This window comes from Talpa europaea, assembly GCF_964194135.1.
Source record: "Talpa europaea genome assembly, chromosome: X".
In the NCBI taxonomy this organism is placed as follows: domain Eukaryota; kingdom Metazoa; phylum Chordata; class Mammalia; order Eulipotyphla; family Talpidae; genus Talpa; species Talpa europaea.
Window position 1 is genome coordinate 6,622,347 of NC_140081.1, and position 110,848 is coordinate 6,733,194.

Consider the following 110,848-nt stretch of genomic DNA (forward strand, 5'->3'; position numbering starts at 1 on the left):
GGTGACATGTTCAGTGTGGCCATCATCACGTCTGCATGTGGCGAGCTGCATCATGGCTCAGCGTTCTTCAGCAGATTCTATTTTCCGAGGCTGATGCCAACAACAGCATCTCCCACACAGGCTTCTCCTGCGGTGTGGTCTTGACACCCCTGCTCCAAAATGGAGCTCACTTCTCTTCCTCTTGCGTCTAGGCTGGGCTTGCAGCTACCTTGACCAACGCAACACGGGGAAGTGACACTGTGCCAATTCTGGGCGTGGCTCTGAAATGGCCTGGCAGCTTCTGCTTCCTGCCTCTTGAAAGCCAGCCGTGACCCCAAGACCACCCATCTGGGGAGTGCCTAGGCCACATGGAGGAGAGAGCTTGAGAGAAGGAGACTTGTACAGAAAGAGCCTGAGGCCAAGGACCCTCAGGCACCAGAAATGGAGACAAAGAAACCCTCTTGCAAGTGAGTCCCCTAGCCAGGCCTCCCGGATAAGATGTGAACACCCAACCACTCCTTCCCGACTTCCTGACCCACCGAATTGTGAGCAAATAAAAAATGGTTGTTTTAAGCGACTCAGTTTCCTGGTAGTTTGTTTTCTGAAAAAAAAAAAAAAAAGATAACTGGAACAGATGCTTTTATGTAAGAGGAGAGAAGGGGTGGGTTTTCAAAGTTCTCTGGGCCAACGAAAAATTCTTATAGATCTTTCCTTTCAGAGCATGGCTGCGTCCATTTAAATGTTCCCTCCCAGGCAACCAGCCATCCAGCAAAACTGACAATTATTAAATTTGATTCGAGAAAGGAAATGTGTCCTGCTGGCCATAGCAGTAACTCCCTATTCAGGGGTTCTGAAAGGCACCTGTTTCCAGTAGCATTACAAGGGCAACTTCATCATCATCATCATCATCATCATCATCATCATCATCATCATCATAATAAAAACAGAGAGAATGGCTTTGCTGCACATTTTTGCTCATTTCTATACAGATTCCCATACTTTGGGGGATGTTTTCAGTCTAAAAGCCTTTCAAAGATTCCCCTGGGGCTCAGAATCCCCTCCGCTTCTGAAACTATAGCAGGAATTGAGCGAAAGCTGACCTGCCTTCTTGTCTTCCAGAAGGGGGGGCAGGGAGAAGCTAAGTTCAAGGGTGTGCATTGTCTGGGTGAGGCAGGGAATTCTATTTGCCCGCCTCAAAGGAGGAAAAAGAAAGGTGGGAGAACTTTTAGAAATGAAATATGGGGCATGTAATGTGTTGCCATACCAGGATCCACTGCTGGCATGAGAAATATGAGCTGGCACGTGGAGCCGTAAGCACTTTTCACACTGTTACTTGCCATCCAGATGGAGATGTCCAACAGAAAACTGGATTGTGAGTGTGTAGACACGCCATCGATCATCTGAATCATGGGAAATGTAAGGAAAATTCCACACTAAGATGGCCATGAAGAGCTTCTTCCCTAAATGAGTCCAAATTACACCATAATTATCTTTACAGACACCCACTTTATTGACATATTTTACTTGGCCTTTTTTTCCTTTTTTACTCAAAATCTTCAGTTTCCTCTTCTTTATGACTTAGTGGCTTTCTTCTCAAAGTTACATTTTTTGAAATATATTGACATCTTATATATTTCATCATTTGCATTTTTGTTCGAGTCGCCAACTCAAAAAATTCTTTCTTGCCGATTGCTGAGGTTTTTGTAACTTGCCTCCCAGGACACTGTAGGTGCTTTTCATGAAATGACAGATATATCTAGAATATTCCATATTAGGGATTCAGCCGCTGAATCCAGGACATCAATTGGCTCCGAGTCAGGGACTACTTACTTGATAAGCATTACTTTATGAGGGGGGCCGGTGGGTGAGGATATCTAAATATAGCCAGAAAAGATGGGTCTACATGACTCCCAGTTCCATCCCCACTGACTGAGCAATCTGCACAGACCCGGCCTGTTCCATCAACAGGGGTCCTCACCCAGATGCTGCTTGTGATCCACTCTTGCATAAAACTCATAACTATGTCCCTCTCTCTGTTTCCCCTGGGACGGGGACTGGGGGAAGTTTGAGGGGTCAGTGCCAGAAAAGAGCAGCCTGTTACCCTGTTAACCGTTCTCAGTCTTCAGCTTTTGTAGAGGTTGGGTCTTCCGGTCTAAGTGAAGGTTGCTTTCAAGATCACTGTATTGGAGTTAAAAGAAAAGGCTTGTTCGACTTTAAGTCTAGTTACTGTTATGTACACTGAGGTGTTTATGGGATATAGTGTCCTGATATCTGCAACGCACTCTGAAGGCACCAAAAATTAACAAACACAGCAGTAGTTGTAGTAACACCACCAGGGTAGATTGATGGATGGCTAGAGAGATGGATAAAGCGCTAGATGAATGACAAAGCAATTATAGTAACAAATAATCGTAGGAACTAGCTGAGGGTATCCGGGTGCTCACCATACAATTGTTTTAACTTTCCCATTGATGATTTTCATAATAAAATTTTGACAAAATAAAAAACTTTGATTTTGGAGGGATTCTATAAAGGTACCTTCTTTGCTTGTTTTCTTTGCTTCCGATTCTGGCTCCTTATATACAGTGCAAGCCAGCGGACATCTGCTGAACTGAGTGGTTGAACTAAATTCCACGCTGGCAGGATTATTGTAGAGTATGAGCTGGCAAATGCATTCTGTGAAGGGTAGATAGTAAATATTGGAGGCTTTGCAGACATTCAGTCTCAGTCAAAACGACCCAGCTGTACCAGTGTGAGGCAAAAGCAGCCACACACCACATATAAATAAGCAGGCACAACTGTCCCGATCAAGTGATTCACCAAAACGGTGGTGGTCATAGTTTGCCAACCTATACCCCAAATCCTTATCTTTAACTAAAATAATGGGAGTAAAATGGATTGAGTGCCAACAGATTATGAAACAATTTCCCAAGTCTCAGTAAACTTGTCAGGTCCCCCACCATTCCCACTCACCCAGCCTCTTCATAAAGAACAAGGTGGTTTGTGCCACCTTTGGCCTGAGGTCTAGCCCGCCCACATCCTCACGAGAGCTGAGCCATTCATGTCTGATGCCAGTGAGTATAGGCTGCTCGCCCCGGACCCCAGCCTCCAGAAGCTTATTGGGCACTAGCAAGGATAAGGCGGGGATGGAGAGAGGCCCCTGGGAAGGAAGAAGAACCCCTGGGGAGTTTTGGGCTTGTTATGGTGGACATGTTCATTACATATTCCAGCTAGAGAGGCACAGTCAACAATCATTACAAGCCTGAAATTCAAGGGAGAGGGTCTGATTGAAATTTGGCCTCCTAAGCATATAGATGCTGTTTAAAGAAATCAGTCAGAAGTCAGCTCTCTTCTGTCCCCTCCCCCATACACAACGTATCCAGTCAGATTCTTCCTCAGTCTAAAAGTGGAAGCATTACTGCTCCCAAGTGAACAAGCTTGTTTACATTCTGGAGTGACATGACCCCATGTTGCCTCCCTACACAGGCTGCTTGCCTGCCCAAGGCTGGCATGAACAAGCTTTAGAGAAAATTCCTAAGGGTCTCACTGGCTAGAGGTGACAACACCGATTCTAATTCCAGCGAATTAAATCACATAATCAAATAGCAGGTTGACATAACGAGTTAAAATTCAACTAAGACCCAGAAAATACAGAGTCAAAGAAAGGTCCAGGAGAAGTAGCCGAGGATGACAATAAATAGAGTAAATTAAATAAACCAATCTGTGATTTTGACTTCGAGGAGATCAGCTGCCCTTGTGTGGTTCAACCCCCAAGAAGGGATGGGAATCCCAAGAGACTGTGACCAGATGTTTGCAGGTCTATACCGCTTCTACCCTCCCCACCCCTAAGTATACTTTTTCTTCTAGAACTAATCTTCTGCTCTGCTACCATATAGACACAGTGGATAGAATTAATTTATTTGGCCAAGTTGCTGGACCACTGTTACTCTTCTGCACCCTCAATGTCTCAAGTGACTCCTACTTTATTCCTAGAGGGTGGAGAGAGATTTGAAATCGATCAGTGACTCATCTGCTATCAGGGTGTAATCTCCCCTCATTGGAATTCTTCTGAAGGACTCTGCCCTTCCCCAGATTGTTTCAAATGCAAATATTGAAAGTATCTCTGTAAACGGTTTTGTACACCAGTCTTTTCCAGCCCCCCTAACGGAGGGGCGGCTTCGGCCTGGGGAGGTGCTCCATAAGCCTTGACTGGATGAGTAAACAGAAATGATGTTAATCCTATGTCAAATCAAAAGGCCACTTCTTAGAAAGTCAGTTGCGCTCTCCTCCGCCAACACAAGATTTCGACCCACCAGAGAGATTCGTCAGTAAGCGAAAGTGGCCAACCCTTTCTAATTAATACAGGCTGCCGATGCTGCCAGAAGGGTGGTTTCTTTTTTGGCTGTACATAGAAGAGTCGAACACAAGCCATGAGATTGTTTGGCATATGTCCAGCCCGGGTGCACCGGGGAAAAGGTAGACTGAGTGAAGGCCGCGGTGGCGCTGTTACCTGACATCAAGTGACACCGTGCCTTCTCATTGGGATCTTGGGCTGTCACACATCAGCAAAATCCAGCTCTGTTCCTTCTCTGCATTTCTTGATAATGTAAGCTGTGGAAATGTGTTCTTTTTCTGTCCAATTAACTGCTTTTCCCTCCCTTCTATCCCCAGGCCTCCCTTTGTCTAAGTGTTGAGTTGAAGTTTTTGTTGCTTATTCTCTGAGCCCTTTGGCGTTACCTCATGGTTTCCTGGCTCGTGTGAGAGAAGTCAGCGTCAGATGTAGGGTTTTGCAGAGCTTTTTTCTCGTCCTTTCCAGCGCAGAGCTCTATAAACAAAGGCAGCGTTATCACACGGACCCGGGAGCTGCCTGGGAAAGGCAGGAGCTGTAATTATCAAACTTGGAACCTTTGTGAAATGTGCTTTTGTCTCCTTTTTGGTTGCGTTCAATCAGATCAACAAGTGTTGGCTAAGTGTTGAGCGTGGTTTCCTGTGGGATTGTGTAAGGCCTTGCAGGACAATAAAGGTTTAGGGGGCACTGAGTAATGCGGCCATTTCTGACCCAGGCGCCGGGAAAATGTGAGCCAATTTGCTGCTGCTGCAAGAAAAACAGCTGGGCCTGTGTTTCTGCAAGAGCAACCTCGCAAGGGGACCCCGACAACGGAACAGGCCAAAATGGTGCGTGTAAGTGGCAGGTGGCTACCGTCCTTATAGCCGACAGGAAGATGGGTTGGGATCAGGTCTTGTGGAATCTGAAACTTACAAAATGTGGGGTACTCACTTTAACAACAACAAAAACCCCCACAAAATTACGAATGTGTTATTGCTGGGGCCTCCTGCAGGGACTTTGGAAAGGACCATGTGATTTGGGGGCCTGCTATGGTTTCACTGTAAATTCACTCCTAGTTCAAACTCTCCTTCCAGGACGCCATCAGATTGTGTGTCCACCACCCCGGCTCTGTCTAGTTTGTGTCATTTCCTCCATGCTATTCTTGAGGTGCTGCCCTGCTGTCACTTTTCCTATTGGCTTCATAACTGCTTCCAAAAAGACAAAGAAATACTAGTTACATCTTCTTTTCTTTATCTGCATTTTTAGGATGTCCTTTTAGCTAAAATATTTGTTCTTAGGTTCCTGGAGTGTCCCAAAATCGGAGTCTTGGGGGTATTCTAGATGGAGATAGAAAGAGGAGAGGGGTTGAACCACACAGTTGCCCCCATACCCATATCATTTGGAAAGTTCTGGACTGTGGAAGGTAGTAGGTTATAATGAGGTCCAGCTCAGCACTTTTGAAACTCTTGTGCACAGGGATCACCTGTGGATCTCACTAAGATGCAGATACTGGGCTCTCGGCCTGGGGTGGGGCCTGAGACTGTGCATTCCTAACAAGCTCCTGGGTGATGCTGATGCTGCCGGTCCAGGGACCCCCACATTCAGGCATCAATCTGTCTGTAATCTGGTGGCACAAAGACACGCAATAAGGGACTGGTTCAAGCTTGATTTTCAGGTCACCAGTCCCAGAATTGAAAGCTGGTAACGGACCTGAGCACCAGGGATGTGCTGATGAGAGACTATATGGAGCCTTACCTCCCGTTATCTCCTTTCACAGGACTTGGGGGACATGGGGGTGAGGAGTGAAATTTGATCACTGAGGGTCATTGTTGTCTTCAGTATTTAAACGTTGCCGTGGCTCTCTTTTTTTTTCCAAATTTTGTTTTTTATTTTTATTTATTTATTTTTTTTAACTTTGCCTACAGAGTAATGCGGGTTGCAGGCGCAGGTTTCTGGAACATCCAGTTGGTGCTCGGCAGGGAACTGCCATTTTCCTGGCCTCCTCACCACCCGCTGTTTTACTCCTTTACAGATGGGGAAGCTGAGGTTTGGCTGTTAAGTAACATGCCAGGTTGCACACAGAGAGAACAGGGATTGGAAGGCAAGAGGCTTCGCCCACACCAACCTGTATCAGTTCAGCAGCCTCACGTATTAATCTAATTCCACAAGAGATATTAAGAGGCGGATTTATCACTCGTTGCTTTTTTCCTAGGTAAGGTGTCTATGGCAAAGGGAGGGGGCAGAAGAGTTTAGAAAAGGCTCGATGAGCACTGAAGATGAATTTCACACCCAAAGCAAGTTTTAGCTCCAACAGGAATGGCTCTGGGGTTCTCGCCTCCTCTGTGCCAAAACAGCCTTCCCAAAGTGCCAACTTTCCGTAAATTCACTTTGGAACAATTAAGGCAGAATCTTCCAGATCTGGGTGTCAGGTTAAAGGAGTTCTGTCCACATAATGGCAAGGTCAGCTGCAGCTGTCTCTCGCCTGCTTCACGTGAAGAGACTTATCAGGTGCTATGGCACTGGCGTGCGTCCTTGGTCAGCATCTTAACTCATATTTTTGAACCACTTTACCTGATTCTGAGTGAAACATTGTTCCTGTTGAATTTACCATCCGGTTGGGTTCAGGTATTCAGCAGGAAAATAAGCAGGTCTGGCCTTGGGCACCTATTTGAAGATCAAATTTGCCCCAGGGGGCCTCCATTTTCTCCTCTCAGAGCTCCCACCTCTCAGTCCACACTTGTCCTTCGCACTGTCCTCCCTCTGCTGCCTTCCACACAACGTGTGTCATGTAAATGTCTTGACACCTATCAAAATCGTGAGCTAAATGACACATCCCATAAGAGAGGCTATCCTGTAAAAGGGTACGAAAATCATCTCATGATTCTTAAGTCTAAAGCCATAAGGCACCATCCTGAGCCAGCCCGGGACTGTTCTTGCTTGAGAGAGCTCTCCCCGAGCCCACCTCAGCATGCAGATCTTTCTCCCTTCCTTCCTGCCCCTGCTCCCCTGTGCACCAGCAGAACACCTACCAATTTGGGACGTTGAACGTTCTTACCTATTTTCAAAAGGTGCACTAGATTTTTGCTACTTAGCACTGCCTTGGGGGCATCCTGCTGAAAGAGTATTTATAGGTTCCACCTTCCTGACATTTCCAGGGACATTCCCTTGCCTGGGTGCGGCAAGATGCAAAGCTCTGCCGAGCACCACCAGGCCACATGCTGAGCCCCAGCTGTCGCATGTCCACTGGACACATAGTTCTCCTATAATCCGCTTATTGCCATGAGGGCATGGACAGCACCCTAAGCAGGACACCAGAAACCTGGGCTGTGTGTCTTAGGTCACAACTTTGGGGTCATGGCTAAGTCACGTGGGTTGCTGGGGCTGAATGGTGCATCTGGGTGCTGGTTTCTGAGGTCCCTACCAACTTTGATAGCAGCCGGCGCCTTCCTACATGTAGCTTTTCCGATGTGGGGGGTACAGAGCTGGCTGTTCTTCTCTGACATCGCTCAAGAGTATGGGCTGGGGCACAGAGTACCCGGATTCAAGTCCTCACCTGGCTCTCCCACGCTGCCGTGTGGCCTAGGCCGCTTGCTTATCCGTCGCTGTTTCGTCAGCTCTTAGCCAGGAATGAGGTTGCATTCTGCCCTGTCATTGCAACTTACCCCGTAGGATGGAGGTGTCACGACCTACCGCATAGGGTGGTTGGGACCAATTGGCAAACCCATGTTTTTCAGGACCTTTAACAGAACCTGGCACATGGCAAACCCTCCTTTAATGTTAACTAGGTCCCAAGGTCCAATTTTTATGTTCTCCCCTCCATGAGCTCTGTCTGGTTATCTCAAGGAAAACAACTGTTCCTTCCTGGGGTCTTGTGTAGCAGAAAGAATGAACTCTGCTCTCACTCGACTTGTTCTTCTTTCACCCTTTCCTGTTTGAGTCATGCCTCGGTGTGGCGGGTGTCTGGTGCTGCGCAGGTTTCTCATTTGTCACAGAAAGCGAAAGAGCCGTTCCCTGTCTCCTCCACAGATCTGCAAGCCGCCGCGGAGAGCCGGGAAGGGGCTCGGCCGGGGCGCCACAGCTGGTGCAAACCTTCCTGGTCTACCACGCCACAGAGAAAGGCACATGTTCTTTTGTTAGGAAACCCCTCTCCAGACCCTTCATTGTCACTCAGGGCAGTGCAGAGCTGATGTTGATTTCTAGAACCAGCCACTCAATGGCAGGCACACTGGAGGCTCAAAATCCAGGGTGCGAGCAGACCCGCAGAGTTGAACTCTGTGCTCTGGTAACGCTGCTTCCTCATCCACCCTAAATAACCAGGAAGATTGCAAGCCCGCCCGTCCCACACGCACGCATTATGTATGTTACAGGCTGCATCACAGCTCTTGGCTCCCTTATAAAAAACACTATATTGACTTCTGCCAGGGTGTATTTTTTTTTTCCTCTCCTGCACATTAATCTCTTTCTTGCTTATGGAAATGAGCACCCTGGGCTATTTGGTAAGCAAATTGATGTGTCTATTCTATGTAGGTGGTATCGGGAGTGGTCAGCCAAATCCCACCAACTCCTCTATGGAAATAGATTTCTAGTTAATGCTGACTAGGTTTAGAATCTCATTTTCTTTTGAAAGGTTTTTTCTTTGCCTTCCCAACTGCATTTCCCTTAAGGAAGGGTGGGCAGAGCCAAGTTTGCTAGTCTTTGGGCAGAACTTGGGGTTAACAGTTGACCATTGTCCTAATACAAGGAAGAAAACATTGTATTCCTAAAAATGACTCATACCGAAGATCGCCTTCTCTATTAACACAGACGATAGAAATGCCTCCATTTAGAATCTAGGCTAACCTAGAAGAGAGAAGTGCAGGGAAGGGGCAGAAGCAAATAGAAGGAGACAGGCAGGTCCAAACCTGAGCAGGAAGTGGGTGTTGGTGTACAAGTAACTGAAATGGGGGTGACCAAAATGTGAATCATCAACATGGGGTTCTACAAGTTTGTTAGGAAGCTCAGCAGTTGGGCTTAGGGAGTGGGACTTTGAAGGACTCCCAAGGCCCGTGGCTTCAGCTTGTTGTTACATAAGAACAACAGGTGACGCGCCCATAGCACAGTGTGTGAACTCATTTTTGTGGAAATAAACTCGTACATGTAGACATCTGAAAAAAATCAAGAGGTATGTTCACCAAAATGGTCACAGCTTTCAGATACCACATGTCTAAGCCTTTGGAGATTTGATGCGTTCAGACTTGGCCCCTTCTTTTCTAGTCAGTATTTTTTTCCCTTTCAATATACAGAAGCAACTTTGTGAATTTCACTTGTCAGTGGTTTCTGTGACTCACCATCTGAATTATTTAGCTGAAATTCCCCTAAACCGTCTTTAATGTGATGCATGTGAACGTTTTACAAAGAAAAACATGTGCGTCACTATGCAGTGCTGGGAATGGCCTTAGACAATGGGATTTGCACTTTTAAGACACTGTTCTTAGTGTTACAAATAGGTTCAGCAGCTGAAAAAAATTTGAGCGGTAAACTCTCTATTCAACGAACTAGGTGTATTTGGCTAGTGCTCTGCTGTGAGGAGTATTGTTTCAGCTGTGGCTAGAAAAGAAATTTGACAAGAATTTTCTCTTTTCGCTTGGTCAGTTCATGTTTTAAATGTAGAAATGTTCAGGGAACAAGTATCCTGCAACTATATCCAGTGTGGAATGGCTCCCCCAAAGGGTACTTCAACTCATAAAATGTAGGAACTCCTTAGTTTCAATATATCTCCAAAGAAATACTTCCCTAGCTGTAGACTTGAGATGTACAAAATAATCTTATCAGAATGGGTGTATTGTAGAGTTTTATAACAGAGGCAAAGGTAAAAGGCAGACATGTCCAACGAGTTCCTCACACCCTTATCTTTGAGTTCAGGGCGAGGAAACCAGTGACTCTGACAAATGGTCCCCACTGTGCTCAAAGAAACCCATTTTACTTTTGCAAAAGAATGATACACTTTTTCCCCAGATGAAACAATATTGAAAGCAGAATGTGACCAAGACTTTAGTATATTTAGTGGATAAGACTTCTACTACGGGCCTCCCCCCGGTGACGCAGCAGTTGAGCGCTGGGTTGAGAGGCTGCCCGCAGCCTCTGCAGCACCAGTTCGATCTCTGGCCACAGGCGAGGGTCCCACAAAAAAAAAAAAAAAAAAAAAAAAGACTTCTACTACTCGTGCCTATAAATCAAACGATGCCCTTAGAGAACATTTGAAGGATTCATAGTCTCCTGACCTATGAAAGTAAATAATAGAAGTTGTTTTCCTTTTCTTTTCTTTCTAAAGATGTATTCACTTATGCATACAAGAAATGGGTACAGGCCAGAGGTACGCAGGGTGTGGGTGAGAGGATTCACCAGAGACAGCGTAGGGAGCAGAACAGGAAGACTGACTGAAATACACTGCTGAGGGGATCAGTGGGAGACACAGGAGAGGTCTGCTGTGCCATGTGGGTAGCTCCTTGGCCGGCAGGGGCTCGAACTCATGCTGCAGAGGCTGCAGATAGCTTCACAGAGCTGTGCTCAACCCCTTGTGCCAACCAGGGAGGCCCCAGAGGTTATTTTTCTTGATTCCCCCTTTCTAGAGTGGTGTGGTCCATGTCAGGAGGAGAGCTGGCTGGGCCTGTGGAGGTTTAATTCGATGCCAGGCTGTCTCTTAGTCTCCCTTCCTTCCCATTTCCCTGCCATAGTGGGCCCATCAGACGTGGGTCAGTGACAAGTGCCCGCTGGTGACTGGGCAGGGTCACTTGGCATCCATCTCCATCCAGACAGAACAATGCCTGTATTGGCTGCTTCCTGATGGAGAGTGAATATATAGGATGCAAATAATTTCTTCTTAATGCACGACCCTGGCAGAGCCAGAGCGACTGTGAGTGATGGTGCCTCAGAGCGGTAACTTTTGCTTAGAGCTTAAGAGTCAAAGTTAAGGACCCACCAATACACCGGTTTGATCAAGATAAGGTGAGTAAAGTAAGTTGCCTTCAGATTATCAATAAGCAGAGAAAGATAGTTATTATTGAATATCTGACTACAAATAATTATGTGATTTCGCAAAGCAAAGAAGAACATAGAAATGTCTGTCTCTTGTGACTTACTGCTTAACATTCCTTCTTTTCATTAGCAGACTGAGGGTTAAAGCAATCTTAGTAGAACCAGAAAATTATTGTACTTATTTTCCAGAAACACTTTAGGTTTTAATGTTTTACACAGTGCTGGGAGGAAAAGCAAGAGTGTTTTCAGTTTATTAGCACCAATGATTTTCAATTCTCTTTTGACAGCAATTTTTAAAAATGTTCTAGCCTCAGAAATCTTGAATATTGTACCCATGTCCCTTACGTTAAAGATCTTACTGTGATCGGGGAGGTGGGTGTCATTTACACGGGTATGAGTTTCAGTAGTTTGGTTAATTTGGTTAAACAACTGGCTGCATTAACAGAGAGAAATTTTATACTTGGTGAGTTGTCTGGAGTTGGAATTTTTAAAATTTTGATCATATCCAATTCATCTTAACAAATTCCTATAGAATGAGAAAGAATAAGTAGACTATGGATAAGGTGCTTTGGTGAATGTATGAACTAGAGAGGGAGATAAATACATAAAATGCTATAAAAATCAACATATTTATAGGTTAAAGCCAGGCAATAGAAAAGAGTGTATTTAAGAAACTGCTTAGCTAGACTTTCCTCTATAATCCTAAATCTGTCTCATTAAAAAAACCATTATTTATATTATCTCTGAATGAGAACTATTTGAATTAAAATTATGAAAGCTAAAAGAACCCAGCTCGATGCTGCACGTACTCATTTTCATTATTTTATTTTGTTTAGGACGACAACATGAATACAAAATCCATTCTAGAAGAACTTCTTCTGAAAAGGTCACAGCAAAAGAAGAAAATGTCGCCAAGTAATTACAAAGAGCGACTTTTTGTCTTGACCAAAACGAACCTCTCCTACTACGAATATGACAAAATGGTGAGGCTCCATGTTCCATTGTTTCCCTACTACTTATTTTCCCAAGTCTTCACAAAGTGCTTGATTATAATGAAATGGTGTCAGATTTCTTACCTTGCACAGTAAAGATCAACTGGCGTTTGTCTTACGCCATTGTCTTTTCTTAACCCAGGTATAATTAATTCAAGATAAAGATAAAAAAAAAACCAAAGCAAAGGAACAAAACCAAACCAAACAAAAACAAACTCTTAGACTTTGACAACAGAATAATGGTCACCAGAGGGGGTGGGAGTGGGTGAGGGTAATAGGGGTAAGGCGGGTCATTGTAGGGTGGTGGGTGGAACTTCTGGTGATGAGCACAGGGTAGTGCAGACCCGTGAGGGTATGAAGCTGCACGCCTGGAACTTGTACAATGCTGTAAACCAATGTAACCTCAGAAAAGATAAAAGATTTTAAAAATATTGGTTCCCTTTTTACTAAGGCAAATGGTTACTTTCAAACAGTGGTTGTCACCTGAGGGTGATTCTGCTCCCCGGGATCATTTGGTAACGGCTGGGGACATTTTTGTTTGTGATCATTCATGCAGGGGGGATGAAACTGGCAGCTTCTGGGCAGAGCTCAGGGAGGCTGTTAAACATCCTATAAATGCACAGCACACCCCACCGCAGCTAATTATCTGACTCCAAACAACGCTGAAGATGAGAAAACTTATCTTAACACAGTGCTGGAAATAAGACAGTTCTCTGTCCCGGGGAGAACCCTAGCACAGTAGGAATACTGTCACTGAATGGAGCCACAATGAAGACGCTTCAAGGAGATAAAATGTGATTCTCCTGAGTAGATTAACTACATGGTGGGGGCTTTAAAATATATTTCAAGGGGCCTCCCTGGTGGCGCAAGGGGTTAAGTCTTAGCACTATGAAGCTTTTGGCAGCCACTGCAGCATGAGTTCCTTCCTCGGCCAGGGAGCTACCCACATGGTGCAGCAGACCTCTCTTGTCTCCCCACTGCTCCCCTCACCAGTGTATTTCAGTAGATCTGCCTGTTCCGCTCCCCACTCTGTCTCTGGTGAATCCTCTCACCTCCCCCCCACACCTCTGGCCTGTACCCCAGTCCTTGTATGCATAAATAAATAAATCTTTAAAATATGTATTTCAAGATGGTCAGAAAAATTATTAACTGCTGCTTAAATCCTTGCTTTTGGAGGAGTATATGAGCTTACATCCACCCCAAAAAATACATTCTGTTGTCAGTGGATTTTGACTATTAAGGAATAATTAAAGTGATTCTCCCATGCCTGTCCCATCTCCTCAGCTCCCACCCCAGCACAACCTTAACTTGTGTTTCCCTTCGCGCAGCAGTGTGCATCCCATGAAGCAGCTTATGTTTGCTTTTTCATTCAGAAAAGAGGCAGCAGAAAAGGAATGATCGAGATTAAGAAAATCAGATGTGTGGAGAAAGTAAATCTCGAGGAGCAGACCCCTGTGGAGAGACAGTATCCATTTCAGGTATGAGGGGAGGAAGTTCCATTGGATGACTTGCTCTTCTTTCAATCTATCTGGGATAGACAGTGTCAACGCTTGGAACTTTGGGAATCGGGCAGTCTGCTAAAATTCCATCCACCAATCTGCCTTCGCTGTGTGAAAGGAAGGCAGAGAGCATGTAATCCAGCAGGGTCTGACCCGCCTTGGTGTCTGACCATCTCTCTCACCAAGCATGGCTGTGGATGCCTAATGTCCTCCAAGGTAGGTGCCCCACTGCAAGGAATAAAATGCCATCCTGTCCCCAAAGTGTTTCCAGGTCTTTATGCCACAGTGAGGGTGAGAGTGAAGATATGGGTTAGCAGAGTACATTATGGCCCCCATGTAGCAGAAGCTACATTCCTCACCCCAAAAGGTCAAGGAGATTTTCTCCTGGAGGTGACACACAGATTGGGAAGGACAAATAGAGCTTAGTCCAGCAAAACCAGGAAGGACAATGACACCAAAGAACAGCAGCTGGCAAGGCGCTGGTGGGTGAGGTTGCGCAGGCTGCTCTGAGCATCCTTGAGACTGAAGTAACGCCGTGAAAGGATGAAAGAGATGAGGCAGGAAAGATGGGCAGGTGCCCATCACGACAGCCGTTGCATAGCATGCCAAGGATTTTTGTTTTACTCTAAAGTGTTTTAAACAATGGAACTCAATGGAGATGGTGCCTACCATACCCCCAGGGAGTGGATCAATCGTATTCATGCCCGACTTTGATGACACCGTGAACACTTATCTTCCCGATCTAAAGGCAGATGGTCCTTCAGAAGGTCAGACTACCCAGTGCAAGTTTGAGGGAACTGAGCCCCAAAATAAAATTCAATAATCCAGTTGATGAAGAATCCATACTTGTCACTTGTAGCAAGAACATCACCCATTTGGGAGAAACAGGAGCATTAGCAAGAGGAGATGCCTCCGAGTCATATCACAGAGGCACAGGGGACTCAAATGAACACAGTTTCTGAGCCCCACAGAGATCCTAGCCCCGCTGCTTATCTTTGTGTAACCAGAGCCAAAAAACTCTCTCCAAGTTTGTTTCATTTCCAAAATGGGTGTAGTCATATATTTGTCAGAGTTGAAGTAAGATTAGATTATTAAAGTATCTAGGCAAGAGGCCAGCAACTAGTAGGTCTTCAATAAATGGTCTTAATTATTTATCCATAGGACAGAATAAAAAAAGAGAAGGATCTGGGGAAGACATTGTCATCTTCAAATGCTTACATAAATGTTTTAAGGAATAGAGGGCCTCCCCGGTGGTGCAGCGGTTGAGAGCTGGGTTGCGAAGCTGCCGCAGCCTCTGCAGCGCCGGTTCAATCCCCGGCTGCTCCCTGGCCACCGGAGGAGGGTCCCGCATGGCGCGCAGACCTCTCCTGCCGCCCGCTGCTCCCCTCAGCAGTGTACTTCGGTCCTTCTGCCTGCTCTGCTCCCTGCTCTGGCTCTGGTGAATTCTCTCACCCTCCTGTGCTTCTGACTGTACCCAGTGCTTGTATGTATGTATAAGTAAACAAACAAACAAATAAATAAATAAATATTTAAAAAAAAAAAGTTTTAAGGAATAGAAAATGACTTATGTTCCAGAAGCTTGCAATCTCGTTAGGCAGGTCAGACTCTCCAAAGAAGCTACTGGGGAAAAAAAAACAAAAAACAAAAAAACAACTTTTGCCAGGGGTTTGCAGGGTGGGGCATGACTGAAGGGAAAAAGGTAAAGTGAAGTCACATTTTTACTCAATATAAGCATGAACTCTATAATGATCAGACTGTATGGAAATTGGCACGGATGCATAACAAAAGACAAGGTCACCCCATCTTTAAAGAACAGAGTTAGTGTTAAGAATAGAACAAACGGAGAGACATTTTCCAAAGGGCTGGAAAGCGAGTCAGGTACCAGGTAGATGGATTCTTAAGAGAACTGTGCAGCTTAACATTTTTAAATCTTCTGAGTCTCCATGACCCCGGGCATCCTGGCTGACACAATATTCCTGCTGTCAGAAGCATCGCCCCTGCCATTTTCCGAGGTGTAGAGGTTTCTGGGATAAAACAAATGGAGAGGCAGAGGATAAAAATAGCTAGATGTTTTCATCTAATTCCAGAGCTAACAAGTAGTATGTGAGCAAAGTCAGCATTTCATTTGATTAACAGAAAATCTGCAGTGGCGCGATGATGCAATTATATCTCCATGCACCAAATCTTGGCCTTTCCAGATTGTCTACAAAGATGGGCTTCTCTACGTCTACGCGTCAAATGAAGAGAGCCGAAGTCAGTGGTTGAAAGCATTACAAAAAGGTAATTTTAAAAATCATATAGGGGAGTTATCGATGGTGTCTTTTGAGACTTGGTGGCAGAAAAAGAACGCACTGTGTCGAGAAAATCTGCTGATTTGCCTACCCACCGCGGAGACCGCTTGCTCGTGCTCATTTTGCATCGTCATTGTGACAGCAAAAACAGGTAAGGATCAAATTCCTGGACCGAGTTCCCCTCCCACCTGGCACAGAGCCAGCTATTGTGCTTTCCCAGCAGCCTCTGGGAAGCCATCCACCTGCTCGTCTCCCCCTTCGTTAGCCTCTCCCGGGGCAAAGTCGAGGTCCTCGTGGGGCAGTGACAGGTCCTGTGGCTTCGGCCTTTGGATGTTTACAGAACGTTCTGACTAATACTCGCTTTGCCAGCTACTGTGCCAAGAACTTGTAAAACATTTTTTTAATGCAACCCTCTGCACAACCTGTGGAAAGGGCCAGTATTGTCTGCGGTCAGCCATGTGGCAGTAAAGGGACCTGGCCAGTCTCACCTGCCTAGTCCTGGAGAATATGTAATTCGGTTATCCAAGCCCAACTTTGTCCCCTGTCCGTTACAACTGCTAGGCAGAACTGGGGCTCTAGTGAAGGCTTTCTTCAGTGACGCCATCCTGGGAACCCCGTTTGGTAGGAGGTCGTTAGTAATCTGGCACCATGGTGCTTCCTCCCACAGTCTTTTTTTTTTTTTTTAAGATTTATTTATTTATGCATCCAAGAACGGGGGTACAGGCCAGAGTTGCAGGAGGTGAGTGGATTCACCAGAGACAGAGTGGGGAACAGAACAGGTGGATTGACTGAAATACACTGCTGAGGGGAGCAGCGGGCGAGTCAGGAGAGGTCTGCCGCGCCATATGGGTAGCTCCCTGGCGGGGATCGAACTATGCAGAGGCTGCAGGTTAGCCTCATAGGTTGCGTCTTAACCCGTTGTGCCACCAGGGAGGCCATGTCTTTTTATTTTAAAGGTGGGTAACAGTCTGAGGACCACCTTTGAGTCAGATCTAATCTCAGACATGACACTCCCAGATGGGGCCAGATTTTATTTAAACTTTCGATGAAGGTTCTTACTCAGCACACTTTATGTTGCACCCTTGACAGCCACCTACTCCACTTGGGTGCAAATACACCCCTTTCCACGTGCAGGGCCTCCTCTTCCCTTGCACGAAAGGATTAGCCAGCTGTTCTGCAGGCCAGTCAACAGGCCGGGCCGGACAGCAGCCTCCCTCCAGCCATCACCAGTTTGTCCCAGTGAGAAGGGCGTCCTTAGAGTGGGACAAACCTGCCTCCAAGTCAACAGAGATAAATATTTTTATGTTCCTTGCTGTGTCATCTGATGAAACCCTCGACAGTCCCGGCTCCTGAGCAGAGAGGGGCGGGCGCACTTCCTGTCTCCTAGCGCCGTCGTGGGCCACAAATGAATGAGTCCAAACATGTTGAAGTGTCCTACAGACAAACGTGAATTTCTGGGGCTATATTGGGGCGTCCAGGCGGAGCCCTGATATAGGACTTTGCCATCAGTGTCCTTTGGCGGATTTCTCAAGGGCATGTCTATGTGGACACCGGCCAGGTGCGGGTATTATCCTTCGTGTGTCCCTTGGGAACTCTGTATGGAAGGCAGGTTCAGGTGGGGCCAGGGCAGCTCGTGTGAAGACGGAACATAAGAACAGCGAAAAGCAAAAGTGAATCGTTTAGCCCCTCCTAAAACTAGGGGAGACCCTATCACTTGGGCTGCCGCCTACATAGGAAGTGATTTGTGTCCTTCAGTAATGGTTGGGGGTGCAGGTAAGCAGCCCCCAAACAGTTGATGAAATGAGTACTTTGTTCCTCTCAGGTAGAAACGAGTCCAGAAGTAGGCAGTCTGGGGGTACTGCAGTAGCAAAATAAGTCAGCGGGGACCTGGGTGCTCCATGATTGCTGCTCTGCCACCATCACAGTCTCTCAGAAAGTCGCTGGGCTTTCTTAGAAACTTTCTGCTCTTGTCTCGTTGAGCAGAAACAAAGTTTCCCTCACTTGAATTCTCTCCTCTATAAAATCTCACTGGGTATAGTGACCCCCCCCTTTTCATGTCTATTATTTGACTCAGGAATTATAAAATGAAGTTGACATCGCACGCGTAGAATTTTCCAGATGGTAACCAACACTTGGGAGGTTTGTGCTGATTCAGTGGGAACTGAAGGAGTATCAGCTACCATGGCTCTGAATTCAGCTGACCAGATGTGGAGAGAAGTTCCCTTTTTTTCTAAAAATGAAAACTAAAATGGGCTTAGCAGGGAAGCTGGCATCTGTGCACTGGAATGGAGTAGAAGAATCTTGGGGCTGATCTCAGATACACTATTTAGTAGATCTGTGAACTTGAGCCAGCTAGGCCACCTCCCTGCACCTCAGTTTACCTAACTCTGTCAGCCATGGTGACAATGATAGCTCCCCCAAAGTTGTTGAGTAGAGGAAATGACATGATCTAGGTGGGGGGTCGGGGGCAGGGGAGACTCAAACGCGAAGTCCAAACACATACTAACATACGAGTTCCACTTCTTGCCTCTGATACATGGTGGGAGTATTGCAACGTAGACTTTTGGTTGGAAAAGAATTAGTTACCTGGAAAACTAAGCCCATGTAGCAGGGCTTAGAGGGCAGGAAAGCAAGCACTGTGCTTCAGGAGTTACAGTGGCCATTTGGGACCAAAATCAGAAAGTGATGTTTTGTAATCTGAACTCATTTTGTGAGTTCTGTAACAATCCCCCATTAAAGCCCGTGAATGTGTAGTATCCTTTTCAATTGCCAGCGTTTCTAGCTAGCCTGAGCCCAGTTATCCTGAGGGAAGTCAAGCCACTGTCACTGCACGCCTGCTGTGGGCCAGAGCCTTTGCAAGGTGCTTTACATATCTTATCTTGCATCCTCCCAGGGACCCAGGAAAGTGGGTGCTATTGTCTCCATACACTTCCTGAGCCAGGGCTGTAAGGGAGGAGCAGAATTCTCCTGGGATCAAAGTAAGGCATCCTCAAGGTGAAAATCCAGAAGGAAAGAGTTGACACCCCATATAGAGCCAGCCCACCCCACCTAAAGACTCTTTTTGAAGTATTCTCTACTTATACTTTGTAGGTCTCACCGCTGTATTTGGCATAGACACAGTATCACATGCAATATTCGTATTTCATTTCTTTGGATTAAACATTGCCCAAATCCCATGGCTTTTTAAAATATTGCCCAAATCCCATCTTCCTAGATAAGTCATCCCATAAACCATTCATTCCTCAGCTTGAAGACATGAAAGACGCAGCAGACCTCTCCTGTCTCCCCGCTGCTCCCCTCAGCAGTGTATTTCAGTAGATCCGCCTGTTCTGCTCCCCCACTCTCTCTCTCTGGTGAATCCTCTCAACCCCTGCATCTCTGCCCTATACCCCAGTTCTTATATACATAAATAAATAAATCTTTAAAAAAAAAAAAGAAAGAAAGAAGAGATGAGAAAGGTTGAAGGAAAACTAGATAACAAAATGCCATGTGTGACTTTGGATTGGATCCTTGATCAGAAAATGAGGAATGGCTATGAATGATGTTATTGGAACAATTAGAAAAAAATTGAATATGAAATCTATATTAAGTAATTAAATTGTATCAGTGGTAAATTCCCTGAATTTCATTATTGTCTTATGAAGGCACTGTCTTTGTTACCACAAATTATGCGCCGAAGTATTTATGGATGACATAATTTAGGTCACAATATCTGCAACTTTCAAACAGTTAAGCAAAATATAATAATGATAAAACATTTAAGTAATAGTATGTATTACAGAGAGAGAAAGAAGTAGAATAAATGTGGCAAGCAGTTAAAATTGGTGAATCTGGACACAGGGTGTACAGACATTCATTGTTCTAGCCTTGCAGCTTTTCCTGTATGTTTGAAATATTTCAAATTAAAATGCAGGGGGAGAAAGCGTATGTTTATTAGAAACTAATATATAACATTCTATACACTATATATGTATTTAATATAACATAACATGTAATTAATATAAAATCTATTCTTCTCCTAAGATTCAGTCCTAGCCTTCAACCTCCTCCTGCCACAAGAGAACATCAAGCACCACAACCCACTAACTTCTAAACTCCTAACACCCAGCTAATCTGCATATGCGTTTTCTATTAGTCTTGTTTTAGGTCGATGTCAGTTACTGTACTGTTCTCATGCTATACATGATTAGGCTTTTCTTTTTGGCTTTTACCTTCTGAGTGAAAGGCTAACATCCTTTAGGAACCATTTGCTCTGACACTGGTTGCTGGCAAGGTGAGATTTTCATTGTTCTGCACTAACAGCCCCTACTGAATGTATCTCTTCTCTCGGGCCAATGATCGCTCACGCCATGTCTTCTTCCTGCCTGCTCCCCAGAGATCAGGGGCAACCCACACCTGCTGATCAAGTACCACAGTGGCTTCTTCGTGGACGGGAAGTTCCTGTGCTGCCAGCAGAGCTGCAAAGCGGCCCCGGGCTGTACCCTCTGGGAAGCATGTAATGTCACCCCCTGCTGGGCTGGCCCTGGGGTGGGTGGTGCCCCATCAGGCAAATCTGTTAGCTGCCAGAGCAGCTCACCAGTTCAGGCAAACAGGGTGTGCCAGATTGGTTGGCACCTGGAGAATCTAGCCTTGACCATGCGAGCTGGCAAATGAGGTCCTACTTCAGTGTCAACGGAATCACATGCATTAAAATAAGAACAATGTTAGCATCTTACAGTCTGTCAGTTCATGAGAAATACTTTTTAAATTGGAATCATGAATCCAGCCAGGAGCTATTTATTTCTCACTACAATTCTTCCTGGTTTAAGATAAAGTCTAAATAGGTAAAATGTGGTGACCTTATCACCGTGGCTCATAAACTGAAAACAGAAACTAAAAAAAAAAAAAAAAAAAATCAACGTTATTTGAAAATTATGCTGAAGGCTAAGATTTAAGTAACACTTTAATCACCACATATACCAAAAGGAAGGCTGGCCAAGTTTTAAAAGGTATATGTAAAGGAGGTGGCCATTTTGTACATATAGGTTGATTTCATAGTAACATCAGGGGAGGTAGTGAAGGCTTTCCTTAATGTACAGTCATTGCTATCCAGAGTTACATCTGCAGGAAAACCTGCCTGATCCTTCATCTAGGGAGAGAGAAGAAAGCCCCCTGGGCAGCTTTGTAGGGATAATGGAGGGGAAATAAATGAGGTTGTTTACAGCTTGTGCCCTTTGGCACCCCTGCCATCGCCAGCATTGTCACATGAGGCTGCCTTAGATATCTTAAAGACTTATCACTGCTGAAGATCATAAAGTTGTCCATAAATGGAAAGGGAGACTTATCTTAGTAATGGTTTGATCAGCCTGGACCAAATATGCTTGGAGTCCACGACTTTAAAAAATTGAGTGAGATCAGCTACATGAAGACACTTCTTGAGCTCTAAAACCCACAGGGCATGAAACGTTATACAAATTCACTCCTTAATAGCATTGACACTCCACAATCACCCTCATGACAACTGGTCGTCTTCCAACAAAATCGATGACTACATATTCACTGTGTTTTCCTTCTCAGCTAACTACACAACGACAATTTCTTAATCACAGTGAGATGACACTCTAGACTTACGAATGACAGCACTCCTGTGAAGGGAGCAGGCTCCTGTGTGAGCGCACCATCCCTCCACTGCAGGGGCCTGAATGCCTCCTCACAGCATCACTCATTTCCCATTATTCTGTCTGTGTCTGCATCGTTACCCACAAGGCCAGATTCCAGCTCTGACCTGGCCCTACTCCTTGGGAAGGGGCAGGAGAGAGGTCAGGGAGAACCTTGCCTTGGGAATATTGTCGTGGGCACTGGATGGTACCTGCCTTGTTTTCTGGGTGCCACGGGCTCTTTGCCAGCCTCTGCGCAAGATCGCAGAACTCAGGAGTTACAGCTCATGAGGACCTATCTGGCCCATCTGCTCAAGTATCATCGGCTCCCTTGGCCTCCGGGACTGAGCTGCAGGCAACCCGGGGGCTCAGTCACCATGAGGCTTTGCTGTTCTACCTCCAAAATGCTCTGGACCATTCCTTTCCCAGGGCCCACGACCTATGAGTAAGTGGATCGCATACCCTAGTTTGTCTGGGGCAGTTTCATTCTGTGACTGGGGAGCACGCGTAGTTATTCAAGCCCCCTCAGCACTGTCAGAAATGTTGCCACCTTTGCCGTAAAGCACAGCCACTGTACTTCTCAGGCATGTCAAGGCTTCACGTGCACAGCTGGAACATCCCTCTTCATGGGCAGGTGGAAAGAAAAATCAACAAGGATCGTAAGACTCGAAAATAAAACATGCAATAGATGTGTTTGCACGTTCATCAGTTATTTCTAAGTGTCTTGTATGAGCCAGTGAAAGAGGAATTGGATAAGGGTCGTAGGAACTACTTTGCAGATTACGTATATGACTCAAATACTGGGTGGAAATGAGGTAGAAATGAATATTTCATAGCCTTTAGAGGTGCTTAAACTTTCCCCACCCGTGGGAGGATGTTGAGAAGCAACACTGGAGGAGCAGTGTCTGGGTTGGGTGTTACACTGGAAGACAATAGACTCACCCCAGAGATCGTATTGAAATTCACTGAAGCTGGAGAGTTGCTCACATAAACGAGTCCCTGCTTGTGCTGCATAACACCGGGGCTGTGCTCTGTTTTACTTAAAGACGCTTCTGGCGTCATCTGCTTTTCCTTTTCAGACACTAATCTGCACGTTGCCAGGAAGGACGGGGAGAACAGCCCTCTGCCCTTGCCGGAGCCGGGGGTGAGTTCGTAGCTAAGGGCTTTTCATCCTGAGATTACACACGAGGGAGGAGTTGCCAGACCCAAGACGAGGCCTTACGAGCCGCGTTCCGTGCGCGCCGCCGAGGGGCAGAAGCGTGGGCTGTCACCGCCGGCTCGCACGGCCTCCCACGAGAAAGTCCCATGAGAACCATTTTACCTTTTTATGTTTTGACACTTAATAACGCGGTCCGTTTCTGAGCCGTGGGCACATAACTCGTCACCAACAAACGAGCTGCGGTCGCCAGCGGTGCATGCATCTGTGCATCGCTGTGACGTAGCCAAATCTCTTGTCCTCCAAAGCTGACGTTTCCTCGAGCTGTTCCTTTCTGCAAAGTGGATGAACCGTCTTCGAGCTCCACTCTGCCCGACTACAGAGATGCGCAGACAGGCAGTGGCTCGCAGCGCCCCGCGCACACGCAGCACGGCCTGAGAGAGGTCTGCCCCGACGGCTGCCACCCAACGAAGCCGAGAAGGTAACCCCCGCTTCCGCTGGGGCTGCGCAGCACGATGGTCCATTCATCCCCCTGGCCAGGAGCTCAGGCCCCCACGCTGTCCACGTCAGCCGGGCTGAGACAGGGCCTGTCCTCTAAGATGACGTCCAGTGTTTGACCCAGAACCCTCGGGAGGCAGGTTCCCACCGGGACTGAGGAGTGTGCACTTTCCATTTCCATGACCCTGTGTGCAGACCTCACAAAGACGGCAGCATTTCCATTCCCTGCTCTTTCTTCCCTCTCCCCGCAAATAGCTCCACATTGCACAACACCCAACCCCTCCAACAGGCCCTCTGTGAAGGTGTTTACAGGGGATTTACTTCTGTCATGTGCTTGCGCGTGACTGGGGGGATGACAAGGGACCTCTCAAGCCAGGCCGTGCCGCCTCCTCAGGACACACTCGTCTCTCCTGACACGATTTGTCTTCCCATCTGTTAAAGCCCAAACACGCTACCCAAAGCCAGGCTGGAAATGACCTAAATTCTGTCTCCCTCTGGTGTCTGATACCAAGCCGGCCCCACACTTGATACCACGAATACAGGCTTGAAACACAAGATAATCACAAAGAAAGTTTGGGTGACTGCTCTGCCTCACCCTTCCCCCCACCATGCCATCCACTGCCTGCCATCTGCTCACCCAGCTGTCGGCGTCCTTCGGGGCATCATCACCGGCCTTTCCCCGTGGTGCATGCACCCTGCATGTCTCTTCTTTGTTTTTCTCCCGTATCCTCTCATTTTATTCTTTCCATCCTCATCATTTTTACCTAAAGCAGATGCCCCACGCTGCCAACAACACAGCCACAGGGCCACAAGGAAACGGAAAACATGGACGTGTTCTCTTGCCATTGTTTTCGGTGTGAGGACACCACTTTCCCAGCCGAGCTCATGACTCCTGCTGCCTGGCTGCGGTGGGGGAAGGGGAAAAGCAGGACTTGCATTTACTTGCTGCAGCCCAGACGTCCTGTGGAGACAATCAATAAGCCCAGATCCTGGAACAGCCATTAACCTAGGCTTGAGCTCAATCTGCTTTTTCCTTTTTATTTGTTTTATTTTTAAGTTGTGAATATTTTTATTTATTTATTTATCCAAGCACTGGGTACAGTCAGAAGTGCACGAGGGTGAGAGAATTCACCAGAGCCAGAACGGGGAGCAGAACAGGCACATGATAAAGTACACTGCTGAGGGGAGCAGCGGGCGGCAGGAGAGGCCTGCGCGCCATGTGGGACCCTCACCAGTGGCCGGGGATCGAACCGGCGCTGCAGAGGCCGCGGGCAGCTTCGCAGCTCAGCGCTCAACCGCTGCGCCACCAGGGGAGCCCCAGTTGTAAATATTTTTTATCCAAATAATTTGCCCTTAAGAAAATCAGTAGTTGACATATTTTAGGTTTTTTGAAAACCATTTTTTGTTTTACATTTATTCAACTTTGGTGTGTTTTAATGTTTTCCTACACCAGAAATTACTGAGAAATTGGACTTTTGGTTCACAGAGGAACCCTGGCTCACCTGTCCTGGCCCCCATCCCGGCTGGGTGCATTATTGCTCCATCAGTTGCCCCCATGCACCAAGTAATGCTTAGATCTGGGCTGTGTGACTTTTGAAGAATGAGGCGGCCTCTTTATTCAAACCTCTGCATGTATTTGGTTATTTATTTATTTATTTATTTATTTACTATTTTGACTATAGAAAGCCATTTTCTCACAAGAGCTCTGTTTTTGAGTGACTCTTCGCTTTGCTGATGGCATCCCAAGTGCAAAAAGGAACGCCAACAGTCTGCGTGTTACTGAGGATGATGAGAGCACGCGGGGTTTGAGCTTGCACTTGGATTATTTCCCGATGGTTTTTGTATTCATGTTGTTTCCTCTCTTCTTAAGGGGATTCCATGAATCAAATTCATCAGAAGAAGAAGGAAACCTGGATTACTACGAGTGAGTGTTGAAAGTCTTCTGCGTTCCTCTGCAACTACACATGGGTATTTCTGTTCTGCTTCTCCCCAAAGGCTCGCATTTGCTCAGGAGGCCGCATCTTCCCAGGTCTTTCTCCTTCTTCTTGATCACCTCTTCCTTCTATTTCCCTTAAGCATATGCCCTGGATCATATTCTCCTAATAATCTTTTGTTTATTATATAAGTAGTATTAGCATAAAATATTAACTTGTAATATAACTATCAATATCTCAAATGCTAATTATTACAGATCTATAAAGGTAGAGCCATAGGACACTTTCAAACTTAGCAATTGAAAGGTTCGGCGCGGTAAAGAAAAGGAGAGCCAGGCTAAATTTCTCAAAGGGAGGAAAAGTTTATTGCGCCCTGGGCGGACCTCACAGACCCAAGGCGGGGGGGTCAGTGGAGTCGCGCACATTGTTAGGGGGAAGCAGGGTTTTATAGGGCGAGGAGAGGTCAGGTGGGAAGTTGGGCTAATACGGTGGGAAAAGTTTGTAGGGCAGGTAGAGGTTCTTTGTCTGAGATGAGACTCTTAGTGGGAGGGGGGAGGCTCATTGTCTGAGTCCTCCAGGCAGGTATCCGCATTCCTGCCCCCCAGGTGGGCTTCCTGGTTGGCTCCTGCATTCCGGCCTGCTGCATGGACCTTTCAGCAATTTCAGCCCTCACTGAAATTTACACGTTGGGATATCCAGGGTCAAAGAAGCTAAATGACTTGTCCAAAGTCATACAATTACTGCATAGGAAGTTATGTCCAGGACCCAAACCTCCAAGCTGCCTGGTCTCAGGTCTTTTTCACTTCATTGAAGTGACCTCCAGCTGATCTAGAGGCTAAACAGAGAACCTCTTCTGATCCACTGCCACCAAATCCAGAGGTCATGAACCTGTTCCTCCTCACGTGCTACCTTCTAGCCAGAAGGGCCTTTCAAGACCCCAAATCCATATCCCATCCTGTTGCAGAAATAAATTCCAGCCTTTTACCCAGGCAGGGGAAGAACAAGTGGTACTTCAGGAATGGTGAGGTCAGGAAAGCTTTATTACTCATGCATGAGGTCTCAGACCTGGGTAGTCCCATAAGGTCTGAGCACTGGTCTAGAGACAAAGGGTTTCTTTTATACACAACCACTTTACATTGGATGAAGGTGGTTAGTTAGCATACATTCTTGACACAGGAAAAGGGGCAGGATACAGATCTTCCAGGAGGGCCTCGGGGATCAATCAGCCTAGCAGGCTGCCAGACTTTGTTTAGATATGCTTATTAAGGAAGCAAACCTATTATTTACTTTACATTTCCAGGTCTATGACTCTTTAACAGGGAAAGATTTCTTTTTCTTAGCAGTTCCCTTTCAATCCCACCTCACACCGTGTTCATTTCCTTGGCATTATGTTTTGGCCAAACCCAAAGACCACAGACACTGTTGATCTCAGATGCGAAAGAGCTGTGCTGACCTTCACCTGCAGAGTAAGATGTGATGTTCTCGGCAAACTTAGTAACAAGGGCAGTATTTAAAGGTTATACCTGGATCTCACATATTCTCCTTTTCTCAGTCTCTTGTCTCAGTATAACATTAGATGTTCATCTATTGCTCTCCTGCAAATAATTAAAAAAAAAAAAAAAGCAACTGCTTGGAAAATAGACGCTATGACATGTGCTTGTCTAGGATTGTTAAAACGATAGGGTTGAAAACGTCCTTGTCCACTCTGACTTTTCGCTGGCGTAGCCTTTCTTCGTTTAATCTCTGGCTCTCATCCACCTCAAGGAAGCCGCAAGTCCTAAATGCCAGTCCACCTGAAAACACAGATGTGCTGACCCAGAACTAGAATTGGGTGGTGGAGATGTAACAGGGTGGTCCCCAGGAAAGGGGGAGGTTCCCTGCCCCTCCCAAGGGAGGGTGGAGCTGAGCAGGAAGAGGAGAAGCTGAAGAAGAGACTGAGGAAGGAGGCAGGATGGAACCTAGAGACACGTGAAGAAGCTGCGCTTGTCTTTTGGTCGTGGACAGGGTGACACAGATGTGGGTGAGACCCGTGGGGAGGTGACAATGGCAGCTTTTATCTTGATGTTGATTTTGCGGGGTTTGGGCTGCCCGGGGGCGCCAAATCTGTTATAGGACAGGGAGAGGGGCAGCCCAAGCCCCGCAAACCTGCCTATTCTACATGGGTTCTGCCATCCGCCGCATCAACACAAAACATATGACACTTTAATGGGAAGGAACTTTAATAAAAACTAGGAAACAATACAGGTAAGGCAAAGAGTCTAGTTTCTAAATGAAGCACCCAAAGTTACCCATCCCCTCGTGGGTAAAACTCCATCCAAATGGGATCGGCCCAGAACAAGGCCCCAAAGCCTGCTACAAGTCTAAAGCATCTTCCAGTGGGGACCCACAGAAAAGGGTCACAAACAACCGGACAAGCCCGGAAGGAAAAGAGCAAAATCAACATCAAGATAAAAGCTGCTTCAGGCTTCCAGTCTTTTAAATCACCATCCGTCTGTGCGAGATGACATTGTTATAGGACAGGGAGAGGGGCAGCCATGGGGCTGACTAACCACGGATGGCTCTGTCCTAAATCTCGTTGGACGCCAAATCTGTTATAGGACAGGGAGAGGGGCAGCCCAAACCCCGCAAACCTGCCTATACTAAATGGGTTCTGCCATCGGCCGCATCAACACAAAACACATGAGACTAATGGGAAGGATCTTTAATAAAACTAGGAAACAATACAGGTAAGGCAAAGAGTCTAGTTTCTAAATGAAGCACCCAAAGTTACCCGTCCCCTCGTGGGTAAAACTCCATCCAAATGGGATTGGCCCAGAGCAAGGCCCCAAAGCCTGCCACAAGTCTAAAGCACCTTCCAGTGGGGACCCACAGCAAAGGGTCAGAAACAACCAGACAAGCCCGGAAGGAAAAGAGCAAAATCAACATCAAGATAAAAGGTGCCATGGTCCCCTCCCCACGGGTCTCACCCACATCTGTGTCACCCAGTCCACGACCAAAAGACAAGCGCAGTCTCTTCACGTGTCTCTAGGCTCCATGCGCCTCCTCCAGGTCTCCTGGCTCCATCCTGCTTCCTTCCTCAGTCTCTTCTGCAGCTTCTCCTCTTCCTGCTCAGCTCCACCCTCTCTTGGGTGGGGCAGGGAACCCCCCCCTTTGCTGGGGACCACCCTGTTACAACATTACGATCTTGTAAAGTTCCTCAGGTGACTCACGAGAGCCAGAAACCCTGATGGAGGCCAATGTCTCCTTTTCCAGCCCAGAATGGTGAATGGCAAATGATGCAATTCAAAGTTATTCGTTCTCAAATGTGGAATTCTTTCCTATTGCAGCTGGTTTGCGGGCAACATCTCCAGGGCACAATCTGAACAGTTACTGAGACAAAAGGTAAACAGTCCAGTCTTGAAAACTGCCTCTAAGAATCTCTTTCTATTGTTATTCCCAGAGGACAACGCGCTTCTCACAGAAACCTCATTGCTGATCAGATAGTCAGGTCATCGTAGTGCTGGCTGTCCGGTCTCGGGGCTCCTGGTCTGTCACACCAGTCACTTCCTTGCTTTCCATTATCTATTGCTGTGCAATAAGCCACCCCCAAATTCAGTGCTTTGAAACAACAAAGGTTATGACTTCTCACCATTCCGTCAACCAGCTGGGCCCGTCGCCTCTGCAGGCTTCGCTTAGGCCGCTTGTGTGGCTGCTTTTACCTGGCGGATGGACGGGAGCTTGGGTTCAGCTGAGGCAGACAGTGGAGGTGCCATAGTTCCCCCCCGCCCGTGGCTCCCTTAGGCTTCCTCACAGCATGCTGATCTCAAGGCAGTGGTTAAAGCCCCGCGGCTCCATAAAAACATTTACTGAGTCTCTGTGTCTGCCCTGTTTACTAATGTCCTGTTGGCCAAAGCAAGTCCCACGGGCAGCCCAGAGTCCACGTGGGAGGGAACTATACAGGGCGACACAGAGATGAGTTATTGGGGTCATCGGGGTGACAGTCTCCTCAGCTGTCACTGCTCATTAGCACCTAAACCAGAGGACAGCAGATGTAATGAGAATAAATCTCCCTGGTTGTGTTGCTAATTGGCATGGAATTACCAATAGCAAACTCTTGACCTAGAAAAAACGACATTTTCATATAGTTCAACCTAATAAAAACACCAATTATTTCTTTGAGGGATACTAGTGAGAATGTGGTGACCTGACGACCTCACTCAGTATTTTGTCGCATTCCTAGTTTATGACCTGCTCTTTCTGGATCTGCTTAAAATTAGCACAAGTCGTTGAGACAGACAAGTGAGGCACAGAACTTTAACAACTTGTTCTCTGTCTTTGGTTTTCAAAAACGTTCCAAGAGCATGCGATGGAATCTGCGGTTTTAATTCTTATTTCTGGAAGATGGGCACCGTCGGCTGCCATCAATACAGCACGGAGCAAATTACCAGAGGCAGTGCAAAACTAACCCGAGAGGCAGAGTCGAAGCTCGCAGGGTAAACCTCTGCAGAGCCCGCGTGAGGAAGGGAGAGCTGGGCCTCTTCTGTTTCCCACCCGCCAGGAAAGGCAGTTTTCAAGAATGATGATGTTTTCGGTGCCTCCCCCATGTCTTTTTTCTTTTCAGGGAAAAGAAGGAGCGTTCATGGTTAGAAATTCCAGCCAGGTGGGGATGTACACAGTGTCCTTATTCAGTAAGGCTGTCAAGTAAGTACGAACTGTGATTCTTTCTTTTATCTTGCCTTCCTGCTCCTTTCAACAGTCTGCACTGTGAGTCCCATTTTGGGATAAGACACCATCTTTCAACTCTGGAATTTGTGTTGAAGTATTTCCGGTGAACGTGACCATTTTAGCTGCCCTTCCCCCTGCTTCCACAAGGCAGCAGCAGCGCCCCGGTGCACAGCACGCCTCGGCAAAGGGTTGCCCCAATTCCCTCCCAAGCCTAGAAAGAGAAATTGCAAGGGCACCTCACCTCTGGCCTCCTGACCCTGGCCCCCTGCTGAGCTCAGACACCTACCCCGAGTCTGGTTCTCACTGAGTCTCTGCAGTGCAGGCCTAGTGAGCAGGAGGTGAATCCGTGTAGCTCTGTGCCTGGGTAGTTTCTAGAGAACTCTTTTCTTTGTGTGCCTAAGAGCTCTGGTTTGAAGTTGCGCTTCTGGGTTCCAAGCCTGCCCGGCCTTTCAGAGCTTTATGACACAGAGCGAGTTTCTCAGCCTCTGTGCCTTAACCTTTTTCTCTGAAAGGGGCACATTACTAAATTCTGCGGACGAGGTGAGTTAATTCATGTATTGGTCGGATCAGTGCCTGGCCTGCGGTCAGCACTTAGTAACTAGGAGCAGTTGCTGTTATTGTGATTGGTGTTGGGAGAAAGCCATCCTACCTGTTCTGCTGCTCCCACCCCCACACTTACGCACACAAGACCCCACGGTGACCTCCTGCCATTCAGCAGCACCAATGTCAGGATCCCCCACCACAGTTTTACAAGCCACTTTCCCACAGCTGGTTTGCCCTTTTGTTCCTTCTAATTACCCTGCAAAGCAAACAAGGAAGTTGTTTTTATTCGTACCAAGCTAATAAACGACCAGTTTGAAGCTGGGCCTTCACCAGCCAAATTCATCTTCCCTCAGCCACATCCCTGTGTCGACACTGAATCCCCCCACTGTTTGGGGATCAGACTCTGGCCCAGTCTTGATTAGGACTATTTCAAAAAATAATGGTCCTATGTGTGTGACCCTCTCTTAATGGTTAGGTTGAGTGGCCCTCTGCTGGGGGCCTTCTGCATTGCCCTGCGCGGTGCTATTTAAGGGAGTAAAAAAGTTATTTTATTTTGAGAATTTTTCTTACAAAGCACTCACCTCCATTTTGCAATGATAGGATCTCCCCTAGGCAGTCACACGGCATGTTCCGGTGTTAGAAGCCACACCCCAACACATCTCCCGTACTAGGCACACACCGAATAAGAGCAGAGGGAGTCTGGGTGTGCTGGCTGACAAAAGCTCTGTGACCTTCTGGCCCTGAGCTCCAGCCAAACCTGATATCCTGAGGCCTTCTAATCAAGCTGCTTGACACTGGATTCAGTTTTGCAATGGACTAGGTAGACAAATCAACAAACACATGAAGATGGAAATGAAAATAATTCCAGTCAATGACTACGGAAGCGCTTTTTTATGGAACTCCCCCGATGGGCTGGAGGGGATTTCATGTCAAGACTAAGAGCCAATTAGCCATTTGTAACAAAGAGAAGTGCGCTCACTCCTTTTTATAATTGCAGTTTTAACTAGGCTGAAATTACAACAACTTATTACAGCTACTTATGTACCAAGCTTACTGCAAATGTATCCAGCTATTCGTGTGTCTAGGTACATGTATATGTATATGAAATCTCATCCGATTTTCATCACAGCTGGGTAGCTCGCTAGCAAGCAGTAGAACTGAACTCAACTCAGTCCTTGACCATCATGCCCATGGTCTAAACTCTAAGGCAGGCTTATCATTCCTCATTAGGCTAAATCGATGGGCATTAATTCACCACTCCTTCTAAAAGTTGAGCAAAAGCAGAAAAACAGATTCTATGTGGAAAAGGTACAAGTTCACATAAGGAGTTGAAGCACAGCCTTATCCCCCTCCTATTCATCCCGGGGGGCGAGAACACCCACAGGCTAATCAGCACTGCTGCCCACTTTTCTCTGTCTCTGATTATCCTAAAAGAGAATTCATGTTCCGAATAATGACCCTGAAGAAGTGCAGGGCTCTCAGTAATCAGAGGAAGATGCCAGCGTTTCTAGTTGCTGAGGGAGGAGCAGGCCTAGTGCTGGGAGCGCGCTGCATGTGAGCTGTGTGTGTGTGCACGGAGGAAGCGCCGAGCTCAGAGAGACGCCCTCCTCCGTCATGTCCATAGTCACGGACACCCCAGAACAACACCGGATGTCAAGACTGAGAAACTCTCTGTGACTTAACCTCTCCAAAATTCGTCAATGCTCCTAAAATAATAAGTTCACTATTATTTAATCAAGCCTCAATTGTTTCAGACATTGTGACATTCTTTCTTCCTGACCAGCGACAAAAAAGGAACTGTCAAGCATTACCACGTGCACACAAACCCCGAGAACAAGCTGTACCTGGCAGAAAACTACTGTTTTGATTCCATCCCCAGGCTGATTCACTATCATCAACACAATTCAGCAGGTAATTTCAGCTTCCCTTTTATGGGTCCTTGTTGATAAATACCAATCTTCTTGGATACTCCGGGGCCTCCTAAAGTCTTAATTACACAGGTAACCATGAAAGGGGGAAAATGCTCTCCAGGCCTACGCTGGCTGTGCTTTTCCACCCACATTTCCTGGAACCTAACATTAAACACTCCATAACAGCAGGCAGAATGCAGTCGAGTCACTCAGAAGTAGAGATTCTCTTTATAAAAGCATTTGTGGGTTTTTTTTAATGTCTATAAAAGTAAGTTGATTGGAAAATTTAAACATTATAGAAATGTACGTCATTGGAGGGATAACCTCCAGGGACAAGTTGGTATCTTTTTTTTCTATGCTGTACTAATACTCATTACTCATTATATATATACCATATATGTGTCTAGCTTATTTTTATAGAGGTGAGGTCATTCTACATATAGTACTCTTGGGCTTGCTGTCTTTACCCAGCTTGCTGTCTCAGAGGCCTTCGCATGCAAATACAAGCTCACTGTGGTCTGTTTACCAGCGCCGTAGCATTCTGCTGCGCAGTTACCCACATGTGTTCCCGAGCCCTCCATTGGTGAGCAGCTGGATCATGCCCAGGATTTTCCCCTCCTCACCCCTGTTCCCGTGTACAGTCCTGCACACGTAGCTCTGTGTGCACCCATCGCAGTGTCTCTGTAGCGAAAGTCCCTACAAGTGGAATTTGAGACAAAGGCAAAGAACTTTTAAAATTTAGACAGTGTCAAATGCTTTTCAGAAATTTATAGTCCCGGGCCTCCCTGGTGGCGCAAGGGGTTAAGCACTGCACTATGAGGGAGTCCACAGCCTCTGCAGCACGAGTTCTATCCCCGGCCGGCCAGGGAGAAACCCACATGGCGCGGCAGACCTCTCCTGTCTCGCCCGCTGCCCCCCTCAGCAGTGTGTTTCGGTAGATCTGCCTGTTCTGTTCCCCGCTCTCTCTGGTGAATCTTTTCACCCCCCGCATCTCTGGCCTGCACCTCAGCTCTTGTATGCATAAATGGATGAATCTTTGGAGAAAAAGAGAAAAAAGAAAAAGAAATCTTTACTCCTGCCAACAGCCATTTCCCTCATCCTCACCAACACTGAGTGACATTAATCTTTTTAAATTTTGCCTAATGGACTGGTGAGCACGTGTGCAGTAATTCTCTCTGACGGAGAATTCAGTAACCTTGGTGTGGTCATCATTTCACAGTATATACGTGGATCAGATCATCACGTTGTTCACCTTAAAGTTACATATGTCACATGTAACTGCTCGATAAAGTTAGGGAAAAATAATAAAAATGAGCCCCTTCTGAATGTCTTTTCTAGATCACTGCTATGGGCAGTGACTGGGTGCATTTCCAACAATGAAAATTGTGGGCTCAGTATCAAATGGATGCAGCTCTCTGACCCGATCCCATACACATTGGCTTTAGACCTGCCTTTCATTTTCCTTCTTTTTTTTAAAGATTTATTTATTTATACATGAACTGGGGTGCAGGTCAGAAGCGCGGGAGGGTGAGAGGATTCACCAGAGCCAGAGTGGGGAGCAGAACAGGCAGATGGACCAAAGACACTGCTGAGGGGAGCAGTGGGCAAGACAGGAGAGGTCTGCCGCGCCATGTGGGTAGCTCCCTGGCCAGTTGGGGATCGAACTCATGCTGCAGTGGCTGCGGACAGCTTCATAGGCTGCATCTTAACCCCTTGTGCCACCAGGGAGGCCCAATTTTGTAATAGTTTTAATTTTTTAAAAATTCAAGTGATTTAGTGTTTATTTTGTACTCAATGTACTGTTTGGATTTTTTGTCAAATAGACACGCTGTGTGTATCCCCATTTAAATATAGGCCATTAATGAGATAGCAAAATAAAGGTGAGGAAAAAAATTTATATGAAAAGATTCTCTTGAGTAACTTCAATAAGATGTTAATTAAATCACATAAAGTGGGGCCTCCCTGGTGGCGCAGCGGTTGAGCGCTGGGTTGCAAAGCTCCCCGCAGCCTCTGCGGCACTGGTTCGATCCCTGGCTGCTCCCCAGCCACTGGAGGAGGGTCCCACATGGCGCGCAGACCTCTCCTGCCGCCCGCTGCTCCCCTCAGCAGTGTACTTCGGCCCTTCTGCCTGCTCTGCTCCCCGCTCTGGTGAATTCTCTCACCCTCCCGCACTTCTGACTGTACCCAGTGCTTGTATAAACAAACAAACAAACAAATAAATAAATAAATAAAATACGTGTCTCTTTAAAATAAATAAATAAATAAATAAATAAATCACATAAAGTGTTTTACTTTTTTGATGTTTGGCTTTACTCTTAATTTTAATTTGCATTGGGTTAATTAGTCAAGTCAATCCATACAACTGCAGGATGGAGGGGATCAGAATGGGTTGTCCCTCTGTATGCAACGTCCTGAACTCTGCTTTTTCAGCTACTCTGGAGAGAGCAAAGCAGGGGTGGGAGCCACTGTGATGTCATAAATGTGCTGTGTTAAGATGTGACCATATGACCCTGATCCCATTGCAGGCATGATCACCCGACTGCGCCATCCTGTGTCCACGAAGGCCAACAAGGTTCCCACCTCCGTGTCCTTGGGAAGCGGTACGCACATGCTCTTGAGTTCTTCAACTCTGTTTCCCACCATTTTTGGTTTACAAACATCGGGTTGATTTACTAATCAAAACAGGAGAAACACAGGAAGGAGGTCTCCTGTTCCACCGGAAGGCCTTCTGCTCTTATTAGTTGCTCATGTTCTTAAAAATGAAATAGAACGTTTTCCTATACCCCCAACCTAACGCTGCGGTCTGTGCAGCATTGCCAAAGTATTGCCAAGTTTTTCCTCTTCTTCGACCTAATCCACGCCTCCAGAACCACATGGCCTGTCTTTTCCTGTGATCCTGTGCTACTCGGGGGGGGGGGGGGCGCATCTTCAACCTTGTGTGTTTAGGAAAATGACATCCCTCCAGATCACAGTTTAATTTGCTTTACAGTAAAATGTAATGATGTTTTACCAAGCTAAGGGCATCCAGCCCATTTTGACAGCAAGTCTTTGCAGACTGCCTCTGGTTGGCAAAGCCCCTGAGCGCGCTCGGCAATAACCGCAGCTACTTCGGGAACAATATTGTCTTGGGTGATACTATTGTGTGCTCTAGTAGGTGAGGAGAGCTCAGGACTCAGGGTTTTTGTAAGTGATCAACTTAAATAAAAATTCTTGTTCTTCATGTCATCAGTGTGAAAGCCTCATTGGAGAGGAGCCCCTTGGTGAGTGGACAGCCCCAAAGCCTCCAACCGTCGTGGTAAAGAGTGTCCATCTTGCCTTGTTAGGAATCTGGGAACTGAAAAGGGAAGAGATCGCCCTGTTGAAGGAGCTGGGGAGTGGCCAGTTTGGAGTGGTCCATCTGGGCAAGTGGAAGGAGCAGTATGACGTCGCTGTCAAGATGATCAAAGAGGGCTCCATGTCTGAAGATGAATTCTTCCAGGAGGCCCAGACCATGATGTAAGTCTCCCCTGAGCCACGCAGCTCAGCCCTCACCGTGGGCGGACCTTCGTGCTCCCGGGCCTGTCTGTAACAGCCAAGGCCTGGCACAAGAGTCCACCTACCATAGAGCTACATATTTAGAAGTTACAAGCCTTGTGCACACACTGGTAAGTAAAACTGGTTCGTCTTTAGCAACCCGAAAGGTCATACTGGAATCTAGAATTCTCAGGGCTCTTTAGAGAAACCAGCATCGAGCTCATGACCTGCTCCCCCAGCCCCCTACGAAACCCCTGCCTACCCCTTTCTCCTCCCATATCCAGTTCCTGCACTTAGTACTTGTGTGCCGCCCCCCCTCCAGCTCCCTCTGTGTCTCCCACAAACAACTATCTGCTCGGCTAGGGATCTCAGCTAGGGCAGGCTCGCCAGCAGCATGGTTCTGTGTCACAGGGACAGACCCAGGAAGGGTCTGCTTGGGTCCTAAGCTGGAAGAGGCCTCAGGACTAGGTGGACAGGGCATTCCAGAGTCCTAGCACGCCTAGGCGGGTCAAGAAAGGGACAGATGTGTCCTGAGTGGGCAAATCGCCTTGGCCTGTGGCCTGCTGACCCTGCGGGAAGGGCGTGGTGGGCTAAGTGGCCCTGACAAGAGCACGTCCAAGGCAGGACCCTCTGGCGGCCCAGCCAGGCCATGCTGAAAACGAGCACACAGCGTGCACGACTTCCTTCCTCTCCCTGGAACCTTCGATTCGGTCAGCAAAATAATCCCTTTCAACCCCACTTCTTTCCCTCCCCTGATAAATGAAGACTCCCTTTTTCCCTGACAGGCCTCAGCTCCACAGTCCTCAGTTTTTGACAATACATATGCATGTTCTTCCCTCCCTCCCTGCGCCTCAAGTACAAAGAATTATTTTAATAATTCGGCCTCTGTCACCTCGTTGAGTCAAACTTTGAAGAGTGACCAACCACCCATGTTGGCCTGGGACTTTCCTAACATAGCAACTGTTTTCATTTTACCTATGCTCGTCACAGTCTGAGAGTACGTGGGTTTTTGTTTTGTTTTTTTTTTTTCAGAATGACATACTAGACGTGAAAGTTACATGCTTAAAAATGGAAGCAACACTCTTGGGGTGTTGCACTCTCTGAATCAGTCAAGGAAGTTGTGGATCCCACATGACACTAGACAGGATTTCCGAGGCACCAGCCCCTTGCTTCCCTAGGAGAGCTGGACACAGCACCTGCAACTGCTAAATTGCAGCTGAGGTTGTCACGGCCTACTCCGAGGCAGCATTTTTGCCTCGGAAGGCGAATGTCCCCAGGAGAAGACCCTAAGCTTTGCCCTCTTTCTCCGCTCAGGTAGAAGGGGGACGTTAACACAAACGAAATCCGAGGGTGGTTCTTTCTTCAAGACATGGAAAATGGAGTGTGCAGATTCGGTACTGAACTTTGAACATCTGTTGCTTCCAGGAAACTGAGCCACCCCAAGCTGGTGAAATTCTACGGCGTGTGTTCAAAGAAATACCCCATATACATAGTGACTGAGTACATAAGCAATGGCTGCTTGCTTCATTACCTGAAGAGTCACGGAAAGGGACTCGAGCCCTCCCAGCTCTTAGAAATGTGCTGCGATGTTTGCGAAGGCATGGCCTTCCTGGAGAGCCAGCAGTTCATACACCGGGACTTGGTAAGCAAGTTCAAAGCCAGGAAAGAGTCCATCCACAGTTCCACCTGCAGCCGCGGGCAATTGGGGGGGACGGCCCGGAGGGCATCTTCTTGGTGCTTATTTGCCACTTGCTTAAGCACACGGCACTATTGTAATAACAGACGCAGTTTTGAAATAAAATATTGAAAGAACAGAAAGATAGAAGCCATCGAGATCTCTGCAGCTGTGTTGTGGCGTGAAGGGAAACAGAGAGGAAGAGACTTCGGTCAATTTTGCGTTTCTCCCAACTGTTAAACCCAAGGTGACCTTTACTCCAGGAAGAGCTAACACAGTGCTGACGCAGTCACGCAAGGCCGCCCCTGGAAATAATGAAAGAAAGCGACCCAGAAGGAAAAGAAACATGGGGTCTTTGGGTCAGGGCGGGCGTGAGCAGTGTTTTGCTTGGCACACGCTGGTATTTATCTCGAGGGATTTTCTTTCGCTGAACAGCAAACAGGCCATCCACGGCAGCCCAGTGCGTTTGGTCAGCCTCTGCTGCATCTGTTAACGCACAGGATTCTAGGGGTGGGGAGGGAAGCCCTAGAACGGGGTTCTGTCTTTAATGCAGGATACCTTTCACGTTGTTTGACAAGGGTGGGTGCTGGGGTGGCAATACTTAGGGGAGCACACTTTCATACAGAAAAATTAAAAATTGCAAAGGAAAAAAGACTTTTGATCCTTCAGATGTCTTATTGGAGATGCAGCATTTGGGGTTATGAGAGGCGATCTGAGATTCTGCTGAAGAGAGAGAGAACAACTCATTTAAATGTCAGGAGGTTTGGGTTAGTTTTACTACTTGGTAATTTTGTTCTTTCTCCAAAGGCTGCTCGGAACTGCTTGGTGGACAGTGATCTGTCTGTGAAAGTATCTGACTTTGGAATGACGAGGTAAGTCAGTTTCAGAGAGGCAACCAGTGGGTAAAGCATTAACACTAGGAGAATTTTTGTTATCGCGTCATTAAACTTTCCATATCACCAAGTAAGGCATGAAAGTCGGCCCGAAGACTGTCTTGGTGAGTTCTGTCACCTCGCCGTGATTTAGGGATCCCTATTTTGATCATGATCGCAGTTTCTAAGAGTCACTTCCTTCCTTCTGAATCCTCACACTCTGCGTCTCGGGGCCAGTTTTCATGGATTTACGTAGGAAATGAAGACAGACCTGGGGGTCTTCCCATGCTACAAACACTGCTCAAGAGTCTGTGGGAGATACTGCTGTGAGTGGGGGGACCTGCCCTCAATATATACGCACCTGAGGCTACAGGGCAAGTAGATAAGCCTGACGTTGAGACAAAACACAGCTATCGCGTGTGTGACTCAACCTCAACGCGCGGAATTCCAAGCCAGGACGGCACCTTGGCAGAGAGAGCTCGAGTTGACCGAGCTCTGCAGTTTGCAAACAGAGTCCTAAAACACCAGAGGAAGATCTGGGGTTTTGTGGTTTTTGTCTTCTCCAAAATTCATTATTTGGAAGTGCTCCTTTCCCAGGGCCCCCAGTGTCGGCAGGGGACCCCTGAGCTGTGTGCTACCTGCCACCCCTCCAGCTCCGGAGTCTCCTACACCGACACTCCAAGGTACGAGAGTTAAGCTGCTCTCAGCGCCCTCAGGGACTGCTCCCCGCCTTGCTCTCAAAGCAGGAGAACCTGCTGTTTTGCCAGCAGCCAGGAAATAGGCTGTCCGGCTCTTTGTCGCTTAGGAAAAAGGAGTAAGGAACCCTGAGGCCAGGCAGCAGACCGTGCTGGTTACGAGGTTGTGCAGTCACATCGTTCAGAGGCCTGTGATATAACTTGGTTCCGAGGCTTGGGGGAGGGTGTGCCAGGAGCAAGCCCGGCTCAGCGGTGCCAGGGTAGTTCCCAGGTGTCTGATGAACTGCCGGAATCAGGAGGGAAGCGTGGAAGGTGGGTGTGACCCTATGAACGTTTTATTTCTTCTTATTACTATTTCGAAGAATGATTTGCCAAACCAGCATTTTCTGATGTTTTCAATTGCACAAATATCATACTTTATGTAAATGTATCTAACACCTTTGGCCATGCGAAGGTTTGGTATAAATAATACCCAAATTTTCAGCTTCCTAATGTTGAGTCGATCCTTTTCCTTTTTGTGAGTAAATATATCCCCTCTTTCAGGTATATAAATAATATATGCCTAGTGTAAGAAATAGAGCAATCGTGTAGAAAGTAAAGAGTAGACTCTGCCCCCCACCCCTTCGCGTTTTTAGCACAAAGAGTAACTACAGATGGCGCATTTGACGGATGTCCTTTTAGTCTTATTCCTGGGTCTACTCGATCATGCACACAAATACATGCATTAACTGTCCCCAGGCTTCCAAGCCCCTCGTACATCACATTTCACACACCTGCTTTTGAACACAACCTTAGGCAATTTTTTTTTTTAATTGTGGCGACTATAGAGCTAGCTTGTTTTTCCAACGGCTGCATCCCATGGTGCATTAATGAACCTTACTATAGTGAATCATCCCTCAACCTATGGACATTGGGGTCGCTTCCTTTCTTATCATTCTATCAACAAGACTGTAGTGAATATCCTTGAGCAAAGATACCCACAGTCTCCACATCCCCATAGGCGACTGCTGTTCATCCTTGTTTGTAACAGCAGAAGATTGGGAACAACTGACGTCATTAAACAAACTCTGTTCATCCATAACAGGGAATACTAGTTACAAATTAAACACGACGCTGCAGAAGATCATGTAACCACGTGAGGAAAATGTTCTTGATGTACCCAAGGAAAAACAGAAGCAAACCTCAGTGCCACAGAAACCCAATCTTGTTCAAATTATATATTGAAAAAAATGGGAAAGTGTTTCGAGTGGATAAACACTCAAAAGTGTTTATCTTCAGTAGTAGAATTGCAGGTTATCTGCGGGGGAGGGTTTGGAGTGATTTTGTTTCTATATTTTTGTAGTTTTCTATATTTGCCAAATAGTTGACATTCATATTTTGGTACTTTCACAGTTAGAGTTCATTTTTTAAATGCTTAAAAGTCATAAGCGGCTTCTAGCTAAACCCACACAGTGACAGGGGCCAAAGAGCCAGAAAGCCCAGGCGCTTGGCCCAGGCTGGGTGGCCCTACACCCTCATCAGCCTGACCCCCCAGAGGCAGCAGCCGTCAGGGGTCTTCCCATCTTGCTTGGTTGAGTGGCTTAAGATCTTTGCTGCTTCCCCCACAGGTATGTCCTGGATGACCAGTATGTCAGTTCGGTGGGAACAAAGTTTCCAGTCAAGTGGTCTGCCCCAGAGGTGTTCCACTACTTCAAATACAGCAGCAAGTCTGACGTATGGGCATTCGGTAAGAAGGTGGCCACACGGGGCCCAGCCCCATTTCGTAAGCGACTTCCACAGCAGGAAACCACGGGAGCAGCAATATCCATTTTTAGCAAAAGCCCTGAGAGCTTGCAAAAGCACCAGCGTGCCCTGAGACCAGCTAGAGACAGACACGGTGGCCTCTTCTGGGGTGGGTGTGGCCTATCTGCCCACGGGCATAAAAGCCAAAGGGGTTTAAAAGGTTTCAAACAGCTTTTTTAAAGCAGTTATTGAAAAGTAAAACTCAACTTGCATGAAGTCCAAAAGGCTGACAGGCTTAGAAGCCTTCAACTCTGCATGAAAGCAGCGGTGAGAACCACTCCCTCCTCTACCGGGCAGTTCTTTGCACACACCAGGTATAAGCACCAACGTGACTCAGGGCTTTCTCGGGCTCACCTCCACTTCAGCTAGTGCCCTCATTAAAATTCAAAATTCAGATCAAGCTCAACCAGCGTCCAGCACGAAATCCAAGGGTGTGTTTCTGTAAATCAAGTTAGGTGGGAGCCCAGCCAGGCCCGTTGGGTTCTGTACTGTCTCTGGCTATTTTGTGCGGCAACAGCAGAGTCGAGCGGTTGCCAGGGAGACTGCATGACCCATAAAGCTTAACCTACTACTGTGCCTCCCTTTTCAGAGAAAACCTACTGACCCCTAATTTATTAAGAGAGCTATACTGAAATTGAGGTAAGGTAATCAGAAAACAGAAACCATTCTTCAGTTGTGAGTTTGGAGATGTTCTGATATTTTCCTGCATTGTGAGGAATGCCAGGCCTGTTTACAATCACTAGTGGATAAATAATCCAAATGACATAAAGTTGTGGGGTATATTAAATACAACCAAGGCCTATATTTCATGCCTGGCTTAGTCCTTAAGCAAAATGTGACTTTCTAGATGATATTCATAAGACTGCCTGAAAAATGGAAAAAAATTGTTAGCTATTTATTTGTCTATGTGACACAATATTTTAAGAATAGTTTTTCCTTTTGGAAAAGTGCAAAAAATAATCCAATGTACACAGACAAAGGAAAAATCACAAAGAGCATTTTGGCAAATATTTGATGTCGTTTTGTGCTGATTAACATATCACTGCTTTCAATCTCCTTGTATCAAATGAAACGCCTTATAAAAGAAAGTCTAAAAATTCAGGATCCTTAAGAATTACAGCATCTCTTTGACTTCAAAATTGCATTACCCAGCTTATGCACAAATCTGATACACTGGCACTTGGCTCCAGATATTTTCTGGCTCTTTCCAAAACCTAAATTCATTCTTAAATCATTTGTCCCCAGTGAAGAAATTCAAAGCATCAAGATTGGGCCTTCCTGGTGGCCTGGAGGTTAAATCTCAGAGCTATCATGGCTACGGCCTGAATTCGATCCCCGGGCAGGGAGCTGACCCACACAGGAAGTCCCGCCGAGGTTTTGAGCAGTGATACTCTTCTTGGGATAAGGGGGTAGGCCTCCAGAGAGTTGTGGAGGAAGCAGCAAGGTTTGGAATGGTTTTAGAATTTTTTATCATGCAGTCACTTCTCATATTGCCTTGCGGTAAGGATTTTGCATAAAATCCATAACCGTGAAAGTTTTGAAGTTAGCACTTCAGTTATATGATTCTAGAAGTGTGCTTCCTCTGCCCCTATTTCTGGTTTTCCAAGGCATGTGACACATATGGGCTATTGAAATCCTCCAGCTTGGCCACCCTGAGCCTGTCCCGTACTCCGTGGACACGTGTTCCCACCTATTTAGCCCTCATGGCACCATAACAGTGTGCAGATATCATATTCTAGAAGGGATCCTGGGCAGAGAAAGTTGCCCAGCCTCCACATGGTGGAACTGCCACCCTCTTAACCGCTGCAACCTGAGCTCTGCTTCTTAAGCTGGAGACTATGAAGCCCTGTGACTGCAGAAACCAAACCCCCAAATGCCATTCATTCAAAAGGACCCAAAGTGTTAGGAACCACTGAGACTCTGAGAACAAATGTGGCCAACGATTTCTTTTTTAATGCCCATGAAATGTCATTTGATTGCACAATGAACTCATTGCACGTCACCGCCAAGACAGAAAGGACCAAAACTTCCACCCGCCTCACCTCAGGCTTGGGGCCCGGTGGTGTCTTGGTGACTGGAACAGGCCCCTCGCCTCTCTGCAGCAGCCCAGCATCTCACCCCAACTCCCTCCCTCCGCAGGACCCTGGCCATCTCCCGGGTTACCAGCAGTAACCGGTGTCAGGGTCCTGCAGACAGGGGAAGAGACACTGGACTCTGGAAGTGGTGGCTCCCCCCTCCTCCTTTCTGCTACGACGTGTTTACAGGGGTCCCTGGCTCTGCCCCAGGCTTCCTACCTGGCAGGAGGCGCTCCCTCCACACACTCGTCCCTTCTGATGGGTTCTTCCTTTGCCTGTCTCTGTGGCCTCTCGCCGTGTAGGCATCCTGATGTGGGAAGTGTTCAGCCTGGGGAAGCAGCCCTACGACTTGTACGACAACTCCCAGGTGGTCGTGAAGGTCTCCCAGGGCCACAGACTCTACCGGCCCCAGCTGGCCTCAGACACCATCTACCAGATCATGTACAGCTGCTGGCATGAGGCAAGTTCCCCCCGGGGGCGCAGGGAGGGCTGCCGCCAGGTGTTTCCCCTCTGGGCAGACTATTTGAGAGAAGGCCCCGCTGCAGAGCCCCGGGGCCCGGCCTTCCAGCATCGGTAAAGTAGGTGCGGACAGTTTTACAACCTATGCTCAGCTCTAGAGAGATGAATCCATTTCTTCATCAGGTGACGCGCTCTGAGGGAGGTACTGTATAGCACAGCAGCAGAAATAAGAGGCCTGAGAAGTTAAGTGATTTGTCCAAGTCACACAGCTAATAAGAGGCAGGTGGGCTAGCGCTGGAGTTCCGGTTCTTAGCCACAGTCCCGGGGGGATCTCGTACCAGACAGCACAGAAGCAGGCGGAGGGAGCACATGGTATATTGCAGGGGCAGGACAGGCCACAGTGCAGGTTTTCTGATCCCATGCAGACCGGGTAAAGGAGGAGTCAGAGTCCTCAGTGGCTTTTTTGCAGGTCTTTTATTGGGGTTCACCAGGCATATAGCAGGCAGGGGTGCTGGCTGGGGGGGCTGGCAGGCTGGCAGGCCTCCCAGCCCCCAGCAAGTCTTCACTCTATCTGGGCTCTCTGGCGTTCGTTCTGCTGCTTCTCGGCTTCTCTTTCGGCTTCTGCTTCGGCTTCTCCTGCTGCTGCTGGCGTCCCCGTGACGCCGCCCTTAAAAGCACAGTCTTAGCTCAGCTGAATCCCATCGACCTATGCCCACACCCTACTCCAGGTGCCCGCCATCAGGCATGCATTCAGGACCTCAAGGATCCATCATCTATCCTGATGGCGGAAGGGCAGAAAAGCCTGACATTTTCTTTACCCTACATATATGCTGTGCTGTCCTGCTTCCCTTGCCTCCAAGACCCGGAGTGAAAGAATTCCATGTAGGCAGAGAGCAGGAGTATTTACGGAGAAGCCATGGAGCCAAAATGGGCAGGGATTAATTTGCAAAGCATCTGTTAGGGCTGTTAAGGAAGGGGCTGTTAAGGGGCTGTTAAGGAAGCAGCTGAAAACACTGGGGGTTCATAACCAGGCTCCCAAGGGAGACCCATAGAAAGTGGAGGAGGAGCTGGGAGGAGGGGGAGGTGACTTTCTGATTGCCTTGTGACCTCAGGCAGGCCAGGAAGCCTCAGCAGGACGTCCCTGGGTACGTGAGTGGAGACGTGGTCAAAGGTGTCCAGTTGAGGCCAGGACAAGCACAGGTGTGGAAGCAAGAACCAACAGGATGTGTTTGGCCACAGCTATCGTTGGAAAGGGTGGAAGTGAGTTGAGAAAGTAGATCTGGCCCAGATTCTGCAGGATGGATGACAAGGAGAGGAAGTTTTGCTTTCTAGAGTCCATGGGATGTCACGGGAGACTTTTGAGAGTGACGTGGTATTCGGGCGCTGTTAAGAACGTTACTCTACCTCCCCACGGTACTGCTACTGCTGTGTTGATGGGAGGGCCTGATGTTGCATTCGCGTGTCCATGCACCCATGGGTCAAGCGTAGACTGGGGTTGTGGTTAGGCGTACGGACTCTGGAACCAGAATGTCTGGTTGAATCCTAGCTGTGGGACCTCACACAAGCCCCCTCATATCTCTATGCGTTACTATAAAATAGTACTTAAATGACAGGGTCATTGTGTGGATTGAAGGAGCTACTGTTACCAAGTTCGTAGCAAAGGGTGCTCAGAACAGCAAGTGCACTACCCGTCCGGTGGTGGTGGTGGTACTGATGGGAATGGTGGTGGTGGTGCGTATCTGCAGGGCGCCAGTGTGTCAGGCACTGTGCTTGGCGCTAGCGCTAAATCACTACCCACGACTTAGAGCACAGAGGCCCTCTTGGAAGAGTGGCTGACCACATCCCATAATACTACTTTATTGGTTAGCATTAAATTAGCTTGTGGCATAAGAGCACTTCGTGATTCTCCCCCTGCCCCTGCACTTGGAATGCCATACAAGGCTGCCCCCACCTTTTTCGGCCGCAAATGTAGTGTGTGAGGAGCTGAGAGCTTCAGGTGGTGCGGGAGGTCAGTCTGGGGCAGGAGAGTTGGAGGCCTGTCACTGCCCACCGCCTGATGGACTACGCCATCACCTGGGTGGAGAATAGCTGTACCCTCTGGCTTTGGGTTCTTTGGGGGCCTTTTCTTCTGCTCCCCAGGTGCTCTCTTCAGCACTGAATGCTTGGTGCATAGAGGCTGTTTTAACCCTGGGAGGGCTGGCACCATCTCATCGCTCACCTTTGTGGGTTTCCTAGCTCCTCTACCTTTGTGAAAACCCTAGGAACTAGAGCACCTGTTTGTTCAGCGTGAAATAACGTTGTTCATATTTTGGAGGTAGTTTTCAGTTTACACTTTAGCCTGGGAAATTTGGCATCTTTATAATATCGATGTGTCCTGTTCAAGAACAAGCTATGTTTTCCTACGTGCTCAAGTGTGATGTATTTTTGAGCAGTGTTGTAAAGTCGATCTCATTTTGGTGTGGTGAGTTTTTTCTCTCCTGACGGGTCACGGCACATGTGTGAAGTCTATTGACTTGGACTGTCCCATTTAGATGTTGCTCTCCTCGGGAACCCTGTCATTTGGGTGGGCGCTATCCTTGATAATCTTGGTTTTTCAGGTATCTGCTATGCAAATAGATACTTGTTCTGTTTCTTTTCCAGTTCTTAGAGGGCTAATAGTTTTCTCTTTACTAGAAAATGTGTTTCCCCCTTTTAAAAGCTGCTACTTTAGGACAGAGGGATGCCTGGTTTTCTACTTTATTTTTAATGATAATTTTCACACACTAAACCATGGGGGTTTTCTTATTTTTAGCTTCCAGAAAAGCGTCCCACATTTCAGCAACTCCTATCTTCCATTGAACCTCTTCGGGAAAAGATAAGTGTTGAAGAAGAAATTGGGTGATCGGATGAGAATGAATCTAGATGTTGGCCTACATTTCTACTCTTTTTAAGGAAAGTAGCAACGCACAGGCAATGTTATTTAGCTAGTTCTTAATACTATTCTGTGTGCTGTGTGTCTAAAATACTATCTAGAAATGAACAAGGTAGAAAACAAAAGATTTCCTTGAAATTTAGGTCAAATTAGTAATGTTGTGTATGCTGCGTCCCAGCTAATAGAAGCATGTTCTGATTGTAATGTGGAGAGAGTGTGTAAAGATCGAACAGAATGCAAAGATTATTTGTTTGCTGGATATTTGTCCTTTTCTTTGTAGCACCACTATCATGATCATTAAATATGCTGTTAACAAAGACAAAAGTGTGGACATTGGCCTTCATGTCTTAATGGTCTAAGCATGAGCAGGCATGAGAATCAGACGGAGAGTTTGTTAAAACCAATTCCTAAGAAGTACCCCAGGGATTCTGGTAGGAGAGGTCTGAATGCAGCCTGAGATTTTGTATTTTTAACACGTTCCCAGATGTTGCCAAGGCAGCGAGTCTGCACTGCCCCGGGGCCCCACTGTGTGTGGCGTCATTAGGGTCCATAATCCAATGCAAATAACACAAGTTTCTTCTGATGTCCAGATGAGAATAAGGACTATGTGGTCACGCACACAGGTATGAAGCAGGAGTTAAAGGTATTCAATGATATATTAACTAGGTTTCCCATAAAGCAAAATTTAAAAGGTGCTAAGGTACAATTCAATACCGTCGCCTTAACCTTATCGCTAGCAACCTCAACTCAGGGTAATCATGATCTTGTATCTAGAATTGATTAGATTGTTGCTATCATTTTAATGCCTTGGGTTTGGGGCTCTGGAGCTTCTGGTTAGTTTGATAATGGGAGCTCGGATTTCAGTCTACTATCTTGACACAAAGGTACAGAAATACTGTTTGTTTAGCTTTAAAACTGTTCCTGGGGATGGCCCCCTTCACAGCTAGCTGCTGAACCCCGGGTTTTCATCTCTTTTAGACTACTGCATTGCCATTTCTGTAATGAGAAACATTACAGAAGAAAAAGGTCATCCTCTTCTGACTTGGCTAACTGATTCACATGACCATTATCTCTGTAGAATTTTGTACAAAGTTACCCTTACGTGCTGGTCACCACATCGAGTGAGTTGAAGGGTAGAGTGTGGATGTGTTAATCCATTTCACCTATTTTGAATCCATTTTCAAGTATGTGGTGGATGCTGGGCTCGGGACCCACCTGGGGACTCAGATGCATGGGAGCAGGCTTGGGCCTACCTGGTGACGTGTACAGTCCCAACACAACTCTCTTTAGAATGATTGTGCAATCAAGCAATGTAAGAAATTGGGATACATTCCAAGACATTTGAGCGGTCAAGGGTGCTAGGCAGTCAGACGGCGATTTGTTCATGGAGGTGAGAAGCAGGCAGATGCTGTGGCAGCCCCAGCACATCTGTGCACAGGAGCCCATGGGAGTGTGTAACACCAGCATTTACCGAGTCCCTGCTTTGTGCTCAGCGCTGCTCAGGTGCAGTGAGTGGATACCAAAGACCTAAGGTGCTCACTGCAGAGGGTGAATTCCGTTGGGGTTCCATTCATTCCATTGTTAGAGAACAATACACAGGAGTTTCTGCTCTGTGTGCTCTGAGGGAAGTGACTCATGGAGACCCCCGGGGCTGGTTTTAAATTGTTGGGGAAGTGACAGATCGAGTAACTTGGAAGTGAGAAGACTCTGGAGTCTGTTCTCTTCTTTAGACCTGTCACTCTGAAGCAGGCCTGTTCTACTGCAGTCATCCCTGTGGGCAGGTCACTACAATACTTAGATTAAGTTCATGTGAAGAGAGGGTGACATCCCTTACATTTGAATTAAAGTGTCTGTGCCGTTCTCAATCCCTGCAGCTCTACCCCCTTCTCAGGCGCCCATTCTTAGCTCTGTGCTTCACTATAAACTAGTACTTAAGTGATAGGGTTACTGTGTGGATTAAATGAGCTACTATTACCAAGTCCCCATTCTCAGCTCTACCCATTCTCAGGCGCCATCTTTAAAAGTGGCCCATCCAGATTCCATACAAGATCCCAACAGTCGCTCCCACCATATATCCTTTTTTCCCCCAACTCCTGCAAGCCAACCCGTTTTTCCATTTCCATTACCCTTGAATGGCCTGTGAGGCCAAAGCCACACTTTCTTGATTATTCTCGAATATCAACATCTCTTTTAGGAAACAGAAGGGAAGTCGAATTCTTACGCAAAATAAAAGCTGAAGGCAATGCGAGTGAAGATGCCCTCTCCTCAGGCGAGTCTTCTTAGGACAACTTTTCCTGAACAGGGTCATCGTTTTGCTATTTAATGACATCTGTATAATCCCATATAGCTGTACCATGAAATTAACATTTAGGTATGGTAAAATCACCTCAAGAGGAAACAAAGTAGAATGTTCTAAAATGAAGTCTGAGTATCCTCACTACTTTGGAATCCTGGGTTATTTTCCCCTTTACTCAAGTCCACGGAGCCATAAGGATTCTCTTCACTTGCTGCTTCACTTCTCCTGTTAAATAAAGCGAGAGCACCTTAATATAGTGACGTCAGAATGACACTGCCTTCCAGAGACGAGCCCAGCCAGCTCTTACACCACATCTAAGCACTGATGTGCTCCTTTGCAAATCGGTTCCCTCTTAACAGGTTCTAAACACCTGGAAAGCATTGGCATCCCTTCTTTGGCCCTGTCATTGGTTGGCACAATGGCTGGCAGGGTGCAGGAGATGGGTTAGGGGTATGTGCCCTGTAGTGGGGGGCTCTGTGCTCAGTTTGCCTATTTAGAAAATGATGGCAATGATATGAATTCGGTGAAATAATGCTGACAAGCACTCACAGTACCTGGCTATAATCCGCAATCACGATTAACCGTTACTGTCATTACTAGGAACTGAGTGGTTATTTAGCCAATGGCCTCATTTTAAAGAGCTTTCCTGCTAAACTACCAACTTCGAAAGTGTAAACAAGGTCAGGACAGGATAGCATTGAGGTACAACAACACCTTTGAAAACTGGGTGTGTGTCCCAATCAATCTTACTGTGTAAAGTAGAGAAAGTTATTTGCCCTCTGTGAATCTCAGTTCACACACATGAAGATAATTTACATCAGGCATTTGCTGAAAGAATCACTATATGAAGGAACTGAGAAGGCCTGCCGGTCTTATTTTTCTGTGTACTCTTACTAACATAGTGTGTGTTGTGAAGGAGATGGCCTTAGATAATCTATATAACTTAACTCTGGAAGTGTAGCTCATGTGCATATTTTCATAATGTTCTTCTCGAATTATAATGTGCATGTGATTCTCTGGGGGTTATACTAAAATGCAGATTCTGATTCCACAACTCAGAAATTGATACTTTTGGTTGGCTTTAGGGAGGGGACTTGGAGGCACAGGGTGACAGGGAAACTAAGTATCCTTTTGTATTTTAAAATTTTCAGGTATATGAATGTATTTACGCAACCTCTATTCTTTCAATTGGATCTATTTGGGGGGAACTAAGACACTCTATAGTGAAGGATATTGAGCAAAATGGATAAGTGTATGTAAAAATTCAACCAAGAATATATTTAAACAACCTGAAGCGTGCATGAAGTTTTGGTCGGTGCTCTAATTATGTAATCTGATTACACAGCTCGACAAAAGTAAATGCCTTTTCAACAATGGCAGAATCTAGAGGCAAAGCAAGACTATACATCAGGTCTCTAGTGATTGAAATCTTTGATAAACTCGGGTCTTCATACCAGAACAAACTAGAGGGTGTCTGACCCGCGCACTAAGGGGAATATAGGGAGCTTGAGCTATCTGGGGAGCAACGAGGATGATTAAAGAGTAGTTGGGAGCAAGTCTCAAAAAGCTCGTTCTTGAATTATCTCAGAGTTCAAACCTTTCAACGATTCCGTCTCAGGGTCACTTCTAAATGAAGCAGTAGCCCATGGTGAGTAGTCCCCTGAGCCTGCCTGCCCCTGCAGAGCTGGCAGCACTCCCAACATAAGGGAAATGACCCTGTGGTCGGGAAGGAGTTGACCTGGACATTCCTGTAAATCCCAGGCCTGACACCTACTGTGCAGTGTTGGCTAGGAAGGTGAAGTGCTGATAAAATCTGCTCAGTTTCTAAGGGATGCAGCAGAATATTTAGGTGCGAAATGGCTGAAATAAGTTAATTGGTTGATGCAACTTAGCATTTAATGACAAAGCTTCTAGTTCTCTAAACCTTTCTGATTTAGGACACAGATAAGCCTAGGAAAGGTCACTTACTTCTTTCGTTCTCTGATCCCGGTGTAGATGAGCACGCCGATGCCAACCACTACCACTGCCATCACAACCCCAAAAGCAATCAGCCAAATGTTGACAGGTGGCTTGTAAGGCGGTGCCAGTGTCGGGTAAATACCCACAAACTCCAGGCTGTTGTCATCCAGGCGGAAAGCATCATTGATACGGCCCCGGGACAGCCTATTTCCAAAAGCAGAACAGTTAGGCAAAAGTACACTTAAGGAAAATAAAATTACAGTAATTATTTATTCCTTATATCATTGTTCCAGAAAGGATTTGATAAGACGTCTCCTAACAACATACACAGAAAAGAGCAACAAAATCAACATATTTGATAAATAACCAGGTCCAGTGAAAGACAGGAGTTTAAAAAACAGACTCCTAGATGGGCCTCCCCTGGTGGCGCAGCAGTTGAGCACTGGGCTGCAAAGCTGCCCGCAGCCTCTGCAGCGCCGGTTCGATCCCCGGCCGCTGGTGAGGGTCTCACATGGCGCGCAGACCTCTCCTGCCGCCCGCTGCTCCCCTCAGCAGTGTACTTCGGTCCTTCTGCCTGCTCTGCTCCCCACTCTGGCTCTGGTGAATTCTCTCACCCTCCCGCGCTTCTGACTGTGCCCAGTGCTTGTATAAATAAATGAATAAATCTTTTTTTTAAAAAAAAAAGACTCCTAGATTATAAGAACAAAATGGTTGCCAGAGGGGAGGAGTGGGGAGATGGCGTAAAGGGGTCAGTTGTAATGGTGGGATGAAACTAGACCTTGGAGGGGAGCATAACGTCATCTGTACGAGTGTCCATTTACAATGCTGGTCGCCTGAATCCTACATGATGATTTCAATTACTGTTACTTCAATAAACTTTTTTTTTAATAGAGGCATGCTTTTATTTATTTGTTTTGTTTATACATGCACTGGGTACAGTCAGAAGCGCAGGAGGGTGAGAGAATTCACCAGAGCCAGAGCAGGGAGCAGAGCAGGCAGAAAGACCGAAGTCCACTGCTGAGGGGAGCAGCGGGCGGCAGGAGAGGTCTGCACGCCATGTGGGACCCTCCTCCGGTGGCCGGGGAGCAGCCGGGGATCGAACCAGCGCTGCAGAGGCTGCGGTCAGCTTCGCAACCCAGCGCTCAACCGCTGCGCCACCGGGGAGGCCCTTCAATAAACTTTTTTATGATCGAAGTTTTGACAATTATGCACCTTTCATTTCTTGTGTCCTAGATTAAATTTGGCAACAGCTTCATGGGAAAATTGGGCTGCAAATGGGAAACATGCAAATGGCTGGCAGCCGTTCACTTGGGCCTGCTGTGTATAAAGCACAGTGTGCAGATTTGGCAGGAATTTCCCTTCTGTCAGAGTGGGACTGTACAGTAAGTCGTTGTAGGGTAAGGTAAAAGCATCAGGCTTTTCTGCCCTCCCGCCATTAGGATCGATAAGGGAACCCTGCGGTCCTGAATGCATACCTGATGGCGGCACCTGGAGTAGGGTGTGGGCACATGTAGATGGGATTCACCTGGGCTAAGACTGTGCTTTTAGGAGCGGCGTCGCGGGGACGCCAGAGCAGAAGCCAAGAAAGAAGCAGAGAAGCAGAAGCCGAGAGAGAAGCAGAGCCATGAGAAGAGCAGAGAGAACGTGAGAGAAGGCCGGAGAGCCCAGAGTGAAGACTTGCTGGGGGCTGGGAGGCCAGCACCCCTGCCTGCTGTGTACCGGGTAAATCCCAATAAAAGCCTGCAAAACTACCGTGGCCTCCAGGCCTCTGACTCCTCCCTTACCCCATCTGCTGGATCGGAAAACCTGCCCTGCGCCCATTCCTGCCCACTACAGTCGTGGAAAGGACAGCTGGGTACACGTCTTCTACAAATGAATCCAGCACTCGACAAGTCTCCACAGCAGTATTTTCCAAATGGAAGGTGTTGACTTTTGGAGGCAGCGCTGCGGGGGTGCACTGAACAAGGCCCTTGCAGCTTCTGCAGCACTGGGATGGGATAAGGGGAAACTCACAGAGGAACAAAGGTGATTCTTTTAAAAACAAGACAGAAATGGATTGTCTTGTTTAGTCTGGATTGAACAAAACGTCTGGCATCCCCGGCTCCTTTCCCTGTGGATGGTCCAGGTCAGAGTCACCCAGAGAGGGGGAGAGGTCAGAGCAGAATTAGCCATGTAACCCCAGGCAACCGCAATCTGAAAGTGTCTCTTGTCTTCTAGAAAGAGCGAGTTTGAGGGCTGGGCTCTTTCGCCCTGATCTCAGCGGGCACCTCCCCCGCAAGGCTGAGACAAGTTGTTTGGATGCAGGCAGTGAGTCTGGACATGGCTGGTTTGTACACCCTAACTAACTAAGCCGGGTTTTCTAAGCACACCCTGCCCAGCAGGCCTTTCTGCCTCGAGGATGATTAGCAATTCAAGAGGGCCACCGAGTGAGCATCCCCATAGCAGTGGTTACCTTAAACTTTTTTCTTTTTAAAATTTTAATTATTTTATTTAAGTAATGTAAGTTAATAGCACTGTATGGTTTATGGGTACAGGTTCGCACCTGTTCAGATGTTGTTACCACACCACATCCACCAGCAAGGCACCCGTCGTTCTCCACCACAGTCCATTGCTCCCCACCCCACCTTAGTTCTTTAGTCAGATTTAGGCTTGTTTTGCTTTAATACTCAGCTATAAAAAAAAAGGTTGTCATTCACAACATGGATGGAACGGGAGAAGATTTGCTAAGCAAAATAAGTCAGATGGAAAAAGACAAATACCAAGATGGCCTTGCTCATATATGGAATATAAAGAAACAAAGCAGGGCCTCCCTGGTGGTGCAGCAGGTTGAGCGCAGCTCTGTGAAGCTGTCTGCAGCCTCTGCAGCAGAGGTTCAATTCCTGGCAGGCCAGGGAGCTACCCACATGGTACGGCAGACCTCTCCTGTCTTGCCTGCTGCTCCCCTCAGCAGTGCTTTCGGTCCGTCTGCCTGTTCTGCTCCCCACTCTGTCTCTGGTGAATCCTCTAACCCTCCCATGCCTCTGGCCTGTACCCCAGCTCTTGTGTAAATAAATAAATCTTTAAAAAAAAAAAAAAAAAGCAAAGGGACAAAACTAAAATGAAGCCTTTTTTTTTTTTTTTTTTTTTTTTTTTTTTTTTTTAGTGACTGGGGACCTGTATATCACTTTTCACACTTGCTATTTTGGGAAACAGCTGAGGGAAATTGGGCGTGCTGTTCCTTTGAAATACCACCCATCAGACCCTCCTCTAGTAAGGAGGCTAACCAACATCTAAGGAATCCTAGTCTTGCCTACCTTCAGGCTTTGGTTCATTAATGAATCCTCCATCAAAGTCCCTAGAACCAGACATGCCATGTCTCTTCTGTAGTGATCATTGCCCACGTGTGCTGGTGAGACTTTCCTCAGCCAGTACCTGTTGCCTCAACCTGTGGGCCTGTGCGCATGCTCAGACCACAAGCTCCTGCCCTACCTGCAGGCTGGAAGTGCTGGGGAACTCTTGCCACCTGTACGTAGTTCTCAGCCAACAACTCGTGGGAGGTGGTGAATAAATAGCCCAGCTCTGAAGGGACAACTCAGGTGCAAGTTCTACAGTCTCCCAGAATTCCCCAGAAGAATGGAGTTCGGGTTGCCCGCAGTGGCAACTGCCCTTTACGTGTCGTTTGTTATCTGCCTTCCATCCTCTGTCCTCCTGTCACATTTCTATCATCGGTGCTTTTTGAGTTCACCTCCCAATAAACTGCTTACACTCAAATCCTCGTGAAAGGGCCTGCTTCTGGAGTAACCCAAATCATGGCTATTTCCTGACTATGAGAATCTCCTAGAATTAAAACCGAAGCTTTAAGATGCAGGGAAAACATGCAAAAGATTCAGGACAGTGGCTGGCCCACAGCAAGGGTACACGAAGCACGTTCATTAGCGTTATGGTTGCATTTGTTAACCCCTTCGCCCTTATATAAGCTGTTTCACCTGATGGCCTCTTCCACGTCGCTCTTTAAAATGACTTGAGACGGGTTCGAAGGTGAAGTGACCGTGAAGAGGAAGGAAACTCTTGCTGTCCTATTAAATATACACACATTGGAGGTCCTGTGGAGACACAGAGGAATTGTTTCCTTGGGCACAGAGGACACAATAAAAACAGAGATTTCTCTTGCTGGTGAACTGGAGACTAGGGGACAGATCACAGAGAAAGGAGGGAGACTCGGGGCTCTCTCCCGCTGCACATATGTGCTCAAATGTTAATGAGGTTTTTTCTGACCATTTTAGTTAAAATTGAATTACACACACACACACATACACACACACACTTACTCCCTAGCCCCTTTCCTGTTGCATTTTTCTCCCTAGTTCTCATCACCATGTAATTCTACTATATTTCACACACACACACACACACACACACACACACGTTAATTGCCACACATGCAACACATACATTAAAACATAAATATATAAATGGTCTCTGGTAGTCTATGATTTTAAAAACTATGCCATTTTGATAACTTAGAAGAAATTACATTTTTAATGTAAAACATTTAATAACTATATAAAATACAGATTTTTATAAATATATACATGATATTCTACATAAGCTCAATAAAGGCAGAGATTTCTGCTATTTTCATTCAGTGTTGAGGATGTTTAGGGGAGGGAAAGAGAGGGGGAGGTAGAAAAGGAGAGGGTGGGTGGGGAGAACTATTGACATTTAATAATAAGGATGCTCTTAACAATCTACAGGTCAAATAAGTTATAATTACCCCTATATAGAGTGGCCCTAATTCTGGGATACCGAAGCTTTAATGTTATTAGGAGGTTTTTCTTAATTTTATTTGAATAAGTGCTGGCTGAAATAACTGGAGAGCAAATCAACTCACCCAAAAAGCATCTCCTCCTTTTTCTCTTTTAAAAAATATTCTCTCATGGCATATGCAACAGATGACTGGAACAAGAACACCTCATTGTCATTCCAGTCATACTGCAAATTCAGAAGAAAAACACAGCTCAGTAGGGATCACAGGATACATTCCAAACATGATACTCCACAAGCATTATTTTTTAATACTCCATTATTCCAAAGATCCTTGCTTTTAAGGTAGTGACCTTCAACTTGAGTGTGCATCAGTAACACCTGGAGGGTTTGTTGAACCAGTGAGTACTGGGCCAGACCCTGAGAGTTTCCAACACAGAAGGTCTTAGATGAGACCCAAGAGTTTGCATTCTAACATGCTCACCAGTAGTGCTTCTGCTGTTCTGGTCTCTGTTCAGGCAACTAACTATGCTTTCAGAAACACTGGGGGCACATGAGGTGTAGGGTAAGGTAAAAAATGTATCAGGCTTTTCTGCCCTCCTGCCATTAGGATTGATGATACATCCTTGTGGTCCTGAATGCAAGCCTGAAGGCGGGCACCCAGTATAGGGTGTAGGCACAGGTAGATGGGATTCACTTGGGCTAAGACTGAGCTTATAAAAGTGGTGTCACTGGGACGCAGCAGAACGAATGGAAGAGCAGAACCACAGGAGAGCAGAGAAGCAGAGACCACCAGAGAAGGCCGGAGAGCCCAGAAAGAGTGAAGACTTGCTGGGGCTGAGAGGCCTGCCAGCCCCCGGCATCCCCAGCACCCCTGCCTGCTGTGTACTCAGTAAAATCCCAATAAAAGCCTGAAAAGCCACTGAGGGCTCCAGGACTCTCTCCTCCTTACCCCGTCTACTCGGGTCATAGAGATCCTGCTCCATGCCCATTCCTGGCCCTTACAGGGGGGTTGTCGCTTATCCTTTCACAGGGTCGCCCTACTATGCAAAAGGAACACATTCCTATTTGGTATGATCCCAGTTTATTCCTTGGGTCTGGGAGCACTCAACATCTTTTCATATAAATTAATGGCACTTGTGTTCCCAGACCCCCCAAAATATCCTACTAGATCCCCAAATAGGAACGATTCTACTTGGAGAGAGTGGTGGAAACCTGTACTTTAGTTTGTTGTAACTGAAATAAACACCCTGCAGGGAGATTTACAGATAGGAGTCATATGAATCATGGGTTTTAATTAAAATAACCATATCTTGTAGACAAATATACCTTGTATACTATTTTTATAGTAAGTTCTTAGATGTGTAACGTGTAAAAGAAAAGGAAATTTGAGGTTCAAAGAAAAAATATTTTGTAAATAACAAGTAATTTTTTCTTGTTTTTCAGTGTTAACAACTAGCTTATGCATTTGCATAGTCTATAAAAAAATGTTGAAAAGAAAAATTGCATTCACAGTTCCCTCCAGTGGCCGGCAGTAGAGATCAATGAATGGCACAAATTCTGCAGCTCTCCTTTCGCTCAGGAAAAACAATTACAAGATTTCACAGAAATATTATAACGTTAACTTCAGCTTGGGATAACTCAGGCTTGGGGAAGTTGCTTTTATGGTAATAATGATTAATGTTACTATTACTACTAAAAATATTCTGGTAGCCACTTTTATATTAAAAAAAGAAGGCAGAGTTCTCAACATAATGCCAAAGATCCAGTAGCAATTTGCCACGAACTAGCTTAAACTGAGCAGATTTCCCAGCCGCGATGTGTAGACATACTAAAAGTACAGTTCCGGTCTCATCAAAGCAGCCAGTTAGTCAGTGAATTGGCCTCGAATGTTCTACCAGCAGACCCTCTGAAAACTGTCACTCACTGTTTAGGAAGAGAACATAGAGATAAATGCCAAGAAAGAAGAAGATGATCGAAAAAGATCTTGTCCTGCCAAATTATAATTAAAATATATTAGACCAAAGAAGAGCTAATAAAAGTATGACAGAAAGAGAATCCCACTGCCACTCAATGATTGTTAAGACAAAGGAACTTGAACTTCCAGAATTTGGAGAATGAGGCACCTCCATTTTTATTTCTCAAGTGTTCTTTTTTACTCCTACAATGTCATTTATATTTAGATGTCTTACTTATCTATGAAAATTACACTATGTGCCTTGGACAATATTTAACTTCCCCAGAAAAGTAAGGAGCTTAAATGCGATCTTTGGATCTGTCCAATGCAAATAAATTTCTGCAGTTTTGAACTTTGACTTTTAACCAGTAGAAGCAGGCTGCCCTCAAATTCTGCAAAGCCTTCAGGGTACCACACCCCCTGGACTAGCCTCTCCTCTCCTTCCCCAATCAAAACAGATTTGCAAACAAAACTGTTCCGTAAATCTTTTCAAAACCAAACCAAGACTTCTTCAAGCTGGATACCTAGGGGAAAAGCAATAGCTGATTAAAGTAATTGTTCACCTGAAGGTGTAAGTAACTTGATTTTCTTTAAGGCATTTTGTTATCCCAAAAGGCAATGGTATAGCAGGGCTTCGCAAACTTGGCTGAATGAGAATCAGCTGGGGAGCCCTTCCCTCGTGATGCCCAGCTCTCGATGCCACACCCCAGAGCAATGAAGTCAGAATCCCTCGGGGTGGGCCCAAGCACTTATATGCTGAAAGCACCCGGTGATTCCATGGCAGCCAGCTGCAGGGGGTGACTGGGAAGCTTCCTGCACTTGTCTATGCACACAGGTCACCCGAGGAGCTTGTGAAAAGGTAGATTCTGATTAAGCAGAATCTTAAGAGTGGGGAGCTTAGGATTCTGCATTTTTAACAAGCTTCCAGGATATAGCTGATTGACTAAAACAAAACAAAACAAAATTATCTCTACTGCTTCTAAAAACAGTCACAATAAAATCAGATCCCTCTCTCTTGAATAGAATAGTGGCCCCTGAATTGGGAGGGTGGGTATTTGGTGTTTAAGATTGGATGTTTTCTCATTAATATTCATAGCACCATCTAGGTAACAAGGAAAAGAGCAGACAGAGCCAATCCAGTCAAGGATATGTTACTAAAATCCCCTCAAACTGAAGGCCATAACCTGGGGCTTATAGTTTCTAAGATTGCCATGTGGCCTCTCCCCTTTTAGGCCATGCTGGAAAGGGCTCATTGTGTCCACTTGAGGGAATACATGGGAGGGTAAAGAACACACTGTCCAGAATACTCACTGCTGAATCTCCAAGGGCTGATTTTAAGCTTATCCTCACTTTGATGCTTTGCTCGGAATCTGATTAAAGAGAAATCACAGATCGTTGTTACAGAGGACACACTGACCATGCGCGTTTATTTCCTCCCTCTCACCCCCGCCCCGACCCCACTACAGTGATAGTAAAGGAATAAAAAAGAAAAGGTGAAAACACTCTTTTGGGAAATGAGAAGTGACTGAGCTTTCTCAAGAGGCAGGCAAGCATGGCCTCCTCATATGTACACAGAGGCAGGACAGACCAAAAGGCACCAGAGAATCCCAGAGGGGCTTGGGATTCAGCTCCAGCAGAGGGTGGGAAGCACACACCAAGTTGAAAACAAGGGGAACGAAAGACAAGGTACAGTTAAAGCCACTTTGGGTAACAGTAGATCCTCCAACCCCACGTGCTCTTGCTCAATCACTTAGAGGCTCAACTTGGAGTCTGGGCTGCAGCAAAACATGAGGGGAGCCAAGCAAGATGATTTGGAATCCAGGGGGCAATGGATTCCACCCAGGAAAGCAGCAAAGGGGTGAAAACTGTTGTCCAGATGGAGATAGGAGCAAGAGGGAAGTCTTTAGATAAAATGAGACTGAAAAGAATAGATCCATTGGAATAGTTAGAAAAAATGAATGCAACACAGAGAGCAAATAAATCATGAAAAAAAAAAAGAGAGAGAGAGAGAGAGCAGAAACTCTGAGAAAACAAAAACCTACCTAAGACAGGATATAAAATAACTAGTATGTAACTTGGCTTTGCAAGGATAATGATGTGTTTTTTTGGTGATATTTTTGCTAAAAGCTATGGTAACGTTCTACTGGGCGGCTGAGTATGGGAGGGGAAGAGCAGCAAGAAGTGCCTGAAACCGACCAGTAAAGAAATAACAATATAAACAGGCTTAGAAATGGGGAAGCAGCTGCCAGAAAGAAGCGGTAATAAAGCAGAACAGATAAAAATACTGGTCTTCTTGAAAAGTAGAATCCAAGGACAGCGGGACAGTGGGTTGGAGAACATTAGACTCTTCTCTAAAACATGGGGCTGATAAAGCAGGAGAGAGAGAGAGAGAGATAGTTTCCCCGCCCCTGATATACAGCAGGTGATCAACTATTGTGATGTGGTGTTTCCTCCTGACAAAATGGCAGCAGCTCACCACGGCACTGTCAGACATAGGATCGAGTGAGGGAAGACACTGCTGTGTCCCAGCTCCGAGACTGGAGCCAGGGAAAACAGGGGAGCCATTTGAAACGTGTCGTCTGGAGGTACTCACTGAAAGCACAGTCTGTGCCAGAGTTCCATCCCACAACAGTGTTCTTGTTCTGCTCTTTCAGCCAGGTGAACAGAGGCTCAAAGTAGTTGAGCAGTGGTTTCACATTCATAGTCTTTTCTCCTACAACTTTTTCCAGTGCCAAGGGCCAGGATTCCGATCTTCCAAGACTCAGCATTTCACTACATGAAAAAAGGGGGAGGTAGTTTCAGGACCTTTGCCAGGATTCCATAGGTACATATAAGCCTGGTTTTTTCCTCTTGGACTTGGCTAAGGGTATTCATGACAGATAAGACAATAACGCGTGTTAACAGACACATATTCATCCTTCAATCTCCCTGCCCTTCCAATGACTAGAAAGAGAACTCCACTGTCATGATGTGGGGAGAGCAGGTGGCCTGTCCAGCCCTCCCAGGTTCCTGCGGGACCACAAAACATGCATTTAATTTGTGGATCAGGGTATTTTGAGGCTAAACCTTTTCCTTCTACAACAAGGAAATCAAATTCAAACCCAGGCAATACTGACTAGTAAGGGAGGTTCAACATTTTGAAGCATTTCTTACAGCAGCTTCTTCCCAGCTTCCCTGGAATTTGAGATATCACACTTGTACAGGGGGCCTGTGTGTTGAGCTGTTCGACAAAGGGCTTCTTGAAACTGGAACTGATAAATGGTCCTTGTGTAATACCTGTAAAAGAGACCCAAAAAGGTAGCCCATGTTTGGTTACTGAGGCAGAGTCAGACAGGAGGGCGTAGATTGACATTCTGAGATCCAAGTAACCAAAGAGATAGTAGGAAAATCTCTTTCTCCAGAAAGACTCAAACACGAGCTCTACAGACTCATCATAACCTACTTCATTTTTGTATCAGCTGATAAGAAGACAGAATTCTTTTGTGATAGGTTAGCCGGCACCTGTCTCGTGTTTTACAGATTTACAGGCTTGCATTTCTAGGATGCACCTTGATGCTTACGGCAGGTCAATGATATTATTTCCACTTTACAAATAAAAAAAACTGAGGCTCAGAAAATTTAAGATCTGCAGCTAATGGATGAAGAACACAGGCTTTTGGTCTTGAGGTTAAAAATGCTCTATCAGTCACTCTGAATTCTGCCACATAAAAAGACAAATAAAAATCTTTTTTATTTCTCCCAAGGATACTGTAAACTCCTTGAGGGTGGGGAAAAGTTCTCATGCGTGTTTTATTTAACACAACAACTGGCGTTGAGTAAAACTGAATTGAAACTGATCATCTCTTTTGAGGTTTGGGGGAGGTAGGCGGAGGGTGAGGAAGTAATAATAGTCCTCATCTCATAGATCCCTCTTTCTTTGCCATCACACAGCTAGCCACACCCCCAGAAATGGAACCGCGGAAGAAAACTGTCATTTACCGGATGAATGAGTAGTCGTTGGCAACGTGGAACAGAGTTGCAGGGTCACAGTAGCTCTCATCATGGGGTACAGGTTCCGCCACGCCAACGATCTCTCGCCTTTGGGAGGGAAAGATAAATTAGTCGTGGCTCAGCCATCCTGAGCAGGTAGGGTTGCGTGCAGCTGTTGCATTTCCATCAGCCAGTGGTATCTATACTAGAATCAGTCATCAGGCAAAACAGAAGCAGTGTAAAAAATCACAGAATAAGGCTCATTACGTGGCTATCTTGTACTCATTTTAATTCAGGTGGAATATACTGTTGGACAACAGCTGTGTCTTCAAAACACCAATTTAATACAATGCAATGCCTAGCCACAAACATACGGCGGAAGTCCTAATCATTCCTCTCCGGCCCCACACTTTACACGCTCCTGGAACACAAAATTTTGTAAATTAGAAAGTTTACTTGTTCTTTAAGGCTCACTCAGAGATCATTTCCTCTGTGAGGCCTGCCCCTGGTCACACCCACCTTCCAGCCCAGTTACCCCTCCAGCTCTCTAGCCAACTCTGACTTGCACTGCCTCCTTTGTCATTTCTCTCCATTGTATAATTATGTACACCCAGGACTTGCCCTGGGGACTTGAGCTCCTAGAGTGGGTGCTGTTGTCTTTATAGTCACCTTTACAGCTCCCCTGCGAAACACAATGCCTAATATGGCTAACACTAAGGAAAGGCTTCAAGTCTACTTGAACTGGTGGAGTTATTAATGTATCAATCAATGTGCTAAGGGTCTGAGTCCATGCATCTCTAGAAATAAAGTAAGAGGATTCCAAACATTAATTCAATCGGAAACAACGTAGGGAACCCAAGTATTTGACAGTGTGTAAACTTTATACATTTGTCTTTTCTGATGGTGAGATTGTTATAGACACAATTTCAGTAGTACTCTAACACCAGAAACAGTTAGACATGCTGCCCTTTCCTCCCAAGTAGGATTTGTTAAAGAAATCTTAGCAAAAGAGTGGCCCTGACGTATATCTATGGATATGGGGCTGGATGTTACATAGGTAAGTTTTCATTACAGAAAGGAAGAATAATAGAAACTAATAAAAATGTCATTGAGAGGAGTTTAATAGATGGTAAGGAAAAGATTTCTCTCCTTTTCTCCCTTCTTTCTCCCCTTTTTGTCTTCTTTTGGAATTCTTTTTTTTTTTTTAAAGATTTATTTATTTATTTATACAAGCACTGGGTACAGTCAGAAGCGTGGGAGGGTGAGAGAATTCACCAGAGCCAGAGTGGGGAACAGAACAGGCAGACTGATGAAATACACTGCTGAGGGGAGCAGCGGGCGCGGCAGGAGAGGTCTGCGTGCCATGTGGGACCCTAGCTGGTGGCTGGGGATCGAACCGGTGCTGCAGAGGCTGCGGGCAGCTTCGCAGCCCAGCGCTCAACCGCTGCGCCACCAGGGGAGGCCCTGGAATTCTTTTATCCCAAGCTCATTTATTTCATACTTTCATGTGGCAGGGAGCGGGCAGGGCACTGGGGATGCAGTGATGAAGAATGAAGTGCTGAAACTATTGAAATTCTCTGTTGCCCAAATGTGCCAGACTCTCTCTCATTTAGAATTTTCTACACAAACCTGGCTAGCCTCCACATCTTCCTCCAGGCTCAGATGGGATGCCTATCCTCCTCTGGCCCCCAGATAGAGCTTTGGGTTCCCCGTGGCTGCATGTGGATCCTCATGCCCTCCCATCACAGCACGAGAGCTGCAGTGGTTTCATTTTCCACATCCCTCCATATTCCAAAGGTTCTTTGAAGTCAAAGAGAACATCCAAAAGGACTGACATGGGCTCTCCAGTCCTGTCAAAAATGTGGGCTCAGTGTTTTTGGTTAAGGGAATGGATAAAAGAGTAAATGAATAAATGAATAAATCATGTCTTAAATAAGATGATGGTCTAATGGGCAACCCAACCCTTAAGAAGCTTAAGCATGAGACATTGTATTGTCTGGCCCTGCTTGGATGGAGGGCAGAGCCAAGGAAATGCCATCTGAGGTCTGAGGAGAAGCACCCAAATGAAGACTTTAACAGGAAGCAGTTAGTGTGAGGGTGCGAGTGTGTGTGCTGTGATGGTGCTTCCCTAGTCGGGATGCTCTTCCCTCTTGTTTCCACATATTTAAACCCACATCACTGGATTTTAAGATTTAGATATTGAAATTGCAGTCATTCTAACTATGAAGAATTCTCAGAGAATTCCCAACCCTAGGTATCTTAGATGGAGTTCCCACAGAAGCAGAGCCAGAGACAAGCTCCTGGAAAACAATCCCCGGAAACATTGGCAAAGGCGTGAGGAAATGAGAGAAAGGAAAGCAGCCTCCCAAAGGTGCATTCTCAACCAAGTCACCAAAACCACCGAGGGACTCTAGGATTGAAGGTGAGCATTCACCTCAGTTATCCCACTGAGGGCAAGGAAACTGAAGCACTTATCCACCAAGTCCCATCAGCCATTGCTTGGAGTTCTAGTGGCTCAGGATGCCATTAGGGTATAAAATACAGATGCTGTATTGTGTGTGATATGATATGATAGACCCATGTGCGTGCATGCGTGTGTGTGCGTGCAAAGGCCAGCCAAATGCTTTCAAATAAAGAGCAAACTCATGAAAAAACATTTTACTAATTGCATATTCATTGACTTACTTCATCTCCCACCACTTTTTCGTCCACTGTTCTTTGGTAATGTCCCCCTTAAAGACCATCCACCTCCACTTTTCCAACATGTAAGTAAATGGAAGTGTTCCCACGATGGTAAGTGCTTGCTTGAGTAGGAAGTTGATATCTGTTTCTGAAAGTAAAGTGGAAATGGATCAGTGTTAAGGTAAGACTGACAGTGGACGTTTTGTGTTCAATAATTTCCTAATTTCAAGATATAATTCCTCAAGATATACTTACTGTAAGATTATAATCTAAGATTGTGTGAGAAATAGTACAGTCGACATAATAACATGTATATATTTATTTCCTGTTAAGGGATTTAGAGTAGGCTAAAGCCTTGAATAGAACAGGTACAACAAATCCATAAGAAACACCAATTCTCATTTTTTCATTAGTTTCAACTGTCATCCTTGAACACCTCTTATCAGAGCTAATTAGGATTAATTCATTTCTTTCGCAGTCATGCTGTTTATTCTTATAAGCTCCATGAAGACAGTGACGGTTATGTCTCATTCAAGGCTCACTAGCCCAGTGTCTACTACACTGCGCCCTCCATGGGTCTTCATGAAATAGATGAATAGTAAACAGATGGGGGGGTGCAGTAAACCAGGGAGGAAGAAACAAACACAGAGGGAAGCCATCCGCTGGACAACGAGAAGTACAGTGTACTTTACAAGTTCTGCCATCTTCCCTACCAGATTTCAAATGCTTGAACAAAACAGGCTCTCCCATTTACTTTGTTAGTGATGTGGAAAGGCAGTAGCATTCACCTCTAGGGTACAAACGAGGCTCCTTGAAATGTAAGCGGGGAAGATTATCTACTTAGCAACACTGTGCCTCTAGTGTCTAGGGGGAATGCCTTGCCTGTTTATCCATGTGCTGGATAAATATTTTTTAAAGATTTATTTATTTATGCATACAAGAGCTAGGGTACAGGCCAGAGGTGTAGGGGGTGAGAGGATTCACCAGGGGAACAGAACAGGCAGACTGACTGAAGTACACTGCTGAGGGGAGCAGCGGGCAAGTCAGGAGAGGTCTGCTGCCCCATGTGGGTAGCTCCCTGGCTGGGGATCGAACTCGTGCTGCAGTGGCTGCAGATAGCTTCATAGGTTGTGTCTTAACCCCTTGTGCCACCAGGGAGGCCTTGGATAAATATTTTTGCATGAAGAAAGGAAGATAGAAAGAGGGAGGAAGGGAGGGAAAGAATGAAGCAATTTATTTGTTCTCAACTTCACAAACCAGGGGCAGAGCCAAGGAAAGAAACAGGAGTGTTTTAAGACAGTGCTTTAACCATGTCTGGTACTCTTACTGATTCAAACAGGGAACACTGCTGTCAGGGATTATTGTTAAATAATAAAACAAGTAATTGTCTGTTAATTAACTTGATGACCCTTTCCTTCCCTGCCCCCTAATGGGAGGATGCCACTATCAGTCTATTATTCACAGGGTCTGAGCTTCTGTTCATTCTTTCAGACATGATAAATGGCTTTACTTTGATGTCTGGAGCCAGAAATGAAGGCAAAGTGAGTTGCGCGTGCAAGGGTGGGGCTCATGACCTTGACCTCACTGACCAAACGTTCCAGTTGGTGGACCTGATGTTTTTGTCCCAAATAGCTAAAATAAGGGGAGAGAAATATACAAAAGAGAACCTATTTGGCTCTAAGTTGCCGCCTTTCAAGACAAAGAATCGAAAGCTGTGGCGTCCTCACTGAAGAATCTGGATCTTGTGAACAACTGCCTGTTTCAGCAGATCCAATCTGCCCCAAGAGGAGCAGGCCGCTTCAGGCAAAGATGCTGAAGCCCCGCATGGATCTTCAGGGCAAATTCATGCCTCCGCTGGATGAATGACACGTTTCAGCCCCTCCCAACCTCGAGAGTCTACCACCTGGCTTCTAAGCATTCCTAAATTTCAAGTTACACTTCGCTTTGTATATTGTATAGATGACGGTTCTGGTTCAGCTTTGCCATGTTGCTTCTTGACATTGGACTAGTCATCTTCCCTTTCATCTTCAGTTTGCTCTTCTGAAAATGGCTTTTAGAATCTGTTCCAGCTCTAAGATTTTCGGCAGTTTTTACCTAGAATCAGGAGGATCTACTCAGAAACTAACTGGCTGGGTGACTTGGAACAAACTATTTCTGTTCTGTGGGCCTGTTTCTGCATTTAAAAGAAAAAACCTGTTAGGTGTTTCTTAACATCTCAAGATCATTCATTCAGTTACCTCACTTAAGCCCTTTTCAAAGACACAAAACCACAGGTGTGGATGGGCTGACATACACGTAAAAAACAAATTTATGCAACAACAATTCCTCATTACCCATAAATTCTTCACAATTTATGTGGCAAAAATTAAATCCATTGTGTGCATGATAATGAATACCTGTGTCCACATCAGACTAAAGAATCCCCAAAGCAAACCATGAAAAAATGCCCTTACCATAGTCTTCAGAAAAGTTAGATGGCAGAAGGCCTAGGGATTTCAAGTGTTTTGGGGTCGCTGCAGACAGTGACATGATCTCCCCGACAGCTTCGTGGAAGCCTTCGTTAGCTCCGCTTCTTAGCAGGTAGGGTTGCTTAGCATATGCCATGTCGTACTGGATGTGGCCCATCTCATGATGGGCTGTCAGGAAATCATCCATGGTCACCTTCGTGCACATTTTGATCCTGCACAAAATTAGGCAATATTACGATAAATCATGAGTACCTACCTTTTATGTCCTATAAACTGAGGTGCTTGATATAAAGTGATGGGCAGAGCTGAATCCCGTTCTGCTTATAGACTAACAGAAAGATAAGCAGAATCTTCTACTACAAACTGAGGCAAATCCTGTATAAGTGATCAGTAGACATGGCCTTGTGTATAACAATGAGTAAATGCAGGCAGAGCCTTCTAGAAGCACCAAGAAGGGCATAACTGAGGATGTAACAAACAACCTTGACCTTGATCAACATTCAGGAGTTGCCAGGGAGATGGCAGGGAGAAATAAGATGTTGACATTCCTGTCAAGGTTCATCGAGGTTCTCAAGCAGCCAATGTTGGCTGCTTGAGTCCAGGTTGAATGCTTGAGAAAAGAATGTGACATCCAGGACTCTGCAGTTTGGTATAACCAGGACAGAGAAGTAGGAGAAGGGACTGGAAATTGATATTTGGGAATCATCCACACTAAGGCAGGGAGCGGATATGATGGCCCGCTGAAGCAGATACAGAATGGCAACAGAGGCCAAAGACAAAGCCCGTGGAAGTCTCAGTACCTAGAGTGGAAAGGGTAAGATGGTTCAGAGAGAGAGGTCAAAGAAATCCAGAGGGGGATGACAATACAGAAGTTAATGAAAAATAGCGTTTCAAAGAAAACTTGTAAGCGTTTCTAATGCTGCTGTGGCCCAACGAAATAAGGCCTGCATCTGGCAATTGTGTGTCTGTCCTTTCCAACTTGGCAAGAGCAGTGTCCTTAGGTGGGTTGTAGGGGTCATATTTTTGTGAGTTCTCAAATTAACTTTCCTACTGTTCTAACCATGCCATCCCCTGCTAAATACCCTTTACGGAGGCCTCCTTTTTCATGAATGAACTCAGCATCCTTTATATATCCCTGTGTGACCTGCTTTTCTAACTTGGCTTTTCTCTACTCTTTTTCAAAACATAACAATACCTACTATATACTTAATGTCAACTTATGTAAAGTCCTGTGCTAGGAAACCTACACATACTTAATCATTTTAAGCCCTCACCGTAGCACAGGAGTTAGTAAACTATGACCTGTGGCTGTTTTTATAAAAAAGATTTCACGGGAATAGCCTCGTCCACTTGGTATGCATGGTCTCTGACTGCTGTCGTGCCGCGAGGGTACAGCTGTGGAGCTGCAACAGAGACCTGCAAAGCCGGAACTATTGCCTATGTGGCCTTCGCAGAAAGGGATGGCCAGTCCCTACTCCAGCAGATGCTGTTGGGACCCTGCCGGGATCCTCTTCACCGGGCAGATCCACCCATCCCCCAAGCTGCCTGAGTGGTTAAAGGCCAACAGCTGCTTCCCTCTTCACTGCCTTGGGCCAACCTGGAGATGCCTCAGCCAGGACATCATGGCCCCCCACACTGGCAGTCCACAAGCGGTTACTGACTAATATGAGGGCTGCGGGACAACAGGCCGGTCCCCTTTTCTCAAGGTGAGACCAACACTGTGACCTGAATCCTGCTCCCGAGAGCCCCCATGGGATCAGGCTGAGGCAAGGCTCCAGCGGAGACCTCATCCTTACTTAACCCTTTCCCTGCCATCCTGCTTCCCTCAGTCCCCTTCACCTGAGAGCGTCCCCAACGACACACTTGTACAAGAATCTCCATGTCAGGCTGGGGACCCCAACCTAAGACACAAGTGTGCAGCCTACTTTTCCACTTTATAGATAAGGAAAATACCTTACTCTGGGCTGCCTAGTCCTTGGGCGACACACCTGGGACGCCAAAGCCTGTGGTCATTCCACCGCCTCACGCAGGCGCCTCCTCACATGCCCTTCACTCTAGTCTCGCCCACTCTCTCCGCTGCACACTGCCAGGCCTGGCCTGTCTGCCCTCGTAGCTGCTCTTCTCCCAGCCTGGTGTCCTGCTCCAGGCTCAGCCTGTCCAAACCCTCCTGTCTTTCAAGCCCAATTCCCCCGCCAGCCTGAGGGCCCTGTCCGATGCTACCCTCGCCTCTTGTGGTTTTCCGTGGCGTGTTCTCTGTGTGCCTCTTATGACATGTCCTTCCTCTCCTTCACCCAGCTTGTTTATTCCATTGCCATTCTCGCTCACAAGAGGGAGACTCAATGCCTGAGTCACACATGCATTCTCCATGATCCTTAGTGCCAAACCTGCCCAAAGGTAGGCACTGCCCTTCCCAGGACTGTGCAACTCTAGGGGGTGCACAGAATTTCAAATGAGGCAAATGGTATCAAGGTTCCCGTTAGGGCCTCCTGGCAATCCCCTGCTGAGAAAACCCAGGTGTGCGCTCATGGACTCCAAGCCTCCATTCAAAGAGTTCACTTATCTCTTCTGTGCTCAGAGAAGCCGAGAAGGAATGCTCTGCCCTGCCCCATTGTCTCTCACGTTAGCGGCAGCCATGTAAGTATCAGCCTCACTACCTGAAGTCGTTCTTTCCCAGGTCCCAAGCTGTGGGGTGACAGACCACTTTCCGGCCGTCTTTTGGCTCAGTTAGCATGGATTTCTCCCAGAATCCTGCAGTCATACTAGGAAGGCCCACAGACACAAAGAATTTCTCAGCTTCTCTGAATATCCTCTGTGCGTCCCAGCCCTGGGTGGAGGGAAAAAACAGTATTTAATTCTAGCATCACAGTAGCAGCATTCTTTCTGTTGGATATATACAGAGACATGATGTTTCAGGAAGGAAATCTAGACGTGTAGACAGTTTTCAAAGTGTTAATAAAACATTGTCTCAGTAATCCTGTCTCTAGGGAATTAACCTACGAAATTCTCGGAAATTAGGTCAACTAATTACACCTGAAATGACTTTCAATGGTGAAAAAGTGGAAATGACCACCAGAATGGGTAAACGAATAATGACACATTTGTGGAATGTAAAATCTAAATAAATTAGATTCATAAAGAATTTTTATTGACACTTTCATAATTTAATAAGTGAAAATATTAATGTATAAATTTATAAAATTAATGTATAAATATATAAAATTAATAAAATATATAAAATATATTAATAAAATATATAAATATATAAAATTTAATAAGTGAAAATATTGAATATATAAACCACTTTCTTTGGCTAATGTTAATGAGGCAATACACCAAAATATTAGCAGTAGACAAGGTGAGGCTGTGTGTTTTGTTTTTATTCTTTATATTCCAAGTGAAGACATAAAAATAACAACCTTCTCTTTGCTCACACCTCTTCAACTCAAGCCAATGATTGTTGGTTGAGCTCCTTCAAGGGGCAAGGCCCTTACTAGGCCCAGTGGTAGCCACAAACAATAAAGTGGGCATGAAGTTGTGGGATTTGGGAACCAAAAAGGGACAGATGTAACCCAGCAGACAATGGATCATTGGGCCTTGGCTTTGAAGTCTGTATGGGAATCTAAATTTTCAGAAACTTCTAGAACTGGAAAGGGGCGGCAATAGGTGTCTGCTACCCTGCAAACTCTTCTGGAAGCCAGTGTCCCTGAAGCTGACCAATGCTTCTTTAGAGATAAGGCCCACATCAGGCAAAGGAAGTTTTTAAATCATTTTTAGAGACACAGAAAACTTCCTCTGATCTCAAAGACCAGCCAGATCTGGCTTTTCTCCTGTGTCAGCCTTGCGGATATAAAAGAGGGAACGAGACTATGGATTTTTTGGTATCATTTACCTTTAAAGGCTTAATGTCAGGCAATATGGGTGTTAATCAGTATGGCATACTTGAGCAGAATGAGAACATATTCAAAGAGTGTAGACTAGTAAGCACACTTAATATCTGTTTGATTAATAACGAATGAATAGAAAACCAGACTGAAAATACTAGGAGTTCTGAGTTCAAACTTTGGTTGCCACTGATGTCTTTGTGTGAGTCATTGACCCAAACCTCAGTGTCCTCACCTACAAAAGGGAACTATCAAAACACCTGTCCTGACAGTCTCCTAGGGGCCCTGAGGGTCCATGTTTTTACTCTGCAGTGGACTTTTCCCAGGAATATGTGACGTGTGGGAAGATGTTCATGGTACTGCTACTTACAGATTTGAAACTGTTAACAAACGAAAGTCTAGCAATGCAAAAATAGTCAACTAATTATGGTCCAACTATATGAAGAGATTTTACACAGCTAAGGTAAGATTATGAGTTCTTCCCAGAAATAGAGACTTTTAGTTGAATAAAGAAGGAAATGTAATTATGACTATGTTCTGATTTTTTCAATAGAAGGGACCTCAGAGAAGCGCAACAATTATATCAAAATGGTAACCAAAAGGTGATTTAAATTTTATTTTAAAGACTCATAATATTTTTAATAATGATGATTTTTAATAGGCAAAAATCTAAGGATATTCTTCTTTACTATTCATTTAGAGATTTTTTTTTTACTAGTTATATACTATTTTTAGCTATGCTATTTAGAGATTAATGGCTGATGACTTAGCAATGATGAACTTTGGAAAGAGTGATACAAACCAGTTGAAATTTGACATGTTATTGCTTAATGGAAACCTTAGGTGATCTCTATTTTAAATATTTCTCAGCAGGATCAACACCATACCCGTCATTCAAGGCACTTGATGTAGTTGATGGTGTAAGTTACTTTCCCAAGAAAAGGTAGCTACATAAGAAACAAACTTAACTCACTTGAAACATTTTGATTTACATGGTTTCACAGGCAAAAGGGAAGGATGGCACAAAAAGAAATGAAGTTGAGGATTTAGAGTTGGTGTTCAAGGTTTCTCTTTCCTACCTGGTTCACCATTGCATCAGTAACATCTATGTTTGGTTTATCTCCAAAGGGGACTGTGAAGCGGTACAGATTTGTCCAAAATCTACCCCACATGTCACCTATTAAAAAAAAAATGTTAATTCATGACAAAGAGCAGGCACAGAGACCTGATTTAACATAGCACACAAGGCAGAAGTGGTGAACAGGCCACACAGTATTCTAGATTTCATTTCATTTCTGTGCTCCCTTTTCACTACTTCTTTTCCTTCTCTCTAAAATTTACAACCTGTGCTTTGGTGGTGCTGGGGGTGGGGGGGTGAGGGGGGTGACATACATCCAAGGAGGTGTAAACCTAGTTCCCCAAATCACAGTGTTCTAAACCAATGTCACCTTCATAAAAAAATTAAATTTTCAGCATGTTCTTTTAAAAATCTCCTTTCAATGGTTAAAATGATAAGAAATTAAGTGGGCAGGTAAAACTTGTTAGGGAATTACCCAATTTCTCCCCTTTCAGATTATTATTCAAAGGTGCGATGTATTAGGAAACATCATAATTACTATTAATTCGAAACAGAATTACATAATCCACCAAGCAAGGGACAAAATAGGACAAAATAAATGATTACTCATCCCTACTATTGGAATCAAGAGAGAACAATAGGATCATCATTTAGGAATTTCTCACTAGTAATAAGTTTTAATTTTGTTACAGACTATTAATAATATGTTTAGCAGGGTGATTTTTTTAAGTGCAAAATATGTGTATTGAAAAATTAACCAAAAACTAGTAAAAATCAAAACATTTTAGGGCCTCCCCTGGTGGCACAGTGGTTGAGCGCTGGGTTGTGAGGCTGCCCGCAGCCTCTGCAGTGCCAGTTTGATCCCCGGCCACCAGCGAGGGTCCCACCAAAAAAAAAAAAAAAAAAAAATCAAAACATTTTAGAAACAATCAAGAAATTCAGAAATGTAGCTTCATACAAATTTCAGAAAATTTTGAAAAAACATGAAAAACTTAAATTTCTTTTGTAGGATCTAGCAGGGTGATACTTTAACAAATGCTAAATTTGATGCCAGCGTCAGAGCTCCCTAAAGAGAAAATGGAGCCAGAAGAGAGAGTCAATCTCATAGCAAGACAAGAACCTGGCACCAAGGTAATGGGGCAACACTGGAGTAGTCTGATGTGCTCTTTTTTTTTTTTTTTAAAGAGATAAAATTTAGCAGAACTAAATGTGAGGTCCTGCTGAAGGACAAGTTTTAGTGTGGAGAATTAGCCACGAGCAACTTAGCCCAGTTTTCATACAAAGCTACATATCCATGACATGAACTTTTCAAACACATGCTTTATTGGGCCTCAGCATCTAGGACAAGGAGAAGGCAGGGGAAGGTGACCATTCTCTGGAGGGCGATCAGGAGATTCCGTGAAGGGCAGGCCTTGTTCATAGTTATCCAACCAACTTACTTTTCAATTTTAAGGTTTTTTTGAAACATTATTGACATAGAGCATTAAATTAGTTTCAGGGATACAATATAATGATTTGATATGTATATATATTGTAAAATTATCACAATAAGTCTAATTAACATCTATCTTGCATGGCCTACAAAGGCTCCATGACGAATCCAACATCTTTGGAAGACTGCATCTGAGCCTAAGCTCAGCATCTTCCTTCATAATAGACTTCACTCCTGACTCACAGGATTCCGAACCAAGTACTTCTCCGCCAAAGTAATTGGTGTAATTTAGAAAGAACTCACAGCACTTTCAGTCAGGCTGTACCTTAATTCTAGAAAGTCTTTTTCTCATCCCTGCCTCTCCCCAGCCCACCAAACTTCTCTTCTCTGACAATATGATACTGAAATCCTGAACTCTACCTCATGAGCTTAATCAACCAACTTAAATAGTAAAAATTACTTTCCCATTTCCATTCTCATTTGAACTCAGAGTTCTTTTTCTAGTTATCCTAAGTAACCCCTTTATCCTTTGTGATAATTGGCCAATATGATTACTCTTTACGTATAAAAGAAAGTAATCCAATAGTGATTTACAATGCTCTCTGTTGCAGAAAGTACTTACAAAATGTGATTCCATGTTACTAACTCGATTCACAGAATTTTTCAAAAGTGTTATGCTGGGCCTTACCCCAAAAATCAACTTTAGTGGTGGGAATAGCAAAGAGCAACGTATACAAAGAATTCCAAGAGTGTCTTACCAAGCAAATGGGCAGGGATGTATCCAGTAGCATTGATATGAGGGAAGGTCTTCATCAATTTTGTTCTCACATAGGCATGAAGGTGTTCATATAGTGGTTTAATCTGAAAACCCCAGGAAAAGGTGTAAAAGTAAGAGTATCCTACTCCATCTTCAAATGCTCAACACTAGAAGCAGTTCCTTTACACAACTAGAATTTCCCTAAATTCTGACTTCTCCTCTGAAATATTCTGAAGTGTTTGAAAGCATTCATTCCATCTCCCCAGATACTGATGATGACTAGTTTCACAGCATAAAACAATAAACACACCTAGAGGAATAAAAGTCCCCAAATGAAAACAGATGCAGTAAATATTCATTTTTAAGCTGCTACTGACATCATGTTTTTAAATTGAAGTTATCATTGATATTCCATAAAATCACCCATTTATAATTGTATAGTCTCATAGGGATGAGTACATTTATATTGTTGGGCCACCATCATCCCTACCACCCAGTTTTACAACATTTCTATCGAAAATTTGCTTGCAACCATTTGATGTCAATTCCACTTCCGCCCCAGCCCCAGGTAATCACTGAACTGATTTCTGTCTCTAGGGATCTGTCTATTCTGGACATTTCCTATATCTGGATTCACACAATATGTGACCTTTGTGTCTGGCTTCTTTCACTTAGCATAATATTTTTCAGGTTCATCCATGTTATTATATGTATCAGTAGCTACAAGTAACATTTCATGGTATGACTATGTCAGAATTTGCTTCCTCTAGTATCTCATGAAAAAATTCACCAGTCGATGGACCGAGGCTGTTTAAAGTTTGGGGCGATGATGAATAAATGCTTCTATGAAAACACATGGATAAGTCTTTGTAAAGCTACATGTTCCAATTTCTCTCATACAGATGTCTATGGGTGGAAGCCTAAATCATATGGTGTGTATTTAACTTTAACAAACTGTCAAACCATTTCCCAAAGTGACTGTACCATGTTACATTTCTGTCAGCGCTGCCTGAGGGTTCTGACCTCTCCACATACTCACCAACACTTGGTATTGTCAGTCTTTCTCCATCACAACCACACTAGTGGATGCACAGTGGGTTTGGTCATGATTTTAATTTGTATTTCCCTAATAACTTTTTACGTGCTTATTTGCCACTTGTATAATTTCTTTGATGATGTCCTTACTCGAATCTTTTGTGGTTGTTTGTCCTACTCCACTTTTTATAGCGCTGCCCAACTATGCCTGTGACAGTAGTTTCACATGAGAAGTTTGAAGGCACAGAGGTAAAGGGGTGACATGGGAGTCAACTGGAAGGAAGAGGGGACATTGAGAAGCGGCATGGCACACTCCTGCTCATAGGACTCTCCTTCCCTGTAAAGGCAGAGGCCGAGGAAACAAGAGCAGCACTTGTCCGAGGGAAAGGAGCAAAGTCTTCACAAGACACAGCCCCAGAGACCACTTCTTATGATCTGAAAGACCCTTCCTCCTGACAATCTCTCCTTCTTATAAGCTTGCTATCACTAATTGCTGGTCAGTGGCTGAAAAAAGGGAAGAAAAGCAGAACAATCCTGATCACTTATAAGAACTGCCCTATTATTACTGAAAATATTTTCAAGCCCTAACAGTCCTTAACTATGAGAACTGGGGATGGCTGCTCAGTGTAAGAACAAGCCAGAAAGCCTTTGGCCACTCTCTGCCTCCTGTGCACTGTCCTCCACAGTCTCTGTGTACACCTTCTTGCTTACCTCTGCAAAGGTGCGTTCCACATCTTCCATCAGTTGGTTGCGGGTATAGTAGCCATCTGCTTCATAATCTCCTCTCCAATAATCCCCGTAGTCCTCATACTCTGTTTTTTAAAAGGAGAAAGACCATGAGGGAAAGAGAGATAAATCACCATATACATAGATTAGCCTTGTTGGGAGCTTAAAAACAATCCAAAAATTTGTCACATTTTTATTTCCTAAATAGCAACTCAAAGGGATGCAAGTGAATAATAACACTCACTGATGTCTGCTAAGCACTTGCACTGTGCTGGGAATTTAAATGCACTGTCTCATCTAATAAGCAGAAGACCCACAAAACTGCACACAACAGCCTGCTCTTCCTTGGTTAAATCATTTGTCCAAGGTCATTCCTACTGTGCCAAGCCTGGGTCTCTACTCTCTCTGTAGGTTGTTAGTGTCTTTTGGATCTCTGAGTTTTAAAATTCTATTTTTATTCATGGTCTTCTATTTTCAAATCTAACCCAATTTATCTTAGACATTGCTGAGGAGGGCCTGTGTTTCTTTGCAAATTATATCTACACACAGCACATTTCTGTGGGTTTGGTTTAGCATCTCATTATCAGGAAATAAGAGCTTGTATATTGGCTAACAAAGTTTGCACTTGTATTTTAATAATTTTCATTTTTACAGACACATTGGTAGTGGATGATCATGAAGATGTGGAGAGAAATAAAGATTTGGAGGGAAGGCTATGATGACTAGCTACCAGCTCCAGCTTGCCTACGGCTTGAGAAGTGATGGCCTAACACATTTAGAAACAACACATGAAAAAAATTCTTCCTTACTCAATCCAGGAGGCAGCTAATCACCCAAGCATGAAGCACTTGATATGCCATGGCTTCAGGCAGGAGACTAAGTTCAGAGATAAAGAAATTCCTCCTCATGTTAAGATTTTTATGACCATATGATTTGAGTTATAATTACAATTGCAGAAAATAATGGGTTTCTAGACTAAATGAACCTGTTTTTTCTCTTGCTGGGACATCACTCTGAGGTAAATATACAAAGGAACGTTGAGAAGAACTGTGACCGGATGGGAGTTCAGGCGAGAGACGTCTCCCTGTCTCCCATCATTTCTGAGAAACAGAACCCCTATTAACCCCCAAACTACCTCAGGACCCCTCAGGGGCCTGAGACCTTCCCCCACAACTGATTTATTTGATGCCAGGTAGTTGAGTCTCATCCCTGAGCTCTTTACTGCCCAATAGTTTCTTCTTTGAGATGGGCACCCTGGATTGTTCCAGAGATGGCCATAGGTTTAGAGATACTGGTTGGAGCAAGGGCACAGGTTTGGTCATTCACTAGACGCAGCACCACAGCCCCACAGCGGCTTCAGGAACAGGGCCGGGAACTTACGGTTAGCTCTTGCCATCTCGTTCTTCAGGTCCACGTACTGTTCATATAATGGCCTCAGCTTCTTGCCGACCTGTGACCGCCAGCCTTCCCAAGCCCAGAGCCGCCTATAGTAGTCGTCGCTGTTTGCCATTATTTCATCCAAACCTGCCAATAAACGTGCATTTTAAGATTTTTATTTGTGAACAATTACAATAATTTTTAAAAAGTAGGGCCTCCCTGGTGGCCCCGGGGGGTTAAGATGCAACCTATGAAGCAATCCACAGCCTCTGCAGCACGAGTTCAATCCCCCAGCTGGCCAGGGAGCAAACCACATGGCACAGCAGACCTCTCCTGCCTCACCCGCTGCTCCCCTCCCCAGTGTATTTCGGTCAGTCTGCCTGTTCTGCTCCCCGCTCTGTTTCTGGTGAATCCTCTCAACCCCCCCCCACACACACACACCCCTCTGGCCTGTACCCCAGCTCTTGTATGCATAAATAAATAAATCTTAAAAAAAAAAAAGTAAAAGCAAGACGGGCAGACATCAAGGTCATAAAGTTATTAAATGAAATCTCCCGAGTCATTCATTTCCTCTTTCTTGTTATACTTCTCAAATATTTCTGCAGAGAAAATAAGCCATTGAAATCACTTAACAAGAAATTAAATTTCTTGAATGCGACAGACTCTACCATGAGGTTTTGTAAAGAGCAGCTAAAACACATAGCTGGGATCATCTGCTCTTTGGATTAGCCATCTGAAAGGCACAGCATCATCATCTAAGGTCAATCTCATTTTTAAAATGTGGGAGTAAAAAGGATATCATAACCACTGCTCAAAGTGAAAGGCTTACCTGGTTCAAGTAAAAGGCACTCCTGTGGATTAGATGGGTTACAAACTTGTCCAGTGCTGTAGATGGTGCTCATTTCATTTAGAATTGTGTTCAACTGCAAAGCGAAGGCGACAAGCAATGTTGAAAGGGAAAATGTGCTGACGGGGATGCTGAGGTAAAGCTGTCCTTGGGGCCACGTGGTTTTTGATGCTTCAAAATACACAGTTCACACCTTCCTTTTCTATAGTGATACCTCAGTTAAGCTTCCCCACTATCAACTAGCACATCCTGAAAAGCACATAATAAAGTATATGTGCCGTGATGGAAAGAACCAAATCTACCAAAATCCCAGCAACATATCTCGTCTGCACACACAGAGAGAAATGCGTGCAGCCTGCAAGGCGTGCACATTTCCTGAACACCCACTATATCGCAGACTGTGACAATGTGGACGTGAACACAACACTGGTCCTCAAGGACCCCACAGTCACGGCACAGTGGCGAAGTCATGAAATCAGCAACTGAATAGCAGAGTGACAAGTGCTCTGTCACCAACTAGTGCCATTCAGGAATGACTTCGGAGAGGCGGGGACATGGAGCTTTGTCTTTGAAGAGAAGTAAGAACTGGTCAAGGAGAGAAGGGAGGTGGACAGCAGAGCCCGAAGGATGGAAGGTGGCTAGGAAAGGCGCGGCATTTGACAGAGAGATGACGTGTTCAGGGAAACTGGGGCCGTGGTGTTGCTCGGGGAAAGGAGGTCAGGAGGGTGGAAGGGTAAGCAGCGCCCTGATCGTGAGGGTCCTTCCACGCTATGCTAAGAGTTTCAGCTTGACCCAGTAGGCAGCGGTTGAGTGCTGGGTTGCGAGGCTGCCCGCAGCCTCTGCAGCGCCGGTTCGATCCCCGGCAGCGCCGGTTCGATCCCCGGCAGCGCCGGTTCGATCCCCGGCTGCTCCCCGGCCACGGGAGGAGTGTCCTGCATGGCACGCAGACCTCTCCTGCCGCCCGCTGCTCCCCTCAGCAGTGTCCTTCGGTCCTTCTGCCTGCTCTGCTCCCTGCTCTGGCTCTGGTGAATTCTCTCACCCTCCCGCACTTCTGACTGTACCCAGTGCTTGTATAAATAAATGAATAAATCTTTAATAAAAAAAAAAGAAGAAGAAGTAACAGAGTAAAGCAGTGCTACTCAGGGTAGGGCCCACAGACAGAGCGAGTCAGCAAGTGTTTCCATTCTGTGCTGAGCTCAGCAAGTGAGGGAATAAATGTTTATAAACTTGTAAAGGCAATTTGATGTTTCCATGACAGCTGAGCATCTGATCAATGAATTTAAATGTCTTCAATGGACTTGATAAGAAAGCAGGAAAGGGCGGGAGGGAGGGAGAGAGGACAGGAGGATAACAAGGAAGGAGGGAGGGAGGCAGGAGGAAAGAAGGGAAGAAGGAAAGGACCTGTTCTCAGCTTGGGTCGTTTAGGAGGCACTGGATGAACGGTCCTGCTCCCCGTCTCCTGCTGGTCTTCCGTGAGTTTGTCACTCCGCGACCAGAGCGGTTATCCTAACCCATGAACTGGATCTCATGCTTAAAGCTTCAATGAGATCCCATAATCCAAAGGCATGAAGCCAAGTCCTTATCATGGCACAAAACCCCTCCGTCGCCTCTTCTTCCTTGAACTGTGCACTGAATTCGTGCACCCTTGAGCTTCGCCTCTTCCCAAACACGTCAGGCTCTTAGGTGCATGTCAGTGGTTTTCAATTCTGGCCACACATCAGAATGTTCTGGGGATCTTTTCAAAATACAATGTCCAGATTCCACCTAGGCCAGACCAGGCTGTCCGTATTCTAACAGCAGAACAACGAGCAAGGTTTCCCATGGTGTTTTTGTGAAAAGATGGGACAGCATGGGATGGATAAGATAAAGTGGATTAATAGCTAGTTGGATAATTGGGCCCAAAGAATGTAGAATAATAAATATGAACTTGTAGGAAGATATGCGCCATATGGTTTTATCTCCCTCCTTATCATGCATTTTTCTTTTTATAAATGCAGATCAGTACACAGAGTTCCAGAGGACAAGCTACTCAGAAAGACTTTGATGTTAAATAGCCAAATATTTTAGATAAAATATTTCATTAGGTTACATCAAGGGTCTGTAAACTATGATCTGCAGACCATATCCTCTCTGCTGCCTGTTTTTGTAAAGTTTTATTGGCCCGCGGCCACCACCACGCGTTCATGTATTAGCGATGGCAGCTTTCCCGCTCCCACAGCAGTGTTCGCTCAGCGGGACAGAGACGCCATGCCCCACACAGCCTAGACTATTTATTACCCTCCCTTGACCAAAAAACTTTGCTGATTCTTGGACTAGAGATGGGCTAAGAGGTGCCATTTTCACAACGACGAATCTAGGCTTTCTTCAAGCTGGAAAAATGACCCATGTAAGAACAGGATTTGAAAAGGCATCATTGAGAGCATTCAGAGTGGAAGAGATCGGGAGATTTTATTGACAAAGAGGTTGACATGCACCAAACACGACTGTCAAAAAACCAAAATCCATGACTGGCCGATCTTTCAGCCAATCACCTTAGATATATAAGCAGCATATAGTCATTTTTGTATGTCAAAGACAAAGACCCAAACAAACAAGAACCCTAACAGAGCCCTAACTGTCTCAGCAGACATGGAGCACAGGGCGCCAAGTCTCTCATTCCCCTCTCCTCCATGCAGACCAGAACCCCGCCGAGGGCTGAGTGCCAGCCAAGGAGAGTGGCAAAATGAAAAGGCAACTAGGGATGATTAGGGGACTTGAAACTGTTAGGGAGAAATTGATAGAGTGAAGGATGTTTAGCATAGAAAGGGAAAGACTGCACTAGTTTTTTTTAAATGAGCTGCCCTAATTTAGTTAAAGACTATTATAGAAAACAGCAATTTGGTTCCAGAAGCAGAATAAAATGGAGGTAAAACATTCTATACACAATGGAGCGAGGGTCTTTCCATCAAGCAGAGGGTTCTGTATATGGAATTGATCTCTTGCAAAAAAGCGAATCACCCCTCTAAAGTGCTTTGGACTGAGGGTGGTAGGAACTTGCTCAAAGTTCAGCATGAAAGGGGGAAGGAGGGACGCCTCAAGCTTGGTGCTATTGATATTTGGGACCAGACAATTCTTTGCTGTTGGGGGACTGCTTGTGCTCTGTGGACTATTTAGCAACATCCCCACCCAATAGCAACCCCTCCAGTTGTGACAACCCAAAACATCTCCAGGCATGGTCACATGTCCTGGGGCACGCTGTTTGCAAAATCATCCCCGGTTGAGAACCAAGGGCATAGACCAGCGTAATCTTTAGGCTGCTTGGTGCTCAGAGGGTAACTCTGTCTGGGGTGCATGTACACACCCAGTGCCCAGACAGTCCTGTTTATGCCTGTGTCCTAACATAACTAGCACCAGTATCTTCTTTCACTCCCCAAAGGACTCTTGTTGAGTCCTTTATCGTGGATGATAATAGTGTGGAAGAGTTCCCACACATTTCAACTCTGGGGATCAGTACTAAAACATTCACATACTTGTTTGATTTTTTCTTCTGAAAGTACTGATGAGCCTTTCTGCTGAAGAGACTTCAACTGAAGCTTGACTATGGGGTCCTTAATATCTTCTAGTTTATACTTCTCAGCGAGCTTGGACTGCTCTTCATAAAAGGCAGTCCAGTTGGCCCCAGCTTCATTCTGAAATGACAAAAAATAAAATTAGAGTTGGAATAGCACTTCATGAGCAGAGAGAACAGAAGATGTAGTCCAAAGAACATCTGGTGGAACATCTGAGAGCTCCTGAGTGGTTTCGTTCTCTACTTTACTGAAGGTCAAGGCTTAGGTTAAGAGTGACCAAGTCACTCTTGGTCACTCTCTCTTTTTGGCCCAGTGCCTAGCTTTCCCAAGGGTCCTGTCCCCAGAACTGGAAGTGAATTCTCACAGTTGACTCACATTGAGGGACCCTGGAATTTCTGGCTTGAGCACTGTGACGTGGGACTGTTGACTGAGAATTCAAGGAAGAATGCCCTAAGGGAGAGCCTGGTAGAGCTCACAGTGGACTTAATGGGAATACAGCCCTTGTGGTGATGGGAACCATAATAAATGAGAGCCAGTTTGCAGGAAGCTCTGTGGTGCCATGACTTACAAGAAATTCTGATTTTAAATGATGAACCCTAAGGAATGTTGTCTGGAATATAGCCATTGGGTAGCCATGGTGATTATCTACCAGCAAAAGAAACCCACAAGCAGGTAATGGTGACAGGATTCACTTGTCCCCATCTTGAACATCAATAGGTGTATGGACCTCTGCAGTGCCATCTAACTTCAAGGCACAAACTCATATCCATTTATCCAAGACTAAAATGAGCAACTACTTCGTACAGTGTACTTCTCTATAGAGAAGTACAGAAAAGAGGTAGCATATGAGTAGGTAAGAGCTCCAGTCTTGGAACAAGACACAGCTGACTAGCTGTGTGGCCTTGGGAAAATTATTTAGCCTCTCTGAGCCACAATTGCCTTATTTGTAAAATGAGAATAATGCAAGAATTTACCTTAAAGGGTTGTGGTAAGCATGAGAAGAACTGAAAAATTATAAAATAATTATCAGAGTATCAAAAATATCCTAAGAATGGGAAAAATGCCAGCTATTTTATGATTTATAGAAAAAAGTTACTGTCCTTAAGAATGTATCATAAATGTTTCATTAATGAAACATCCGAACATATGACAGTGCATAAACTCTGAGTGGACCAAGCATTTTCTGTTAAAGGAAAAGAGCAATTCACACAGGTGATCATATCTGGCCATACCTTCATGGAGAAGGTGGGATTTCAGACAGACCTTAAAGTAGATAGGTGTTGGATGGCTGTGAAGTACTTTGCAAAGTAATTTATCTCCTGTGATCTTCCTGACAACTCCATGATATGGAATATCATTTTATCTCCATTTCGAATATGTGGATAAAGGGTTCCAGAGAAATAAACACAGGCACACCTCATTGTATTGACTTCACCATGTTGTGTTTTGCAGATACTGCATTTTTTATAAGACCCTCCACCAGCATAAAAGATTATTTGCTGAAGACTCAGATGACTGTTCTCATTTTTAAAGAAATAAACTGTTTTTAAATTAAGGCCTGTACCTTATATTTTTAGGCACAATGCTATTGCACACTTAATAGACTATAGCATAGTGTGGACAAGACTTTTATACGCACTGGGAAACCAAAAAAATTCATGTGACTCGCTGGATTGTGTCAGCTCACGGTGTGGTCTAAACCAAACCTGTACTATCTCCAAAGTGTGCCCGGGAGCTCGCATCATCTGCTGGCATGTGGCTCCTGGACCCCAGGGTGGGCAGACTCTAATCTGGCTCCCCTGATCCCTACCTCCTGGTGGCACAGCCTTGTGTGATCCTGTCCCCTGAGTGAGAGCAGGACCCATGACTTGCTTCTAAGCAGTGGAACATAGCAGAGGTGACGGATGCACACGCTTACATGATCTGAGATTGTAATAGTCGCCTTGCTCAGAGACTATCTCTCCCTTGCTGGCTCTGATGCAGCAAGATGCTGTATGGTGAGCTAGGCTGGGAGAGTGCCACGCAGTGAGGAATGAGAATGGCTTCTAGAAACCAAAGCCTCAGCCCACCAGCATACAAGGATCTGAATGCTATGAGCAACGACATTAGCTGGCAAGCGGATTCCTCTCCAGTTGAACGTCAATGAGACCACAGCTCTAGCCAGAACTTGGACTGCAATCTTATGAGGCTCAGAAGTGGAAGGTCCAGCTAAGCTGGGCTATTCTATTAAGTGTGCAATCTGACCCACAGAGACTGTGCGATAATAAATGTGTGTTGTTTGAAGCAGCTAAGCTTGTGGTATTTATTACACACTAGATAACTAGTACAGATCCCAAAGGCAAGGCACCAGGCAGGACTGCACTGTCGAGACCAAGAAATTTGGCTTTCGTTCTGTGACTACTAAGGAGTCACTTGGGTGTTCCAAGCAGGCATGTGGCCTGATGGGAATGGTCCCGGGGAAATGACAGCAAGGGGCAAGATGAAGAGAAGAGGAACGACTTCTCAATTAATCTTCACAAACAGCCTTGTGAGGCAGTGGTGAGCGTCTCCACTTCACAAATGAGGAAATTGAGCGCAGGGTGGGCTTGCAACTTTTGCTAGGTCACGCAGCTAATCATTTCAAGAACCAGGACATCAGCCCAGGTAAGTTTACTTCCAAAGCCCATGTTCTTTAACCATTGACAACAGACACATTCTAGCGTTCTCTTTAGCCTGCAGGAGTGGGAAGGAGTGAGCAATAAAGGAGACTCGGGTTACAGCACAGTCTCCTCTCTGCAATCCACCACTCGCCCCTCAGTCCCTGCCCTTCTCGCCCCAATCCAGGATGATATTACGTCAAGCAAAATTGCTGATAAACCTTGACACCAAAGTACAGGAATACTTTTATTCTCAAACAACTTTGGGAACAACTCACAATCCCCAAAAGGCCTTCATCTCAATAATTTGTTATTATTCTTCATGCGGTAACTTTGAAGTTTCCTGTGTTATTTTATTTTATTTGACTTACCACAGCTCTACTCCCTGTTTTATGTTACTTTATTTGACTTACCACAGCTCTACTACAAGTGTTATACTTTATTCCTCCAAAAATTGACTTTATGTTGCCTTGAATTTTGGTGGCTGAGGACAGACTTTCATCCCAAGCCACTCTTTTTAATATTATTTACAACCTATTCCATCCTCAGTAGAAGTCTGCTAGCCTAAATAAAACTGCTTAACAGTTGCCATACGAAATTGGCAACGTTCCATTTTCACCTGAAAATATGGACATTTTCTAGAAATCAACACAAGTCAAAGTTCCTTGAATATGCAGGTGAAACTTTCTAGGTGGAAATCCTGCAAGAAATTACTAGATTCAAGCAATTTTCAGCTTCAATAGATATTTACATTTTGGTAAATCTGATTTTATGTCAAGTCAGCACTTCTTTATTAGTGTTATTTTATTTCCCTGATTATTAGTTAGGTTATAGGTATATATGTGCTAAATCCTCCTCTATGAATTTGATGCTCACATCTTTCCCCCATTTTTCTAGCGGATTTTTGTCTTTTTCCTATCACTTAGTAAATAGATATCCTGGCTGATAACCTTTTGTTATTTATATACATCACAAATATTTTCTCAAGGTCTACTTCTTGTCGTGTGTGTGTGTGTGTGTGTGTGTGCGCGCGCGTATTCATGTGTCGTGATACACAGAAGTTTGTTTTTAATTCTAATGCAATTGATTTGGTCAATTTTTCCCTGTAGAGTTTGATCCTTTGGTCTCTTATTTAACGAGCCATTTCCAACCAACCATTTCATAAAGCGACACTAGTCAAGTATCAGCTATAGTTTCCGATAATATTTCAAGTTTTGCTTTTTTTATTTAATCTTTAATGTAGCTTCAGTTTATTTGTGTCTAAAGTAGTAATGCCTTGGGCTCTGGGTTATGGAGGGTTCTTTAACTTGCTTCTTTTTTTCCAGAGCTCTGGAGATCTGAACTGGCCTTTGTAGTTTCTCGGCTCCGTATTCCTGCGCTATGCTAGCAGTGCATATTCAGTTTCGCACCTATGAAATAATGCACAGGTGAAACATGACTCTGGACTCAGGACTCTGCCCACTATCTGTTTTTGTAAATAAAGTTTTACTGAAACATAGTCACGCGTATGTATGTGCAGTCTGTGGCAGCTTTCGTCCTGCAGCGGCAGCTGAATTGTCTACCATGGCAGAGTTGAACAGAGGCCCTAGGGCCCACAGAGCCTGAGCTATTTGCCATCTGAACTTTCACAGCGTGCCGACCTCTGCCCTAGATCCATGCACTCACAGCAAATACAGCAAATGCAGGGAGCAAAAGAGCATGTTAAGCAACGTTAAATGGACACAGTCAACAAAGGCAGAAAGTGAGAGTTTCAATGGGACCCAACACTCAATTCCTCCACTGATAAATTACAAAGGAGAAAAGGTGAGGCAGGGACTGCATGGAGCAGAAGAGATTTACAGTACCTCCAGCAAAACAGCTGGAAGGAGAGGACCTTGCCTGATCCTGATTCAAACAAACCAGCAGACATTTTCAAAATATATGAGCGAGGGGTGTGCATTTGCGTATTTACTAGATATTTGATTAAACTAAGGAATTTGTCTTAGGTATGATGGCACTGACATTAAGGTTGTTTTAAAATTCTTTGAGGCGGCAAGTCTATAGACAGAAAGCAGGTTAGTGATTGCTTAGAGCTATGGGAGGGGGAGGAAGAGAGGTTGCTGATGGGCATGTGGTTTCTCTTTGGAGTGATGAAAAACTTATAAAATTAGATGGTGGTGATGTGCACCAATGTGGCGATGTGTACAGATCCATAAATATACTAAAAAGCATTGAATTGTGTACTTTAAATGGGTGAAGCTGGGCTTCCCTGATGGCGTAAGGGGTTAAAACAGAGCACTAATAAAGCCATCCGCAGCCACTGCAGCACGAGTTCGATCCCCAGCCAGGGAGGTGACCCACATGGCGCAGCAGACCTCTCCTGTCTCCCCACTGCTCCCCTCAGCAGTGTATCTCGGTCAATCTGCCTGTTGTGCTCCCTGCTCTGTTTCTGGTGAATCTTCTCACATACACACACCCCCGCCACACCTCTGGCCTATACCCCAGTTCTTGTATGCATAAATAAATAAATCTTTAAAAAATATAAATGGGTGAAGTTTATGGTACATAAGTTATATCTCAATAATGCTGTTGTTTAAAGCCCTCAATAGTAAAAGCAAAGAATAAAAAATCACCTTATTCCCTAGGTCCTATCAATAGGTCTGAAACCCCCATGGAACTCTCCAAATCAAAGGATTTGGCCAAAATAGAGTGGCTGCCCTCTCACACAGTTACCTGGCTGGCACACAGCAAGAAGCAGCACCCCAGAAGTTCCTGCCCCAGACTACCTTCCCTGGATGTAGCTGGTGACTGCTTAGATGTAGCTAGTGTCCTGCCTAGATCAGTGAGTAACTGTGCCCAGTTTGGCTGTATTTAAACATGTCATTTGGAGTTGCTCGAGTTCAATTTCACCAACATCACATCACTAAACTGAAATATTGTCAAGTTTCATGAGAAAGGAAAGTTGGCAGGAACCAGGCCTCTGATGCATCTCACCCTCCGCGTGAGGAACACTTTCATTCACAATTGTCACTTAACAAAGAAATTCGGTTGGGCTCACTACCCCCTTACAGTTCAAGAGACAACAAAATGAGTGACTTGCCCAGGGTGTCACGACCAGCTCAAGATAGTCAAGGTGGCATCAGATCTCCTGAAGCCATGGGATTGGCGCACAGTGACATTCCTGTCCCTGTGCCTGTGTGTAGCTGGTTTGTAGTAATGTGTATAGGTAGTGTGTATGTGTCTCGGGTGTGGGACACACTCCTAGGAGGCAGGGATGAAGTCGACAGTCTCCCCTTGGGTATAACATAGCAGCTTAAAGTTACTTTGCTCTGAGTTCATGATGACCCAGGTCCCGAAAACAGAGGAACAAGTTTGGGGATCAGGGGTGTCCAACACTTCTAGGGGCCCCAGCAGCAGGGGGCTGACGAAAACTCAGAGACCACCGACTGGTGAGTCTGGGCCCCCTGCACTCTCATCACAGCTGCTGAGAACTCCCCAGGAGATGTTTCTACTGGTGTTCAGTGTTCACAAAGAGCTGCAGGGATCCCACAGGGAAGTCTCCCACACCCAATTTGGCTGCATGGACAGCGGTCACAGCCACGTACCAGAGCAGGGGTCCAGAGGCCCCTGCCAACAGTGGGGTCTCTTGGCACTCTTGCAGGGTTAAAAATAGTCCAGGAACTCCTATGTGGCTGCCAGGCTTCTGACTTTGGAGAAAAAAGCCTTTTGCTTTATAATTGTCTCTATTCAAAAAATCAAACCAATAAACTTACAAAGAAGGGCAAAGCACAAAAAGTATTATCATTTTACTGAGAAGATAATCACAGTTGAAGTGATGAATGCATTTGATCTCAAACATGAGAACTGGATTCACTAGAAAGCCAAGAGGCAATTTGTTGTGTAACAGGATGACAGGGGCTTAGAGAAAGAATCTGGGATGGAGGCACGCAAGACCAGACACTGCAGGTGGGGGTAGAAATGATTAACATAGTCATTAAACCAGCTATAGAGATGAAAAATGCAGACCGCTGTGGAGAAAGCAAACTGCTGTAGAAAGTATCTGAGGAACTGACCAGAGGTGGGGGTATGGAGGCAGAGGGCCATGGGAGGGAATCACAGGTCCTTACAAATCAACCCGATCACACCCTGAAAGTGATTAACAATAGATAACAATTCCACAAAGAAATGAACCCCTCCTCCAAAGAAGAGCACTAGAGCAGAACAATTTCTGCCCTGGCACGATGCAGTTCTTTCTGCCCGCCTGTGTCTGTGCAAGTGTCCCTCCCTGCCTTCTAATAATAAATCTAACCTTTTTGGATATAAGCGAACACCTTTGTCTCTTTGGCAAACTTGCCGTGTGTCGCTGAAAGGGGAGTTCTGCTGAAACTTTTCTCAGAGGCAACCCAAGGACGCCACTTACTGAACCCAACACCTCTTCACAACATCTCATGTGACAAGGGCTTGGTAATTATTTTCACTAAATAATTACCTGTCTCCCCACTGCTCCCCTCAGCAGTGTATCTCGGTCAATCTGCCTGTTGTGCTCCCCGCTCTGTTTCTGGTGAATCTTCTCACATACACACACCCCCGCCACACCTCTGGCCTATACCCCAGTTCTTGTATGCATAAATAAATAAATCTTTAAAAAATATAAATGGGTGAAGTTTATGGTACATAAGTTATATCTCAATAATGCTGTTGTTTAAAGCCCTCAATAGTAAAAGCAAAGAATAAAAAATCACCTTATTCCCTAGGTCCTATCAATAGGTCTGAAACCCCCATGGAACTCTCCAAATCAAAGGATTTGGCCAAAATAGAGTGGCTGCCCTCTCACACAGTTACCTGGCTGGCACACAGCAAGAAGCAGCACCCCAGAAGTTCTGCGCCATTTGGAAACCTCTCACAACTGGGTCTACGAATCATCATATTAAGTGACATCCATAGGCTTCCATGCCCAGAATACTGACTCCGAAAGCCACACTCATAGACAACTAGGAAATGGGAGAATATCCGCAGTCATGTCACCCCGATCGGATATGAACATACACGTGTCACACAGCCCAAACTTCCCCTCCTGTGTGAGTTCCCTATTGCTGCAGTAATCCTACATAACAAACAACCAAGAACCTCAATGGCATCGGCGTTTATTGTTCACAGACCTAGAATCACGAAGGGGTTGCCAGGCAGCTCTGCTGGTCTTGGATAGACATACTCACAACTCTCAGGGTTGGTTATGCCAGGATAAATATTCTATGTGCTGTTCATTCTTACGCTGGCTGGCCCAGACATGTCCTGAGGAAGGCAACAGTGCAAAGGACCATTGTTCAAGTCCATTCCAAACCTCCTCTGGCATCCTGTCAGCTTACAGCCCGCTGGTCAAAGTGAGTGCCATGGCAAAAGGCACAGTCACATCACCTGGGTGGGACAGCACTGCCAGGTGACATAACTCGGGCACTGATAGAGTGATGAAGAAGTACAGCCTCCAACAGAACTCAGCAGAATTCCTTACCCCCCGCACGGTGGGGCTACACGCCATAAGTTGGCTTCAGTACTTCAAAACTCATCTATCATCTTTCAACATCTTCTTATTTTAGATTAAAGAATCGCTTAGTTTTACAAGTTGCACCAGTTTCACCACTTGTGATATAAATACCACCTCCTCCTACTTGTTATCAGTTTCTCTCTTTTGAGCTTTCAAAGGCGCCATCTTTCTGGTAGGAAGAGATTCAGCCAATAAGACCGTGAACACTCATCCTTTCCTGCGCCTTCTCAGACGAATTGCTATTTTCTTTGTACGGTTATGTTGGCTTTCCCTCCCCACTCTGTCTGACCCCTTTGAATCATTCCCACTAGTCTTTTTTTGGGGGAGAGGGGTAGAGGAACATTTTCCATTTCTAAAATTCTTCCTTAAAGTATGACCACCAGCAGCAGATCACACCTCAGTAGCCTGCTGATCTCGCTACCTCTCAGAGCACCTGCGTAAGAGCCCGTGGCATTTGGGGACCTCAGTACATGTGATCAGAAAATTGATGCAAGAGCCATTTCCCTCCCTTCTCACTGCCTTCCTGTCCAGGGAAATTCACACAAAATACACCAACACACCCTTCACCACAGCTCAAGCCAGGAGACGGTGGGCCCCTGCTTGCTTCTTGCCTTCAAAGATTTTCACTTTCCTTTAAAAGGGCCTGTGCTTAGCTGAAGTTTGACCATACTTTGTAATGTATGCCCTTTCGTTTTTTGGCCTTTGATCTAATCAGCCAGTGCAATTAAGAAATGATAGTACTTAATAATCCAGAGATGATTTCAACAAACATCACTACATCTCATCTTATCACTTGCCTTTCATGCCCCTTGGGCCATCATAACCACTCCCACTTATGACACTAATGTCTGATGGTCCCTTGTGTTCACAAGCATCGAGCACCACTTAGGTGGTTTTGTGTATTAATTCAAAATTCACAGTGACCCTAGGAGGCAGATATGAGTGTTATGTTCTGTATCACAGATGCAAACACTAAGGTATCGAGAGGTTAATTACCTAGTTCCAGGAGACCCAGCTAGAAAGCGGTGAAGTCAGGATCTACACCCAGACAGTCTGGCTTCAGTGCCCATTATTAGGCAGAATGCTGGGGTACCCTCACCACCACCTATTCCCCCATCATCCGAGAAGGAAAACAAATGCAGCGTACACTCTGAGCACCTCTAACAGAGATCAAATAAAGGGTGTGGGGGTGGGGAGCGGTGGAGGGGGCAGTAAGAAACACTGTAGAGATGAAGAGAGGTAAGACCAATATATGAAACAAGAAAAAAGAAGATCTCCTATGTCAACACTGGCCGATCGAAATCTCCAGGATTTCTTTGACCTTTTGAAAAATTTAAAAAGTTCTCCAGAGGGATTTCTATTGAGGCAGAAGTTACCAAAGTTGACCTGTCGAGTCAATGGCAATACTTTATTTTTTCTAATTAAAATAATGAATTTTATTTTAAAAAATATTTGTTTATTTTAAAATACAAGCAATATAAAAACTAATAATGGGATATCTTAGATTACTTTCCCCCTGTAAAACCTTCAAGAACCCACTTTGTGTGTGGGTTTTTTTTTATTTTTAAAACTTCTCTTTTTAGAGTTTTAGGTTCACAATAGAGTTGAGAGGAAGGTCTGGAGAGTTCCCATATGCCTCGTGCACACCAAGCCTCCCACACACAGTCTCCCCCACTAGGAACATCACTCGCCAGACGGGTGCCTTGTTTACCTAGGACGACCCTGCACTGACATTACCATCATCACTCAGAGGCCATCGTTTACCCTAAGCATTCCCTCTTGGCATGGAACATTCTGCATTTGGACAGATATCTAATGGCATGCACCCATCATTATAATATCCTGCAGAGTATTTTCACTGCTCTAAAAGCCCCTGTGCTGTGGCTCTCTTTCCCTTGCCCGTCTAACCCCAGGGAAGTACTGATATTTTTATTGTCCCCATAGTTTTGCAATGAAAGTGATTTAATTTAAATTAAATTAAACTGCAACCCACTAATCATTTGAAAAAATAAGCTCCTAAGCTACATTTTTGAATGAATAGATTGCTGAACAAGTGCCACAGTCATCCTTTCTTAAATCACGTTGCTCAATTTTCTGGCACTAAACATGTAAGGATACCACTTTGGGATCTGCGACAGAAGGAATTCCTAAACCCTTGTCAAACAAAGCATCTCACTTTGCTGGGGCGTTCTGAGATTTGACAGAACCGGTTTAACGATGGCTTTCCTTGCAGGGCTCTGGATGGATTCTGTGACCTTTAGAAGTGCCTCAGCAGTCCATGTCAAAGAAAGAAGGAATTCCCAAATCAGCCTCACTCCGCTCAGAGTTTCATTACTAGCTAGCCCTTTCACTAAGCCTCCGCTTGCATTTTCAGTTACTGTATCATTGTAGACTCTTTAGAGATTCCTATTGACATTGCAGGCTTCAGCAATCATTAGCATCTCTACGAAGTGCGCTGAAGCCCTGACTATGATGACAATGGTGGTAGCACTTTCCACAGCCTGTCCACTGATTTCCAAGAATCTGGACTGAGACCAGTGAATTATTTGGTAATAATTTCCCAAATAAAGCAACCCCAAGGTCAATTCATTCTAGGACTCCAGAATCAGAAATACTGAGGTAAACATCCAACTTCACAGATCAGAATATTTCTTTGATTTCCCTTTTCAGTTTCAGGAACAGTCATCTAATCTCTAAGAAGCAACAAATGCCCCTATGCAGCCATGAGCACTCACCATCTTTTGGACATTCTCTTCGGTGATATTGGTGTTATAGTCCCAGGAAGCAAGCGAACTCTTATAAGACACCTCTTCAGCTTCAACGTTAAAAGTGTTCAAAAAGGCCTTGGCTTCATCCTCAGTGGTTGTCTGAGCAGTGGCTACAGCAACAAGGCTGAGAAGGAGCCAGGAAAAGCCTGACATCTTTCCCTGTGCACCAAGCTCCCATCCACTGAAGAACTTTCCCTAGAGCCAAACCTCTTCATGAGTTGTTCTCTCTCGTCAGCCTTTGAACTTGGGTTGGGCACTGAGCAGGGAAGACGGAAAAAAAAAAAAAAAAAAAAGAAGAAGAAACAGTAAACAATCTGCTGAACCAACATAAAGTTCATCCTGGAGAGGACAGATATGTAAACAGATTTTAGAATGATTTTTACAGTAAATCAAATAAACAAATGTTATTCATTAATCCTAGAGAATCATAATTCCCCTTGCACATTATGGTCAAATCAAAACTTGTACATTTGGTTAATATGTTCCTAAAAAGCTGTTACATATACACTGAAAGTGTTATAATTTTACAGTGACCAAAGAAGTTTCAAATTAGGGGTCCTGGGGGTAATGTTTGTACTTATAGATTTTTCAGACAATTCTTTACTAGTCACTTATGCCCTCACTCTTTTTTTTTTTTTAATTTCATGTTCATATACACAGACACTCTCTACTTGGTTAGCATTTTCCCTTCCTAATGAAACAACTACCCTTGTCATTATGGAATTCATTTTTTTTCTGATACATTTTCATTTCCATGACCATTTTTAAAAATTACAAGAACTCTCCACCCCACATTTCTACTCACTTGATCTGCTTTGGGAAAACTTTAAAGGGCTCATTTTCTATAGTTTAGATGACCACACTGAACACTGGTTCTATGCCTGTCTGCATTGGCTCCTCCTTCCCTTTCACTTACCTGTTCGAAACTCAGTCAGGGTCACAAGGAAATAAGAATACCTTCATGCTGCATGAAATTCAAGGAGTGTCAGTGTCAAGTGCTCATCACCCATATACCATGGTGGGGGGGTCGTGGCCCCGTAGAATTCGAAGAGACATCAGCACTCACAGTAACAGAGCTCACGAACTGCATCTGTGTCTTCATCCCCAGGGAGCAGGTATAAGAGTCACAGGTGACAGACAGGTGCCCCTTTAAATGGCAAGGCTAAGGGCCTGCTTCATGGTGATTATGAAAGCTTTGCACAGAGAACACATTTCTTCACATAGAAAAACAAGTCTTCCAGGGCCAGGTGAAATGGCAGTAACCAAGCCCTTAAAAAAGTTTCCTCTACAACAGCCCAAATGCCCAAAAATAGATGACTGGATCAAGAACATGTGGTCCATATACACCATGGAATATTACTCAGCATTCAAAAAAGATAAACACATGCCATTTGCAGCAACATGGATGGCGCTGGAAGGGATCATGCTCAGCGAAATAAGCCAGAAAGAAAAAGAAAAATACCGGATGGTCTCACTCATAGCAGGAATCTAGAAAACTTAAATAAGGGACCAGGAAAATGAATAACTATAAGAAAGTGAAAATCAAAATCAACAAAAAACTATGAACCAGAGACAGTTTTTGGGGAGTGGGGGCGGGAGGGGAGGGATTGGGGTCAGAATGGGGGGGTTGCAAATGTATGGGGAATATAAAAATAAAATTTATTATTTAAAAAAATAAAATAAAATAAAAAGTTTCCTCTACTTTCCCTTATTCCTGCATTGTACCTATTATTGTATCTTAAGAAATAAGTAAGTGCCCAAGTGCTTTGCATTACATCTTATGTAAGCATTACAACCACCCTATAGGTAAACAGTTCCTATCGCCAGCATATGGATCAGGAAATGGCTAAACCTTAGTCAGCTAAGAAGCGGGAGAGTTAGAGCACAGAGGCGAGCAGCATGGTCTTAAGAGTTAGGGGCTTCAGCTAAGTGTGAGCAATAGTGCAAGAGCAGAAGTAAATAATGAAGGTGCAGAGAATGAGCATCGGGGGACATGTGCCTTTGGTGAAGGTGATGGATTTGCTTCTGCCACATCCAAAATAGGTGGGCTCTCACTACCTCTGATGTGAATTGAAACACATGATCCTAATAAAGTAATTTATAAATTTAAATAATTACGATAAAGAATGTTAAAGAAAGAGGTGTGTGTGGGGGGGGATATTAGTGACATTTCAGTAGGCTACTCCCCACAGTTGAAAAAATTGAGACCCAGTGGCTACTCACAGGGGTTAGGAGAAAAAACAGACCAGAGATGGCTACTAGCAGGCAAGGCTCTGAACAAAGAGTTGGAATGTTTCTTGAATAAAAGGTGAAATAAAATTCCACTCAAGTCACTTCCTGAATGAAATTCTTGAATGGATTTAAAGAAAGAAAAGGAGAGGGAGTAGTCCAACTTCAATTCAGTGAGGCAGAAAATAACATTAGCGTGATCAAACTGAAATGGACAAAGCAGGATATGAAATCTGAACACTAAAACTGATTGACAATGAGCCTGAGATAACAGTGAGGCAGGAAAATTCCAGAAGCCAAGAGACTTTGCAAAGCAAGGGGGTGATACTGTAGGAGAACTGGCGCATCACAGCCAACTTTGCCCAGGAGAGTTCTCTCCCAGCCCATTCTGTGAGCGGGAAGAATTTACTTGAGACCAAGGGGATGGGGCCCAGAAAACCAACTGACCTAAAGAAACGGATTGTCTTGGGGAATGAAGAACCAGAAAAAAATTAGGAGACCAGAAATGCAAGAAACATGCTCTACTTTTCACAAAGGTTGGAGGGTGAGTTTCATAAAATGTGGTTGGCACTTGGAAAATTTATCTCTGGTCCTACTTATATATATCGAGGAATTCACTAGAAACACGTTAGCTGCCTGCCTCATTTCCTTTCTGATAAAAGAATAGAATAGTTTTTTCAAAAAAAGATGCAGCCCCGTTTATCTTCCATTACCAGATTTAACAAAATGTAAAGTTGTATGACTAGATCTAAATTTCCCACACAACCACACATTACAGGATCAGGCAGTCTTCAGTCTTCTAAAGATCAAGAGTTCATGTTCAGAACAACAAGAATCTAGATTCAATAATTACTTATTCTGGTCCAACCACTATGGAGAGCTGTGTGGAGATTTGTTGACTTACTAAACATAGAGTTTCCATATGATCCAGCAATTCCACTCCTAGGTATTTACCCAAAGGACACAGAATCATCAATGCCAAAGAGCACCTGCACCCCTATGTTTATAGCAGCACTATTTACAATAGCTAAGCTTTGGAAACAGCCCAAATGCCCAAAAATAGATGACTGGATCAAGAAGATGTGGTACATATACACCATGGAATATTACTCAGCATTCAAAAAAGATAAACACATGCCATTTGCAGCAACATGGATGGCGCTGGAAGGGATCATGCTCAGTGAAATAAGCCAGAAAGAAAAAGAAAAATACCGGATGGTCTCACTCATAGCAGGAACCTAGAAAACTTAAATAAGGGACCAGGAAAATGAATAACTATAAGAAAGAAAAAATCAAAATCAACAAACAACTATGAACCAGAGACACTCCACAGAGGGTGGGGGGCGGGGAGGGGAGGGATTGGGGTCAAAATAAGGGGGTTGCAATTGTATGGGGAATATAAAAATAAAAAAAAATTATATAAAAATAAATAAATAAAAAATAATTACTTATTAGCTACCACCAGAATATGCCAGACACTGTTCTCGATACTGGATATATATTAATGACTGGGCCAGGAAAAGCTCCTGTGGACATCATACTATGAGATGGGTAAAGAGAAGAAAGAAAGAGCCTATGGGAAATGCTCTGACTTTACAATAGCAAGCAGGTAAGGAGGATGGTGAATAATGGGGTGGGGGTGAGAAGGTAACACCTGAGCAGTGACTTAAAGCAAGGGATGAAAGCCATGTGGATAACGGGGCAAAGGCTGTTTCAGGCAGAGGGAACAGCCAGTGCAAAGAGTGTACGCAAGTGTCAAGAACAACAAAGGCCATTGTTGCTGGAGCCGTTGTGTAAGGGAGGCTGGCAGGAAGTGAGGATGGAAAGGAAGCTGGAGCCACACCAGGAGGGTCTCAGAGACAATTGTAGAACTTTGGCTTTTACTCCAGGCAATGTGGGAGACATTAGAGGGTTTCAAACAGGGAAGTGATCTGGTGAAAGTCGTAGCTGGATCACTCTCACTGCTGGTCAGGGAACAAACACTGAAAGGTTAAGGCTGGAAGCTGGGAGGCCAGTCAGAGAGCGACTATAGCCCAGTCAAGTATTCTGACTAGAAGCTTGAAATCAGCTATCAGCTCAACTGGGCTGCCCAACCAAAGGTAAATTATAGGTTTGTTAATAGAAATATTAGATACACAGTAATTTAGGACATCCTACCATTTCTAAGAACCACGGTTTTAGAGAGACATGGGAGTGTATCTGGAGGACAGCGAAGAGAGCAGCTGGGCCAAACACAATGTCATCTGAAGTACAGGGAAGACACGTGGGACTGTCCTTTAGAAGACTCTGGGCGCCGCGGATTCACTCTCCCACGTGTTCACTGTGTAGTCTGAGGTGGGTCCTGTTCCTCCCACGCCGAACTCCCTCGTTTCCAAGCTGATAACACTGTTACACCATCTCGCAGGGAAGTTCTAAGTATTACATAAATGAGTGCATGAGAATACAGGGAAGAGTATTGGTGGCTTAGGAATCAAAGTTATCCGAAACAAGGAAAACTACGTAATAATTAGGAGACTTTGAGAAGTGAGGGAGGATGGGAAAACTGTCCATTCTGGCTCCTTAGAAAAGCTGTCATAGTCTGAGAAGAAGCAGGCCCACATCAGCAAGACTAAAATGTACTGCTTTTATTACACCACTTTTGCATTTTTAAACCATTTAAGGTAGAAATATTTCTAAAACATATTCCAGTCTCATCAGAATGTTGCCTGAACATTATCTTACGAGTCTTTTTTCTTTTTCAGATGACTCAGTATCATCATCTTGAAAACGGTTTACTGCGGGCCTATAATGTGACCGTGTCTCCAGGACTTGACAATAAATGACTGCAAACAGCTTGACTGCAATTAAATCTGCTGTCTCTGCAGGTTCTGAATTTGCTGTCACTTCTGGAAGGATCTACTTCTAGTAGCCCTACCCACCACAAATTCCCTCCCTATTTCTGATCTGCTAAAATCTAAATGGAAACCAGATAACCTTGGGCTTCAATCTGAAAGCTTCCTCTTCATATAGGCTCAGTCCCGAGGGTGGGTCTTCACTCTGCTGAGCAAAGTGCATAGACTTTGAGATCCATATTCCCTTACTGTTCAACCTTTTATATACATTTCCAAATGAGTCATGAAATGGTAGGGTTGTCAAATAGCTATAGCAAAAACTTCCTCTAGCTTCCCAAGTTGAGAGGATAACTTTGGTAAATTTCAGAGGGAAAAAAAAAGAGATGTTTCATGCAATTTCTGACAGAAAGGAGGAATGATATCAGGGATATAAAGAATAGAAATATAAAGATATTTAAAGCTTTCCATGAGCAAGAATTTTTCATTTTGTACAATTGGTTGTGACCACATACTGATGACACAAAGCAAGTCTATAAGTACTTTACAGAACATGACATTTACATTCTGGTTGCATAGCAGCCACTTGAACAGACAGAGCAAAGATAATCTTCATGAACCAAAATGACAAATATTTTCTTTTTCTTTTTTTTTAGAATTTTTTTTATAGAGGCATGTTTTATTTATTTATTTGTTTGTTTGTTTGTTTGTTTGTTTATACATACACTGGGTACAGTCAGAAGCGTGGGAGGGTGAGAGAATTCACCAGAGCCAGGGCGGGGAGCAGAGCATGCAGAAGGACCGAAGCACACTGCTGAGGGGAGCAGCGGGCAGCAGGAGAGGTCTGCACGCCATGTGGGACCCTCCTCCTGTGGCCGGGGAGCAGCCGGGGATCGAACCGGCGCGGCAGAGGCCGCGGGCAGCTTCGCAACCCGGCACTCAACCGCTGCGCCACCGGGGAAGCCCCAAAATGACAAATATTTTCAACAGACATACAATTCAAATTTGTGGGGACAAACTGGATCCCAGGAAGGTTGCTTGTCATTACTGGTCAGGATTTATGAGAGCACAGTGTCCGTCATATAACCCCAATTTCTTTCCATACTCACACTATATCTAGGGCCTTAGAAGCAAAACTTGAACCTTCATCCTAAGTGATTTTTTCAGTTAAGACCAAGAGGAAAAGATCTTTTTTTGGGGTCCCAATGTACAGGAAAATATTTCACAGTCCAAATCTCAGGAGGAAAACAGGGTAGACAGATGAAGGGAAAAGTCACTTGAAACAACCCCTGTCCTCCAGAGGAGCCCTGCATGGACTGAACAGGGAAGTGATAAAAGGTTTCCAGGAACTTGGCCAGAGCATCACATTTACTCCCTGTGGGCTCAGGATCACAGGGAGATTGAGTTGAGACAAGATGCAGGTTCAGAGAGGGCAGCTGACATGAGATAGTCATGGTCAAGTGTCAGCCCCAGTCCAAGTCAAGGCCAAAACATTGATGGGCATTCGAAGCATACAATGCTTTGGAGCCAGTGCCCGCCTCTTACTTAGAGCCTGAGGGTGGCTGAAGACTTTGACACTTTGCTTAATATTTCTGAACTGACTAAATATATTAGCATAAATCTTCATCCTTTTTTGGCCTCTACCTCAGTTTTCAAACTGAGTATAAGAGCCATGTTTTCTGATTCCACCAGAAGTGTTCAACAGTGGTTGTCTTCTTGGGGTCCAGCAGGCTCCTCTTGGTGACGTCACTGTGCCCTTCTCTCCTCTCCTTCTAAGGGATTTGCCTGGTCTGACCCATCGATGGGGCTTGGTCAAAGCTAGTTGTTGTTTCCAGCACCAATCTTCTCACGCATTCAGAGAGTGCTTCCCACCAAGTTGAAGGGGGAGAACTCACAGAGAGGTGATGGAACAATACCCAGGCGGAGCCAGTTGTACTAAATCCAAGCTTGGTCCTAGGAATGCTGATCGAGGTTATAATCTCTCAACCTTACTAAATACATTTTTTACTTCCTACCAAGCTGACAACTCAGAATTGTTTAAATAGTAGAACTCTTGACAATTTGAATGATGTCATCTTGATACAAGATAGTACTTTTGGATCTCAGTGATAGCCAATGTTTTAACATTGGCTTTTATAAGATCAGGAAAAGTCCCAGTGGTCTCTTCAACGATGAAGTCACTAAACAATTATGAAAATTGAAAACTTGAGAATGTACTTGGAGGAACACTCGCACACACTGAGTGTCCTCTGCATAGCCTTTTCACTGGATTTGGTGGTTAGTATTGTCCAAAACTTTTTTTGCCTCTCCCACTGCAACAAAGGAATTGCCTTACAATTAACTGGGGAGTAGGAGTCAGTTGCAGCTCACTGGGCAGCTTGATGGTCTTCAGAAGCTGATTCACCAACAGTGCAGAAGAGCAAACTGGTTCAACCACTATGGAGAGCTGTGTGGAGATTTCTGGACCTACTAAACATAGAGCTTCCATATGATCCAGCAATTCCACTCCTAGGTATTTACCCAAAGGACACAGAAACATCAATTCCAAAGAACACCTGCACCCCTATGTTTATAGCAGCACTATTTACAATAGCTAAGCTTTGGAAACAGCCCAAATGCCCAAAAATAGATGACTGGATCAAGAACATGTGGTCCATATACACCATGGAATATTACTCAGCATTCAAAAAAGATAAACACATGCCATTTGCAGCAACATGGATGGCGCTGGAAGGGATCATGCTCAGCGAAATAAGCCAGAAAGAAAAAGAAAAATACCAGATGGTCTCACTCATAGCAGGAATCTAGAAAACTTAAATAAGGGACTAGGAAAATGAATAACTATAAGAAAGTGAAAATCAAAATCAACAAAAATCTATGAACCAGAGACACTTTTTTTGGGGGGGTGGAGGGAGGGGAGGGATTGGGGTCAAAATGGGGGGGGGTTGAAATTGTATGGGGAATATAAAAATAAAATTTATTATAAAAAAAAAAGTTCTCATACAGAAGCTGATTCAGAATCCTCCTGAGTTTATTTGGTCAAGAATTTTTTTAGGCCCAAGTTCCATGAAAATTCAATATGAACCTAAAAATCAGGGATAACTTTTACATTTCTATTAAGATGTTTCTGGGAGACCTATGATTGTTTTAGAGACATGAGGAATTCTTGAGATACTTTTGGTAGTCTAGATCCATAACTGAAAGTAACATTCTTCATGGAAAACGATCAGTTAGGGGAAAAATATTCATCTATTATTCAGTTGGGATTTCCACTCTGACACTTATCTAAGGAGAAATTTTCTGGTAATCAAAAACCAGACAGGGCCTCCCCTGGTGGTGCAGGCGGTTGAGCGCAGCGCTGTGAAGCTGTCTGCAGACTCTGCAGCACCAGTTTGATCCCAGCCGGCTGGCGAGGGTCCCACATGGCGGGGCAGATGTCTCTTGTCTTGCCCATTGCTCCCCTCAGCAGTATATTTCGTCAGTCTGCCTGTTCTGATCCCCACTCTGTCTCTGATGAATCCTCTCACTCTCCCGCGATTCTGGCCTGTACCCCGGTTCTTGTATAAATAAATAAATAAATGTAAAAAAAAACAAAAAAAAAACCAGACATAACAAGGCCCAGGACAAGACAATGCTTGCCCAAGACATCCACCAGAGAGCATTAGTAATTGGTAATCCAGCACCCTGGAGAGCTCCACTGGGGGCACAGAGCTCTGAAAGGGATACTGTGGCCAAACTACCAACTACAATAGTAAGGGGGTGAAGGGTAGTGGCAGAATGGCTAAGAAGTTACTTAAATTTTATTTGAGAGAGAGAAAGCGAGAGAGGGAATGGACTGGAGGTTTAGAACTGGCCCGTTATCACTTCTGTCTTATTCTATTGGCCAGAGCAGATTAAAGAAGAGGCTAAATAGACTATATCTCTGATGGGAAAGACTACAAAGTCACATTGCAAAAGATGTAGCTACAGAGAGGAGTGGAAAAGTAGTTTTTCAATCTAGTACAAAAATAGTAGACAGGGACCTCCCTGGTGGTGCAGGGGTTAAATAAAGACAGTGCTACAAGCTATTGGCAGCCACTGCAGCACGAGTTCTTTCCCCGGCCAGGGAGGTGACCCACATGGCGCAGCAGACCTCTCCTGTCTCGCCCGCTGCTCCCCTCAGCAGTGTGTTTCAGTCAGTCTGCCTGTTCTGGTCCCCACTCTGTCTCTGATGACTCCTCTCACCCTCCACACCTCTGTTCTTTACCTCAGTTCTTGTATGCATAAATAAATAAATATTTTTAAAAAACAAATATAGTTAACATTTACAAAGCCCCTTTCCTTAATTAGTTAAACATCATGGTAAATATGTTAGCTAAAATCTGGACGCCTTCACTTGTTAATTCAGTTTGGGCTCTTTAGTTAACCCTTTACATTTTCATCTATACTCCTATTAAGGGAAAACAATAATTCCTTACTCATGATGACTATGAGAATTCAAGAAGATATCTGAAGTGCTTAACATATTACCTAGTGTATAAATATTAAGCTTAATTTGTAATCCATAAAGACAACTCTATACTCTCTAGTAGAGCTAGAACAAGCACGTTCAGGTCATCCCAGACCACGCAGCCTCCAGCATCTCTGGCAACGGATGGGCAGATGCCTGAGTTAGAGCCACTTAGACCAGAAGAACATCTCAGGTAAGTCTAGACAAATTGTCAGCCTTTGCAATCATGGACTAAATAAAGGGCTGCTATTTCAACCCATGGACTTTGGGGTGGCTTTTTATGTAGTGAAAGTTAACTGATACATTATCTTAATAACTTTGCCACAGTCTTCCAAACTATCCATTGAGTAAGGAGGCCTTGAAGCTGCAAGTAAGAAAACACTCTTACTCAATGGCTTAAAAAATAAGGGAAATTGGGCTTCCCTGGTGGTGCAGGGGGTTAAGACACAGCACTATGAAGCTATCAGCAGCCACTGCACACGTTCAATTCCTGGCCAGAGAGCTGACCCACATAGCGCGGCAGGAAAGCAGTTCAGACAGTTAGCCCTGACTTGTGCATCGCAGGGGGAGAACCAACTCTTCAAGTCATTTCCTACCGCAGGCCACCAATGCTTAGCACCCGGCTGAGGGCCCACAACTACTCCGGCGGAAGTCGTTACTTTTCAAATGTTCTGCAAAGTTAGTAACTAGCTCTGTGTCTCCCAGGAAGAGAACTGCCATTGAACCTGTTGGTGTGTTTTCCATTTCAACGCCTGCCTCTTTCCAGGGGAGACAGCGAAGGCTCAAATGAACTAGTCAAAAGAAGTCAGACCAAGGGAAAGACAAATACTGCATGATCTCACTTACACATGGATCTAAAAAAGCTGAACTCGTGAAGTCAGAGCGTAGGATGGTGGTTACTAGGGGTTGGGGGGCCAGGGAAATGGGGGGAAGTGGGTCAAAGGCTACCCACTTCCATATACAGTGAATACGTTCTGGGATCTCTGTGCTGCCTGGTGATTCCAGTCAACAACACTGTATTGTAGACTTGCAAGTTGCTAGGAGAGTAGATCTTCAATCTTCTTGCGAGCGAGCGAGGGGGTGGGGGGGGAGAGAGAGAGAGAGAGGAGAGAGGAGAGAGAGAGCAGACGTGATGGAAGTGTTCGCTAAGTCTATGGCGCTGATCATCTCACAACATATATCCAATCAGCACATTTACACCTTCAACGTACACAATGTTATGAATCAATTATAACTCCATAAAGCTAGAAAACAAGCAAGCAAACACAAACCACATGCTGCTCTGGGAATGAGCCCCCGGTTGGCTGCTTCCCTCTCTCCTACCCACCATGCCCCCTCTCCAAGGACCTCAGTTTAGTCTCTATGGACCCAGGTCTGCCTGCCCTCCATGACACGTCGACAGCCTGGTCCTTTGGGTCCCTTCTTCTTTCACTCCCACCCCTCCCCCACCCCTTATGGCGTCAGTCTGCAATGGTTAAATCCAGGTGGCAGATATATGCGTGCCCGTTATCCCTTCCTCTCACTGTCACCATAGAGGACCGTTTTTATAATAAAAAGGAGTGGGGAATTGACAGGGATTGAGGGTGGATTGTGGATTGTGGATTGTCACCCTTTAGAGACTTTGGGTGCTTCCTGAAAGAGATGGGCAGGCATGGAGAGGTTTGAGGAAAGGAATGATAGGCTCGCACATTCTGTTCTAACAGGCTATGGCCGGGTTTTCTTCCTCCATGTAAATCGGATGCCAGGTAGGGTGAGGGAGGCAGTGGTTGTGGCTACAGCTTCCCAGAGCCTATAAAACATGCCCTGCATCACTCACAAGTAACACAGAAATACCAGATGACCAAAGTCAAGTACAGCACAGACATGGCCAACAATTATCCACATTGCTACAGAACTGCGAAACAAAGAGAAGCCTCATCGAAGTCTTTTTTCCAGTAGTGAAATACATCCAATCTGCTTAAGATTCTGATTTCTCTTCATGCCACTGTCTGTGTATTGTGTTTGGTTTGGACCAGGAATAGTTCTGGTGACCACCCTGCACATTGTTCAGTCATGGGGTTCAGATACCCCAGTTCTGGTTCATGCCACCACTGAGGACACACCTGGCATAACATAGAAAACATGTTCAAGGTATTCCAGGAAGAGGAGTTGATGACAAAGTGCTTTTTAAGTGACAATAAACAAAAGTAGAATAATAATAATTAAAGCATGGAAACTAAAAAAAAATCACTCACCTTGAATCCTCTAGCGCAATATAAGAAAAGTCTCGAATACTGTGTGATTTGACAAAGATATTCAAATTTGCTGGGCCTGTTTCTTCCTTGCTAAGTAGTAATCCCTGCTATTGACTGGAATAAATAATGAACAGCGGTAAGAATCAGTGAATAAAATGAGCCTTGGGAATAAAACTTTTATATTCTTTATAAAAAGTGATATTGAAACTGCTCCACTTACATCCACAAAGAAAAGAAAAAAAATATTTGTTTAGAGAAAATATTTGACAGTGTGGATAAAGAGTCACACTCACAATGACTACATTTTAGAAGTCGGATAACCTACGTGTCTGGAAAGAATCATGGATCAGCCAGGGTAGAGATGAAAAGGAACAAATACGTACATACGTAAGCCAGCTTTTTGGCACCAACACAAAGAAAAAAAGAACTACAAACCATAATACCCTCATTCCTCCCACCCCATCCCAGGACTCTGCTATAATCCTTGAGGATATTTTATAAAAGACGTTTTATTTGCTGATCTATTGGAATGTGCTGTGTCAAAGCACTATACTTGAAACTGTAACCCGGGGCTTTCTGCAATCATTGGCCTACTAAAATGAACCTTGGTATTACCCTTTATAGCTAAGCAGATGATAATCTAGCAAGTGAGTACTATAATACACGATGGTAATTTAATATGAAGCTCAATCACCCCTGGAATGAGGGCCGAGATACTAACTTCGGCCAACCTCTGCCACTTTTGAGCAAGCTGACTTTAATTCTGATATTTATTGTTTTGAATGTGCTTTAGTTCTTCAAAGAGCCCCTTAGATTACCGGGGATTGGGCTAAAGGAAAGAAAGGCAAAAGACTTAAAGGAATGAACTGTTCCACCGCTGGCTTGTCACCATGTCCTCCCAGGGACCTTTGAGTCTTGGCTTGTAAGGGCCCCAGGCAATGAAGAAATAGAATGACTCACCCTCACTGCCTGGCAGACCGGCAATCTTCAATCTAAGAGAGTCTTAAGTGTCTTTAGAATTTGACCAAACGCACAAAGTTCTATCATATTGACTAGTGAGTTCAGCAAAAGTTTGTCCAAAGAATAATCATTTTAAAACATTATGACCATTACCTGATCAAATGGAAGTTAATACAGTGGCTCATTAGCTGAGTTCCCACAGTTTCCTCTCTGACTCTGTCTCTTTCTGTCTCTTGGTCTCTGTCTCTCTCTCTTCAAGGATTATAGACTGTGATTTTTTAAAACGATACTATTGTTAGGGCTAGAAGTAAAGTGTCTTTAGAAGGTTTTTTTTTAAGCGTCTTTGTGCTGAAAGTTCAAATATATATTTTAATCTATAATCCCTTCCGCTGATTTCCTACCAGAGCTCTGTGCTTACGTCTTTCCAGATGGCTCAGTTATCTACTTCTGAGTTTCAAACACTGTAGATACGAATATATGTTCACATAGTAAAATATTTCCCTTAAATAAACACTTCTATTCTTCCTTTGTGGCCTCAAGTTGAACAGACTCAAAATCAATTTTAATAACTAAAAATTCTATTCACAGAGCACATTTTCTTTACTAATTTTGATAGGTTTTCGTTCTTCTCTCATAATGACCCTTTAATGAATGTACAGTTACGATTTGTTCCTTTTTTAAAGTTAATCTGTATCAAATGGAGACAAGTCACTTCCCTGGATCCCCCCTCGCCACTGTTTTTTGCAGGTAACACTGGTTTATAGTGTACCGCGGCATAATTTGACATCTGTACATATTACATTATGATCACCACCGAAAGCCCAGTGTCCATCCACCACCATAAAATTGCCTTTCTTTACCTGCCTGACACACTCCCATCCCGCCTCTCTTCTGACAACTACCACCTTTCTGTTGTTTGAATCCAAGAGTTCGTTTTTGTTTTTGTTTGCTCCTTTGCATCGTGTGTTTTTCTTCCATGCATGATTGAAATCACCTGCTACTTGTCTTTCTCCTCTGACTGATCTTGGCTGGCAGCATCCCCTCCAGTTCTACCCATGTTGTCACAAATGGCAGAATTTCATCCTTTTTTTTTTAAGCTGAGTGGTATTCTCCTGCACAGATAGACCACATCTACTTCATCCACTCATCCGTCATTGGGTATTGCAGCTGTTTCCATAATTTGGCTACTGTGAAGATGGAAGCGCATCTATCTTTCCAAATTAGTGTTTTCATATTCTTTGGACAAATGCCCAAAAGTGGAAGCACTGGATCACATGGTATCCCATCCTTCATTTTTTGAGACCATCGGTCCTCTCCACTTTTATGAAGCACTGCTCACCCGGAGCCACCCTATGAGTAAGCGGTGGTGTTAGGACTGGACCTCAGGCAGCACAGGCAGCCCTGTTCCTGTGCCAATGTAACCCATTCCCGCTGGGACCCGGGGCAGCATCCTAGCCCCAAACACTTGAATAACTCTGCATTCGAGAATGTCAAGTACACGGCCTCCCCGGTGGCGCAGTGGGTTGAGCACGGCGTTGTGAGACTGTCCACAGCCTCTGCAGCACGGGTTCGATTCCTGGCCAGCCGGGGAGATTCCCACATGGCATGGCAGACCTCTCTTGTCTCCCCGCTGCTCCCCTCAGCAGTGTCTTCGGTCCATCTGCCTGTTCTTCTCCCTGCTCTGTCTCTGGTGAATTCTCTCAAACTCCCGTGCCTCTGGCTGTACCCCAATGCTAATATAAATAAATAAATCTTTTTAAAAAAAAAAAGAATGTCAAGTACAACAAATAAAGAATGTCAAGTACAACTAATATTGTATATTTATTATGCACGATAAATGAAGACCATAAGGAGCATTGTATCTGTTCAGGTCAGGTGTTGCTGTCGAGTGGTTTTGGGGCATTTTTGGATTTTGCAGTTGCAGACAAGGGGTGGTGGGTGTGTGCTCCTCCAGCCCTGGTGCTCTTTGCCACCACGCGAAGCAACTGATCATTTACGATACAATGACTTGCAGTATATGTTCTCTTGTGTGCTTTTTCACTACGTGCATATCTTTTCTCTCTGACTCTAAGGCTTCTCTGGATAGCAACTAACCTACTGGCAGCCAACAGAGAAAAACATTAACTCCAAGTATTTCCTTATCACCTTCAATATGCACAAGATGCATATCTCTTCTTTCACTATTGAGAACTCAACTACACTTCACACAAAATCATACAATTTCTTTTACCTATTTATTTCTTTCTCTTTCCATTTCTTTGACTTCCTTAGGAGTGGCCACAGAGAGAGAGGAGGAGTAAACGGAGAGGGCCATAGCACAACTGAGTCAAGAAGGGGCAGAGTGTCAAAGGTGGGGGACAGTGTCCCTCCCCTGTAAAATGAGTCAGAGACTCAGGAGGGTGAGGACCAAGAAGCTGTGGCCTTAACAACTAGGAACTCCCTAGTGACCTTTGAGCCATGCAGTTTCCCCAAGGTTGGGGGAATGGAAGCCAGATCGCAGAGAGTCAAGGAACAGGTGGATGAAGGTGAAACCCAGACAGTGAATGCAGATGTATTTTTTAATGAACTGGGTCATCATGTTCTAAAGACCTTCAGAATGTCTGTAAATTCCTTTCACCACTTCCAAGTACTTTCCTGTTCTTCCATTAAAACCTGCTTTTCCTCAAGCACTGATAATCAAAATAAAATCAAAGTGGGTTCTCACGAAATTGACTTCCTTTGTTCGTTTCCATTAAATTGCTGGCACTACAAAGCTGGTCATAAATGTACACTATTTCAGCTCTCTCAGAATTTCGCGTGCTCCTGTGAGCTGGCCTGAGGTCATCTCACCAGGTATGACATGTTTCTATGGGGAATAGCTTTCCTGAATTCTAGAGAATTGACTAGCAAACCAATACCTTGAATCATAGGAAACTGCCTTTATTATAGGTAAAAAATGATTGTATAGCAGCAGTTTCATCTGGTTCAACCTCTTAAGATTTCAAGTGCAAACTTGATACACACTGCATATTGTCACAATACTGCATTGTCCACTAACTATGGTAGACTGTGTACTAATGCTTAGGGTAACAGATAGATGCCAGGAGTGATTAAGACATGAGTCTTATTGAACTTCTGCTAAATTTTGCAAATAAGAGCCACTTGTTCACTGTAGCAGGCACTGACAATGGCATCTTCCAGGCCTGCCTGACCACAGTGGCTAGTGCCCACCTAAGTCCCATGACATCCCCTTGTGCTACCAATGCCAATGGTCTTAGATATGTCCCAGCCATGTGGTTCTGGGAACCTACCTTTAGATTGGGTTAAAAGACTGAGACACTTGGAAATAAAATAGCATTACCCTCTCTGGGTCTGAGTTAAATGCCTTGCTCCATCCAACACCCCATTCCCATATTACTGCCTTATGTTAACTATTTTTCAAAAATAGAAGTGATATCAAGGGGCAACTATGGAAAAAAATCACATCCAGGGACACGGGTGTCATTCTGCTACTGGCCAAACTCTCCTCCTGACTTCCAGTATCAAAGACATGAACCAACAATTTGAACTCTACTGTTCCCACCGTGTCATAATAAAGAAGAGGCTAATGCTGTGCTTTATGAATGGCTCTTATTCTCTACCTATGATGGATATAAAATTATGTTTCAAACAGTGCTATGAAAATAAAGAACAAAAATAATTCACTAACAAATAGAAATTAGTCATTCATTCAAGTCAAAATTCCCTAAAGAAGAATGGTATTCTCTGTAATAAATTTAGTCTTGTCATGAAAAAACAAATGGATCCCTTCTAGAACATTCTTCTTCTGTTTACACTTCCTGAACCTAGCATGTTATCTTACATAGAGTGGACATTCAACAAATTCTTGAGGCAGGCAGGAAAGAAGGAAGGCAGGAAGGAGCAGGGAAGGACAGCAGGGGAGAATACATTTATGCACATTCATGTTATTGAGGTAACTAGACATGTACTATTTTTATGAAGGAAATCAAGATATAAAATGGGCCATAAAATATTGTGTTAAGGGGCCCCATGAATTTGAAGTAAGGATTGGGAATTTGGATTTGGGGGGATTTTGTACTCTCTGGTTTTGTTTTTTTTTTTTTAAGATTTTATTTTTATTTATTTATACAAGCACTGGGTACAGTCAGAAGTGCGGGAGGGCGAGAGAATTTACCAGAGGCAGAGCGGGGAGCAGAGCAGAACAGGCAGACAGACAAAGTACACTGCTGAGGGGAGCAGCGGGCAGCAGGAGAGGTCTGCGTGCCATGTGGGACCCTCGCTGGTGGCTGGATATCAAACTGGCATTGCAGAAGCTGCAGAAAGCTTCGCAACACAGCGCTCAACTGTTGCGCCACCAGGAAGGCCCTCTCTCTTTGGTTCTTAACCTATGTTCTCTTCTTTTCCTTGTTCTTTATCCAGGAATGATAACTGTGTATATTTCTCCTAGTGATACTGATATCTGAAATCTGATCCCATAGCATTGTAAATGCAAGAACTCATAGCATTCTCTTAAATAGTGATGTTCTGATTTGGTTAGTCCCGATGGAAAACACTTTTTGGTGGAAACTACACCAAAAAACAAGTTACCCACATTTACCTCTCTCCTGTGAAACAAGACCAGATATCGCTAACGCAGCCAACCTCCACTGTAATGACTTGGTTTACAGGTGCTTCTGCCTTTCCAGTTTCATTGTAGTTTTTGCTAAGGGCCTGAAGCCTGGCCTGACAGCTATATTTCCACTTGCTTTACAACATTTTATTTCCAGTACATATCTCTTTGCAATGTGTTCCCTTGTGGCACATTACAGGATCATTAAATTAAAAATGAGAGGTGTAGTTGATGATTGACTGCTTTCTAATTACCCAGAGTGTTTGTCAAAGGCAGTAGGCAGGAGACCTAAGCTCTATTTTGCTGTTATATTGACTGTCAAGTTCACAGCACATCTCTGCTGGCATAGGACATTTCCCCAACAAGGATATTTAGTAGAGCAGAACTTAGCAAGTAGAGTAAAACCTCTCACTATCAGAATACACAGACAGGGAAGACAGTGAACCAGTGATCAAAATGGTCCATCTAATGCCTTCAAAATAAGAAGCATATCCCCCCAAAAAAAGAAGCAGCAGCATATCCAAGATCAGCGTTTCTCAATCTTTTGTCCCATTATTGAGACTTCTTGGTTTCCTCATAGCTCACTCATGAGATTTTAATACCATAGATATGTTCCATATCTATTTATATACTATGACTCTTTGGAGGTCTCTAAACTATCATGATACCTAAACAGGTTTCAACCAAGAAAAAATTTCCACCTTATTGAGAATGTATCTCTTGGATTATGCTTGTCAGTACATGCTGATCAAATTCAGACTGATGTTTCACCAATTAAAGACTTCCATTTGCAAAGCTACCCAATACTAGAGTATACAACTCAAGAGGATGTAAGGTAAAAAATTATATACTAATTTATACATCATCAACCAAAAGGTCAAATCCCATCCCTCTCCTAAAAATAAGAAAACCCTAATAATATTAAACTGTATATGGTTACCAAGCCAAAATGGTGTCAAAGTTTGACTCTTGCACCCACACACCCCAACTTTTCAGCATGCAGAGAGAAAGACAGGTTTTGCTCTGAGAAGGGACAAGACTTTAAGATTGTGACAACTGTCATCTTGTTTGCTTGTTTATTAGCGCACGTTTATTGAGTTCTGATGAGGTAGACTTTCAGCTCCATGAGGACAGGGGCTGTGTTTGATTTTGCAGACAAGGCTACATATGAGGACACTCATGGGTCCCACTGCACTCTTGCCTTTGTGGTGTGCTTTCTCCATAAAACACATTTAAATATAATTATACTATGATATGAGCAGAATTATTTTGGCATCCTAAGGGCACACAGCTGGGAGATCCAGCAAAGACCTCTCAGAGGGCAATATGTTTGAGACACCCGAAGGACAAGCTA

General features: G+C 44.8%; 2 protein-coding genes across 2 annotated transcripts; one reads left to right on the forward strand and one right to left on the reverse strand.

Annotated features, from left to right (window-relative positions):
• Window positions 1–5,145: 5,145 nt before the first annotated feature.
• BMX (BMX non-receptor tyrosine kinase) lies at window positions 5,146–46,435 on the forward strand (the record flags this gene model as incomplete). The annotated part of the gene is made up of 18 exons (XM_084258186.1): window positions 5,146–5,154; window positions 12,157–12,303; window positions 13,686–13,790; window positions 16,010–16,091; window positions 20,478–20,597; window positions 22,818–22,882; window positions 23,203–23,375; window positions 25,263–25,316; window positions 28,653–28,707; window positions 29,927–30,006; window positions 32,357–32,484; window positions 35,009–35,083; window positions 35,807–35,978; window positions 37,422–37,638; window positions 38,479–38,543; window positions 40,846–40,964; window positions 43,398–43,555; window positions 46,346–46,435. Exons 1-18 carry the CDS (start codon window positions 5,152–5,154, stop codon window positions 46,433–46,435), a joined length of 1,908 nt encoding a protein of 635 aa, XP_084114312.1. The 5' UTR covers window positions 5,146–5,151.
• Window positions 46,436–48,776: 2,341 nt separating this feature from the next.
• ACE2 (angiotensin converting enzyme 2) lies at window positions 48,777–92,565 on the reverse strand. Its single transcript, XM_084258187.1, has 18 exons — window positions 92,113–92,565; window positions 81,182–81,340; window positions 77,655–77,748; window positions 76,829–76,972; window positions 75,434–75,534; window positions 73,689–73,791; window positions 71,500–71,597; window positions 69,194–69,363; window positions 66,525–66,751; window positions 64,075–64,219; window positions 61,399–61,497; window positions 60,574–60,696; window positions 60,014–60,192; window positions 58,732–58,790; window positions 55,591–55,691; window positions 54,686–54,802; window positions 50,730–50,924; window positions 48,777–48,986 (listed from the first exon to the last, which is right to left on the reverse strand). The coding sequence occupies exons 1-18, from the start codon at window positions 92,296–92,298 to the stop codon at window positions 48,878–48,880; spliced, it is 2,409 nt and encodes an 802-aa protein (XP_084114313.1). The 5' UTR covers window positions 92,299–92,565; the 3' UTR covers window positions 48,777–48,877.
• Between the last annotated feature and the right edge of the window lie 18,283 nt (window positions 92,566–110,848).

Excerpts from the sequence above, each read along its gene's own strand:
- ACE2 (XM_084258187.1), bottom strand. The coding sequence starts at position 92,298 with ATGTCAGGCTTTTCCTGGCTCCTTCTCAGCCTTGTTGCTGTAGCCACT. Across the intron at positions 81,341-92,112 it reads AAGAGAATGTCCAAAAGATG|AATGAAGCTGGGGCCAACTG; the intron begins GTGAGTGCTCAT and ends TTGTCATTTCAG. Across the intron at positions 50,925-54,685 it reads GACGTGGAAGAGGCCATCAG|GCTGTCCCGGGGCCGTATCA; the intron begins GTGAAACAGCTT and ends TTTTGGAAATAG.